Genomic DNA, 144,179 nt, shown 5'->3' with positions numbered 1-144,179 from the left:
TATAATAAAACTATGTAAAATTCACTCAAAAACGAGGAAAACTAACCAAAAACATTGTATAATTACTGAATATATATCCAATGGATGTAATCAAAGAAAAAACGAGGCAAAAAAAAGTCCGAAGATACGCTAAAACACAATAAAACTAAAAATTATACTCAAAAACGTGAAAACCCGGTCAAAAACAATGACAAATAACTGATTATATTTACGACAGACACAATCAAAATACAAACAAGACAAAAGACCGAACATCGGTGAACTATTTTAAAACATAATAAATTATTTAAAATTCACTTAAAAAACAAGTAAACCCAATCAAAAACATTGACAAATAATTGATTATATATATATATATATATTAGACAGTAATGAGCACTCACACTAATAACCGGCAAAACTAATAACTTGTGAGATAAAAAGAGATGAAACTGGTAGAAGTGGAAATTATCGTTATAAACGAATTATTTGTCAATGTTTTTGATTGGGTTTACTTGTTTTTTAAGTGAATTTTAAATAATTTATTATGTTTTAAAATAGTTCACCGATGTTCGGTCTTTTGTCTTGTTTGTATTTTGATTGTGTCTGTCGTAAATATAATCAGTTATTTGTCATTGTTTTTGACCGGGTTTTCACGTTTTTGAGTATAATTTTTAGTTTTATTGTGTTTTAGCGTATCTTCGGACTTTTTTTTTGCCTCGTTTTTTCTTTGATTACATCCATTGGATATATATTCAGTAATTATACAATGTTTTTGGTTAGTTTTCCTCGTTTTTGAGTGAATTTTACATAGTTTTATTATATTTTAACATCGTTTGCCAATTTTCGGCCTTTGGTTCGTTTGTCCTTTGATTACGTGTCGGATACGTAATCAGTTATTTATCAATGTTTTTTTTTTTGGTTGGTTTTACTCGTTTTTCACTTTTTGCTTTAAAGAAATTATTTGGTTTTGCAACTCAAATCAGTTATTTGTCAATGTTTTTGATTGGGTTTACTCGTTTATGAGTGAATTTTACATAGATTTATTATATTATAACATAGTTCACCAATTTTTGGTCTTTCTGTCTCATTTCTGTTTTGATTACGTCTGTCGTATATATAATCAGTTATTTGTCAATGTTTTTTCATTGGTTTTACTCGTTTTTAAGTGAATTTTAAATAATTTTATTATGTGTTAACATAATTCACCGATTTTTGGTCGTTTTGTTTCGTTTGTCTTTTATTTCATCTGTCGTAAATATGTTCAGTTATTTGTTAATGTTTTTGACCGGGTTTTCACGTATTTGAGACATCTTTCACAGTTTTATTGTATTTTACCATATTTTAGGTCTTTTTGACTCGTTTGTCTGATTATGTCTGTCGAATAATATATAATCAGTTATTTGTCAATGTTTTTTTGGTTGGTTTTACTCATTTTAAGTGAATTTTACATAGTTTCATTATATTTTAACATAGTTCGCCAATTTTCGGTCTTTTGTCTCGTTTGTCCTTTGATAACGTCCGTCGACTATATAATCAGCTATTTTCCAATGTTTTTGGTTGGTTTTCCTCGTTTTGAGTGAATTTTACATAGTTTTTATTATATTTTAACATCGTTTGCCAATTTTCGGTCTTTGGTTCGTTTGTCCTTTGATTACGTGTGTCGGATACGTAATCAGTTATTTATCAATGTTTTTTTTTGTTGGTTTTACTCGTTTTTCACTCTTTGCTTTAAAGAAATTTTTTCGTTTTGCAACTCAAATCAGTTATTTGTCAATGTTTTGGATTGGGTTTACATAGTTTTATTATATTATAATATAGTTCACTAATTTTCGGTCTTTTTGTCTAATTTGTCCTTTGATTACGTCTGTCGTATATATAATCAGTTATTTGTCAATGTTTTTGACTGGGTTTTCACGTATTTGAGACATTTTTCACAGTTTTATTGTATTTTACCATATTTTAGGTCTTTTTGTCTCGTTTTTTCTTTGATTACATCCGTTGGATATATAATCAGTTATTTCTCGATGCTTTTGGTTGGTTTTCCTCGTTTTGAGTGAATTTTACAAAGTTTTATTATATTTTAACATCGCTCGCCGAATTTCGGTCTTTTGTCTCGTTTGTCCTTTGATAACGTCTGTCGGATACATAATCAGTTATTTGTCAAAGTTTTTTTCTTGGTTTTACTCGTTTTGAGTGAATTTTACAAAGTTTTATTATATTTTAACATCATTCACCGATTTTTCAGTCTTTTGTCTCGTTTGTCCTTTGATAATGTCTGTCGGATATATAATCAGTTATTTATCAATGTTTTTTGGTTGGTTTTACTCGTTTTTCACTCTTTGCTTTAAAGAAATTTTTGGTTGTGTTACTCAAATCAGTTATTTGTCAATGTTTTTTGATTGGTTTTACGCGTTTTTGAATGAATTTTACATAGTTTTGTTATATTTTAACATAGTTCGTCGATTTTCGCTCTTTAGTCTCGTTTGACCTTTAATTACATCCTTCGCATATATAATCAGTTATTTTCCAATTATTTTGTTTGGTTTTCCTCGTTTTTTTTAGCGAATTTTACATAGTTTTATTATATTTTATCATATTTCACTGGTTGTTGGTCATTTTGACTCGTTTGTCTGATTATGTCTGTCGAATAATATATAATCAGTTATTTGTCAATGTTTTTTTTGGTTCGTTTTTTTTTCACTTTTTTGAGTATATTTTTACAGTTTTTTTTGTATTTTAGCATATTTTCGGTCTCTTTGTCTCGTTTACTTTGATTACGTCCATCGGATATATAATCCGTTATTTACCAACGTTTTTGGTCGGTTTTCCTACTTTTGAGTGAATTTTACATAGTTTTTTTGTATTTTAGCATATTTTTTGACCTCTTTGTCTCGTTTTTCTTTGGTTACGTCCATCGGATATATAATATAATCCTTTATTTTCCAATGTTTTTTGTTGGTTTTCCTATTTTTGAGTGAATTTTACATAGTTTTATTATATTTTAACATCGTTTGCCAATTTTCGGTCTTTGGTTCGTTTGTCCTTTGATTACGTGTCGGATACGTAATCAGTTATTTATCAATGTTTTTTTTTTGGTTGGTTTTACTCGTTTTTCACTTTTTGCTTTAAAGAAATTATTTGGTTTTGCAACTCAAATCAGTTATTTGTCAATGTTTTTGATTGGGTTTACTCGTTGATGAGTGAATTTTACATAGTTTTATTATATTATAACATAGTTCACCAACTTTTGGTCTTTCTGTCTCATTTCTGTTTTGGTTACGTCTGTCGTATCTATAATCAGTAATTTGTCAATGTTTTTTCATTGGTTTTACTTGTTTTTAAGTGAATTTTAAATAATTTTATTATGTGTTAACATAGTTCACCGATTTGTGGTCGTTTTGTTTCGTTTGTCCTTTTATTTCGTCTGTCGTAAATATATTCAGTTATTTGTTAATGTTTTTGACCGGGTTTTCACGTATTTGAGACATTTTTCACAGTTTTATTGTATTTTACCATATTTTAGGTCTTTTGACTCGTTTGTCTGATTATGTCTGTCGAATAATATATAATCAGTTATTTGTCAATGTTTTTTTGGTTGGTTTTACTCATTTTAAGTGAATTTTACATAGTTTCATTATATTTTAACATAGTTCGCCGATTTTCGGTCTTTTGTCTCGTTTGTCCTTTGATAACGTCCGTCGACTATATAATCAGTTATTTTCCAATGTTTTTGGTTGGTTTTCCTCGTTTTGAGTGAATTTTACATAGTTTTATTATATTTTAACATCGTTTGCCAATTTTCGGTCTTTGGTTCGTTTGTCCTTTGATTACGTGTGTGGGATACGTAATCAGTTATTTATCAATGTTTTTTTGGTTGATCTTACTCGTTCTTCACTCTTTGCTCTAAAGAAATTTTTTCGTTTTGCAACTCAAATCAGTTATTTGTCAATGTTTTTGATTGGGTTTACTTGTTTATGAGTGAATTTTACATAGTTTTATTATATTATAATATAGTTCACTAATTTTCGGTCTTTTTGTCTAATTTGTCCTTTGATTACGTCTGTCGTATAATATAATCAATTATTTTTTCGTTGGTTTTACTCGTTTTTAAGTGAATTTTACATAGTTTTATTATGTGTTAACATAGTTCACCGATTTTTGGTCTTTTGTTTCGTTTGTCCTTTGATTTCGTCTGTCGTAAATAAAATCAGTTATTTGTCAATGTTTTTGACCGGGTTTTCACGTATTTGAGACATTTTTCACAGTTTTATTGTATTTTACCATATTTTCAGTCTTTTTGTCTCGTTTTTTCTTTGATTACATCCGTTGGATATATACTCAGTTATTTCTCAAGGCTTTTGGTTGGTTTTCCTCGTTTTGAGTGAATTTTACAATGTTTTATTATATTTTAACATCGCTCGCCAAATTTCGGTCTTTTTGTCTCGTTTGTCCTTTGATAACGTCTGTCGGATACATAAACAGTTATTTGTCAAAGTTTTTTGTTGGTTTTACTCGTTTTGAGTGAATTTTACAAAGTTTTATTATATTTTAACATCATTCACCGATTTTTCAGTCTTTTGTCTCGTTTGTCCTTTGATAACGTCTGTCGGATATATAATCAGTTATTTGTCAATGTTTTTTGGTTGGTTTTACTCGTTTTTCACTCTTTGCTTTAAAGAAATTTTTGGTTTTGTTACTCAAATCAGTTATTTGTCAATGTTTTTTGATTGGTTTTACGCGTTTTTGAGTGAATTTTACATAGTTTTGTTATATTTTAACATAGTTCGCCGATTTTCGCTCTTTAGTCTCGTTTGACCTTTAATTACATCCTTCGCATATATACTCAATTATTTTCCAATTATTTTGGTTGGTTTTCCTCGTTTTTTTTAGCGAATTTTACATAGTTTTATTATATTTTATCATATATCACTGGTTGTTGGTCATTTTGACTCGTTTGTCTGATTATGTCTGTCGAATAATATATAATCAGTTATTTGTCAATGTTTTTTTTTGGTTTGTTTTTTTCACTTTTTTGAGTATATTTTTACAGTTTTTTTTGTATTTTAGCATATTTTCGGTCTCTGTCTCGTTTACTTTGATTACGTCTATCGGATATATAATCCGTTATTTACCAATGTTTTTGGTCGGTTTTCCTACTTTTGAGTGAATTTTACATAGTTTTTTTGTATTTTAGCATATTTTTGGCCTCTTTGTCTCGTTTTTCTTTGATTACGTCCATCGAATATATAATCCCTTATTTTCCAATGTTTTTTGTTGGTTTTCCTATTTTTGATTGAATTTTACATAGTTTTATTATATTTTAACATCGTTCACCGATTTTCGGTCTTTCATCTCGTTTGTCCTTTGATTATGTCTGTCGTAAATATAATCAGTTATTTGTCAATGTTTTTGACCTGGTTTTCACTTTTTGAGTGAATTTTACATAGTTTTATTATATTTTAACATATTTCGTCCTTTTTCGGTCTTTTGTCTGGTTTGTCCTTTGATTACGTCTGTCGTATAATATAATCAATTATTTTTTCGTTGGTTTTACTCGTTTTTAAGTGAATTTTACATAGTTTTATTATGTGTTAACATAGTTCACCGATTTTTGGTCTTTTGTTTCGTTTGTCCTTTGATTTCGTCTGTCGTATATATAATCAGTTATTTGTTAATGTTTTTTATTAATATTTCTCGTTTTTCATTCTTTGCTTTAAAGAAATTTTTTGGTTTTTGGCAGTCATGTGTGGGTTAAACCACATATTATCTAAAATATGTATTTTATTAATATTGCTAAACATTTTTTTTTGAACATATCCCAAAATGCAAGTAAAATTTTCATTTTAGAATATATGTGTGTTTACATATTTAAACCAATAACACAATGTTATTAATTTACATAGTTAAAAAACAACACAGAAAAGTCAGGTGTGGGTTATGAAAAAACTGAGATATTATCTAAACTTTTTATTTTATTAAGATTACCATATAGTTTTTGGACATATATCCCGAAAGAAAAATTTTCATTTTAGAATATATGTGTGTTTACTTATTTAAATCAATAACACAATGTTATTAATTTAGATAGATAAAAAAATGTAAGAGTGACCTACCCTGTTTCCAATAGTCAAATAATAAAAGTAATATTAGTTTTAGAAAGATATTTCTTTTTAAAACATTAATTCAAAAAATATTTTCTTAATTTTCATAAATGACTTGGAAAATTAATTTTATTCATGTGTTAGTAAAAAAAAAACTACCCCCTTTGTTTTGAATTTAAAAATGAGCTATATATATTTTTGAATTGTTCATGTTTTTTCCCTTTTCATTGATATATAACAATATTATATTGTTTTATGATTAAATTCACTGTAAGGTAGCCCTGTTTCCAATAGTCAAATAATAAAAATAATATTAGTTTTAGAAAGATATTTCTTTTTAAAACATTAATTCAAAAAATCTTTTCTTAATTTTCGTAAATGACTTGGAAAATTAATATTTAAATCAATAAATACTTTGACTAAAAATTTTATTAAGTACTCTCATGGCGTTTTCATTCACTATCGAGAATCGGTTTTCGCTCAACTATACTGGGTTTTTACGTTAGCGGGCCGAATGTATCTTCTCCGCATAATGCAAAAAATTTACAGCTGTGGTGAGTAAAAGCCGATCGGTATATGGTAGCTACACTTTTACGTTTAATTGTGGTCATGAATATTTATTCAGAGGTATATGATTAATATTTTATCAAGAGGTTATTATTTTGCAAAAAGTCACTCTTTGCTTTAAAGAAATCTTTGGTCTACTCATTTTTGGGTTAAAAAATACCTGAAAAATTATTTCCTTTCGGGAAATTTTTTGGTTTTGAAAGTCAGGTGTGAGTTAATTTTCCTAAATGCAAGTAAAATTTATATTTTAGAATATATGTTTGTTTAAATATTTAAATTAATAATAAAATTTTATTAATTCAAATGGTTTCAACACAGAAAGCTCGGGTGTGGGTTAAGAAAATAACTGAAATATTATCTACACTTTTTATTTTATTAAGATTACCATATAGTTTTTGGACATATATCCCAAAGGAAAAAATTTAAATTTTAGAATATATGTGTGTTTACCTATTTAAACCAATAACACAATGTTATTAATTTAGATAGTTCCAACAAAGAAAAGTCCGGTGTGGGTTAAGAAAAGAACTGAAATATTATTTAAACTTTTTATTTTATTAAGATTACCTTATTGTTTTCGCATATCACAAAATGAAAGTTAGACAATACAAACAATACAAATGCTTTAAGCACCTCTTGTACACTAGTTTTTTTTTCGTATCCAAGCCGATGACGAATTTTTGTTGTCGCGTTTTGATGTTTACATCCACTTGTTAGGCACCCCGTACACATATTTTTTTTTCACTTGAGTTTTTTTCATTTTCGTATCCAAGCCGACGGCGCATTTTGTTCTCGCGTCTGATTTTTAAAACCGACTTTTTAGGCGCCCCGTACACATATTTTTTTTCACTTGAGTTTTTTTTTCATTTTCGTAATCCAAGCCGACGGCGCATTTTGTTCTCGCGTCTGATTTTTAAAACCGACTTTTTAGGCGCCCCGTACACATATTTTTTTTCACTTGAGTTTTTTTTCATTTTCGTAATCCAAGCCGACGGTGAATTTTGTTGTCACGTTTTGATTTTTACATCCACTTGTTAGGCACCCCGTACTATTTTTTGTTCACTTGTCATGTTTTAAGATTTTTTTCCGGTTGCGTAATCAAAACCGATGTTAGGATTTTATTAGCAAGCACCATGTTTGCTTCCACTTTTTTTAGGCTTTCTATCGCCCTTAACCGTCTTTGTTCATACCCACTAATAAGATTACCTTGTTGTTTTTACATATCCCAAAATGAAAGTTAGACAATACAAACAATACAAATGCTTTTTATGCACCCCGTACACATATTTTTTTTCATTTTCGTATCCAAGCCGACGACGAATTTTTGTTGTCGCGTTTTGATGTTTACATCCACTTGTTAGGCACCCCGTACTATTTTTTGTTCACTTGTCATGTTTTAAGATTTTTTATCACTTTTCGTAATCCAAGCCGACGGCACATTTTGTTGTCACGTTTTGATGTTTACATCCACTTGTTAGGCACCCCGTACTATTTTTTGTTCACTTGTCATGTTTTAAGATTTTTTATCACTTTTCATAATCCAAGCCGACGGCACATTTTGTTGTCACGTTTTGATGTTTACATCCACTTGTTAGGCACCCCGTACACATATTCTTTTTCACTTATTTTTTTTTTCATTTTCGTATCCAAGCCGACGACGAATTTTTGTTGTCGCGTTTTGATGTTTACATCCACTTGTTAGGCACCCCGTACACATATTCTTTTTCACTTATTTTTTTTTCATTTTCGTATCCAAGCCGACGACGAATTTTTGTTGTCGCGTTTTGATGTTTACATCCACTTGTTAGGCACCCCGTACACATATTCTTTTTCACTTATTTTTTTTTTTCATTTTCGTATCCAAGCCGACGACGAACACTCCACAACTACGGTTTAAGCTGTTTTCTATGTCCACTAGTCCACATCAGGTGACATTTTTAAATGATTTTGGTGACCTTTTACGACCGAAAACTTAGGTACGTGAAAACAAGAAGATGATATTAGTAAAACTACTTGGATAGTACCTACGGTTTTACAGCTTAATGGAGTGGGTATGGAATTTTAAAATCCCTGCTTTGATCATGAGCAGGTGACCAGCCAATGAAATGTATGCAGCACCCCCACCTAGTGTGTTTTAAAGTACCAATCTTTACAAATGCATGTGATATCCAACTAAATCTTAAATCATGGTTGGGTACTTTTAATTTATGCAATTATAAAATACAATGTAGTGAAACACACGTATTTTTTAATTATTACTGTTCGCATGCATGAGGTTTTATTTTATTCCCCTTTGTCTTCGATTCTCACTATATGTCTGCATGTGTAACTACGTCGATTAAGAGGGAAATATTTCTTAATTTATTCACCCCATTCCATAGGTTCATTTACAAGTAACAATTATAACATTCCGCTGCTTTTTGCATGTTAAAAAATCATGGTTAATAAAGAAGAGGCATTCGACTGTTACTGTCAGATCTTGAGATATGTACAAAGTCAAGAATATAAGACACACATTACTTTGTATACAGGAGAAGATGAAGAGCGTCATGGTCACTGATTTTCGTTAATGCGAATTCCTTTGCTAATCATATAGTGTTGGCGTCACCTAATTAGTATTCACCCTCTTACCTAATTAATATTCACCCTAGCCAGCGGTTGTTCACCTAATTAATATTCCACAATATTCCACATTTTGCAGGAAGGAATACTCACTACTAATGTCATCATTATCTTTGTTAATCATACTTTTGGAGAGGTCAACGTGTTGTTCGCTACTGTGAGATATTAAATTGACATAATTTTCAAGACATAGCATGACGTTAAAAGAGGATAGCATTGCTAATAAATAGCGAGCAATGTAACACCTGGTCCATGTTTAAGGTCTGTACCAAAAAACCTGTTTAAAGTTTGTTCTATAACCATATCGCTCCAAACGCTAGACCACGCTTTATCAGATCGACGAATCGTGAAAAATCCCTCTTCAGTAAACTGACGATATTCTTCATCTCCCATCGTGAGTTTCAAGTCGCTCATGTCTTGAAGATAGAGTTGGGCACTTTTTACGTAAGCAAAATGACCACTTGCATGGAATATTGGTAGCATTTCTCTTACGCATAGTAAATGCAATTTCCAGTCTCCAAGATGCTCGGCTTCGATGTATTGTAAAGCCACAGATATTAGTTTAAAAGAATGCACCCATAATTTTGCAGTGGAACTTCCTTTTTCAAGCACTTCGATGCGCAAGACAAATAGTTCCAACAAAAATGTTTAATTATTGTGTCACACTTAATTTTAGCACTAAAATATAAAAACGGTTTATTAATAATTATTTGATAAGTGGGTTTGCAGAAAAATTAAAAATTATTACCTCAAGAATAAATCATCATCAACTTGTGGATCGAAAGATGAAAGTAGTGCTTTAATATTTTCTTTGACATCATCTGCTATTTTAATTGATTGGCATATTAGTGAAGCTAGTGCCGTGAATGTTAATATATGAGCCCCTAATGCTCTTGCATACGCATGACCAGTTATCATTTTTTTACAGAGTCTGCTGCGTATATTGTTGTACACAAATCTTGTAGGCCACTGCCATTCATTATGTATCCTACGGCTCCTAAATAAGACATTAAAAGGTGGATGCCACTCAAACGGACTACTACATTTCTAGTGTCTCATTTTCAGAAACAATAGCTCTAGCTTTTATGTATAGTGACTGGTCAAAAGTCACGAAACAAGTTTTCTGCTTTAAGTCATCGCATTCTTTTTTAGCATAATACAGAGCCGTATTTAATTTTGGCAAGTTTGATAGAGGCGAATTAATAAATGGCAAACACTTTACATGTGATTGCTGGAATGTAATATCTCTTGACAAATTTTCCATAAACCCTTTCCACGTGGGTAGTATTGATACTAAGTGATTTACCCCATATACAGGGTGTCCCGAAAAGAATGGTCATAAATTATACCACACATTCTACGGTCAAAAATAGTTCGATTGAACCTAACTTACCTTAATACAAATGTGCTCATAAAAAAAGTTACAGCCCTTTAAAGTTACAAAATGAAAATCGATTTTTTTCAATATATCGAAAACTATTAGAGATTTTTTATTGAAAATTGACATGTATCATTCTTATGGCAGTAACATCTTAAAACAAAATTATAGTGAAGTTTGTCCACCCCATAAAAATTTTATGGGGGTTTTGTTCCCTTAAACCCCCCCATACTTTTGTATACGTTCCAATTAATTCATTATTGTGGTATCATTAGTTAAACACAACGTTTTTAAAACTTTTTTGCCTCTTAGTATTTTTTCAATAAGCAAGTTTTTATCGAGATTCGGCTTCTTTTTTAATATATTTACATAAAAATTTTATGGGGGTTTTGTCCCTTTAAACCCCCCAAATATTTGTGTACGTTCCAATTACACTATTATTGTGATACCATTAGTTAAAAACAGTATTTTTAAAACTTTTTTGCCTCTTACTCTTTTTTTGACAAATCACCTTTTATCGAGATATGACTTCTTTTTCAAAATATACCTAAAAAATGTAAATTATAAATACATTTTCAGATTAACAGGTCTCTATAATCGTACTTAACTATCCATATACAAATATGTGGTGGATTCGACAAATATTCAAAATAGCTCGATAAACACTGGCTTATCAAAAAAGTACTAAGAGGCAAAAAAGTTTCAAAAACATTTTGTTTAACTAATGGTGTGACAATAATAATATAATTGGAAGGTACACAAAAGTTTGGGGGGGTTTAAAGGAACAAAACCCCATAAAATTTTTATGGGGTGCACAAATTTCACTTTAATTTTTTTTTAATATGTTGCTGCCATAAGAATGCCACACGTCCATTTTCAATGAAAAATCTCGAAGGGTTTTCGATATATGAAAAAAAATCGATTTTCATTTTGTAAATTCAAAGGGCTGTAACTTTTTTTGTGTGCACTATTGTATATAGGTAAGTGAGGTTCGATCAACATATTTTTGACCCCAGAATCTGTGGTATAATTTATGACCATTCTTTTCGGGACACCCTGTATATGCCGCGTATAGAGGTGTTAATAACGACAGCTTTCCATAAATTACGGTATCTACATTTTTTAAATGTAATTTTGCTCAGCTTTTCTTCCTTCTGTGGGTGATAAGGAGTAAAAGTAATAGTCTTTTTATTTTCTACTCCTGCAGCTGATGGCATTCTAGTACTTTTTATGGTCCCACCTGTATATTGCATACTTGATTCTGTAGTGTATACCGCAATTCTTCCTAAACAATGAAAGGTTTCATTGCCATCCAATGTTTAGACATTATGGTCCGTATTGTCAAAAATGTGTTGAACAAGCGTTTCATCTTGTATACTCATTTTTGGAGGATCTACTATAGTGAAAGCTTCGTATAATCTTAACAGATAATAACTTGACGAAATACCAAGTTTAGATAACAAATCAATAACTAGCTGGGACCCAGTTTTTTTGTAGATATAAGTCCCTACAGATAGCTGAAGAGGCGAAACAAATGATGGACGCAATACCGATAACATTATATGTGCTATGTTATCTCGCTTGATGTATTTTTCGTTGATCTTATATTCCTCATCCAATTGTTTTATTTTTAGAATTTCTTCCAGAGATTCAGTGAACATTGGTGGAATACTTGATTTAACGGAATCCAAAAACTTAAAAGCTGGTGGATATGACTTTGTTTCCAAAGGAAATGTTTTTATTTCCTCCTTTATTAAAGAGGCTGCAATTTTGATGATCTTTTTTTTAAGTGCGTCATTTGAACGATCAACGTACCATTCCAGAGCAGTGATATCAGCTAAATTTATTGCCTGATAATATACGGAGAAAGATTCCATGAATAAACGCACAGATATAGACAATCTCAGCATTATATATCACTCCTTACTTCTTAACAACCCATAATCCCAGTCAGTTATTGAAATTCCAAATTATTGTTCATGAATAATTCCGTTCAAAGCATGGCCTAAAACCTATGTTTTTATTTCATCCAAAAAGTTCCCACCTATGAACCTTCGATATTTGGTTTGGTAATGAAAGTTTCCTATTTTCATTTCATCCCAACTTCTGTTTCCAACATGGCATACTAACTCCATGTCTGGTGGTTAGTAACCTACTATCATGAGGCAAGTAATTCAGTATTTTTTTATAACTAACATTTAATTAATCCTAACCTATTTTAGGTTAATGGATTTCACCTAAAACTAGATACCATCAAATTAGATTAGATTATTTTGCTGCAGTTTAAATGTAAATCCGTTACTTTTCAACAGTATTGTCATTTTTTAAACGATAGGTTCTTCATTTGGAGGCTTTTTGTGACAACATGCTTTACTTCCATTTTTAAAGTGCTCGTAATATTAGCTCTATGCTTTTCATGCTATACTTAGAAGGTTACCGAAGGGGGTTGGATGAGAATTTTGATTTAAAACACATCCAGTATTTTGTTAGAGTCGCATGCCGTTTCATCATTATCTGTGAACCAACGGTTGTTTTTTACCTAAAACTTTTTTGGCGTTTTTTTATCTTTTCCACATTACAGCAAATAATTGTGTTAAATTGATTATTCTAACTCTATCAAATGGGAAACAATTTTTTTTCTTCTCCTGGCCTCATGGTTCAACCAATTTTTGTAATTGTAACTTTGAAACTTTTAGTTTTGTGACTTTTTTGGCTTTTTACTTTAGCATAAGAAATTTTAATGTATTTTTTAGCTACTAAGTTTATAACGTCAAAAACCGTTGTTATGCCATTGTTTTTTACATCTTTATGTTAACTTCACAATCATTTTAGAACTGATGAAGTGCAGCAATACTGCACGAAACGTATTCTATTAAAAAGATTGAAATAGTTTGATCATTTTTTATTTCTCCTTGACTGATAACCTCAATTACAGTGAGATTTTCTCCTCACTCACTTTTTACATTTAAATATTATACAGTCGTACTCCTTGATATGTCTTTTTTAGGAGGTTTTTTCCACAACATCAGATTGGAATATGGAGATAACAATGTCATATCTTTAAAACAGTGGTCCAAATTATGTCACAAATTAGCGAAACTTGAGGCTAGAAGACTTTTCTTGTTGGAATGCCGGAGAAGAAAGCAAACACCTACTTTTATTAAAAACCAGATTGATAGAGTAGTTAACACAACCTTCAGAGCAACCAGAGGTTCCGTTAGAAGCAGGGTAGACAACTTTGAATCTCAGGTGAGGGTGCGACTCCTTAATATTTCTATTCACTCAGTTCATCATGACATTAAAACCATCACCCAAAAAATCCAGTCTATTACTTCCTGTCTTAGGAACTCACTTCCTACCCATATCATCAATAATTTTGATCGTCGACTGCACAATCAATTTAATTTTACTGTTAACAAGTCACTTGAAACACTTCAAAAAAAGATTGCCAATCTTGGTATCACTCCATTTTCCAAAATTAAACATCAACAGAAATGGTTAAAAAATCTTACTGATATTGATCTTCCTCCTAATGTCTCAAAATTACTGGCTCTTGGTCCAAAATTTGGTTTATCTCCAACTCTCAAGGATTATTCAATTTGTAACCTTTTATCAGATGTCGAAAATATTTTAACAGATTCTGATTCCCCAGATCTCACTCAATTAAGATCATCAGCCAATAATATTATACTTAACTATACCAATGCTCCTAAAAAATCACAGTCAGAAATAGATCGGGTTTACATTGAAACAAGAACTTTTTTAAAGGATCACCCTGAATTATTAGTTCTTTTGAGTGACAAGGGTAATACCACCGTACTCATGTACAGAGATCAGTACATGGAGTTAAGCCAATCACTCTTAAATGATGATCAATATTATAGATCATTACCAAGAAACCCTACCATCACTTTTACATCTAAGATCAATAAGCACATTTCTAATTTAAAAAGATCTAATATAATTACAAATGTTGTAGCCAAAGCCCTCAACAATTATAATGGTATCGCTCCTAGATTTTACTGTTTGCCAAAAATTCACAAACCTCAACTATCCATGCGTCCCATAGTATCATCAATCAACTCTCCCAACTGTAATATTGCTAAACTTTTGGCCAATATACTTTCAACATCATATGATCACAACAACGAATTCAATATTTCAGACTCGTTTAAATTCAGTGAATTCATCAATAACTCCCAACTACCTATAGAGTTTCAAATAGTAAGTTTTGATGTGGTGTCCCTTTTCACTAACCTACCTATACCTGTAGTCCTTTCCTCCTTACATAACCATTGAGATCAAATCCAACCCCATTGTCCTTTTGGATGGGAAACCTTTGTGGAACTTCTTAAACTAGTTTTTGATACCAACTATTTCGTCTTTAATGACAAATTTTATCTACAAATCTTTGGTACTCCAATGGGATCTTCTATTTCTCCCCTGTTGGTTGGTTTTGTCTTGGATGACTTGATTTCAGACAGACTCAGTCTTCTAGATTACAACATTCCTTTTGTGAAGAGATATGTGGACGACTTGATCCTGGCTGTACCCACTGATCAAATTTTGAACACCCTTTCCGTTTTTAACGAATATAATCCCCACTTACAATTTACATGTGAGATAGAGGAGGACAACACCATTCCCTTCCTGGACATGTTAGTTGTACGAGGTACTGACAACATCCTAAGAACCAAATGGTTTAGAAAGAGCGTTGCTAGCAATCGCTTCCTTAATTATTATTCCTTTCATCTTAAAAGATTCAAACATAACCTCGTACAGGGATTAGCCCTTAGGACACATAGGTTGTCACATCCTCTTTACAGAAGTGAAGCCAGTATATTACTTAAGACCATTTTAGGTGAGAATTCTTATCCAATCTCTCTCATCAATAGATACCTTTGTTCTACTTCTCGAGCATTACTTGACCAGACCTATTCCAATTTGGGAGGAGTTCACGATTCCCCACAAGTTAACATCGAAATTCAAAGGGATGAAGTGTCCACATCTGTGTCCCCTCAAAGATACTGCTCCTTACCTTATTTCCCACATCTAACTGAGAAACTTACGAAATTATTTAAACCGTTATCCACCAAAATTGGTATTAAGAATTGTAAAACAGTCGGTAATCTTTTTTCTCGTACTAAAACACCGATAGATATTTGGGAGAAATCTAATGTAGTTTACAACATCCCTTGTAAAGATTGTCATTTGAAATATATTGGCCACACAAAAAGAACTTTGAAATCTCGCGTGACGTCACATAAAAGCGATATTAGATGTAACAAGCATTCTTGCGCCCTTAGCTCACATTCTATTTCACTGAATCATCAAATAGATTTTGATAACATAAAAACCTTAGGCTCAGAATCTAATTTTTATAAAAGAACCTTTTTAGAGATGACTCACATATTAAGAGAGAAAGATTCCATGAATAAACGCACAGATATAGACAATCTCAGCATTATATATCACTCCTTACTTCTTAACAACCCATAATCCCAGTCAGTTATTGAAATTCCAAATTATTGTTCATGAATAATTCCGTTCAAAGCATGGCCTAAAACCTATGTTTTTATTTCATCCAAAAAGTTCCCACCTACGAACCTTCGATATTTGGTTTGGTAATGAAAGTTTCCTATTTTCATTTCATCCCAACTTCTGTTTCCAACATGGCATACTAACTCCATGTCTGGTGGTTAGTAACCTACTATCATGAGGCAAGTAATTCAGTATTTTTTTTATAACTAACATTTAATTAATCCTAACCTATTTTAGGTTAATGGATTTCACCTAAAACTAGATACCATCAAATTAGATCAGATTATTTTGCTGCAGTTTAAATGTAAATCCGTTACTTTTCAACAGTATTGTCATTTTTTAAACGATAGGTTCTTCATTTGGAGGCTTTTTGTGACAACATGCTTTACTTCCATTTTTAAAGTGCTCGTAATATTAGCTCTATGATTTTCATGCTATACTTAGAAGGTTACCGAAGGGGGTTGGATGAGAATTTTGATTTAAAACACATCCAGTATTTTGTTAGAGTCGCATGCCGTTTCATCATTATCTGTGAACCAACGGTTGTTTTTTACCTAAAACTTTTTTGGCGTTTTTTTATCTTTTCCACATTACAGCAAATAATTGTGTTAAATTGATTATTCTAACTCTATCAAATGGGAAACAATTTTTTTTCTTCTCCTGGCCTCATGGTTCAACCAATTTTTGTAATTGTAACTTTGAAACTTTTAGTTTTGTGACTTTTTTGGCTTTTTACTTTAGCATAAGAAATTTTAATGTATTTTTTAGCTACTAAGTTTATAACGTCAAAAACCATTGTTAGGACATTGTTTTTTACATCTTTATGTTAACTTCACAATCATTTTAGAACTGATGAAGTGCAGGAATACTGCACGAAACGTATTCTATTAAAAAGATTGAAATAGTTCGATCATTTTTTATTTCTCCTTGACTGATAACCTCAATTACAGTGAGATTTTCTCCTCACTCACTTTTTACATTTAAATATTATACAGTCGTACTCCTTGATATATATATATATATATATATATATATATATATATATATATATATATATATATATATATATATATATATATATATATAAGGAGAGGTTAACGCGAGTTAATAGATATCGGCATGGCTCGCAACAATGAAAATACAAAATATGCATAAGATGGAATGCAACCACAGACACGTGTTTCTGACTTATTAGTCGTCATCAGTATGGTATAGCCAAACAGGAGCAACGAAACCAATTTGTGGCTGTAATGTTAGAAGACCCTCAGGATTCGAGAGCAACAACTAAGACATCCACGGAGGAAGCTACAGCTACCTGTACTCAGGTAGCTGTAGCTTCCTCCGTGGATGTCTTAGTTGTTGCTCTCGAATCCTGAGGGTCTTCTAACATTACAGCCACAAATTGGTTTCGTTGCTCCTGTTTGGCTATACCATACTGATGACGACTAATAAGTCAGAAACACGTGTCTGTGGTTGCATTCCATCTTATGCATATTTTGTATATATATATATATATATATATATATATATATATATATATATATATATATATATATATATGTATATATATATATTGTTATATTCCTATTTGACATAAATAAAAGTCTATAGTTATATTTAAAATTCAAATAAAAATAAAGGTTTTCGTTTTTCTCGACCGCGGGCATGTAAATTTGGAACACCCTGTAAAAAACAAATTTTGTATAGGTAGTTTTTAAGAAAGTGTTTCGGAGAAGTGTTTACGAACCCCAGGAACAATACGACTCAAGTAAACAATTAGAGTGATGTTTAAAAAGAAAGTGTTCGTGGAAAGGTTGTCAATAACCACCGATAACTCATATTCTAGTAAATAAGATAATAGGTTATTGAATTTGTAAAGAGGATTAATGTGGAAAGTAAAATTGAAATGGGGAATATTATTTTTTCTTGAAATCCATTAAGATATTTAGAAAAAGGAAAGTTTGTGTTGGTAAATACGGATAATTGAAAGTTGCTTGGGATTGGTTGATTTTTGAATACTGGAAGGGGTATTTTGGAAGGAGGAGAATGAATGAGCAATGAGAGTCAGTGTGTTTTGAGCGATCGAGAGGCGAAGTCCAGTTTTCGAGAAGAGTGTACAAAAAAGTGAAACGCCGGGTTAGTTAGTTTTGTTTTTGAAAAATAAAAAGTAAGATATCGTGGAACGAGTGATAGGCCGAGTCGAGATAGTATATAACTCCTTGAGTCTAGAGTATCCCGGTTTGTTGAAGTGTTTAAAAAAGGTGGAACACGGCATCAGGAGAAGGCAGGAACGAGTGCTGTACGAGGCGTAGTTTTCAAAGGATCAGAGGCATTACTGGATGACTGGGACGAGTCGTTGGATCGCAACCCAAGCCAAGAGGAAACGTGTTTTGTGTGAAGAGATTGTCAAATCATCAGTAAAGGTCAGTCTAATTTGTTATGACATGAATGTATGGTTTGTGTATTAAATACCGCATTGAAAATTGAGCCACACAATCACTATTAAAAAAATTTCATCAAACGTAAATCAATTTGTTACTGATAAATCATAATAGTTCATTATAAATAAAATAAATTTGGAGACAAAAAGAAATAAGATTCCCATTTTTGTAACTGTTGTAATAAATAAAGATAGAAAGATAAGATATAAGAAATATTAAGCAGTTATTGCCATTTAGATAAAATAAACGATTTTTATAATTTCTAATTGAAATCCGTATGTGTGTATTATTTTACTCTCTTTTATCTATCCCGATTAGGAATCCACTGAGAAATATTTTGAAGCCACGAAAGTAAGTAATTGATATTATAATTTAGCCCTGAGATTGACACTATATTGGTATTTGATCTGTTTGATTAATGAGATAATTATTGATCAATTAATTAAGATAAATTACATCTGAGAACAGATGTAATTTAAGAAGAAAAACAAGAAGAACATTCAGATCAAGAGGACCAAGAAGATATTTTAGACACAACAATCATGGAAACAGGAAACAAAGAATTATCAGAATTAGAAAAGATATTACAACTGATGCAACACCAGTCACAAAAAATGGATGAAAATCAACGTGAAACGAAACAAGCCATAGAAGAAACATCAAAGAAAATGGATAAAATGCAAGAAAATCACGAAGAAGCAAAACGAGTAATACAAGAAAATCAGGAAGAAGCAAAACGAATCATGGAAGAAACACAACAAAAAATGCAAGAAAATCAGGAGGAAACAAAACAAGCAATAGAAAAAAACAATCAGAAAATGGAGGAACGCATAGGAAAATATGAAAAGGAAATGAAAGCATGCTTGACAACAATGAAAAACGAGATGAAAGAACAAGAAATGAAAATTCAAAATAAAATGAAGGAGTTAACGAATTGCCAGAAAAAGGAAATAGAAAATTTGGAAAACAAGTTGGAAAACGCTATTCAAGCAGACATAGAAGAAGTGGAAAGAAAGATCAAAGAAAACGAAAGAAAAATTGCAGAAATCAATACTGAACAAAATGTTGGAGAAAGAAGAGAAATGGTTATACATAGCACAGATGACGTGAAAATACGGTTTGGCGGGGATGTAAGAAGATTACACCCAGTGCCGTTCATAAATAGTCTGAAAAAGAAAGTACAGCACATCGGAAATTTCGAAACAGCTAAAGGAACAATCAGAAACTATCTTAAGTATGAGGCAGGTCTATGTTTTGATAGCAAATAAGAAGAATTTGGCAGTTGGCAACAATTTGAACAAAAATTTTTGAATTATTTCTGGGAAAAAGTCCAACAATTGGAAATTAACAAGGAATTGCAAAATGGGAAATACAATGATAGGATGGGTATCTCAGAAAGGACATATGCATTACAAATTTACAATAATGCAAAACATTTACAATATAATTATTCATCAGAACAATTAGTCGAACTGATTGCAAGGCATTTCGAAGAAACGCTGGAAGACCATATCACATTGCAAAACTACAAAGACATAGATAGTTTATGCCAATTCCTACAAATAAGAGAATCACGTCTAAGAGAAAGAAAATCAAGAAGGTCGCGAGAAGATTACAGACCCCGAGAAACACAGGATTACAGAGATAGAAATCAAAATAGGAGGGAGTATACAAGACGAGATTTTAATCCCAGAAGGGAAAACGAAAATAGAGACAACGGAAGAGGAAATTATGAACAAAGAAATCGGCAATGGAATGAGGACAGAAATCGAAAATACCAGAATAGAAACACCACTCGCTCAAATCAAGAAAACAGAAATAATGGTAGACAAAATGAACAGGGATATTGAGAAAACCGAAACAGATCCGACAGACCAAGAGACAATAGGAGAGAGGTAAATAATACCCAGACAGAAGGATATGACGGAGAGAGACATTATGACGAAAATATAAACAACGAGGAGCAACCGGCGTCTTTTCACGAAGGCGCTCACTAAAAACAAAAAACCAAACAGGAATCTTTTGTCACCCCAAGGAGTTTATTAAATTGGCAGGAAACACCGAAAAGAAAAATGGAGCTAATTTAAAATTTGTGGATGGATTTATCAACGAGAAACCAATTAAAATTATGATAGACACTGGATCTGAAATAACACTGGTCAACAGAAAACTAATAGAAGAAGTTAACTTAACAAATTTAATTTACAAAATACCTAGGGTAAATTTAGTGGGCGCAAACAAACGGACATTGGCAACTATAAATGAAGGCATACGAGTAATGGTACGACTGGGTAAGAATATGTATGCACTACAATGTGTAATAATGCCAAACATGTCACATGACATGATAGTAGGAGTTGACGAATTGGCAGAAAAACATGTAGTGATAGATTTTAAAAATAATACGATGAAACTAAAAGAAGAAAAAGAAGAAGAACAGGACAAGGAACATGAGGAACAAAATACGGACGAATCAGGTAAAGAACAAACAGTGAAAATGAATTTGGCAACGAAGCAAGGACAAAGAAGAAAAAGGAGAAAAGGTCAGAAAAAGATAAAAGAAAATAAAACCTGGGATTCCTCAAAAGAAGAGACGAGCTCAGGAGAAGAAGAAATAAAGCTATCAAATGAAAGTGAAAAGAATATGATTGAAACAGTGGTATTTGAAGAGGAGGTATATGCAAACGAGGATAAAGAATGCACGGTAAACATATGTGAAGAATCTGAGGAAAAAGACAGAAAATTGATATGTGGAGAAGGAAAAGAAAAATAATTGCGGTTGATGTTAAGAAACTATGAAACTTTGATCAATGAGGAAAACAGAGTGGCTAAAAAGTACGAACATTCATTTGAGGTTAAAAACTTATGAAATTTTCGATCAAAGACTTACCCGATTCCATATAAGTATCGACAAGAGGTGAAAGAAGATATTAATAAAATGTTGGAAGATCAAATCATCGAAAGATGTGATTCACCGTATGTTAACCCAATTGTGATAGTAAAGAAAAGCAATGGAGAATTGAGATTATGTTTAGATGCCAGGAATATCAACCAGCACACTGTATCACAATATGAATCACCTCTAAACATCGAGGCCATTTTTGGAAGAATTACGGGGTCACACATATTTTCTAAAATTGACTTAAAACACAGTTTTTGGTTGATACCTTTAGCTGAAAAGTGTAGAAACTATACCGCTTTCTCAATTGATGGTATTGTCTACCGGTTTAAGGTAGTGCCATTTGGATTGCAGAGTGCTTGTGCAGCACTCGTACGAGCTCTATATACCATTTTAAATCGCCATGAAGATTTCATAGTTCATTATATCGATGATTTATTAATTTTTTCACAAGATACACAGAGTCATTTGAAACACATAAAAATAATTCTGGAGGAATTGGACACAGCGGGATTAAAATTAAACATTGAAAAATGTCAATTTTTTCAAAAAGAAGTAATTTATTTGGGTTTTAAATTGGACACTAAAACAGTAAGATTAGCCGAAGACAGAGTCAAGCTCATAGATGAATACCCAAGGCCAACGAATTTGAAAACATTGAGAGGTTTTCTTGGCACGATTAATTATTTTAAAAAGCTGATTCCCGATTTGAGCCAAAAGGAAATCCCTCTGATAAAATTGCTGAAAAAAGGAATAAAATGGAATTGGAAAGAAGAACAGGAGGAAGCTTTCAAAACATTAAAACGAGAATTCGCAAAAGGAACGAAAATATATCACCCCATTTACAATATACCTTTTATACTCCGAACTGATGCGTCCATACAAAAATTTGCAGGAGTTTTGTCTCAAATACAAAACGACCAAGAAGTGCCGATATGTTTTATATCTAGAGTGACTAAAACACATGAGAGAAAATATAGTGTAACAGAATTGGAGTTTGCCAGTGTACTATATTGCGTAAACAAATTGAGGTTTTACTTATTGGGAGCGAAATTCACAATCGAAACAGACCATGCAGCTTTAGTACATATCATGAAGAATCGATTAGTAAATAATAGAATAAATAGAGGCATTCTATTATTACAGGAGTATGATTTTGAATTCCGATATATAAACGGAAAAGACAACATAATAGCCGACGCTCTAACACGGGATGAGGACACCGGAAAAAAGGAAACAATTACTCTAAAGGTGGGACTAAATATATTAATACAAGAAGAAGGGGTATATTCGTTAAATGAGATAAGGACAAACCAGGAAGACCTAGAGTAAAGAGAGAAAAGAAGAGCGGAGGTAGAAAATAACATATTTTTTAAGAGAATAGACGGAAAGGAACTCTATTTAGTGACACAGACATTGGCAGAAAAGATAATAAAGAAATTACATGAGGACAATGGACATATCGGTAGCAGAAAGGTTTGGCTCGTTTTTAGGGAAAAATACATCAGCCGACAAGATTACCGCATTGAAAAGGAAATTACCCAGAAGTGCGATGTATGTCAAAAATATAAGAGTAGGAATTTCAAAAATGAAAATATTGCAAAAAATATTGAAGCCCGGAACAAATTGGACATTGTAGCAATAGATATGTTAAGCGATCTAATTATGACCACTAAAAGGAACAAACATATTCTGGTGATGGTGGATGTGTTTTCAAAATACGTAAAATTATACAGTTGCCGCACCACAAAGGGGGAAGAAATATTAAGAAAAATCGACAATTTTATAGCCACAGTAGGAACACCAAAAAAGATTCTACTAGACAATGCAACGTATTTCCGAAATGATCGTTTCAAGGGACAACTTCGAGAACGGGGAATAGAGACAAATTTTGTCAGCATCAGGCATCCCCAGAGTAATCCTTCGGAGCGATTTATACAGGAAGTGACGAAATTTCTTCGCATTGCAACGGATGGTCAACATCGCCACTGGGACAGGAAAATGGCGGAAATAAAAATGTATCTAAATACCATTCCGAGCACAGTAACAAAAGAGACCCCGGAATACATCATGAAGGGTGTAATGCCGATAAGGCCATGGGAAGACCCAGAGCCAAAGGAATATCAACAGGTGATTGAAACAGTACAGAGAAGATTGCGGCGAAGCAATGAAAAGTATATCCAAAGACAGGAACATAATAGAAAACGAAGACCAGTGACTTTCCAAAAGGGTGAAAAAGTACTTGTGAGGGCATTGCGAGTATCAAATCTTCCTGGGGGCATTTGCGCAAGGTTAATGCCTGTTTTTGAAGGCCCGTACATCTTGAATAATGAAGATGGGATAAACAGTTATGAGTTGAGGCATAGGAACTCGGAAAAGATCCGAGGAATTTATAATATTCACGATGTGTACAAATATCACGAATAAAAGACAGAACTGCATAAAGTAGATAGTAAGTTAGGGTATAAGACATAGATTAAAGCAAGGTAATATACGGGGAGTTGGTTTTGCCTCGAGAAAATTTAGTTGAAGATGTAGATAAATTTTATCGAATACAAAGGCGGGGATTTGTTATATTCCTATTTGACATAAGAAATAAAAGTCTATAGTTATATTTAAAATTCAAATAAAAATAAAGGTTTTCGTTTTTCTCGACCGCGGGCATGTAAATTTGGAACACCCTGTAAAAAACAAATTTTGTATAGGTAGTTTTTAAGAAAGTGTTTCGGAGAAGTGTTTACGAACCCCAGGAACAATACGACTCAAGTAAACAATTAGAGTGATGTTTAAAAAGAAAGTGTTCGTGGAAAGGTTGTCAATAACCACCGATAACTCATATTCTAGTAAATAAGATAATAGGTTATTAAATTTGTAAAGAGGATTAATGTGGAAAGTAAAATTGAAATGGAGAATATTATTTTTTCTTGAAATCCATTAAGATATTTAGAAAAAGGAAAGTTTGTGTTGGTAAATACGGATAATTGAAAGTTGCTTGGGATTGGTTGATTTTTGAATACTGGAAGGGGTATTTTGGAAGGAGGAGAATGAATGAGCAATGAGAGTCAGTGTGTTTTGAGCGATCGAGAGGCGAAGTCCAGTTTTCGAGAAGAGTGTACAAAAAAGTGAAACGCCGGGTTAGTTAGTTTTGTTTTTGAAAAATAAAAAGTAAGATATCGTGGAACGAGTGATAGGCCGAGTCGAGATAGTATATAACTCCTTGAGTCTAGAGTATCCCGGTTTGTTGAAGTGTTTAAAAAAGGTGGAACACGGCATCAGGAGAAGGCAGGAACGAGTGCTGTACGAGGCGTAGTTTTCAAAGGATCAGAGGCATTACTGGATGACTGGGACGAGTCGTTGGATCGCAACCCAAGCCAAGAGGAAACGTGTTTTGTGTGAAGAGATTGTCAAATCATCAGTAAAGGTCAGTCTAATTTGTTATGACATGGATGTATGGTTTGTGTATTAAATACCGCATTGAAAATTGAGCCACACAATCACTATTAAAAAAATTTCATCAAACGTAAATCAATTTGTTACTGATAAATCATAATAGTTCATTATAAATAAAATAAATTTGGAGACAAAAAGAAATAAGATTCCCATTTTTGTAACTGTTGTATTAAATAAAGATAGAAAGATAAGATATAAGAAATATTAAGCAGTTATTGCCATTTAGATAAAATAAACGATTTTTATAATTTCTAATTGAAATCCGTATGTGTGTATTATTTTACTCTCTTTTATCTATCCCGATTAGGAATCCACTGAGAAATATTTTGAAGCCACGAAAGTAAGTAATTGATATTATAATTTAGCCCTGAGATTGACACTATATTGGTATTTGATCTGTTTGATTAATGAGATAATTATTGATTAATTAATTAAGATAAATTACATCTGAGAACATCATTAGATTTCAAAAGTAAGATCACAACAATATATATATATATATATATATATATATATATATATATGTCGATAATCCGAACTAATTGGTACAGGGGTAGTTCGGATTATCAAATTGTTCGGATTATCGAACATATGTTCAAAATACATACAAAGCTCATAAACATAGTACATATTATGTACATACGTTTTAGTTACAAGGAATAAAACACCTGCATAATAAACAAATACATTGTATGTATTTCTGCATAAACAAAACAAAAATCCGCGGTCATATTTTGCCCATATTATATTAAATCCAAAAATTCGGTCCGCGGTCATATTTTTTAATTTTATAATTTTTTTTGCGTTCGGATTAGCGAACGTTCCGATTACCAGGGTTCGGATTATCGACGCTATACTGTATATATATAATACATCATTAAAAATTTATGAACTCACAAATTCTTAGTTATAATAATTTTGAAAGGTATATTATATATGTTATATGCTTTTAAAAATCAGTAAAATAATATAAAACCAAGCATTGCAGCATTCTGCAAATGCTTGTTTTATGCTGTGCAAATGCTAAAAAAATATGAAAACAAGCATGCTGCATTTTAGTTTCGTAAAAAAACGTATATTTTGTAATTTTTATTTAGAACACTTTAGTTACAAAAATGACCATCTTTGTAAATTTTAACAAGTATTTAGTTTGTTTATTTTTTAGCTTTATTTTAGAGAGTAACAAAAAATTAATAATATATACTGTTTTTTGACTTTATGAATTTTGAACTTCTGCTTTGCAAAAGCAGAAAAATACATAGTTTGCTCGGTTATTGTTTTTGGAGATATTTTCAGAATAAATAAACCATTGTACGATTTTCCAGGAGGTATAGAATTATTCTTAATGCAACAATAGTCCAGGGCGCATCTGTTTTGAGATGGATGTTGTGGGGTGAATCATATTTTTTTGTAGCAATTGCTTGAAAATAAGTTATATAATAACAATTGAGTTATCCTCCCGCTCAAAAAGTTCCGGAATATTGTTTAAATAATCAAAATATCAAAAAATGAAGAAAAAATTCGACTTTTTTCTTCGTTTGTTGATTATAACTTTAACAGTATTCATTTTCTAGAAAAATTGCACTGACATAAAGTTGCGTAATTAAATTTCCTATAAGATAGGATTGATTATAAGTTTAAAAACTGTCACCCTTGTTGCTGTATTAAATATGATAGTAAAATAACTAGACTTCGGTTTAGCTAAGGTATTTAATAACAAATCAATTGGTTACAAGTTAGATTACAATGTGGGTACATTCTAGGTTACCCCCTAGCTTGCAATTGCTCCTGTCAATGCTATCTTGACACCCTGTGAAGTTAGTTACATCAAGTTATAGGCAGTCTCTACCTAAATAAGATATACAATACACGTTCTTATTTTTTTTACAGTGTATTTAAGAATTAATACCTACTTAAAAACCTAAACTAACTTAATTATGACATAATATGTAGAAATGCTTAAATAAAAATAAAGGACACTTAAAATTAAAGAAAGTTCTCTCAGTTATACCTATATCTCATCAGCATTAAGCTCATAGTCTTTTAGATATAAAGGCAACTTACGATCTCTCTTACCTATGCCTCTAGCGATACTAGGTATATCAGCATTACTAATTTGATCCTCAACATAAGGAGAATTTAAATTTTCTGAAATATGATCTTTAGTATCACTATGCTAGAAGTTTCAAGGTTTAAAGAATTGTCATTATCGAGCAACACAGAATCATTAATTTGATCCAAGCTAATGTCATTATTGGGGCCCCCTGCCAGCGTCATTAAGTCATCAGTATTTTCAAAATTATGAGCAAAATTATAATCGTCCACTTCATTATGATCATAAAATGGCAAGTTTGTTTTATTTAAATATCTCCTATTTCGTCTGTAAATAGTTCCATTAGTATCTTTTACCATATATGACTTACCATTATAATTCTGTATCACTTTACCTCTAACCCATTTTTTATTTTGTTGAATCAATATATTTTCATCTTTTTCAAGTACTGGTAGTTCCCTAGTATGTTTATCATAATAAAATTTTTGACTATTATGATTATTTTTAATTATATCTGTAATTGCAGTTGGATCTACAATACTTGGTTCAGGATTTTTTTCACTTGTCGGAATTTTACTTTTTATTATCCTGTTTAGAAATAACTGGGAAGGAGAAAACCCTATATTTGTTAATGGTGTATTCCGATACTCCATTAACAACAACTAATGATCCTTTACCAAACTAGCTTTAAGTAACATTTGCTTAGTTATACCTACATACTTTTCAGCCAAAGAGTTTGACTGATGGTGGTGAGGACTACTAAATACAAGTTCAAAATTCCACTCATCAGCAAATTCTTTCAATTTTTGCGAGTTATAAGGGACGTTATCTGCATACATTTTTTCTGGTATTCCAAACTGGGTGAATTTTTCCAAGCAAAATTGTATTACGTCATTTGAATTCTTTGTTATAGTTTCTTTAACTTCTACCCATTTTGAGTATGAATCTACAAGAAGCAAGTAATTATGATTTTCAAATTCGAAAAAGTCAGAATAAGTAAATTGCCAAGGTCTAGATGGAACCTCATGACACACTAAAGGCTCTGTTTGATTCGATCTTTGGAAAGTTTGACATTTTTCACAATTATGTACTACATTTTCAATATCTTGAGATAAATAAGGACAGTACAGAAGTTGTCTTGCTCTCATTTTACATTTATTAACACCAAAATGTGTATTATGTATTAACTTCAACATCTCACATCTCAAACATTTTGGAACAATTACTTTAAAGTCTAAAAATAACAGATTATTTGATAAGTAGATTTTTTCTCTCAATGTGTAATAACATTTTAATTTCTTATTTAAATGCTTATTATTTAAAGGCCAAGAACTATTACAAAAATTTTTAACCTGAGACAAAACTTCATCTTTTTTGATTTCTCTCTCAAAAATTACTTTTTTTTTTTGGAGACATAGGAATGTTATTCGACACTGCATGAACTACACAATCCATTTCTGGGTCATCTTTGACATTACTTTTATCAAAAGATCTTGAAAGAGTATCCGCTATTACCATATCTTTGCCTGGTAAATAAGTGGTTTCTATTTCATATTTTAACAATTTTAACAGCATGCGCTGTAATCTAGCGCTTAACTTGTTAAGGTCCTTTTTAAAAATTGGCAATAATGGCTTATGATCTGTTTGTACTACTACCTTGAATCCATACACAAAATAATGGAACCTTTCAAACGCAAACACAATAGACAACAACTCTTTTTCAATTTGTGCATATCTTTTTTCCGTTTGAGTTAATGTGCGGGACGCAAAAGAAATTGGATGACCTTCCTGTAACAATACACAACCAAGTCCTTCTGAAGAAGCATCTGATTGAATGATAATCTCTTTTGACGGATCAAAGATCTTCAGAGTAGGTGAATTCGACATTAGATATTTTAAGTGATTTAACTCTAACTCATGCTTATCACACCAATAAAACACAACATCTTTTCTTGTCAGATCTCTCCTGTTCGAGGTGATACTTGACAAATTAGGAATATATTTTGAAAAAAATTTCACCATTCCAAGAATTCTCAAAACTTCTGATTTGCTTTTAGGAGATTCTATACAAAACACAGCGTCAATATTCTTTTTGTCCGGTTTTATGCCATCACTAGACACAATGTGTCCCATAAAACTAACCTGACTTAATTTATATTGAAACTTATCAAAATTGAACTTGATGTTGCTTTCTATTGCAATTTCAAAAACTTTTTAAGTGCAATATCATGTTCTAACTCTGATTTTCCTGAAATTATCAAATCATCAAAATAAACTTCAACGTTTTCAACGACACCAAAAATTTCCATATTTTTCCTTTAAAAAATTTCAGGAGCACAGCTGATTCCGAAAGGCATTCGATTAAACTTATATCTTCCAAATGGAGTGTTGAAAGTACATAAGTCGGAGCTCTCCCTGTCTAAAACATACTGCCAGAACCCATCCTTCATATCCAGAACACTAAATATAGTCTTACCTGCGAGTTTGCTCAAAATGTCATTAGCTGTGGGAATTGAAAAATGTTACCTACAAATAAATTTATTCAATGGTTTAGGATCTATACACAAACGCAATTTATTGGAAGGTTGTTTTTTTTTTCAACAATCATCAAATTATTAACCTATTGGGTAGGATAGTAACTTTCTCTACAATTTGCTTTTGTTCAAGTTCTCCTAACGCTTCTTTTAACTTGTTATGCACAGAAAGTGGTACTTTTCTACTGTACTGCACAACTGGAATAGCATCTGAAGAAAGTTTTAGGTTTGTGTATCCTGGAATTGTACCCAAACCAGAAAATACATTGGAATACATAGAAAAAATTTCATCTTTTGTATTTGGTAGACTAGACACCAAAGTATGAATCCGTGAAATAAGGTTAAAACAAACACATTCAGAAAGACCCAATAATAGCTCCGCTTCAAAATCACCAATAACAAATTTAACTCGAGCTATCAAATTTTTATATTCACAATTTAAAATTACTTCACACAAAGGCTTAAATTTAAAGTTACCATACGAGACTAAAGTAATGGACAATTTGCGCAGAACATACTTACTCAAACAGGAGTCTAAAATATGTTTTGGTAGAATACTTACATCGGACCCCGTATCTATTTTAAATTTTATCAGTTTACCTTCAACACTGATTTTTTCAAACCAAGGGTCTTTTATTCTATTGGTCCATACAGTATTAAGAAACAGTTCATGATCATCTTCTTTTTGGCTCACCATTCTTACTCTAACGTCTTCTTCTTTACTCGATACTACTACCTCTTCTTTGGTTGGACAAGCCTTTTCAAAATGGTTTTTTTTGGCAGATGGCACATGTTCGATTGTAGGCTGCACATCTTAGAGGGAAATGTCCGTACAGACATTTTGCACACTTTATTTTAGTTTTCTGTCTCGAAGCACTTTTTTTATGTTTTACAGCAAAAACTTATTCATCTGGTTTTAATACTTTAATGTGCTCTTTACTTAGTTCAACAGTTTTACAATAATTAAGGATTTTTTTCACATCAAGCTGTGGTTCGCGTAAAAGCCTTAACTGACTTTCTTGACAGTTTATACCTACGATAACTCTATACCTTATCATTCGTTCTTCATATGACTTCTTACATTCAAGGTTATCACAATTCTTCAATTCAGTAACATACTGATCTATAGTTAACATACCTTGTGTTAATGTGTGAAACTTAAATGTTTCCATTGGTATTACTCGTTTGGGTATAAAATAGTTATCAAAGGCAACTAGTAATTTCGCTAAAGTTGACTATTCGTCATCATCAAAAGTGTTGTACACATCAATGCCTTCATCACCCATACAACTTAGTAAATTTGCTATTTTCACCCCTTCTGCTTTCTCGTCTTTACCTGAAGCTGTCATAAATATATTAAACTTTTGCTTCCAGCGAGGCCAGTTCTCTGGAGGATTAGCACTATCAAATAATGAACCAGGTGGTCGAAATTCCATTTTCTCACTTTACTATTACAATGGGTGACAAACGAGCAGCCACACCTGACACCATGTATTAAATACGACAGTAAAATAACTAGGCTTAGGTTTAGCTAAGGTATTTAATAATAAATCAATTGGTTACAAGTTAGATTACAATGTGGGTACATTCTAGGTTACCCCCTAGCTTGCAACTGCTCCTGTCAATGCTGTCTTGACACCCTGTGAAGTTAGTTACATCAAGTTATAGACAGTGTCTACCTAAATAAGATATACAATACAGTTGCAAAATAGCAATAATTGCGAAAAAAAAACCTAAAGAAACAAGTATTCGCATTTTACTTTTTACAACCATTTATACTACACTTTGGAGCTTCATGTTTTACCCAGAAAAACTTTATGATAAGGTAAGTTGACCAAATAAGGCCCACTTAATGTTTGTTAGTTGTTTTTTGATAAATAAAATCACGATATAAATCTGAAAACTACAGAGAAGATAAATCACATATTTAAATTTAATATGAGATTGTTAAATTTTGTCAAATGTTTTATAAGTTGTTACTTTTTAGTCTTTAAAAAATGGTTGCTTCTGGGCCTAATTAGAAACACCATGTTCTTAAGGCCCACTTCATGTTCTTAATAAGGCCCACTTTTTAAATGTGACAATTATGTCTGGTTGCACCAACAGATCTTCAGCTCCAGTTTAGCCCAGTTCAGCTTATGTCGCATTGACGTTCCACGTCTTAAGCTTAAGGTCTATTGGTGCAACTATACATTAATCAAATTAAATGTAGGACATTTATTTTGTAAAAAATAATAGGTACTTAAAATAATTATTGCAAACAGTCTGGACATATGAAAACTAAGTCTTTATCATCTGCTGAAAGTCCTACACACTCTTCATGAATATATCGTTTGCAGCTGTCACAAAGTCTCATATCCTTAACGACATCCTCATTGCAGACGAAACAATACCAACTATCTTTTCGTTCTTCTTTGATTTTTGAGGTTTCAAGTGAGCAGTGTTTATTTTTCTCTTCTCCTTTTTTTAGTTGTTTTTTGACTGTTTTTCCGTTTGCCAAGTTTTTTCCTTTTCTTGATTGGTTTTTAGGGTCATTTAAACCAGCTTCATCAAACAATGATTTTGTGACTTCCTGTGCTCGATAGTTCAGGGATTTCTTTCTAGCACCTTTGCGTTTTCCAGTTTCCAATTCTGGTGTTATTAACACTGCGTTGAAACTTACTGACATTTCGTTTTCTTCTTCTGAGCTGTCATGTACTGAAAATTCATTGTCAGAACCGTCAGAACTCTCAGAGCTATCCTGCGTATTTTTCTCCTTTAGAGCTTTTATTTTCTTTTTTCTGTCTGGAGTGGAGCTGCCAATGGGATTATTCGTTGCGGAAGTCGAAGCTGATGGAATAGCAGAATCTTCTGAGTCTAATTTATTTTCTGTTATTTCTGATGGGCAAAAAGCTATGTCAGGAATGACACTCGGATCATACGGGTATATTCCCGTAGCACGAAAACCTGAAATAACATTTGATGCTGCAATTGCTTTTGGTCATACTTTTGAGAAAATTGTGCCAAACGAAAATTTATTGATCGTTCGATCTGGTTTATTTCTCCAGTAGGTGATAACTTCGTCGTCCCAGTAAGATTCGAAGGCTTTAAATACCGCCTTGTCCATAGGTTGCAGTTCATGTGTGCAATTACTTGGCAGGCAAAAAAGCGTAATTTCATGCGACTCGGCTTCATCAACAATAGCTGCATCCAAATGGGACGATGCTCCATCAAAAATAAGCAGTACTCTTCCTATTGGCTTGTACTTAGCAAAATGTTGTACCCACTTAATGAAAACTGGCGTAGTCATACTTCCTTTCTCGGTCATTTCAATAACTGTTCCAGCAGGAAGATTGTCATACCATTCATTCTTCTTTCTTTTTCCTTTGAACAAGGTCATAGGTGGAATTATTTGTCCTACAGCATTTCCACAACCGACGATTGACACATTCTCAGCGTGCTCTTGCGAAATCAAATGAACTCGTTTGACACCTTTACGAGCATATACCTGTTGTGATTTATGAAGGTTTAGGCGGCAACCTTTCTCATCAATATTAAACATGCGTTGAGGGCTTTGCAGGATATCAAGCTTCAACATAACTTCGCGTAGCTTTTCAAAATAGGCATTGACTATGAATCTGTTTAATTTGGCGGCTCTAGCTGGATTCATGAATTGAGATTTTCTTTTAACTACTTCGAGATGTCGATTTAAAAAAAGTTTGAGCCATTTTCGACCAGCTAAGTTTTTATCGATAAAAGGTGCAGATATGCCATTTCTTTGGCAATATTCATGGACAGAACGTCTTATCACTGTTGATGTCAGAGGCATTCCAACGTCAGCTAGCCTAAAAATTCTTCCACACAACTCAGATTCTTGTTGGGGGGTTAAACATGAAGGGCGCCCAAGTTTCTTTTCCGCTTTTCCACTAAGCAAATGATTCCTAAGTGTTCGACGGGCAATATTAAATTCTTTGGCGGCTGTTCTTACTGACATCCCATTTTTAACTGCTTGCAAGGCCAAAGCCATTTGTTCTTCAGTCCATAAAGCTCTAGGCATCTTAAGCTTTTTAGTATTCTTTCTGAAACAAAGTTAGAAACTTATAAAACGTGTTATTGTAGTGGTCTTAACAAGGCCCACCCGTAGTCTTAATATTAGGAATACTGTAGGTGATCAATGTTTTTTAGACATTACCATTATTTACGTTTTAATAAACATAAGGTAATTCAGGTACTATGAAAGTACAACTAATAAGTACACAAATGTCATGCAGAATAAAAAAAAAATTGCACTCATAATCGTATTAAATTACAAAAGCATCATCATCATTCTCTTTGCCTTATCCCTATGCGGGGTCGGCTTCCCTAATTGCATTTCTCCACACAATTCTGTCTTGGGTCATATCAATGTTAATCCCCTTTACCAACATGTCCTGCCTTATCGCCTCCCCCCAGGTCTTCTTTGGTCTTCCTCTCCTACTCCTTCCAGGAATCTGCACTTCAGCTATTCTTCGTATTGGGTGATTAACGTCTCGACGTTGAACATGACCAAACCATCTTAACCTATGCTCTCTCATTTTGGCATCAATTGGTGCCACTCCTAGACTTCCCCTAATATACTCATTTCTAATTTTATCCTTCTTTGTCACTCCACTCATCCATCTAAGCATTCTCATTTCCGCCACATGCATTCGTTGTTCCTCTTTCTTTTTCACTGCCCAACATTCAGTTCCGTACATCATAGCCGGTCTTATGGCTGTTTTATAGAATTTTCCCTTCAGCTTCATTGGAATTTTTCTGTCACACAACACACCACTCGCTTCTTTCCACTTCATCCATCCAGCCCTAATTCTACTGCATGCATCTCCATCTATTTCTCCATTACTCTGTAATACCGATCCTAGGTACTTAAAACTATTGCTTTTCACAATCATTTCACCATCCAAAGATACCATTTTATTTGTAGTAGCTCCATCTTTAAATGAACATTCCAAATACTCTGTTTTTGTCCTACTAAGTTTTAAACCTTTTTCCTCCAGAGCTTGTCTCCACTGTTCCAGTTTTTGTTCTAGGTCTCTTTCACTATTTCCTACTAACACGACATCATCAGCATACATTAAGCACCATGGAATGTTACCCTGTAGTTTCGTTGTTATCTGGTCCACAACTAATGAGAATAAATACGGACTAAGCACAGAACCTTGGTGCAATCCTACTTTCACATGAAATTTATCAGTCTCTCCCACACCTGTCCTAACACTAGTCGTTACTCCCTCATACATATCCCTCACAATCTTTACATATTCACCAGGGACTCCTTTCTTATTGAGTGCCCACCACAGAATCTCTCGAGGAACTCTATCATATGCTTTCTCAAGATCAATGAATACCATATGAGCGTTTGTTTCTTTACTCCTGTATTTTTCCATCAATTGCCTTATAATGAAAATTGCATCTGTTGTTGATCTACCCTGCATAAAGCCAAATTGATTCTCGGATATTTCGGTCTCTTCACGTATCCGTGTGTCAATTACTCTTTCCCATATTTTCATGGTGTGGCTAAGCAGTTTTATAGCCCTGTAGTTTGTACATTGTTGTATATCTCCCTTGTTTTTGTAAACAGGTACCAGTATACTGCTTCTCCATTCGTCTGGCATTTGTCCGACTTCCATAATTCTATTAAATAGACCTGCTAGCCACCTTGTTCCTGTCTCTCCCAATGCACTCCATACTTCCCCAGGAATATCATCTGGTCCTACCGCTTTTCCTTTCTTTATTTTTTGAAGCGCTTGAGCCACTTCCTCGTTGGTTATTTTGGTGACCATTGCTGCTACTGTCTCCGTTGGCTCTACAGGCTGTCTGTCAAATTCTTCATTTAATAAGCTGTCAAAGTACTTTCTCCATCTCTTTTTTACTTCCCTTTCGTGAACTAGTATTTTATTATTTTCATCTCGGATACATCTAATCTGATTAAAATCTTTTGCTTTCTTTGCTCTCTGTTTGGCTATTTTATATATCTTCGTTTCGCCTTCCCTGGTATCAAGTTGATCGTATAGGTTTGAATACGCTTCTGCTTTGGCTTTTGCTACTGCTACTTTCGCTTCCTTTTTCGCCACCATATAGTTTTGAAGATCTATGTCGGATCTGGTTTCTTGCCACTTTTTATATAATATTCTCTTCTCTTTTATTTTTCCTTGTACTTCGTTTGACCACCACCAAGTCTCTTTATGCTCAAACTTTTTTCCTGACGTTTTCCCAAGTATTTCAATAGCAGTCTCTCTAATACTACTGGCCATTTTTCTCCAAATTGTATTAGGGCTTCCTTTCATGTTCCAACAAATTTTTTCTACTATTCTTCTCCTGAATAGACATTCTTTCTCATCTTTCAGCAGCCACCACTTGATTTTTTGTGGTCCTCTCCGATATTTTTGTTTAGTTTCGCTTTTTACTTCGATGTCCAGAAGAAGCAGCTTATGTTGTTGGCTTACTGTCTCACTCACTATTACCTTGCAGTCCTTACATTCACGTATGTCTTCTTTCCTTATCATGAAGTAGTCTATTTGGGATTGATGTTGTCCACTTTTGTAGGTAATAAGTTGAGTTTCTCTCTTTTTAAAGAATGTGTTAACAATCGCCATATCCAATGCTGTTGCTAATTCAAGCATGTCATCTCCAGCTTCATTTCTAGTTCCAAAGCCTAATCCCCCATGTATTGTTTCATATCCTGTCTTGGTTTGACCCACATGTGCATTGAAATCACCTCCTATTATAACTTTCTCCTCTGCTGGAATATCACTCAGTACGTCTCCTAATTGATCATAGAAAGCTCTTCTTTCATTCTCACCCAGACCTGTTTGGGGAGCATACACACACACAACATTCAATACCTCTTTATCAATTACAAATTTCACTGACATCATTCTATCACTCGTTCTTACAACTTCTACTACGTTATCTTTCATTTCACTATCAGCAATTATACCAACTCCATTTCTAGTGTTACTACTCCCTACATACCACAATTTGTATCCTTCACCTAGTTCTTTCGCCCTTTGTCCTTTCCACCTAGTTTCTTGAATACAAGCAATTTGAACTCTTCTTCGTTTGAGCGCATCCACTAACTCCAGACTCTTACCTGTAAGACTACCAAGATTCCAAGACCCTATCCTAATTTTTCTAACCTGTAATGGTGTTCCCCCTGAGATAGTCCTCACCCGGAGATCCGAACGGAGGCTCATTTTACTTCCGGAACATTTTACCTCAGGAGATGCCATCATTTCAGTATAAGTTTTTATTGCGTTTGGAGAAGGTCTTTTCATTATTATGGCCTGAAAAGATAGCCATAATTACAAAAGCATACTAACCTCAATATTAGATTGGATATTTACCCATTGACCACTGTAAACGAATGATCATATAAAAGCGACAGTTCGCGTCGCTGCTCAACTTAGTGTAACAATTTGCACCTAGATGGCTCTACTGCGGCTGTACATTGCAGCATACTGCCATTATTTGTCCATCCTGAGGAATAAGGGCGAGTGGGCTTTATTAGGAACCGGGCTTTATTTGGCGAACCTACCTTATAATAAAACAATACTGTAAATTTTATTAAAATCAGTTTAACGGATTGTGTAAAACAATTTTTTCTACGAGCGTGCAAAAATGTCTACTTTCGCGCACGCGTTTTAGTTTAAAAAGTTTCGCTTTTTCGCACGCGTTTTACTTTTCCGCACGCGTGTAGATATTTTAATATTGCCTTAAAATAATAATAATAATACATGCAATAAGATATTTAGATATTATTTACTATTTTATTTCAAATGTATCTTATTGTGTTCCAGTTTTAATGAAATTAACGCGACAATTCGATGAAATAAAATTATTTTGACATAATATTCGAAAGTCAAATCAGTAGACAATAACAGTCGTTTTGAATCATCGTCATGGAAACCAATATTGTCGTCATGCTAACTAATTATATTGAAAGATTGTTTTTGACAACCTTGTCAAACAATTAATTTGTGTATGTATTTTCATATTAATTAAATTAATTGATTAAGATTTGGTCATATTTTAAAGACTCTTAGAAAAAATATTGTTCCTAACTCTTGCAGAAAGTCTCTTTTCCGCACTCGACTGCAGTCTGCAGTCGCGTGCGGAAAAGTATGACTTTCTGCACTTGTTAGGAAAATAACTATCGCAATCCAGATTTCGGAAAAAAAAATTCAATTTTTCAAAATTTTCGAGGACTGAAAATAAAGCAGATAGTAAGTCGAATGTATTTGTACGTATACTCTGGGCTAATTAGCAAAATTCATGGAAAAGTTATTTACCAGCAATTTTATTGCTGGAATCGAATTATAAGATCCTATATATTAATAATATAGGTGTGCAAAGTCCGCAGATAGTGTGCTACTTTTTTTATAAACAAAATGGCGCCGACAAATCGTATTTTTTTCAATTATTGCTCTATAACTCCGAAGATTTTAACTTTACAACAAAAACACCCAAATAAAAATTCACCGCAATTAAATTCTGCATAGAGATACGTTTTTCACGATTTGCTTCGACGAAAATTTTCCTCGGAAAATGTGGGTTTTCCTAACAAAGACTATAATTTTCAAATAAAGTTTTAGGTAAGTAATTATTAATCAATAATTAAATAACTTAGTGATATCAAAGATTTCTTGGTATAGATTGTAATTCCAGAAGCTGGTGAAAATTAAACGAATATTTTAGCAACAATTCAATTGTTAATTAACAATTTACGATCGCAATAATAACCAAAATAATCATGATACATTGATCAAACCTATAAAGATTATAAAGATGAGATGCTTGTTTAATATTTTATCGACAAAATATAAATTTTTCTTTTTTTTTGCATAATCTTTAAATTTTGAAAAAAAAATAGTTATAATACGTTGGTCTTTATTGCTTTAATCGAATTATAAGATTCTATATATTATTAATATAGGTATGCAAAGTCCACAGATAGTGTGCTACTTTTTTTATAAACAAAATGGCGCCAACAAATCGTATTTTTTTCAATTATTGCTCTATAACTCCGAAGATTTTAACTTTACACCAAAAATACTCAAATAAAAATTCACCCCAATTTAATTATTGGGACCGTGCAAGTTCGGCAAAGCGACCTCTATTTCTACGCTCTGTACTTTTATTCGCACTTTTAATTATATTGGCCAATTTTATTAGTCCTGGTTGCTGGATAATTGTCAAGGCCATAGTCCAAAAAAATAATAAGAAGAAAAAATAAGATGCAGGTTATGTTATGCAAACGTGAACAATTGTATGTAGTAAATAAAATTAGTTATTAAAATGCAGTACTGCAAGCAAAATACAATTAATTAAATTTACCTTTATATAATAATTGCATATCATATCAATATTGTGAAGCAATATATAATTTTTCTGCTTCAATGACAGAAGGTATGAAATATACGTCAATTTGACAATTTCAATTGACAATATGAATTATTTAAGATAGTTGCAATATTTCTCCGCGACTCGCGCACGGTCGTTTCTCGTTTCCCTTCCAAGTACTTGCACACCGCGAATACATAGAGGCATGTTTTTCCCGATTTGCTCCGACGAAAATTTTCCTCGGAAAACGTGGGTTTTCCCAACAAAATCTCGAATTTTCAAATAAATTTTTTGGGCCCGTAATTATTTATCAATAATTATATAGCTTGGTGAAGTAAAAGCTTTCTTGGTATAGATTATAAATTCAGAAGCCGGTTAAAATGAAACGAATATTTTAGCAACAAATCAATTGGTAATTAACAATCTACAGTCGCAATAGCAACCAAAATAATCATGAGACATTGATCAAACTTAGAAAGGTTATAAAGGTGTGATGCCTATTTAATATTTTGTCGACAAAATATAAATTTTTCATTTTTTTGCATAATCTTTAAATGTTTAAAAAAAAATTGTTATAAACAAATTAACACTTCTTAGAAATTGTTTATTATATTCTCATTTTAAAAAAATACTTAAAATGTGTACTTCATAGGTCTTGAAAATGATTGGTTTAAAAAAATTTTCCAACCATTTGCAAAAAAGTTAGGAAACAGCGAAATAAATATACGATATCTCCATTGTTTATAACTTGTTTTAATTGTTTCAAAGCTTAAAAGTGAGTCTATGGTACAATCTAATTACTCGCAAAGAATGTCAAAAATTAGTGCAATGGTTATATTTTAATCAAAGATTAAAAATAATTTTTTTTTTAATTTTTAGCGCGAAAGTAGGCTTGATACAGAGGCGGAGATAAAATGTTCACTCGAAGCGACTGACACGCTTAAACTCGCGCGAGTTGTGTATGTGGGCGGGTAGCTACGGTACTGTATTATTCTATTTTCGCGCGTGTAAATTACAAAAAAATATATTTATAATCTTTAATTAAAATATAACCATTAAGCTGATAATCGATATTGTTTTATAAATAATTAGCTTGTACTTTAAACTCACTTCTACGCTTTGAAAGAATTAAAAAAAATAAACACCGTAGTAATCGTATGTTTATTTTGCTGTCTCATAACTTTTTTTCAAATGGTTGCAAAAAAGTTTTAAAGCATTCATTTTCAAGATATTTGAAATGCGCATTTTAGCTATTTTTTAAAATTATAATATAATAAAAACTTTCTGAGAAACGTTAATTTGTTTATAACTATTTTTTTTAAACATTTAAAGATTATGCAAAAAAATAAAAAATTTATATTTTGTCGACAAAATGTTAAATAGGCATCTCATCTTTATACGATTTCAAAGTTTGATCAGTGCATCATAATTATTTTGGTTATTATTGCGACCGTAAATTATTAATTAACAATTGAATTGTTGCTAAAATATTCGTTTAATTTTCACCAGCTTCTGGAACTATAATCTAAACCAAGAAGGCTTTTAAGTCACCAAATTATTTAATTATTGGTAAATAATTACTTATCTAAAACTTTATTTGAAAATTAAAGATTTTGTTGGGAAAACCCGCAGTTTCCGAGGAAAATTTTCATCGGAGCAGATCGGGAAAAACACGTCTCTATGCAGAATTTAATCACGGTGAATTTTTATTTGAGTGTTTTTGTTGTAAAGTTAAAATCTTCGGAGTTCTAGAGCAATAATTGAAAAAAACACGATTTTCGGGCGCCATTTTGTTTATAAAAAAAGTAGCACACTATCTGAGGACTTTGTATACCTATATTATTAATATATAGGATCTTATAATTCGATTCCAGCAATAAAATTGCTGGTAAATAACTTTTCCCAAAAATGGACTATTCTCCGATAATCAGCCCAGACTAGTATAGAAGAATAATGTACCATTGATTTGCAGTTTACAAAATTAAAATCGTAAAGAAAAGTATAGTTACATCGTAACATATGCACCAACTGATAATAAAAACAAGAATGAAAAAGAATTAGTATTTTGAAAAACTTCAAGAAATTATATATAAGACCGAGAATAACAATTTAATAATAATGGGCGACATGAATAGAAGAGTGGGAAAACAAAATGCTGGTATAGAAAAATGGCTAGGAAAAGAGGGAGAAGACACGAGAAACGATAATGGAACAAGGACTATAAATTTATGCATTGACAATGATCTGATAATAGGGAATTCAAAGTTTACACACAAAGACGTCCACAAATACACAAGGGAAGAGAGGGGTAGAGGCAAGATATCAACCATTGATTATTTATGTTGAATAATGGGAGGAATGGGAGGTTATGTTGAATGGGTTGTTGTTTATTTTTGCTCTATGTTAATTTTGAGTTTTAATTAAATAAAATGAACCAATACAGGTTACTGAAGTTAAAAAAGCTGTCTGGAAGTAATTGTTAGTGAATGAATAAATAATTGATGGTTTTGCACATTGTGATTTCATAAAGTGAGGTTAACCATGCCTTTAGATTTGTGTGCAATATGCAATCATTCCATTGATGGTGAGGATAAACCTTTATACTGCGACTGCTGCCGGGTTGTGTTCCACTTGTCAGAAGGATGTTCTGGCCTTTCCAGCTCAGAAGTGAGGGCTGTGGTGTTACAAAAAAGGAACCTTATATATCTTTGTGTGGAATGTCGTACTGCTTTCAAGTCAGCGCCCATGGTGGTCAGAAAAGTCCAGGAACTCCAGCAAGAGGTGGCTGGCCTTAAAAAAGAGATCAAGCAGTTAAAATCTTCCCCAATGCTAAATACAGAGGTAGTACTTTACGAGGCCCATGCACAATTTGTACGCTCTAAAAACCTTATGGTGTATAATGTTCCAGAGTCTATAGATACAAAGCTAGAAGATAAAATAGCATATGATACCAATACAGCAATAGATATCTTTAAGAAGTTGGGATGTGAGAATGACAAGAGTGCAATAGTCAAAGTTGTCCGTGTAGGGAAAAAGAATGATGGGAAGAAAAGACCACTTAAGATTATTTGCAACAACTCTGAAGTTAAACATAAAGCTCTTCGTTCTAGAAAGAAGCTACAAATGGAGTCATGTTCCTACAAAATAGCGTATGATTACACAAAAATGCAACAGGATGCATACAAAGCGGTTAAAGAGGAGCTAACACAGAGAAATAATGAAGGTGAGGATTTGATCATAAAATATATTAAAGGCGTTCCTTCTTTAATACCCAAAAGGCAGATTACCCAGGAAAACCTCTAACCACCCCATTAACAATATATTATCAAAATGTCAGCGGTCTGCGAACCAAAATAGACCGTCTTAAACTGGCTGTGAGTAGTTGCTTGTATGATATTATAATTTTAATTGAAAGTAACCTAAATAGTGATTTTTTGGACAGTGAACTAGAATGTGTACATTTTAACTTATATCGTAGTGATAGGTCAATCTTAACAAGCCAAAAATTGAGTGGTGGTGGTGTACTGATCTACGTCAGAAGATCTATTCGGTCCCAAATGATAAACATATCACATCAGAACGTGGAACAATTGTTTATTTCATGTGAGTACAATGCATCAAAATTGATCATTTCAGGAGTTTATATTCCACCAAACATGCTTGGATTAGTATACACCTCTCATTGTGAAACAGTAGAGGATGTTCTACAAAGATTTCCAGCACAATATTTTTATATTTTTGGAGATTATGATCTTCCCGAAGCTATATGGTCAAACGATGAATATGGTTTGCAGGTTGTGTGTCCTGGAACTTCTTCAGCTATTCATATTGCCCAAACTTTTGGTTTTCTTCAGTTATTTCAAAGGATAGGTATTCCTAACAGCAGAAATATTTTCTTGGATCTTATGTTCACAAACGATAAAAGTGTTGAGGTACTGTTAGGAAATGACTATTCTAAACAGCAGTTTACATCATGCTAGTTATGAGTGTAGTTTAAGAAATATTCACAAAAAACAGGTAGACGACAGCCTTTTCTGCCAGGATCTGTACTATGATTTCAATAACGCCAATTATGTGGGTTTAAATAATTTTTTAGCTGGAATTAACTGGGAGCAGTGTTTGTCTCGTCTTGATGTAGATTTAGCTGTTGATTACTTCTATGAAATTTTAGCTTTTGGTATTGCTTCATTTGTACCTGTGAAAAAATACCAAACCAGCACTTATCCTAGGTGGTTTTCAAAGGAACTAAGACAGCTTATTTCTCAAAAAAGGAGAGCACACTACACCTATATTCAGTCCAGATCTCAGACTGACCTCAAATATTTTTACTAGACTGCGTTCAGAATGCAAAAAAGTTCGGAAGGTTTGTTGGTCTCAGTATATCTCATTGATGGATATAGAATTCAAATCAAATCCTAGATACTTTTGGAGGTACATTAAGGACTTAAAAACCAACCATTCTCTTCCCCAAACAATAATATACGGCGAGGATAAAGCAAATGATGGGCAAGAGATTGTTGATTTGTTCAAAAAGTACTTCCAAACAGTGTACACCCCAAGTAACCCAGAGAACAAACTAGACCTTGGAACACCCACAAATATTTACCAAAACTATAAGTTTTCGGATATTTCTACAAAAGAAATATACGAAAAAATATCTCTTTTACCTAGTAAAAATACCCTTGGTCCCGACGGTGTTCCAAGTAGCCTGTTAAAATATTGTGTATGTACCCTTGTGGTTCCACTAAGTTTATTATTTAATAAGTCTTTAAGATCCTCAATTTTTCCTGAAAAATGGAAGGATAGTTTTATCACGCCCATCTTTAAAAGTGGGAACAAAAACGATGTTACGAACTACAGGAGTGTATGCATTCAATCATCACTTCCAAAATTGTTTGACAGTATTATCAGCGACAAATTAAACTGGATGTGTCGTGGGCTAATAAATAAGAATCAGCATGGTTTCTGTTCAGGTCGTTCAACTCTAACTAATCTGTTACCATATCAATCAAAAATAATTAAAGCTTTGGAAGAATTCAAGCAAGTTGATGCAGTTTACACAGATTTTTCAAAGGCTTTCGATCAAGTAGACCATAATATTTTTCTCAGGAGATTATTTGATATAGGGTTTGATGTTTCGGCTGTAGGTTGGATCAAAAGTTTATTGTCAGAGCGTAGACAGATGGTCAAAATAGGTGCTTTTAAATCGGATGCAATATGTGTAACTTCTGGTGTTCCCCAGGGGGGCACTGTTCCCCAATGTTTTTTCAATCTGTTTGTGGACTCAATTTTTGATTGTTTTGAAAACAGTGAAGGTCTCGCTTTTGCTGATGATTTCAAAGCCTACAGAATAATGAATTGCCAAACTGATCAACAACTGCTGCAGGACGATCTTGACAGATTAACGCAGTGGTGTCACATTAATAAATTAAACCTAAATATATCAAAATGTTGTCTAATTAGTTTTTTTAAGGGTTCCAGAAAATATGACACTTCTTACGAACTGTGTGGGCAACCATTAAAAACTGTATCAAAAATAAAAGACTTGGGAGTAATTTTCGACAAAAATTTAACATTTGTCGATCATATTAACTCTGTCACAATACAGTCATCCAAAATGTTGGGTTTCATCGTGAGAAATTGTAGACATTTTTCTGTTGACACTGTCAGAAGCCTTTACTCTTCATTAGTCAGATCTAAACTTGAGTATGGATCAGTGGTGTGGTCTCCTTACCAAGCTGTCCATAAATATACTGTAGAAAAGATTCAGCATAAGTTTCTACGATTTTGTGGATTCAAATTATATATTGGTATCTCTGATCATAATTATTCAATTTTGGAAAAACAACTGAATTTGAAAACACTTTCAGAAAGGAGAATCTGTGCTGGATTAAATTTTTTGCATAAAATTGTTACAGGGAAAATTGATAGTGCTGAATTGTTGGAGTCGATTAACATTGAGATTGTAACACGAAATAGGAGACATAACTACTCTTCTTTTCATATACCCTATCGTCGAACAAATTATGGTATGAATTTGCCTATAGAAAGATACTCGAGATATGTTAACCAACTTCATTTGGAAATATTTGATATGTCTGAGAGTGGGTTCAGGGCTCAATTTAATAGAATCAATTTCATAGAATAATTAATAGTTTAGTTTAGTGTAAAACTTTAATTATAAAGTTAGGGTTGTAATGTTAATTGTTGGTTGTTTGAACATTGTTGCAGGTTGAATTATTTTTGTTGTTTTTTAGTTATATTTTTTTTCTCAATCTATTACATACATCTTACATTTTACTATTTGTTAATTGTAACTGTTAATGGGGTTTTCCCGTAATATTAATAAATAAATAAATAAATAAATTATTTCCTAATTAACTCCGAGATATGGAAAGCAGTCAAAAATATTAGGGTACAAAGGAGCGCAAAGATTGGAAGTGACCATTGTCTAGTCAAAATGAGCTTTAGAATAATAAAAGACATACAAAATGACAAAAAGAGAAAAATAATAAAAGAAAATATCGGAAGCTACAAACTGAAAGAAATACAAGTTAAGAAGAGATACCAGAAATACCTAGAGGAACATAGGAAAAGAGAAAATAAGTACCAAAATATAGAAGAAAGATGAAAAGACTAATTATAAATATAGTCTATTAATAGCTAAAAAAAGAGATTTGTGAAGTAACAAAAATAAGTAATAACCCCAAAAAACGCATGGCATGGTGGATAACAGACTTGAAAAAAATTGTACAAGAAAAGAAACAACTGCGGAAAAAATACTTAATAGACAGAAAGCAAGAAAGCTATGACAAGTACAAAGAAAAAAGAACAGAAGTTAAACAGATGGTTAAAAATAACAAAGGCAGAACGTGGAATTTGGAAATAAATTAACAAGAGCATTTGGTGAAAACCAGAAATTGTTCTATAACACACATTAAGAGCACGAGAAAACCAAAACCAAATACATTGAAAAACGTGAAGGATAAAAATGGAACCATACTTACAGGAGACAATGAGATTATGGAGAGATGGAGAGAATACTTTGAAGAACTCTTGAAAGTGGAACAGGTAGTAGGAGATAAGATAGAACAAAACCATAATCAACGCACTCCACAAGAGTAACAGGAACAGATAGGAAATATAAAACACAAATAATTAACAAAATACAATCAACAAAATCAATATGGGAAAAGCACCGGAACATGACGATATAACCATTGATTAATAAATATAGGGGAGAAGATACGAAACTAAACGAGCGTTTAAGTACAACACCAGTGGTTTTAGAAATAGATGGCGTTAGCAGCTTTCTAGGTACGAGATTGAATTTACCTGAGAAAACGATGAGACGTATTCAGGTAGCTTTGGTTATCGGAATTTGCGGTCGACCGACTGGATTATAATAGAACGTATTTATTTATTTTCATTCATTTATATTTGAGTTATCATTCAACTATTCAACGATAATAGTGGCATGAACATGACAATCTTTAAAATAATTATTGAAGTTAGCACCTATTACTTTCTAAACTCGTTTTTAAATTAACAACAATTGTAGTTGTAATTTGTCTTTTAATTTGAATTCTTGAAAGAAATCATTGAATATTCCAAATAAAAAAATTATTTAACGAGAAAAATACTCACTGGGTGATTTTAGATATTGTACATTTATCTTATTTGCCTCATAATCTCGATAAAAAATTAGGTAGGTATATATCGGTTGAACAACAAGGATTTAGAAGTGAAAGATCATGTAACGATGCAGTTTTTGTGATAAGGCAAACAGCGGAGAAATCATTAGAATATAACAAGCCAGCCTTTTTCTGTTTCATAGACCTAGAGAAAGCGTTTGATAGAATACAATTAAAAGATGCGATACACCTACTATATAACAAAAATTTACCACTGGATGTCATAAAACTGATAGAAAATATATATGTAAGAAATAAAATAGAAATGAAAGTCAATGGAATAATAACAGAACCCATAGAAGCAAGCACATGAATCCGGCAAGGAGATTCGCTAAACCCTCCATACTGTTTAAAATAAAGTTGGATGCAATAATAAAACAAGTGAAGAAAAAAAGAGGGTACAAAATGGGCGATAAAGAGATAAAACAAACTCTGTTGCGCTAATGACACCGTGTTAGTAGTAGAGTGCAAAGTCGACCTACAAAGAATACTGCACGAGTTCAACATTAACGTAAAAGAAATGAATATGAAAATATCAGCCTAAAAAAAACAAAAAACTTAGTAATAAAAACAAGTAATGACTTTCAAATACCTGGGATTAATAATAAATTAATCTATCAGCCGACAACAATATCGAAGAAGATGTTAAAGACCAAATAATTAAAGCCAGTAGAACGGCCGGATGCCTAAACGACACAATTTGGAAAAACAAACACCTAAGAGTGGAAACAAAGGCCAGAATGTAATATAAGTCAGTTATTAGACCAGTTATGACTTACACTGCCGAAACAAGACCAGATACAAGCAAAACACAAAGACATATGGAGACCAACGAAATGAAGATCTTAAGAAGGATTGCTGGAAAAGGACTACGGGACAGGGTAAGAAGTGAGGAAATCAAATGCATATGTGGGGTAGACAATATAAATGCCTGGGTAAAGAATAGAAAAGAAGAGTGGAATCAACGCTTAAGCAGGATGTCTGAATCAAGGATAGTAAGAATAGCCAGAAGAAGTATAGGACGCCCAAGGAAAAGATGGAATGACAATTTAGGGACAGAATGAAAGACACCGTTTAAGAAAAACAGGCAGTACTGCCTATATAAATAAAAAAGAAGAAGAACAAATTTTTAGGTAGATTTTCGGTAGGATAATGTGCTTCTTTGGAGTTTTACTGATGATTACTGTTTTCGTTTTAGTGGTAGAAAATTCTAGGCCAGTAGTGTTCGAATAATTCTTTAATATTTGTAAATGAGTAGTGGATTAAGTGATTTAGCGATGTGATTGATTGCAATAAGGAAAAGTGTAACACTAAGAATAGACCATTGAGGAATGCCGTTTAATTGGATTTTTGAGTCTAAAAGAACGTTATTTATTCGAATAAGTTTCGTCTATATAGAAAATTATTAGTAAGTTTTATATTTCCTTGAATTGAACAACTTGATAGAATTCTTATATCTAATTCTCAAATGGCATGCGTTGTATAATAAAAGATAGCCATAAGCCAAACATACATCATCACATCCAAATAACCCATGAATGACTCAATATCCACTAGGTTTTCTAATGTAGATGTGGACTTTCTAAAGTCACTTTGTATAGGGCTAGGTAGCTAGCAATAAGTCTAATACTATCTAGTAACTATAAAGTGGATAAACTGACTAATTCTAAGCAAGTTTTGTTCTATAGAGTTTTTTCACTTTAAAAAATGGCGTCTGTATGAAATCTTCATACTCAGTATAAGCAGAGTTGTAGCTAATTAAAAGTAAGTTCTTATTCGTCAAATTCCAAATCGAATGTTTCAACGTGAAATAAAAAAAAATAAAGCACATTTCGGGGAAAACTCATCGCAGCTAAAGTGTTTAAAAAAGCTTTATTTTTGTTTCTAAAAAAGTTTCTAGCATTAAAAGTAAGCAAGTTACGCTGAAAATAAAGTTGGTCTTTAAAGTTACTTTACTTATGACAAGGCAAAAACGGCGGGTTCGTTGGGAAAAATATTCCCATGAGATTTTTTTGTATATGTAATTACATTCGTGAGACATCCCAGAATAAGGTTCAAGAAGTCGCCCATGTGAAAAGTGGGCCAAATATTTTTTAACAATTTTTTTTAATCATATTGCAAAAATCTATGTTTTTGGCCCGGACAATTTTTTGTAGGTTTTTTGGACCATTCTGGATAAAAAAGGTCTCTTATCATTTTTCTCTAAAGTTGATCGTTTTCGAGTTATAAGCAATTTAAAATTGAAAAAAAAAACGAAAAATGGCGATTTTCAAGGCTTAATAACTCGGTTAAAAGGTATTATTATGAAAGTCAGAAAGTGACTAAATCAAAGTTTAATGCCCCCCCCCCCTACAAGATCCTTAAGGAATTTTTGTCATTATTGTATTACTAAGCTGTTATTTTTAAGTAATAATATTAAGCGCCATGCACTGAGTGCGAGAGAGATGCCACTCCGGCAGTCCAATTGTGCATCTTACTTGCACTCACATTTACGGCCGCCTACCTCGTGCATGGCGCTCATTATTATTACTTAAAAATAACAGCTTAGTAATAAAATAATGACAAAAATTTCTTCAGGATCTTGTAGGGGGGGCATTAAGCTTTAATTTAGTCACTTTCTGGCTTTCATAATAATAACTTTTAACCGAGTTATTATGCCTTGAAAATCGCCATTTTTCGTTTTATTTTTTTTCAATTTTTAAATTGCTTATAACTAGAAAACGATCAACTTTAGAGAAATATAATAAATATTATTTTTTTATCCAGAATGGCCCAAAAAACCTACAAAAAAAAGTCCGAGCCAAAAATATTGATTTTTTGATTAAAAAAATTGTTAAAAAAAATTGAACCACTTTTCACGTGGGCGACTTCTTGAACCTTATTTTGGGATGTCTCACGAATGTGATTATGCCAAAAAATCTCATGGGAATATTTTTCCCTTGTAAGTTTTATCGTAAATTTAGTTTTACAGTAATTTTTTTGTTTTGAAAGAAAAATGCCTTTTTTTTCAAAATAACTTTATAATTATCAATGATACGAAATATCCCAAAGTGTAAAGGTTTTGCTTTTCTGAATATTTTGTTTTTCTGTAACACAAAAATTGGTTAAGATATGGCTGTTTCAAATTTGCATATACTCGTGACTAGTGACCCATTGAAGCCCTTTTAACTACAGCCTTTCAAAAATAAGCACTTTGAACCGATGAAACTTATTCTATAAGCATACATATACGTAAAGTAACTTATGAAGCGCTACTGATTAATTTCATCTGGGATGCTAATTAAGAGGTGATTTTTAAGATTTTTTTTACAAAAAAACGGATTAACTTTATTTAATTTGTGCGCAACTTGTTTACTTCTGATACTAGAAACTTAAAAAAATAAAGCTGTTTTTAAAACACTTTAAAAAAGTTATGATGAGTTTTCCCCGAAAAGTGCTTAATTTTTTGGTTATTTCACGTAGAAATATTCAATTTGGAATTTGACGAATAAGAACCTACTTTTTATTACTTACAACTCTGCTCTTACTGGGTCTACGACTTCATATGTCATATATAAAACATTTTTTTCATTTTTTTATAAGCTGTATTTTTGCTATGAATATTTTTTTGGCGAAATACTTCCTCATTTCCTCATGAAACATACTTTTTTTGGAACATGAATATATCCACGCGCAAATAACTCGAAAAATATTTACTTGTGAGGTCAAGATTAGTGAAAAAAAACTCTATAGTCAATTTACATTTTCAACGTTTTTGCAGAAAAAAAATTAATACAGGTATTAATACAGATTAATATGATAGCAACTGTGCATTAAAATTTTGAATACGGACCACGTAGAATAAGTGCTTGTTCTTGGCTAGCTTCAACAAATTTACGCTAGGCGCGCCACTATACAGGCAGATTTTAAAGGGAACAAAATAATGCACAGGGTTTCGTATCTTCTCCCCTATATTTATTAATCAATGATATAACTGCAGAAATGGTCAAATACATGAATGAAGAAAGACAACAAGAATTACTAAACATCATGAACCAAGCAAAGAAAGAAAACAAAGTACTACTAGACCGACAGATAGGCATTATAACACAATTGTATAAAAAAGGAGATAGCAAAGAATGATCAAGCTATAGAGGAATAAAACTTGAAAGCGCAGTAGGAAAACTTTATGCTAGTATACTAGAAAACAGACTAAGAGAAAAACTAGAAAACACCTTTGGGGAGAGCCAGAGTGGTTTCAGAAAAAAAAGAGGGACGAACGATCAGATTTTCATAATAAGACAAATAATAGAAAAAGCTCTTAAAACGGAAAAATGTTTGCACTGCATATGCATGGTTCATAGATACCTATGGAAAAAGCTTTCGACAGAATTAAAAGAGAAGATATTTGGAAAATACTAGAGAAGACAGAAATAATTGAACAAGATCTAATAGGATACATTCAGAGTTTATACGAACAAATGAATGGATATGTAAGGACAAGAAACGAAAAATCAAAAGTATTCGAGAGCAACATTGGATTAAAACAAGGTTGTGTCCTGAGCCCACTAACCTTTAACCTAGTACTAGATGACGTAATAAAAGAATGCAAACACAAATGGAGAAAATATAATGTAGGATATTGAAAGTTGCGAATGATACAAATAACAGAACTATGCTACGCAGACGGCCTGGTGATCATTGGTGAGTCAGAAAAAGAATTATAAGAAAATATAATCATATTGTATGGCGAGCTAGAAATAAGGAAACATGAAAATAAACAAAAGAAAAATCAAAAAGAATGATAATTGGAACACAAAAAGGAAAACATCAAACAGAAGTAGATGGCAAGCAACTTCAACAGGTAGACAGATAATAAGTATTTGGGGGTAATCGTAATCATAAGCTGGGATGGAAAATTAGAAGATGAGATAAATGAAAAAATTGAAAAGACTAGTAAGCTATACTATACAATATTACTAAGAGTAACTTTTTAAAAAGGAAAGAAATACTTAAGATTCAATATTTAAATACTTAAGAATATAAAAACGGAAATAGTAAAAAATATTTTGAAACCCACTCTAACCTATGCCTGTGAATCTTGAGCATTAACAAAAAGGCAAAAGAATAGACTAATAAGCACAGAAATGAGATTTTTGAGAACAATAGAGGAAAAAACAATTAAAGATAAAATTAAAAATCAAATCTTTAGAGAAAATCTGAAAATACATCCAGTTACAACAACAATCGAGCAAGGACAACTTAGATGGCTCTGACATGTACTGAGAAGAGGAGAAGAAAAAATAGTAAGACACATATATGAAGCGAGATATATGGGAAGAAAGAAGAGAGGAAAACCAACAAAGACGTGGACATAAGAAGTGAGGGAATTGGCCGACAAAAGAGGAATAAAATGGGAGGAAACAAAAGCATTTGCCATGGATAGAAGGAAATGGAAGGAAATGTGGAAGAAAACAACGGAGAACCTAACTCTGTAATAACTCACACCGAAAGGTAGACGAGTTCTGGATAAGCATTAAGTAAGTACAGAAGCAGGTGAGAACTATATTGGAAATAGTAACAATCAGGTGATTGAAGAAGTAACTAGACATCCCATGAATTCAAACTGATTCCCATGATTTTCATAATTTGTTTAATTTTTTTTAATAATTGTAGCAATAACCCCGAAATTATGACATTTAAGCATAAGGAATATAACACGAAAACTAATCAGTATTTCTTAAGGACTTCGAAACGCAAAAAATAAAGGGTGTTCCATTTGAAATAAGAAAGTTGATTAGATTTCCAGAAAAAAGGAAGCTCTGATAACAACGTAATTACCACTATAATATCAGCCGCATTAAAAAACCCTTACCCACCAAAATCTATAAAAATCCTGCAAGCCGTTTCCGAGACAATTGAGGCTTTCCATACATAAAACTCACTCTGTATAGGGTATCCCAAAAGTATCGGATCAAAAAACTGAAAAATAAAAAATTTTAACACTGGTTCTCCGCCAGTTTTTCATGTGTTTACATCGCGGCAGAATGATAGTCGAGGTAGGGAAACATATGATCGCCGTTTCCATGGTAACATGCACAATGCAATTATTGGTGTCAATTTTCCAAGCGTGAATATAATTATTATTTTTTTAATTAAAATATTTCATACCTACTAAAAGCCAGTGGCGGTCTCAGAGTCAGATTTTGGGAGGGGCGATAGTCTGTTGCAGGGGGGTCTGGGGGTGCAGCCCCCCAGCCGGAAAGGGGGTCCGGAAAATTTTTAAAAAGATGGCAAGATTTTGAGAGTTTTAAAGGCATTTTATTCATTTGAACAGTTGATGGACCGAATATGGACTGACTGTCACTTAGTGGTTGTGACGAACGGAGAAAAAGGAAAATCACTTATTATTATTACAATTAGTATGAGTGGAAACAGTTTTACACTATAATAAACAATAAAAAAGCTAGCCTCTAAAGCTTGTTGTAAATATTGTTCGGCTAACTTACAAATAAAATATTCAAAATATATTTTGTATTCTTGTGATTGTATCAAAAACCAATTTAGAACTATTGAAAACAACTCAAAGTCTAATAGAAAAGGTTTGTGGGTGATAGTATTTTTCAATGGCAAGCCTCTAAAGCAAGTCTCATCTTTTTAAACCTTTGACGATTTAGGTGGTTTTACTTTATCACGAACAAACGTCAAACTTCAGAGGTTTGGTCTGACAATGTTAGTTTTACGCTTGAATTGAAAGAGCTCAAAACACATTTTACCTTTTAAAATGTTAAAATTTACAATAAATATACAATACAAATTAGTCTATTAGAATGTAAAAAAGGAGGTTCACATTATACAGTGTAATAGTTTTATTAGGTTATAAGTAATAAAATAACAAGTTATAAGGTTTTAAAAAGAATGTAATTACAAATCGAATTCAAGTCTTCGATGGCCACTTTTGGCGAATCGTTCTAAAACTTTCGTTGGGTCTACAGGGATGGCTCGATGGGCATGGAGTAGAGCAAGTCCAGTCAACCTGTCTTGACGCATCCGTTTTCTTAGCCACGACTTTATTCTCTTTCGAGATTGAAAGCTACGCTCTGCAGAAGCATTGCTGATGGGAAGTGTAGCTAAGACTAGAAGTAGCTTGCTGACTGTAGGGAACAAATCTCTGTTACAACTGTCTAACGCGTCCAGCGCTGTTTTTGGAAATTCGTCCGTGTCTTTCCATTGCATTTCCAAAAGCTGTAGTTCACCTTTCAATAAGCATTTTATTTCAGCTTGAGACATATCAAAAAGTTCACTGTACCTCCTTACTAAACACTCAATTTTTTCAGACATGTCCTGAACAGAGTTGGTTATCAGGTATTCAGGCATGCATACGTGAAGATTGCACAACTCCAATGTTTCTTCAGGAAAACGAGACTTTGTGTCTTCTATTACAGAGTCTAGAATGGGAAGGAACACTGATACTCTAAAGTATGTCTCTGGGTCTTTAGTTGCGTGGTTGGCTCGATTCTTCTGCACTTGTGATATTCTTGGAATACTAATATCAAAATTTGTCTTCTCGGCGATGTCCTTTGCTTCTTGGAACAAATCTTTAAAGCAAACAATCGCTGTGTTCCGTTGATTGGCAAGTGCTTTGGTCATGTCCTTAAAATGTTTCAATGCACATTTCAAGTCAATATCAGGTTTTTGAAGTAGCTTGCTAAAAGGCAGTGTAAGTGAAAATATGTTGCACATACACACTACAGTGATAATGAAAGTACTGTTCAGTAAGGCACAAATCAAGGTTCTCGCCTTGGATGCAGCTTTTAAATCTTGCCATGAAGCTACTGATTCCAGGGCTTGAATGATTTCAGGGAACTTAAGTCTGAATTGCAAAAACGATGTTTGCCTTTCCACCCAACGTGTTTCACACAATCCAGGTAGCTGGCCACCTACATAGTGTTTCAAAACTTGATTTCTCTTTGGGGAAGACGTGAAGAACGAAACTGTTTGTTGTATGGTACCCGTTGCATTTCTAACAGCCTGAACTTGAGATGATTTGGACAGTGATAGATTTAAACTGTGATTGAAACAAGGAGCTCTAACGGCAAATTTGGCTTCCTGTTTGATTTCTTGTACAGCTCCTTTAGATTCTGATATCATTACACTACAACCATCCGTGCATATTCCGACACACTTTTTTATGTCTAATGACAGCTCTTTCATTGTTTTTAGCACCAGTCTACCCAACGTTTCCCCTGATAAAACAATTTCCTTCATCATTGGGTCAATGTTTTTATTCATTTCTTCATCTATCTCTGGTTCTTCATCTACGGTTTCTGTATTGCTTTCTTCTACTAGAGAAGCCCTTACATCAATAAATTTAACAAAATCTTCTCTTACTTTTCCTTTGTTCACATATTGCAGAGTCAATGACATTTGAGATGTATGTGACATATCGGTTGTTTCGTCGAACATGATGCTGTAGTATGGTGCATCGTGAATTCTCCTCTTGATAACTTCTAGAATTTCTTGACCACAAAGAAAAATAAGATCATTTTGGGTTCTTTTACTGATGTACGTAGCTCTTGACGATGCTGTTCTTAGATGGTCTTCCAATACCTTATCTCCAGATTGAACCCGAAATCTAAGAAGTTCTCGAAAATTTCCCTCGTTGGAAATTGCACTGTTGTCTAAATCAATTTCACCATGATCCCTATGGCCGCGAAGGGGAATATTTTGCCTTCCAAGAAAGATAATTGATTCAATTATAGGGGATAGTCTTTGTCTGTTTTCTAGTACTTTTTGAAGTCTGTACGAAGAAATCTGATTTGTGACTTCAAGGGAAGGATTGTGGTATGACTTCAAAAAGTTAAAACCCTTCATAACCGCTTCCTTGTGGTACTCGGCACTCCCATGGGATTCTAAGTCACCATCTTTACCTAAAAGTTTAGCGAAGTTTGTCACTGGTTTTGAGACAAATTTATGGAGTGGTGTGCTCTTGTGAACTCCACCCTGAAACGCAAAAAGGGACAATATTTGCAATATAGTCCTTTCTTAGTCTCTGAATAGGTCAACCAGCCTTTATACCGATCATCGGTTAAATGCGATCTATTAAGAAATCGTTTTTCTAATTTCCCCTTTTTCATGTGTTCAGAAAATGGATAGGAATACCCTTGAGGGGGTATATTGTCTGATCCCAGAATTTTAGATATGGTATGATCATCAGGTTGTTTTCCAATATAGTTGGAAATGTCAGTTTTATTTGTACCGGTACTGCTAGTAATCTTGTCTTTAAAGTCGGAGCTTGGCATTTTATTACAATCCTTATTAATTGTTGATGATGTAGAGGTAGATGGAAATTCATTGTTGTCACAGCAAACCGGTTCTGGAGCTTCCTCTTTGCTTTTCTTTTCAATGCTCGGACTCTTGGCAGAGCTTTTCATTGTAGTATTTCTTGGGAAAAAATCGACAATTTTCCTTTTTCGGGCTGTTGTATCGGGTGCAGTCTTCAGCTTTAATTTGTTCTGGCTCTCCTGAAATAGAACACATTAAATAGCTCAATGCAATTAACGCATTCACTGCGATTGACCTGTTAAAACATGAAAATTGCATACGTTTTCATGTTTATTCAAAGATCCCATATGCACTTGACGCAGTGAATGTGTTAAGTGGTGTACATCAAAGCAAATAAAATAACAACGACATTCGAAAAAAATTAAATTGTTAACGTATTCTATTTTAGTGCTTGATTTAATACAATTTAATTGAGCTAAAAATTATGAAAATAATAGCATAAAATTATCAAATACTGTTATTCAAAAATACATTTGAAAGATGAATTACTAGGGCTGTAATAATAGAATCAGTTATTACATTATTGTTAACAAGTTATTATTCGTGAATAAAGACATAAAAATGATGTTATGGAGACAATAAGTTCAAAACTATTGTATTGATCATACTTATTAAAACAACCTAAATTATTAAATAATATATATATATATTTTTTAAGATAAAAACTATAAGTACAATCTAACATGGTCTAACAGTAGTTTCATTGCGAATCACATCTCAGAACTGAAATGTCTCTCAAACTATGTTAGATTTTATTAGTTTCGTATCTGAGTTTAAATTTGCCGGGCTCAGAGCTACCGGATGCAGCACCGAAAACTGAGGTTAGCTAATTTAGCTTCGGTAGATATGCACGGAGACAGCCGGTGGGTGCTGCAGTCATGCGGCACTAATTAAAACCACTTCAGTGGGTGTCGTAGGCTCGTAGTTGACATGTTTCACGCTAGATTGGATTGTATGGTGGCATTGCACTTGCACTGTAAGAGTTTACCGCCTACTTGCCTCTTTTAGTATGCAAATCGCAATATTTTACGATAAATACAAAATAATGAAGGTACATTTGATAGGCTGTACATAATACGTTGTACTCCGTACCCTCAAAAGGCACTCAGTTTTCTTAAAATGTTACGTTTGTTTGTGAGTTAATAGCCTAAGCGGTAGGCCTGTGAATAATTCTCTATAGCCTACGGTACACCAAAACTACAGGTTTTCTTTTAAACCCTTAAGTTAAACCCAAGGCAGCTAAAGATATAAATACGAATGAGTTAAGGACATAATTAAAACAAACTTACCATGTCGATGTCGTCTTTTGCAGTTGCACATGGAAAAGGAAACGCTTGAGCAAACTGACACTTATTTATAGCCCTTTGACTTTGCCAGGCATTGATACACTGCCAATATGTAGCAACTAGCAAGGCTAGCAAGCAACGTCTGACTGAAGAAGATTTGTTCTATTCTCTGTGATTTATACAGTGTTTCCACTGCCACTGTGACTTCAACGACAACATTACAGAAACGTCACTGTACCGTATTTGATGTTGTTACGTTATATCAAAACTAACCGTAGGCTATTAAAATAATCTGTCTACGGACGTTTTCACACTGTTAGATTATTTTGTCCAATAATAGCAATGCATTAGTTCGATCTCACACTTCGGATTAATATGTATATTAACTTCTCAATTTTTCAGAAAACTAAGGTTTCTGGGGGGGCTATGGCCCCCGTTGCTCCCCCCCCTTAAGACCGCCACTGCTAAAAGCAGTTCTCATTGTGTGTGTTAATCATAATGGAATGATACGCATTCATAGAAAAAGCACAGTGTACAATACGTGAGAAAATGATATATTCCTCCCTCTCTTGATTTGCGGCACTCGCCTTCGGCTCTTGCCAACAAACTTCTGCGCTAGTGAGAAATACGTCTTTTTTCTCACTTGTAATACAATATACTATTTCAATATTTTTCAAAAATCTATCGAATGAAACCACACACGACATCCCCCTCCACAACCTGGACGGGGGGGTAACTTTATAATCTTAAATAGGAACTCCCAATTTTTTATTCCAGATTCAGATTGCTTACATAAAATAAGTAAATCTCTTTCGAGACATTTTTAGAATTCTGGATAGATGGCGCTATAATCGGAAAAACTATTTATCCTGATACCCTAGATAAATAGAAACGGTCTAATATCTCGACAACTGCACTTCCAAGTGAAAAACCAAAAAATACTAGTGTTTAGTGTTTTTCAAAAACCTAACGAATAACACTAAACACGACCCCCACTTCATCCCATGGAGGTGGGGTGGGGGTAACTTTAAAATCTTAAATAGGAACACCCATTTTTTATTGCAGATTTGAATACCTCATAAAAAACTAAGTGATATTTGTTCGAGGCATTTTTTAGATTTGTTGATAAATAATGCTAATAAATCGTATTTTTCCAATTACAGCGCCATCTATCAACAATTTTAAAAAATGTCTCGAATAAATATTTCTTACTTTTTATGAGGAATCCAAATCTGCAATAAAAAACGGGGTTCCTATTTAAGATTTTAAAGTTACCCCCACCCCACCTCCATATGTTGGAGTGGGGAGTCGTGTTTAGTGTTACTCGATAAAGTTTTGAAAAATATTAAACAAGTGTTTTTTTATGTTTCATTTGGAAGTATATTTCTCGAGATATTAGATCGTTTCTATAATTTACGTAGTGTAGCAGCATAAATAGTTTTTTCTGATTTTAGCGCCATCTATCCACAATATGAAAAATTTCTCGAAAAAAGATACTTATTTTTACGTAAGGAATCCAAATCTGTAATAAAAAATTGGAATTCCTATTTAAGATTTTAAAGTTACCCCCCACCCCACCTTCAGGGTGTAGAGAGAGGTGTCGTGTTTGGTGTCATTCGATAGGTTTTTGAAAAATATTAAAAAGGTGTTTTTTATCTTTCATTTGGATGTGTATTTCTCGAAATATATCATTTTTATAATTTACTTAGTGTAGCAAATAGTTTTTTGCGATACCATCCATCCACAATTCGAAAAAATGTTCGAATAAAACTTACTTATTTTTACGTAACAGAATCATCAGCATGGGCTGGTAACTCTTATGGCACTGACAGGACCATGAAATCTGAAATTAGTACTGACTAAGGATAAGAGATGTCGCAGCAAAGCTTCTTGTCTGCGCAATACCAATTACTGACCAATTACCAACAAGCAACATGAATGAACAAGAAACGCCATTTATCTGTGTACGGCGTTGGCGTTGTTTTGTACGCCATTTTTATTGGAGTTTCAAATGCATATTTTTCCAAAAGATCAGGCGGTAAGTAGAAAATGTTGATATAAGATTTTATTTATTTTTTAATAATTGCCTGAAAATGTCCGATGTTGTCCCAAACTTCTTTCCTTTCACGTTATGATGTGTATTAATTGTTGCCAATATAGAATTAGGTAAAAGTTTTGTAGGAAGTAAAATTATCGCCAATAAAAATGTGGCAATTCTGCAATGTTTTAATTTATGCTAATTTAATGTTAGGAACATGGATAACATCAAATGTAGACCAAACCAAAGAAATTAAGACACGTATTGAAATAGCACGTGCATCATTCATTGAACTTAAAAAGTTTCTTTGTTGTCGGGATATAAGGTTAGAACTACGTCTAAGGATGCTTCGATGTTACGTGTTCTCTACTCTTCTTTACGGCTTGGAAGCGTGGATGTTGAAACAAGTCCATTTGAATAAGTTGGTCGCCTTTGAATTTTGGTGTTACAGAAGAATCCTACGAATATCATGGATTCAAAGAATGTCGAACGTGGAAGTAACTAGAAGGATAGGAAATCAACCGGAAATAATACTAACTATCAAAAGACGAAAACTTGAGTACTTGGGACATGTGATGAGAGGGCAAAAATACTCATTATTACAACTTGTTATGCAAGGCAAAATCCGAGGAAAGCGAAATGTGGGAAGACGAAGAACATCTTGGCTTAAGAACTTACGGGAATGGTTCGAATGTAGTAGTGCAGAGCTGTTTAGAGCGGCAGTCAACAGGGTCCGCATTGCTATGATGATTTCCAACCTTCGATAGAAGATGGAACTTAAAGAATAAGAAGAATGTTAGGTACTTGAACTTCTACAACACTTTTATTGTTTATTTGTCCTTTTCTAAAGCACCCTAGAACCATATTGTGTAACGTTTTTTTCAAAAAAAAAAAAATGAAAAGCAAAATATATATTTTTTAGCTTTATGATATTTGAATAAAATAAAATTGACAGAGAAGACCTAAAGGTGAGGCCTATGGACATCGTCCGAAAGTTATATCGCATTTGCACAATTCATTTTGTACCAGAAACCCGCTATGTTGGAATGAGATAATTATGGTTTTTGAAGTGTTGCGTTAATGGTTGTAATAATAGCAATAAGGATGCTCAAATGCATATTTTTCCAAAAGATCAGGCGGTAAGTAGAAAATGTTGATATAAGATTTTATTTATTTTTTAATAATTGCCTGAAAATGTCCGATGTTGTCCCAAACTTCTTTCCTTTCACGTTATGATGTGTATTAGAATTGTTGCCGATATAGAATTAGGTAAAAGTTTTGTAGGAAGTAAAATTATCGCCAATAAAAATGTGGCAATTCTGCAATGTTTTAATTTATGCTAATTTAATGTTAGGTACTTGAACTTCTACAACACTTTTATTGTTTATTTGTCCTTTTCTAAAGCACCCCTAGAACCATATTGTGTAACGTTTTTTCAAAAAAAAATATGAAAAACAAAATATTTATTTTGTAGCTTTATGATATTTGGATAAAATAAAATTGGCAGAGAAGACATAAAGGTGAGGCCTATGGACATCGTCCGAAAGTCATATCGCATTTGCACAATTCATTTTGTACCAGAAGCCCGCTGTGTTGGAACGAGATAATTATGGTTTTTAAGTGTTGCGTTAATGGTTGTAATAATAGCAATAAGGATGCTCAAATGCATATTTTTCCAAAAGATCAGGCGGTAAGTAGAAAATGTTGATATAAGATTTTATTTATTTTTTAATAATTGCCTGAAAATGTCCGATGTCCCAAACTTCTTTCCTTTCACGTTATGATGTGTATTAGAATTGTTGCCAGATATAGAATTAGGTAAAAGTTTTGTAGGAAGTAAAATTATCGTCAATAAAAATGTGGCAATTCTGCAATGTTTTAATTTATGCTAATTTAATGTTAGGTACTTGAACTTCTATAACACTTTTATTGTTTATTTGTCCTTTTCTAAAGCACCCCTAGAACCATATTGTGTAACGTTTTTTCAAAAAAAAATATGAAAAACAAAATATTTATTTTGTAGCTTTATGATATTTGGATAAAATAAAATTGGCAGAGAAGACATAAAGGTGAGGCCTATGGACATCGTCCGAAAGTCATATCGCATTTGCACAATTCATTTTGTACCAGAAGCCCGCTGTGTTGGAACGAGATAATTATGGTTTTTAAGTGTTGCGTTAATGGTTGTAATAATAGCAATAAGGATGCTCAAATGCATATTTTTCCAAAAGATCAGGCGGTAAGTAGAAAATTAATAATTGCCTGAAAATGTCCGATGTTGTCCCAAACTTCTTTCCTTTCACTTTATGATACATGTGTATTAGAATTGTTGCCGATATAGAATTAGGTAAAAGTTTTGTAGGAAGTAAAATTATCGCCAATAAAAATGTGGCAATTCTGCAATGTTTTAATTTATGCTAACTTAATGTTAGGTACTTGAACTTCTACAGCACTTTTATTGTTTATTTGTCCTTTTCTAAAGGACCCCTAGAACCATATTGTGTAAGGTTTTTTCAAAAAAAAAATATGAAAAACAAAATATTTATTTTTTAGCTTTATGATATTTGGATTAATAAAATTGGCAGAGAAGACATAAAGGTGAGGCCTAAGGACATCGTCCGAAAGTCATATCGCATTTGCACAATTCATTTTGGACCAGAAGCCCGCTATGTTGGAACGAGATGGAAGTCCACTTTGAAATGGGATGCTATTCCTTCTCTGTTTCCCAATACTGCTACCAGGATGGAAGGTGGGTTTTATTAGTTATGTCATAAATTATATCTTCATAGAAATCGGGATTTTTTCATAATGTTACCAAGAAATATAATCATATATTATGCAACGACCATTTAATGATGGTCATTATGAAGCGAGTATGAGGGTTACGAAATGAGCTGTATGCAGTGAGTTTCGTATAGAGTACGAGCTTCATAATGATAATTAAATGCAAGTTGTATATACTCCATCTAATTTACTTACCGTTGCACGTCATCCGTGTTGTAGCCCATGACGTCACATGATACCAACATGAAATATTTAGGCGGTAGGTGTGTTGTTTTTTAGATTCACTTTGCCGAGTACACTGGCATTATAGCCACTAGACATGTTTTATTATATATGTTACAGTTCAAGTTGATTCTCAGTTAGAGTTGACTCCAACTAGTTGGAGTCAACTCCAACTGAAACGAGCAGTAAAAGTTGATTTTAAAAATTTAAATCAACTTTTACTAGTTGGAGTTGACTCTTCCTGGATCGATTCAGTAAATGTTGATTATACGAGAATCTCAAGTGCATTTTTGATGAGTGTGCGTTTCTTTGTTTTGACCGTTTCAACTACTTATTATTATAGTCTGTAACGTCGCCCCCGTTAGGTAAATTATTCTGATTCGATTTTTTGCACAAACTTACTCAAAGAAATACATCCGTATAACAATCCTTATAACAAATCCACAAGGTGTCACGCGGTACCGCGGTCGAAAAATTGTTTAACCAATTTCAGTAAAGTCAGTCAGTAAAGTGACTCTTTATCGAGCGAGTCTGATATTACGAGCAGAGGAACAGACGCGTTCGATAAAGAGTATTGAGGTGGTGCGTACAAAATTGTATCGTCAATCATAAAAAACATTAACACTTACTTCCAACTTTGAGGAATTTTTTTTAATTTTAGACGAAATAAAAAATTCGTATGACAGTAATGACAGATGACTTTTGCATGATGGCAGGTTTTGATGTTTAATCGATAGTTATCAATAGGGCTTTTCATTCACAGTCATTTGTTTCGAGCTTCTGTCAAATGTCGTATAATCCGTGTATATTAATATTATACACAGACTATACAACATATGACAGAAGCTCGAAACAAATGACAATCGGTGAAAAGCCCTATATTGTATACCTACCTAATTACTAAATCTGTAAAGTTTTGATTTATTTTGTATGAATATAATTGCGAAACACTACAGAATTTTACTTTTTGACATAAATTGTATTAATAATAAGATAAATTTTGTACAATATTTTTAATAATTAAAGTAAATAAATTTTAATTTCACTCAAATAAATAAACGATTGCTGCCATTGACCACTTACATTCAATCTCGGTTAATTTGATTAATTATCGCGGCAGGTAAAGTAACATTCTTCTTTCAATACAACAAAGTGTTACTTTACTGCCGAAAATGAGGGCAAATGAGTACAATAATGAATTATTTTAGTGAAGTTGGCGATAAACAATGATTTTAAACAAATTCGCAAAAATACATAATTTTTTCACTTTTTTTTTTAAATCCGTTGCGCCTTTTTTTCTCTAAAATTGACCGTTGTCGAGTCATTAGCGACTTAAAATTTGAAAAACGCCAAAATAACCATTTTCAAGGTTTAATAACTCGGTTAAAGATAATTATTGTGAAAGTCGAGCGAGCGGCCGTGGAGTAACGGCATAATCGCTGGCCTCATACGCCAGTGCACGTGGGTTCGAGCCCTGCTAAAGACAAACCATTTTCTTTTTCAATAATGACACGAGCCGTCTCACCGTGCCTCGGAGAGCACGTTAAGCAGTCGGTCCCCCTGAGCTAGTGTACATCGACACTAGTTACTTGAAGCAGGGTTAAAGATGTAATTGGCGCCGGAACTGTCCGAAAGGCAAAAATGCCATACGATATTATATATCAGGGGTGGCCAAACCGTGGCTCGCGAGCCACATCTGGCTCTTTGCAGGATAATCTGTGGCTCTCAACAAATGTACCTGAATTTCCTTTAATTTGTGTGTTTCAAAATGTCTTAAATTACTGTCAACAAATATAAAAGACTAAGTGTAACATCAGGACTGATACGACAAGGAGACCCCTTACCACTGTTGCTATTCAATTTGTTATTAGAATTTGTAATAAGTAAAATATCACCTAAGCTAACAGGAGGATTTGCGAATCGAGTATCAAAACTATTGCTGATGATCTACGTGCAGTCGCTCATTCTACAAGAGACGTCAGAGGTGTGTTTTCACAACTCGAGGAAGAAACATGTAGTTTGAGCTTTCGAATAAATAAAGAGAAGACGAAATAATGCTAGTAGCCAAAAATCCACGACTTAGGCATAACATAACTATTACATAACTATTAATTACCATAACTTCGAAGTAATGCAAGAGTTTAAATATCATCAAAGATGACAACCACAAATAAAAAGAGGTATCAGCATGGATAGCCGCGTGTAATAGAGCAATATACTACTCTCTACCATCATTATTAAGATCTGCTATTAAGATCAAAAAGCTGTCAAAAAGACAATCTAAATTAAGACTGTACATGCCAATTATTCGCCCAATTGTTACATATGGAAGTAAAACATTAGCAGGATATAAATGAACTACTGGTATTTGAAAAGAAAGTTCTCATTCCAGAATGATATTTTGCCATCAAAGAGATGAATTGACAGGAGAGTGGAGAAGGCGCCGCAATGCTGAATTGGTGACTGAGTATGTATTGAAAACATCGTCAGACATATACAAGCTAAGATAAGATTGGCAGGTCTGCAGGTCATGTGGTAAGATCAGAGGAAGACATAATCTTAAGACAGTGTTTTTTGAGAGACGGTAGAAGATCAGTAAGTCGTCCCATAAAAAGCTGGAACGATGATGAAGAATCGAAGAATCCTGAATTAGTAATTAGTAAAGGCTGCTTGTAGAATTATTTGCATATTTGAAACGACCATGTGAACTATTGTGTTTCACTGTAAAATGCGTGAAATCCAAACACTGAGAGAAAAATTTAATACCTTTTTTACACTTTTTAAATAGTTGTTTAATTGCGGCTCGCGAAAAATTTCAAATTTTGGAAAGTGGCTCGGACTATCAAGGATCTTGGCCACCCCTGTTATATATTATGAAAGTCAGAAACTAAAAAAAATCAAAGATTAAAACTACCTCTATAAGATCCTGAAGAAATTTTTGTCATTATTTCATTAATAAGATATTATTTTTAATTATCAACAAGTAGCACTAACCGTGTATTGAGGCGGCCGTCAATGTGAGTGCGAGTGAGATTCACCATTGGACGGCTGGAATGGTGCATCTCTTTAGCACTCACCATTGACGGCCGCCTAATACGCACTTAGCGCTCATTGTTAATAATTAAAGATAAAGCTTAGTAATAAGATAGTGACAAAAATTTCTGCTGGATCTTGTAGAGGGGGCTATAAACTTTGATTTGGTCACTTTCTGACTTTCATAATAATGGATTTTAACCGAGTTATTAAGCCTTGAAAATGGCTATTTTCGCATTTTTCAAATTTTAAATCGCGTATAACTCGACAACAATCAATTTTAGAGAAAAATCACAAAATACCTTTTTTTGCTCAGAATAACCCAAATGATCTAAAAAAAAAATTGTTCGATGTGAAAAAATTATTTTTGTGAATTTGTCTAAAAAAATTGTTTAAACAATTTATCGATCAAGGTACTGCCTGGCACCCAGTAGATTTGTTATAAGGACCTCTTTTTGAGTAAGTTTGTGCAAAAAATTCGAATCGGAGTAATTTACCTAACGGGGGCGACAATACAGCCTAGACTAATTTGAACATATTCACTAACATTTAATTTCTAGAATCGGCTGTTTGTGTGAATCAGAATCAACTTTTACTGAATGGCATTGGGAAGAGTATACTTTTCCTAGTTGGAGTCTACTTTTACTAGTAAATGTTGAATATAAATCTTCATTTTATATTTATAATCAACTTTTACTGAAACCAGCCGTTAGAAGTTGGAGTTAACTCCAACTGGATAATCAACTTGAACTGTAACATATACACGTAGAAATAATATTTAAAGATTTCTATTAATGTTAACTTAAAGAAATACACAATAATATGTTTAATTTAATTTGTATAAAGCGTTTTTATGAAGCACATTTGTGCGGAATACACTGTAACTATAATCAAATGAAGGTAATATTTTGGCATAAATTGGTAACATTTATTTGACAGTTGCGGTGATGACACTTCATATTTGTTTATATTCTTTACTATAAGTATTTGTTTCATTATATTTACTGTTTTTATTATGTACTTTAACGTAAGATTATAACTTAATTCTTGTTTTCTATTTCTAAAGTTTTTATTTATTTACATTGAATATTAATTTGTTTTGCGGTATAATCCACTTCCACAAAAATTGTGTGATATATTTGATTTAAAATAAATTCAAGAATTTTTTGTAATTGGGCAACAATGTCATCTTAGATCTCTAACGTAGATAATGACGTGCAACGGTAAGTAAATTAGACACTATTTTTTCTATGATCATTCACAACAAAAAATATATTCAAATTTATTAACTTTGTAACACAAATAAATTCAGTAGTTTGTCAGTTTATCGGTTAGTTTACATATTGAGAACTGTCAAAGCGTATGTATTTGACTCGCCATTGGTCAATGCGCATGTACCACCTTTATCGCAAATGCCATATCGCGATTCTATTGGTTAAAAATCTGTATCTTATTGAAAATCTGTATCATAATGAAGTTCATTATGATACAGGTAGTGACATAATAATTAATATATTATAGTATGAGAATAGAAAAGTAATATTAAGTACCTGTTTTTTTACAGCTTCTTCTGCTCAAGCGTATAAGTCCCCTACAGTGACTTCTAGAGCAGAGCACATAGATTCGAGAGAAACTGAACAGGTTAGACCTGTTATGCCATCAACTTCTCAATCTATTTGTGAAGAAAGTTTACCACATAGTTCTTCATCCACACCAAAACGAATAATTAAGAGTGAATTCGTAATGTGCACCCCAACAAAAGTTTCAAGTAAGTTTTTTTGTAACATAAATAAAATAAGGACCCATAAATATTAAAACAAAAATATCTTCATTTTAAAATCTAGGCGTGTATGGTTGTCTGCCTATCTTTACTTAATACATTGATTTGCACTATCTAATAATAACTTATTCCACAACTTACCTTCTATTCATTCAGGATCCATCAATTATGTTTTTAATTTTTTTTTGAAACAATAACAATTTTTACTTAACAGCCTCTCTCTTTATCCATAAAGGTAAAAGCTTAGAAAATCATATTCAATTTTCCTTGTCCTAGATATTTACATATAAGGACAGATTAACTTTTCTAAACCTTTTTATAACAACTTTTATTTTAAATAAGTGTTGACTAACCCTTAAATATCCGATACATTACTTTCCTACTAATATATCAGTCTATAATAATTCATCCTCCACACCAATATATACTTTTATGTTCTCATATTAGATATCAGACATCTGGAGCTCCCTGTCTCATAGTAGGTACTATTACCAGTCACAACTTTATTGACACTTTTTTATTTCAAATGAAGTAAAGAAACACAGACATACAATCATTTAATTTACTTCGACGACCGGTTTTGATCTCTACAATATACAGATCATCTTCAGGTTGGCGATACAAGTAGTTAAATGCTACAATTAAAGAAAGCCAGAGTTAGAACATTGTCTGGTTGTATTGAAATGGTGATAGAAAGCCAAGATTACAGATTAACTTTTTGTATAGATAGCTTTTTGTATTGCATTCGATATAGATAACTTTTTGTATTGCTTTGTATAATAATACAGATTAACTTTTTGTATTGTAACTGTAGATATAGTCAGTGTTAGGATTTTAGAGTTTAACATTATTGTAATTGGGCTTGCCCGTTTATAAATAAAATAAACTAAAACTTTGAAAGGTATGTAAATGTTGACATATCAGAACAACAAACAAATACATACGTATGCATACACATGAGCAAACAGGTACTCATAAGCACGCACACGCTCACAGATGCCTGCGATTTATGACTGTAAAATTACATTAAACTTTAAAATTAAAAAAAAAATTAATTGAATTTTGATCTACTTACATGCCGTTACAAGGGATGAGTTGTAAGTTCATCAATAACATTTTTAAAAACGTCCAGATTATGTTAGTAGGGTAGCTAGGTGAAGGAATGGGTAGGCGGGCATGCTTCGTAGGTCAAAACACAGTGAATTGCAATGGATCCTGAAGGCAGATGTGTTATGTGAAACAGAGATGGATGTATTAGCTATGAGAAAGACAACGTTTGGATGGAAAGTTCGTAAATGCAGCATTAAGTTTAAAAGTTTAATGTAATTTAACAAATGGTCATAAATCGCAGGCATCTGTGTGCGTGTGCGTGCTTATGAGTACCTGTTTGCTCATGTGTATGCATACGTATGTATTTGTTTGTTGTTCTGATATGTCAACATGGTTCCATGACATCTCGTAACGCGACAGTTCGTAACCGGACGATTCGTAACAGCGACAGTTCGTAACGGTGACAATTTGTAACGCCGACAGTTCGTAACTATACAAATTCGTAACAGACAATTCTTAACGTCCAAATTGAATTATTCTATTTATTGTTGTTAACGTGGAAACCAACTGTTATTACGGTTATAAAATGGAATTATGTTTATCAATTTAACGAATCAGTTAGTATCAGGATAAACATTTTTAAGGCATTTCATATTTCGTGTTTCAGAATATAATAAAAGTATTTAAACCAAGTATTTAAGTATTACAAGCCATCCCTCTTATCAACTATAATCGTTGATTAAATGCCCCAAAGCTATTACCAATCACAAGGTTTATTATAATAACAGGTAGGTAATTATATCTTTTCTTTACAAAATGTTTATTTAAAAAGTTTGGAATGTCTAAAGATGGTTGTCAGATTAAAGATTTCAGGAATTAAGTACTTCATTATACCTTTGTCCAGGCATATGCCAATTTAAGGAACAATAAGAGGAATAAACTTTTAAGAATATTGTTAAAAGTTTTTATGTATTTAAATATTTGTTTGTGTTTAAAGACTTTTAATATACACTGAAACACGAAATATAAAATGTGTTAAACATGTTTATTCCTGTACTGATACGTTAAATTGATAAACATAATTTCAATTATAATTGTAATAACAGTTAGTTTCCACGTTAACAAAAATAAACAGAATAATTCAATTTGGACGTTACGAATTTGTATAGTTACGAACTGTCGCCGTTACGAACTGTCGCTGTTACGAATTGTCCGTTACAAACTGTCCGGTTATGCACTGTCGCGTTACGAGGTGTCTGGTCACGGTCAACATTTACATACCTTTCAAAGTTTTGGCTTTCTATCAGTATTTCGATACAACCAGACAATGTTCTAATTCTGGCTTTCTTTAATTGTAGCATTTAACTAATTGTAACACCGACCTGAAGATGATCTGTATATTGTAGAGATCGAAACCAGTCGTCGGAGTAAATTAAATGATTGTGAGTACGTCTGTGTTTCTTTACTTCGTTTAAAATGAACTCACATATGCAACCCATTCAACATTTTTCTTATTTCAATTTGTTGCATCAATAATTTTTATGTTAGATCTAAAATAACTACTAATAGGAATATACAGGGTGTAATAAAAATACATGTCATAAATTAAATCGCATATTTTGGGACTAAAAATAGTTCGATTTAACCTAACTTACCTTAGTACAAATGTGCACAGAAAAAAAAAAGTTACAGCCCTTTGAAGTTACAAAATAAAAATCAATTTTTTCCAATATATCGAAAACTGTTAGAGATTTATTATTGAAAATGGACATGTACAATTCTTATGGTAGGAACATCGTAAATACAAATAACAGTGAAATTTGTTACACCTCATAAAAATTTTGTGTGGTTTTGTTCCCCTAAAACTCCCAAACTTTTGTATATGTTCCAATTAAATTATTATTGTGGTACTATTAATTAAACACAACATTTTTAAAACTTTTTTTGCCTCTTAGTATTTTCTCGATAAACCAGTTTTTATCGAGATGCAGCTTCTTTTTTAATATGTTTACTTAAAATTTTATGGGGGTTTTGTTCCTTTAAACACCCCAAAGTTTGTGTACGTTCCAATTATACTATGATTGCAGTACCAATAGTTAAACACTGAAAACTTTTTGCCTCATATGCCTGATTTCACCAACTATACCTAAACAGTTGCCTTATTAAGTAAATCTTATCGATAGGAACTTCTTAAGTCAGTACTTAAGAACAATAGCGTTTCACAACTAAAAGAACTTATCTAGGAAATTCTTTCCTAGGTATTAATTCGGGTACGTTTGAACTATTTTTGATAAATAAAAAAAGAATAAGAGTCACTGTCTAAAAGGGAAATAGTTGGTACATGATTAAATAGACATGTATTATTTTAAAAACCCCATTTTATTTTTAGGTCTGAACAAATCCACAAGTATATTGTCCTGCATCAATGTGAAACGAACTGGAGAGCTTACACCAAAAGCGAAGAAACTATAGTGTAGCTTCCACTCTTCGCAGAACTGCCAAGAAATTAAACTTTGGCCGTGCAGATCTGAAAAAGAGAGTTAGAAGAATGGAAGAAGTGTCTTATGCTGCTGAACTTTTGAAATCAAAAGTAAATAAAACCACTTACGAGTTTATTATGTCCCAAGTGAGATGCCAGGGAATAAAAGCCAAAGGAAGAAGGTATTCTCTTGATGAAAAAATATTGTTCCTGTCCCTTTTAAAGCAAAGTCCGAAAGGGTACAAACTCATCAGAAAATTGTTTGCAGTACCATCAAGAAGAACCCTAACAAACCTTCTGGGAAAAATTCCTTTTAACACAGGAATAAATCCAGCCATCATGGATTCCCTGGCAAATACAACAAGACAATTGAAAGAAATGGACAAATACTGTAGTATCGTATTTGATGAAATGGCCATTGATCCAACTCTCCAGTACAACAAAAAAACAGATGTTGTAGATGGTTTTCAAGACAACGGTGGTGAAGAAGGAAGGCAGCCAGTTATTGCTGATAAGGTAATGGTTTTTATGGCACGAGGAATATGCAAGAAGTGGAAACAACCATTAGCATATTACCTTAATGAAGGGGGGATGAAAACGGACATGCTTGTGAAAACAATCAAAGAGGTTGTCGTTTCATGCCAGAATGCTGGTTTAATTGTTAAATGTTTGATTTGTGACCAAGGTGCTGCTAATGTTGCAGCCCTAAATAAGTTGTATGCCCAAACTAATGAATATTTTATCCGAAAAGGAGAAGAAAATCGATTATTTGGCATCATTATTGGAGGTAAAGAAGTGGTCCCTCTTTATGATCCTCCACATTTACTGAAAGGCATGAGAAATAATTTTTTTAAATATTTCTTAAGGTTTAAGTGGCGAAAAAATACTGTTGAAACAGCAAAATGGGAACATCTCATTAAATTGTTTGATATTGAAAACTCTGAAGATGATGATTACAAGCTGTGTAAAAAGTTAACAGCTCACCATATAGAGAATACAAAAAAAATGAAAGTGTCAATAGCTGCCCAAGTTTTCAGTAACAACGTAGCAGCTGTAATGAAGAGAATGGCCATAGGTAATACTTTAAATAATTTCCAAGACATGCCAAGAGAGGCAGAAAGCACTGCTGAATTTTTATTATTCATGAATAAAGTTTTTGACAGTGTAAATGGGACAGGTTTTAAACTCAAACACCCAGAAAACTTAAAATGTGCTGTGTCTTCAAAATCAGTCCATCGAAAATTTTGGGTTGAAGCCATAAAAGTGTTTCAAACTATGGAGTTTTTTACAACCACGAAAGGTAAAATTGTTCCTCCTACTTTAAAAAATTGGGTACACACACTAAAAGGATTTTTGTACCTATGGGATCAACTTCAAAAAGATGGTGTTGCCTTTTTCTGCACTCGACACATGAACCAAGATCCCCTTGAAAATTTTTTTGAATCCATTAGAAGTCATGGTGTTAGAAATATAAATCCCAACGCATCTTCCTTTGTAAATTCATTTAAATCATTAATTGTGAATAATTTTTTGTCTAGGCATTCTTATTCGTCAAATTGTAAAAATGACGACTTAGAAGGTTTGGACAATTTAAAACATCTGTTAACTTCGCCAGTTCAATTGCCAACAACCCTTTTCAAAATTCCTGATATTCACTTACCTGACTATAAATTAAGCTCTAGCACTCTTTTAAGAAAAGGGAAGTTAACATATGTTGCCGGATTTGTGGCAAAAAAACTGTTACGTTTTATTAAAATATGCCCACAGTGCCGACAGGATTTAGTAGGAGGTGACAGAAATAAACCAGAATATTTTGTGATAAATGCTAGAGCATATTCTACTAAAGCTTTACTTGCACCTTCTACCAACTTTAACAAAATTTTTCAAAAATGTATATTTCTATTAGGTAACATGTTGCCTCAGCTTTGCCACATTTCAAACATTACGTCTGTAATGAAATTATTGTTAAAACATGAATTTACAGGAAATATTTTTCTTTGTAAGGATCATAATTTACGAGATCAATTTCTAAATTATGTTTCCAAATTTCATTTATTTGTTTGGATAAAAAATATTAACAAAATTCTTAAAGGAAAAGAAAAAGCTGGTAATTCGTCTGATAAAATAAAATTATATGCGGCAAAAAAATTTGAAAAGCACGTCAAAAAGGAAAAAAAATTAAAGAAATGAATTATTTAAATATCGATGGCTAAGAGGACAAATATCGACAAGTGAAAGGCAAAAATGACCAAGCGACATTTGGCTAACAATAGTTTATGAAATAGTGTCAGTTAGTAATATTTTCTGTTAAATCGCAATCAGAAAAAGGTTACCTATGAACTAATTTTTTTTACCTTCAACTGGAAAAAAAATACTGAAGGTGACTGATTTTTATTATCGAAACTGGTGAAATTGACTAAATCCGATACATTTTTGATTGTATTTTAAGAAATATAACCTATTCGAAAATCATTCATGTTTTGTAAATAACAGGTAAAATGGTTGAACCAGAAAACAAAAATAATATATACAATAATTATCATATATTTTTAAGCTTCCATTTAAAATTTCTTTTTTAGAATCTAAGCAACAAAAACATTAAAAAACGGCAGGTAAATTATTACCAAATGACAAATTCCATCTATTTTAGGTAGAAAGAAAGAACTAATTATCTTGTTTAACAAAGTAACATCTAGATATAATTAACTATGTATTTTTGGATAGGGTAAAATTTCTTAAGCATTTTAAAAACTCTAGATGTTGTTTCTAAAGAAACTATGCGCTCAAACATTAAAAATACAATCTAACAAAAGCTTACTAACTGTAAAGGATTAAAATGTCAATGGGGAGGTTATGTTGACACATTGTTGTTAGCATTTTTATCTGCAGCATTTTCATATATTTATGCAATATTAAATAGGTATTAAACATATATTGTGTGAGTAATATCTAGTGTTTGCAATTTATCAGAATAAATTTGCATATAAGTGAAACTCTTGAAGATATATCAAAAAAATAAAAAGTGAGGTTAACAATGCCAGTTTGTAATAAGTGCAAAAATGAGATTGATGGTAATCAATCTCAGATATTCTGCGACTGTTGCAGAATTGTCTTCCACTCATCTGAAGCCTGTTCAGGTTTAACTACCTCAGAAAATAGAGCCGTAGTTCTCCAAAAAAGAAGCTTGATGTATTTGTGTGTTGACTGCTGAGAGGCTTTTAAATTAGCCCCTATGGTAATAAAACGAGTGCAGGAGCTCCAGGAAGAGGTTGCTAGTTTAAAAAGGGAAATAGAAGTGCTTAAATCAACTCCAGTCTTAAACAGCGAGCAGATTTTGTATGAGGCAAATGAGATAGCAATCAGGTCAAAAAATTTAATGGCATATGATGTACCAGAGTCTTCAGCAGTAGTATTACAGGATCAAATTAATCATGATATGGAAAAAGTGAAAGAAGTATTCAACAAATTGGGTTTACTTATGTAAGTGACTCCATAATGAAAATTGTAAGAGTTGGACAGAAGAAAGACAGAAAAATAAGACCACTTAAAATTATTTGTAAAGACTCTGATATCGTTCACAAAGCAATGCGTTTAAAGCACAAGTTAAAAACAGAGTCCTGTCCATATAAGATATCATATGATTCCACACAAATGCAGCAAAATACTTATGAAGTTGCACGGCAAGAATTATCACAGAGGTCAACAAACGGGAAAGTTAACTTAATAATCAAGTTCATAAAGGGGTTACCATCAGTTTGTGTTAAGAAATAAACTGTACAGGAAACTAAACACTACCCCATTAGCTATTTACTACCAAAATGTTAGCGGATTACGTACTAAGTTAGATGATCTCAAGATGGCTGTGAATAGTTCTATGTATGATGTTATAATTTTGGTTGAAAAGAATTTAAACATGGATATTTTGGACAGTGAACTAAACTGCACACACTTTTGTTTATATTTTATAGACAGGATAGATCAAGTCTCACAAGTCAGAAAGCGAGTGGTGGTGGTGTTCTTGTGTTTGTGAATAAATCAATTTGTTCTCAAATGCTCAGGGTAACTCAAGACACAGTGGAACATTTATTTGTATCTTGTGAGTATATGGGAAGTAAATTTATAATTTCAGGAGTATATATTCCACCTATCATGCCCATAAATTACTATAGAACTCATTGTGACGCCGATAAACTACCCATCTCATAAATTATATGTATTTGGTGATTACAATCTTCCGGAAGCTCAATGGTGTAATGATGATTTTGGGGTTAAAGTAGTATGTCCTAGTACTTCTTCAGCACTTCCAGTGGCTTAGTCTTTTGGTTACATTCAATTACTTCAAAAGATAGATATTCCAAATAAAAGGAACATTTATTTAGATTTATTGTTCACAAATGATAAAGATGTAGAATTAAGTTTGGCAAGGGAACAAATTTTCAGAGATAGCTAATTGGCGTTTGGTAATTTTTGCCTTTAAAACCGTCGATATTGTATGTCCGTCGATATTGTATGTCCGTCGATATTGTATGTCCAAAATTGATGTTTTCGGTAAAATCAATTTAAAAGTTTGTGTGAAACGAGCTGCAGAACTTACACCAAAAGCACAGAAAATGTATAGAGTAGCTACCAGTCTTCGCAGAACTGCCAAGAAATTAAACTTTAGCCATGCAGATCTTAAAAAGAGAGTTACAAGAATGGCAGAAGTGTCTTATGCTGCTGAACTTTTGAAATCAAAAGTAAATAAAACCACTTATGAGTTTATTATGTCCCAAGTGAGATGACAAGGAATAAAAGCCAAAAGTAAAAGGTATACTCTTGATGTAAAAATATTGTTCCTGTCCCTTTTAAAGAAAAGTCAGAAAGAGTATAAACTAATCAGAAAATTGTTTGCGGCACCATCAAGAAGAACCCTAACTAACTTGCTGGGAAATCTTCCTTTTTTTAACACAGGAATAAATCCAGCCATCGTGGATTTCCTGGCAAATACAGCAAAACAATTGAAAGAAATGGACAAATACTATAGTATTGAATTTGATGAAATCGCCATTGATCCAACTCTCCAGTACAACAAAAAAAACAGATGTTGTGGATGTCTTTCAAGACAATGGTGGTGAAGAAGGAAGGCAGCCAATTATTACTGATAAAGTAATGGTTTTTATGGCACGAGGTGGAATATACAAGAAGTGGAAACAACCATTAGCATATTATTTTAATACAGGGGGGATGAAAACGGACATGCTTCGGACATAATCAAAGATGTCGTAGTTTCATGCCAGACTGCTGGTTTAATTGTATAATAATTTGTGACCAAGGTACTGCTAATGTTGCAGCCATTAGTAAGTTGTATACCAAAACTAACGAATATTTTATCCGAAAATGGGAAGAAAATCGATTATTTGGCATCATTATTGGAGGTAAAGAGGTGGTTCCTCTTTATGATCCTCCACATTTACTGAAAGGCATGAGAAATAATTTTTTAAAATATTTCTTAAGGTTTAAGTGGCAAAAAAATGCTGCTGAAACAGCAAAAGGGAACATCTCATAAAATTGTTTCAGATTGAAAACTCCAAAGACGATGACTACAAGCTGTGTAAAAAATTAACAGCTCATCATATACACAATACAAAAAAATGAGTGTCAGTAGCTGCCCAAGTTTTCAGTAACAACGTAGCAGCTGTAATGAAGAGAACGGCCATAGGTAATACTTTAAATATTTTCCAAGACATGCCAAGAGAGGCAGAAAGCACTGCGGAATTTTTATTATCCATGAATAAAGTTTTTGACAGTGTAAATGGGACAGGTTTTAAACTCACACCCAGAAAATTTAAAATGTGCTGTGTCTTCAAAATCATCCCATCGAAAATTTTGGGTCGGCCATAAAAGTTTTTCAAATTATTGAGTTTTTTACTATCATGGTGTTAGAAATATATAGGGCAGAGGCACCACTTATGGCCACTTTAAGAACTTTCTTTATTATTTTTCTCTTGAGAAACATGAAGGATTCGAATAAAATCTTTCCGCTCAATGCTATTTTTACTTTCAAATTAGCTCTGCTAGGAAATCAAATGATCATAAAGATTCAATTTAGAATGAAAATATTATATCGTTTAATATTTTAAACAACAAAAATCCCCACTTTTGGCCATGTGTTTCTACATTTGGCCATACAGTTTCCCCACTTTTAGCCACCCCAAAAATAGGTACAAATAAAGATATAAGTTGATATTTATATGTTTAAATATTTATTGAACTACAAAAATAGGTAAAACAAAATAAATTTCTCGTAATACAAATAGGTAAAAAGTATTGAAAAATGTTGTAAATAGTGTTTATGATTTTATATTTGTTCATAAATGTTTAGTTTTCCTGGAAAAATAGTCTTAAATTTTCTTCCTTATTCCTGGACAATGGGATCGGGTAGTTTTCCTAAAATATCGTTTTTATCTATACTGCAAACATTATTTTCTATAGGACAAAACACAGTTTTCTCTTCATTAGCACTTTTGAAACATTGTATCTCATACTCTTCTGATGAAAGGACATCTATAATTTTGGGCAACATATTTATATGTTGTCGTCGATCTTTTACCCAGTTGCTTAAATCTTGCAAGCACAAAGTCTCCCAATTTGAGATCATCGGTATCAAACATTTCAATATTTTCTTGTTCTGGTTCCACGAAGTCAACATCGTCTTCACTGCTACCAGTTTCCTCCCAGTCTTCATGTTCTTCCGAAGAAGAGTCTGAATATAGATCTTTAGAGACTCCTTTAGGTAGGGTACAAAAACATTCGAAAAATACTCAAAAAACATTCTGCTGTCATCCAGCCTCTTTGACTTTTCCCTAAACCTTAACCTTTAGGAGCTGCTTTACACATAGCAGACGGGATCCGGTCATATTTAAAAATTGTTAAAGGTGGAGCGAATTTTCCTTCTGCATTAACTGTGAAAAGAGTAGTTACAATTTCCTTATCTGACGAAGTTCGTTCATCGTAGATGTGTTTTCCTCGCGGTCCAATTACAGTACCACTTTTTGGGGCTAAACAGAAATATGTTTCATCCATATTATAAATCCTTTTTGGATAATCTAATATACTGGTAGCACTCATATCACTTAAATTCATACAAACCTCGTCGAACCATTTACCTATTTTCTCTTCAGTTACTGCACCTCTACCACCGTGATTGTATTCTGCATTCTTCTGGGAAAGTTGCTTGTGCCTATTAAGGAAGCTGTAATACCATTTTCTTCCTGGTCGATCATTGGCAAAAGGAGTTTTAATATTTGCCTCTCGAACAAGTTTTTGTACTGAACTCAATAACCAATCTTTATCAATTGGAAACCCCATCTTCGCAGAAGTTAATGTCCATTCAACTAGGAGGTCTTCAGTCTCTTTTCCCAAGTGAGAGTCGAATTCACAGTGCACTGAATCTCTTGGAGACTTTCCGGATATTTTATTACGCAAAGTAGTTCTCGGAACTTTAAATTCACGACTGGCTGTGGCCACATGCATTCCTTCGGATATGCCATTTAATGCTAAATTTACTTTTGAAGGTGAGTACTGGAATTTAGGTATTTTTACCTTTTCTACTCTGCTCTTATTATTCTTCAGTGCGTTTGGCATTTTCACTAAAAGAAATAAAGTAGGTATACCTATGTAAACATGCTACATTAGTAGAAAAGTAAACTGGCCATAAGTGAATTTCGTTTACCTACTTGTGGCCAGCAGGTTGGCCATAAGTAGGTAAATAGTGATTTTTCGGTTTCCACTTATGGCCTCCGCCATTTTTTCAAATTTAGTACTATTAATTATAATGAAAAATAAATAATATCAAATAAAAAGGGTCTATTTACCTTATCTAGCACTTCCAGTGCAGAAAAAATATCATATAGTATTGTATTGAAAAGGATGATTTCAGATATGTTTCTTATGAAAATTCTTTAGTTAGCTTGGCACGTCCAACACACTACCACTCAAACATCAACAATAAAATAAACTGATCAGTTATGTAGGTTTTTGTCACTGTTCCCACTTCCTATAGAATTATTTGAAGTTTTAGCAGCTTCAAGCTTATTGGTTGATGGACGCCATGCTTATTATCTTACAAATCACAGCGATATGGCCATAGGCGGGGTAGTGGCCATAAGTGGTGCCTCTGCCCTATCACAATGCAGCTTCCTTTTCATTTAAATCATTAATTGTGGATAATTTTTTGTCTAGCCATTCTTATTTGTCAAATTGTAAAAATTATGACTTAAAAGGATTGGACAATTTAATGTCAACGTCACCAATTCCATTGCCAACAACCCTTTTCAAAATTCCTAATATTCACTTACCCGAGTATAAATCAGGCTCTAGCACTCTTTAAAGATGCAACAGTAGCGATCAACAGGTAGCAACAAACGCGGTCCAAGATTGCGGCTTAAATTTTGAATATTTGGCACACATATTCGTAATATAATAAAGAATGGCGGTACAGAGCCCAATTTCAGAAATATTGTAGTATGTGGAAATTACTCTATAACAAATAAAATATTGCAAAAAGGAGCCTGCACCGCCATTAAAAGAACAAAAAAAAACTTTCTTCAAATAAACTTCCCATGCCTAGATTTTGTGTCATATTGGACCTAGTAAAATGTTTTATCTCTAACAAGAAATCTAACATATTTTAACTGATTAGTCAACATAGAGAAAGAGTCACTGTCATTTTGACAAACCTGCGTCAGATTTCTGTTCCGTTATCTGCACTCGATACGATTCGTATCCAGTGTTCGTAATCCCTATGCATATAATAACAGAAATCTGACGCAGGTTTGTCAAAATGACAGTAACTCTTTCTATATTTTGACTAATCAGTCATTTAGTTATAATGTGTTAGAGATAAAAAATTTTACTAGGTCCAATAGGACACAAAATCTAGGCATGGGATAAAAAAGTTTATTTTTTTTTGTTCTTCTTAATGGCGATACAGGCTCCTTTTTTCAATAATTTATTTAGTTATAGAGTAATTTCCACTTACTAACATATTTCTCAAATTGGGCTTTGTACCGCCATTCTTTATTATATTAGGAATATGCGTACCAAACATCTCAACAAAATATTCAAAATTAGAGCCGCAATCTTGGACCGCGTTTGTTGCTACCTCTTGATTGCTACTGCTGCCTCTTAAGAAAAGGGAAGTTAACGTATGTTGCCGGATTTGTGGCAAAAAACTGTTCAGCCTTATAAAAATATGCCCACAGTGCCGACAGGATTTAGTAGGAGGTGACAGAAATAAACCAGAATATTTTGTGATAAATGCTAAAGCATATTCTACTAAAGCTTTGCTTGCACCTTCTACCAACTTTAATAAAAATTTTCTAATATGTATATTTCTATTAGGTAACATGTTGCCTCAGCTTTGCCACTTTTCAAACATTACCTCTGTAATGAAACTATTGTTAAAACATGTATTTAAAGGAAATCGATGGCTTAGTGTGAATACCACATATATTTATAACCAAGAATTTGTTACTTAATTTGGAGTGTTTGTTTGAGATATTCGACTTGCAGAAATGTTTTTTGTGAACAACAAAAGGTAGTCCCGCATATAGGAACATTTTATGAACCTTAAAGCAAGAAACCCATTATGAACGGCCAGCACAGCACAGCCCGGCACGGCACAGGACAGTCCAAATTCATTTATATAGTTTTAAATGCAACGTAACCCATTATGAGCAGCCAGCCCGGCCCGGCACAGGCCAGCACGCAAACGGAACGGCCGAAATTCTCCGAGTAGAATAAAATCCGTTGGAGTCGAACGGCCAGTCGGCGCCAGTGTGTCATAATTGTTGGTAGTAAGCAGATAAAATATTATATTGTTGATTTTTTAATTGAAAGCGCGTTGTTTCTTTTGAAATAATATGGACGAACTTTTAATTGAGAGTGTCAGAGAATACCCATTTTTGTACGATGCATCGGACCCAGGTTATCACGATAGCAAGAAAAAGGACAATGCATGGGATAATCGAAAAGACGATAAACAGAACATTAAAAAAAATAAAAATCATACTGTTATGGTGACACACAGATATTAACTAATAATTTGTGTGATGTACATTTTTATTTTCGGCTTGCGATTCTAAAAATAGAACTCTAAAAGTATGGTATCATTTATCATTACCTATTTAAATTGAAATTTAATCCAGAGCCCTGATCAAGAACAAAAATTATTTACATAAAAAAATGCGGTGATGGCATAACTGCACGTGTACATTTCAATGAATTTCGTTTGGCTTATCGCAATGCTCAAACAAAATGAATTGATGACTCAATTTTTACTTGTGTATACAATATAACTTAATGGACCCTGACGGTTAACAGAGGTGACGGATAATCGAGGTTCCACTGTATATGCCAAAAAATTGTAATTTAAAAGTAAAAATCGACCTGTTTTGGTATTTTCTTCCAAAGCCGTCCATTTTAGAGAAAATGAATTTATTCGATAATTTAGCCCCTCTGTATATATTTCATTAATAAAAATACATTATCATTTATGGCAAATGATCATTTTTCCGGTGCCGTGCCGCGCTGGCCGTTACAAATGGGTTTTTGGACGGGCCGGCCTGTGCTGTGCCGTGCCGGGCTGTGCCGTGCTGGCCGTTCATAATGGGTTTCTTGCTTAAATCAAAAGATTTGTATTGTATCGACCTAGTATTTGGAGGTGTGCAATAAGCTATGAAAAATGAAAACCTCGTAAATAATAATAAACACAACCTCATTTGAGATGAAAAACACGTATATCAAGATATACGAGGTTATCATAGTTACTTGGGCAAAGGCTCTATATACCTACTGCAAGGATATTTATGTGTTTTTCATAGTTAATATTTGTATTTCCAATTTAATAGCAACATTTAAACTTTAGCTCTGTGCCATTATCAGATATTTGTCTCAATGTGCTTGAAATAAAAATATGTAACGTAATTTTTGTTTTTAGGTTATAATATGCAGAAAATCAGTTTTTTGCCTCTCCTGTAAAATTGTAATTTAGTGAGATACGAGGTTTTCACACTAAGCCATCGAAATATTTTTTTTTGTAAGGATCATAATTTACGAGATCTATTTCTAAATTATGTTTCCAAATTTCATTTATTTGTTTAGATAAAAAATATTAACAAAATTCTTAAACACTTCAAAAGGGTATTAAAAAAAATTAAGGAAATTAATAATTTAAATATCGATGGCTAAGAGGACAAAATATTATATGTCCAAAATAAATGTTTCGATAAAATCAATTTAAAAGTGGCTGAAAGACTTCGGTCGATGGCCTTTTGGTACATTGTATCAATAAAGTAGGTATGTCTCTCTCTCTCAATTTAAAAGTTTACGTTAACCGTGACAAACTGTATATCTTTAAAAAGTCATTAAATTACAGTTAATTTCGTGTTAGACCTTTCTTTTATATAGTATTTCACTAGTAACAATTTCATCTTATTTTAATTCCATAATTCTGCGTTGGCTACTAGGCTGTGTTTTCTTTTTCTTTGTGCTGAACCGTCATGTTGTAAACTACGGAAGACAGTACTTTCACAGAAAGGAATTTCTGCGTCATGTGTTGATGAAGCTAAACTACTATTATTTTGGTCAGGCAGGAGTTAGTCACTTCCAGAGTCGGCAAATGGCCCGTTGACACTCACTTTGATAATCGCCATAGGAAGGCACCGCCTAAATCGACGTCAACTTTATTTTCATCTTGATGGTTTCTTAACATTCATTACTATAATTATTTATTTTATTTATCAACGGGCAATCACCCAATTAAAATACATTGTGAACATTAATCACAGGAGATTAATAACCTAACCTAAAGTGAATTTAAAAATTTGAATCATACAAACTAGGAACATTAAGTAAATAACAAACATTAACAAAAAATGTACAAAACACAAGGATATCAAGTTATCACATACAGTTTTTAAGCTGAGGTTTAAATTCATTTTTAAAACTATAACAATCTAAACCCTCCGAATATTGGTTAGCAAACCTAGGTGTTCTGGACATGAAGGAGTTGTGTCCGTAGTTAGTGCGATGGGGTCTAATGTAAAAAGGTTGATTTAGCCTCGTTTGTCTACTGGGAACATGGAGGCTAATTTTCTCCAATAGTTGAGGACCAAAATTATTTTGGACCAAATTTGGAAACATAATTTAGAAATAGATCTCGTAAATTATGATCCTTACAAAAAAAAATATTTCGATGGCTTAGTGTGAAAACCTCGTATCTCACTAAATTACAATTTTACAGGAGAGGCAAAAAACTGATTTTCTGCATATTATAACCTAAAAACAAAAATTACGTTACATATTTTTATTTCAAGCACATTGAGACAAATATCTGATAATGGCACAGAGCTAAAGTTTAAATGTTGCTATTAAATTGGAAATACAAATATTAACTATGAAAAACACATAAATATCCTTGCAGTAGGTATATAGAGCCTTTGCCCAAGTAACTATGATAACCTCGTATATCTTGATATACGTGTTTTTCATCTCAAATGAGGTTGTGTTTATTATTATTTACGAGGTTTTCATTTTTCATAGCTTATTGCACACCTCCAAATACTAGGTCGATACAATACAAATCTTTTGATTTAAGCAAGAAACCCATTATGAACGGCCAGCACGGCACAGCCCGGCACGGCACAGCACAGGCCGGCCCGTCCAAAAACCCATTTGTAACGGCCAGCGCGGCACGGCACCGGAAAAATGATCATTTGCCATAAATGATAATGTATTTTTATTAATGAAATATATACAGAGGGGCTAAATTATCGAATAAATTCATTTTCTCTAAAATGGACGGCTTTGGAAGAAAATACCAAAACAGGTCGATTTTTACTTTTAAATTACAATTTTTTGGCATATACAGTGGAACCTCGATTATCCGTCACCTCTGTTAACCGTCAGGGTCCATTAAGTTATATTGTATACACAAGTAAAAATTGAGTCATCAATTCATTTTGTTTGAGCATTGCGATAAGCCAAACGAAATTCATTGAAATGTACACGTGCAGTTATGCCATCACCGCATTTTTTTATGTAAATAATTTTTGTTCTTGATCAGGGCTCTGGATTAAATTTCAATTTAAATAGGTAATGATAAATGATACCATACTTTTAGAGTTCTATTTTTAGAATCGCAAGCCGAAAATAAAAATGTACATCACACAAATTATTAGTTAATATCTGTGTGTCACCATAACAGTATGATTTTTATTTTTTTTTAATGTTCTGTTTATCGTCTTTTCGATTATCCCATGCATTGTCCTTTTTCTTGCTATCGTGATAACCTGGGTCCGATGCATCGTACAAAAATGGGTATTCTCTGACACTCTCAATTAAAAGTTCGTCCATATTATTTCAAAAGAAACAACGCGCTTTCAATTAAAAAATCAACAATATAATATTTTATCTGCTTACTACCAACAATTATGACACACTGGCGCCGACTGGCCGTTCGACTCCAACGGATTTTATTCTACTCGGAGAATTTCGGCCGTTCCGTTTGCGTGCTGGCCTGTGCCGGGCCGGGCTGGCTGCTCATAATGGGTTACGTTGCATTTAAAACTATATAAATGAATTTGGACTGTCCTGTGCCGTGCCGGGCTGTGCCGTGCTGGCCGTTCATAATGGGTTTCTTGCTTTAAGGTTCATAAAATGTTCCTATATGCGGGACTACCTTTTGTTGTTCACAAAAAACATTTCTGCAAGTCGAATATCTCAAACAAACACTCCAAATTAAGTAACAAATTCTTGGTTATAAATATATGTGGTATTCACACTAAGCCATCGATTTCCTTTAAATACATGTTTTAACAATAGTTTCATTACAGAGGTAATGTTTGAAAAGTGGCAAAGCTGAGGCAACATGTTACCTAATAGAAATATACATATTAGAAAATTTTTATTAAAGTTGGTAGAAGGTGCAAGCAAAGCTTTAGTAGAATATGCTTTAGCATTTATCACAAAATATTCTGGTTTATTTCTGTCACCTCCTACTAAATCCTGTCGGCACTGTGGGCATATTTTTATAAGGCTGAACAGTTTTTTGCCACAAATCCGGCAACATACGTTAACTTCCCTTTTCTTAAGAGGCAGCAGTAGCAATCAAGAGGTAGCAACAAACGCGGTCCAAGATTGCGGCTCTAATTTTGAATATTTTGTTGAGATGTTTGGTACGCATATTCCTAATATAATAAAGAATGGCGGTACAAAGCCCAATTTGAGAAATATGTTAGTAAGTGGAAATTACTCTATAACTAAATAAATTATTGAAAAAAGGAGCCTGTATCGCCATTAAGAAGAACAAAAAAAAATAAACTTTTTTATCCCATGCCTAGATTTTGTGTCCTATTGGACCTAGTAAAATTTTTTATCTCTAACACATTATAACTAAATGACTGATTAGTCAAAATATAGAAAGAGTTACTGTCATTTTGACAAACCTGCGTCAGATTTCTGTTATTATATGCATAGGGATTACGAACACTGGATACGAATCGTATCGAGTGCAGATAACGGAACAGAAATCTGACGCAGGTTTGTCAAAATGACAGTGACTCTTTCTCTATGTTGACTAATCAGTTAAAATATGTTAGATTTCTTGTTAGAGATAAAACATTTTACTAGGTCCAATATGACACACAATCTAGGCATGGGAAGTTTATTTGAAGAAAGTTTTTTTTTTTGTTCTTTTAATGGCGGTGCAGGCTCCTTTTTGCAATATTTTATTTAGTTATAGAGTAATTTCCACATACTACAATATTTCTGAAATTGGGCTCTGTACCGCCATTCTTTATTATATTACGAATATGTGTGCCAAATATTCAAAATTTAAGCCGCAATCTTGGACCGCGTTTGTTGCTACCTGTTGATCGCTACTGTTGCATCTTTAAAGAGTGCTAGAGCCTGATTTATACTCGGGTAAGTGAATATTAGGAATTTTGAAAAGGGTTGTTGGCAATGGAATTGGTGACGTTGACATTAAATTGTCCAATCCTTTTAAGTCATAATTTTTACAATTTGACAAATAAGAATGGCTAGACAAAAAATTATCCACAATTAATGATTTAAATGAAAAGGAAGCTGCATTGTGATAGGGCAGAGGCACCACTTATGGCCACTACCCCGCCTATGGCCATATCGCTGTGATTTGTAAGATAATAAGCATGGCGTCCATCAACCAATAAGCTTGAAGCTGCTAAAACTTCAAATAATTCTATAGGAAGTGGGAACAGTGACAAAAACCTACATAACTGATCAGTTTATTTTATTGTTGATGTTTGAGTGGTAGTGTGTTGGACGTGCCAAGCTAACTAAAGAATTTTCATAAGAAACATATCTGAAATCATCCTTTTCAATACAATACTATATGATATTTTTTCTGCACTGGAAGTGCTAGATAAGGTAAATAGACCCTTTTTATTTGATATTATTTATTTTTCATTATAATTAATAGTACTAAATTTGAAAAAATGGCGGAGGCCATAAGTGGAAACCGAAAAATCACTATTTACCTACTTATGGCCAACCTGCTGGCCACAAGTAGGTAAACGAAATTCACTTATGGCCAGTTTACTTTTCTACTAATGTAGCATGTTTACATAGGTATACCTACTTTATTTCTTTTAGTGAAAATGCCAAACGCACTGAAGAATAATAAGAGCAGAGTAGAAAAGGTAAAAATACCTAAATTCCAGTACTCACCTTCAAAAGTAAATTTAGCATTAAATGGCATATCCGAAGGAATGCATGTGGCCACAGCCAGTCGTGAATTTAAAGTTCCGAGAACTACTTTGCGTAATAAAATATCCGGAAAGTCTCCAAGAGATTCAGTGCACTGTGAATTCGACTCTCACTTGGGAAAAGAGACTGAAGACCTCCTAGTTGAATGGACATTAACTTCTGCGAAGATGGGGTTTCCAATTGATAAAGATTGGTTATTGAGTTCAGTACAAAAACTTGTTCGAGAGGCAAATATTAAAACTCCTTTTGCCAATGATCGACCAGGAAGAAAATGGTATTACAGCTTCCTTAATAGGCACAAGCAACTTTCCCAGAAGAAAGCAGAATACAATCACGGTGGTAGAGGTGCAGTAACTGAAGAGAAAATAGGTAAATGGTTCGACGAGGTTTGTATGAATTTAAGTGATATGAGTGCTACCAGTATATTAGATTATCCAAAAAGGATTTATAATATGGATGAAACATATTTCTGTTTAGCCCCAAAAAGTTTAGCCCCAATCTACGATGAACGAACTTCGTCACATAAGGAAATTGTAACTACTCTTTTCACAGTTAATGCAGAAGGAAAATTCGCTCCACCTTTAACAATTTTTAAATATGACCGGATCCCGTCTGCTATGTGTAAAGCAGCTCCTAAAGGTTAAGGTTTAGGGAAAAGTCAAAGAGGCTGGATGACAGCAGAATGTTTTTTGAGTATTTTTCGAATGTTTTTGTACCCTACCTAAAGGAGTCTCTAAAGATCTATATTCAGACTCTTCTTCGGAAGAACATGAAGACTGGGAGGAAACTGGTAGCAGTGAAGACGATGTTGACTTCGTGGAACCAGAACAAGAAAATATTGAAATGTTTGATACCGATGATCTCAAATTGGGAGACTTTGTGCTTGCAAGATTTAAGCAACTGGGTAAAAGATCGACGACAACATATAAATATGTTGCCCAAAATTATAGATGTCCTTTCATCAGAAGAGTATGAGATACAATGTTTCAAAAGTGCTAATGAAGAGAAAACTGTGTTTTGTCCTATAGAAAATAATGTTTGCAGTATAGATAAAAACGATATTTTAGGAAAACTACCCGATCCCATTGTCCAGGAATAAGGAAGAAAATTTAAGACTATTTTTCCAGGAAAACTAAACATTTATGAACAAATATAAAATCATAAACACTATTTACAACATTTTTCAATACTTTTTACCTATTTGTATTACGAGAAATTTATTTTGTTTTACCTATTTTTGTAGTTCAGTAAATATTTAAACATATAAATATCAACTTATATCTTTATTTGTACCTATTTTTGGGGTGGCTAAAAGTGGGGAAACTGTATGGCCAAATGTAGAAACACATGGCCAAAAGTGGGGATTTTTGTTGTTTAAAATATTAAACGATATAATATTTTCATTCTAAATTGAATCTTTATGATCATTTGATTTCCTAGCAGAGCCAATTTGAAAGTAAAAATAGCATTGAGCGGAAAGATTTTATTCGAATCCTTCATGTTTCTCAAGAGAAAAATAATAAAGAAAGTTCTTAAAGTGGCCATAAGTGGTGCCTCTGCCCTATATATTTCTAACACCATGATAGTAAAAAACTCAATAATTTGAAAAACTTTTATGGCCGACCCAAAATTTTCGATGGGATGATTTTGAAGACACAGCACATTTTAAATTTTCTGGGTGTGAGTTTAAAACCTGTCCCATTTACACTGTCAAAAACTTTATTCATGGATAATAAAAATTCCGCAGTGCTTTCTGCCTCTCTTGGCATGTCTTGGAAAATATTTAAAGTATTACCTATGGCCATTCTCTTCATTACAGCTGCTACGTTGTTACTGAAAACTTGGGCAGCTACTGACACTCATTTTTTTGTATTGTGTATATGATGAGCTGTTAATTTTTTACACAGCTTGTAGTCATCGTCTTTGGAGTTTTCAATCTGAAACAATTTTATGAGATGTTCCCTTTTGCTGTTTCAGCAGCATTTTTTTGCCACTTAAACCATAAGAAATATTTTAAAAAATTATTTCTCATGCCTTTCAGTAAATGTGGAGGATCATAAAGAGGAACCACCTCTTTACCTCCAATAATGATGCCAAATAATCGATTTTCTTCCCCTTTTCGGATAAAATATTCGTTAGTTTTGGTATACAACTTACTAATGGCTGCAACATTAGCAGTACCTTGGTCACAAATTATTATACAATTAAACCAGCAGTCTGGCATGAAACTACGACATCTTTGATTATGTCCGAAGCATGTCCGTTTTCATCCCCCCTGTATTAAAATAATATGCTAATGGTTGTTTCCACTTCTTGTATATTCCACCTCGTGCCATAAAAACCATTACTTTATCAGTAATAATTGGCTGCCTTCCTTCTTCACCACCATTGTCTTGAAAGACATCCACAACATGTTTTTTTTTGTTGTACTGGAGAGTTGGATCAATGGCGATTTCATCAAATTCAATACTATAGTATTTGTCCATTTCTTTCAATTGTTTTGCTGTATTTGCCAGGAAATCCACGATGGCTGGATTTATTCCTGTGTTAAAAAAAGGAAGATTTCCCAGCAAGTTAGTTAGGGTTCTTCTTGATGGTGCCGCAAACAATTTTCTGATTAGTTTATACTCTTTCTGACTTTTCTTTAAAAGGGACAGGAACAATATTTTTACATCAAGAGTATACCTTTTACTTTTGGCTTTTATTCCTTGTCATCTCACTTGGGACATAATAAAGTCATAAGTGGTTTTATTTACTTTTGATTTCAAAAGTTCAGCAGCATAAGACATTTCTGCCATTCTTGTAACTCTCTTTTTAAGATCTGCATGGCTAAAGTTTAATTTCTTGGCAGTTCTGCGAAGACTGGTAGCTACTCTATACATTTTCTGTGCTTTTGGTGTAAGTTCTGCAGCTCGTTTCACACAAACTTTTAAATTGATTTTACCGAAAACATCAATTTTGGACATACAATATCGACGGACATACAATATCGACGGTTTTAAAGGCAAAAATTACCAAACGCCAATTAGCTATCTCTGAAAATTTGTTCCCTTGCCAAACTTAATTCTACATCTTTATCATTTGTGAACAATAAATCTAAATAAATGTTCCTTTTATTTGGAATATCTATCTTTTGAAGTAATTGAATGTAACCAAAAGACTAAGCCACTGGAAGTGCTGAAGAAGTACTAGGACATACTACTTTAACCCCAAAATCATCATTACACCATTGAGCTTCCGGAAGATTGTGATCACCAAATACATATAATTTATGAGATGGGTAGTTTATCGGCGTCACAATGAGTTCTATAGTAATTTATGGGCATGATAGGTGGAATATATACTCCTGAAATTATAAATTTACTTCCCATATACTCACAAGATACAAATAAATGTTCCACTGTGTCTTGAGTTACCCTGAGCATTTGAGAACAAATTGATTTATTCACAAACACAAGAACACCACCACCACTCGCTTTCTGACTTGTGAGACTTGATCTATCCTGTCTATAAAATATAAACAAAAGTGTGTGCAGTTTAGTTCACTGTCCAAAATATCCATGTTTAAATTCGTTTCAACCAAAATTATAACATCATACATAGAACTATTCACAGCCATCTTGAGATCATCTAACTTAGTACGTAATCCGCTAACATTTTGGTAGTAAATAGCTAATGGGGTAGTGTTTAGTTTCCTGTACAGTTTATTTCTTAACACAAACTGATGGTAACCCCTTTATGAACTTGATTATTAAGTTAACTTTCCCGTTTGTTGACCTCTGTGATAATTCTTGCCGTGCAACTTCATAAGTATTTTGCTGCATTTGTGTGGAATCATATGATATCTTATATGGACAGGACTCTGTTTTTAACTTGTGCTTTAAACGCATTGCTTTGTGAACGATATCAGAGTCTTTACAAATAATTTTAAGTGGTCTTATTTTTCTGTCTTTCTTCTGTCCAACTCTTACAATTTTCATTATGGAGTCACTTACATAAGTAAACCCAATTTGTTGAATACTTCTTTCACTTTTTCCATATCATGATTAATTTGATCCTGTAATACTACTGCTGAAGACTCTGGTACATCATATGCCATTAAATTTTTTGACCTGATTGCTATCTCATTTGCCTCATACAAAATCTGCTCGCTGTTTAAGACTGGAGTTGATTTAAGCACTTCTATTTCCCTTTTTAAACTAGCAACCTCTTCCTGGAGCTCCTGCACTCGTTTTATTACCATAGGGGCTAATTTAAAAGCCTCTCAGCAGTCAACACACAAATACATCAAGCTTCTTTTTTGGAGAACTACGGCTCTATTTTCTGAGGTAGTTAAACCTGAACAGGCTTCAGATGAGTGGAAGACAATTCTGCAACAGTCGCAGAATATCTGAGATTGATTACCATCAATCTCATTTTTGCACTTATTACAAACTGGCATTGTTAACCTCACTTTTTATTTTTTTGATATATCTTCAAGAGTTTCACTTATATGCAAATTTATTCTGATAAATTGCAAACACTAGATATTACTCACACAATATATGTTTAATACCTATTTAATATTGCATAAATATATGAAAATGCTGCAGATAAAAATGCTAACAACAATGTGTCAACATAACCTCTTCATTGACATTTTAATCCTTTACAGTTAGTAAGCTTTTGTTAGATTGTATTTTTAATGTTTGAGCGCATAGTTTCTTTAGAAACAACATCTAGAGTTTTTAAAATGCTTAAGAAATTTTACCCTATCCAAAAATACATAGTTAATTATATCTAGATGTTACTTTGTTAAACAAGATAATTAGTTCTTTCTTTCTACCTAAAATAGATGGAATTTGTCATTTGGTAATAATTTACCTGCCGTTTTTTAATGTTTTTGTTGCTTAGATTCTAAAAAAGAAATTTTAAATGGAAGCTTAAAAATATATGATAATTATTGTATATATTATTTTTGTTTTCTGGTTCAACCATTTTACCTGTTATTTACAAAACATGAATGATTTTCGAATAGGTTATATTTCTTAAAATACAATCAAAAATGTATCGGATTTAGTCAATTTCACCAGTTTCGATAATAAAAATCAGTCACCTTCAGTATTTTTTTTCCAGTTGAAGGTAAAAAAAATTAGTTCATAGGTAACCTTTTTCTGATTGCGATTTAACAGAAAATATTACTAACTGACACTATTTCATAAACTATTGTTAGCCAAATGTCGCTTGGTCATTTTTGCCTTTCACTTGTCGATATTTGTCCTCTTAGCCATCGATATTTAAATAATTCATTTCTTTAATTTTTTTTCCTTTTTGACGTGCTTTTCAAATTTTTTTGCCGCATATAATTTTATTTTATCAGACGAATTACCAGCTTTTTCTTTTCCTTTAAGAATTTTGTTAATATTTTTTATCCAAACAAATAAATGAAATTTGGAAACATAATTTAGAAATTGATCTCGTAAATTATGATCCTTACAAAGAAAAATATTTCCTGTAAATTCATGTTTTAACAATAATTTCATTACAGACGTAATGTTTGAAATGTGGCAAAGCTGAGGCAACATGTTACCTAATAGAAATATACATTTTTGAAAAATTTTGTTAAAGTTGGTAGAAGGTGCAAGTAAAGCTTTAGTAGAATATGCTCTAGCATTTATCACAAAATATTCTGGTTTATTTCTGTCACCTCCTACTAAATCCTGTCGGCACTGTGGGCATATTTTAATAAAACGTAACAGTTTTTTTGCCACAAATCCGGCAACATATGTTAACTTCCCTTTTCTTAAAAGAGTGCTAGAGCTTAATTTATAGTCAGGTAAGTGAATATCAGGAATTTTGAAAAGGGTTGTTGGCAATTGAACTGGCGAAGTTAACAGATGTTTTAAATTGTCCAAACCTTCTAAGTCGTCATTTTTACAATTTGACGAATAAGAATGCCTAGACAAAAAATTATTCACAATTAATGATTTAAATGAATTTACAAAGGAAGATGCGTTGGGATTTATATTTCTAACACCATGACTTCTAATGGATCCAAAAAAATTTTCAAGGGGATCTTGGTTCATGTGTCGAGTGCAGAAAAAGGCAACACCATCTTTTTGAAGTTGATCCCATAGGTACAAAAATCCTTTTAGTGTGTGTACCCAATTTTTTAAAGTAGGAGGAACAATTTTACCTTTCGTGGTTGTAAAAAACTCCATAGTTTGAAACACTTTTATGGCTTCAACCCAAAATTTTCGATGGACTGATTTTGAAGACACAGCACATTTTAAGTTTTCTGGGTGTTTGAGTTTAAAACCTGTCCCATTTACACTGTCAAAAACTTTATTCATGAATAATAAAAATTCAGCAGTGCTTTCTGCCTCTCTTGGCATGTCTTGGAAATTATTTAAAGTATTACCTATGGCCATTCTCTTCATTACAGCTGCTACGTTGTTACTGAAAACTTGGGCAGCTATTGACACTTTCATTTTTTTTGTATTCTCTATATGGTGAGCTGTTAACTTTTTACACAGCTTGTAATCATCATCTTCAGAGTTTTCAATATCAAACAATTTAATGAGATGTTCCCATTTTGCTGTTTCAACAGTATTTTTTCGCCACTTAAACCTTAAGAAATATTTAAAAAAATTATTTCTCATGCCTTTCAGTAAATGTGGAGGATCATAAAGAGGGACCACTTCTTTACCTCCAATAATGATGCCAAATAATCGATTTTCTTCTCCTTTTCGGATAAAATATTCATTAGTTTGGGCATACAACTTATTTAGGGCTGCAACATTAGCAGCACCTTGGTCACAAATCAAACATTTAACAATTAAACCAGCATTCTGGCATGAAACGACAACCTCTTTGATTGTTTTCACAAGCATGTCCGTTTTCATCCCCCCTTCATTAAGGTAATATGCTAATGGTTGTTTCCACTTCTTGCATATTCCTCGTGCCATAAAAACCATTACCTTATCAGCAATAACTGGCTGCCTTCCTTCTTCACCACCGTTGTCTTGAAAACCATCTACATCTGTTTTTTTGTTGTACTGGAGAGTTGGATCAATGGCCATTTCATCAAATACGATACTACAGTATTTGTCCATTTCTTTCAATTGTCTTGTTGTATTTGCCAGGGAATCCATGATGGCTGGATTTATTCCTGTGTTAAAAGGAATTTTTCCCAGAAGGTTTGTTAGGGTTCTTCTTGATGGTACTGCAAACAATTTTCTGATGAGTTTGTACCCTTTCGGACTTTGCTTTAAAAGGGACAGGAACAATATTTTTTCATCAAGAGAATACCTTCTTCCTTTGGCTTTTATTCCCTGGCATCTCACTTGGGACATAATAAACTCGTAAGTGGTTTTATTTACTTTTGATTTCAAAAGTTCAGCAGCATAAGACACTTCTTCCATTCTTCTAACTCTCTTTTTCAGATCTGCACGGCCAAAGTTTAATTTCTTGGCAGTTCTGCGAAGAGTGGAAGCTACACTATAGTTTCTTCGCTTTTGGTGTAAGCTCTCCAGTTCGTTTCACATTGATGCAGGACAATATACTTGTGGATTTGTTCAGACCTAAAAATAAAATGGGGTTTTTAAAATAATACATGTCTATTTAATCATGTACCAACTATTTCCCTTTTAGACAGTGACTCTTATTCTTTTTTTATTTATCAAAAATAGTTCAAACGTACCCGAATTAATACCTAGGAAAGAATTTCCTAGATAAGTTCTTTTAGTTGTGAAACGCTATTGTTCTTAAGTACTGACTTAAGAAGTTCCTATCGATAAGATTTACTTAATAAGGCAACTGTTTAGGTATAGTTGGTGAAATCAGGCATATGAGGCAAAAAGTTTTCAGTGTTTAACTATTGGTACTGCAATCATAGTATAATTGGAACGTACACAAACTTTGGGGTGTTTAAAGGAACAAAACCCCCATAAAATTTTAAGTAAACATATTAAAAAAGAAGCTGCATCTCGATAAAAACTGGTTTATCGAGAAAATACTAAGAGGCAAAAAAAGTTTTAAAAATGTTGTGTTTAATTAATAGTACCACAATAATAATTTAATTGGAACATATACAAAAGTTTGGGAGTTTTAGGGGAACAAAACCACACAAAATTTTTATGGGGTGTAACAAATTTCACTGTTATTTGTATTTACGATGTTCCTACCATAAGAATTGTACATGTCCATTTTCAATAATAAATCTCTAACAGTTTTCGATATATTGGAAAAAATTGATTTTTATTTTGTAACTTCAAAGGGCTGTAACTTTTTTTTTTCTGTGCACATTTGTACTAAGGTAAGTTAGGTTAAATCGAACTATTTTTAGTCCCAAAATATGCGATTTAATTTATGACATGTATTTTTATTACACCCTGTATATTCCTATTAGTAGTTATTTTAGATCTAACATAAAAATTATTGATGCAACAAATTGAAATAAGAAAAATGTTGAATGGGTTGCATATGTGAGTTCATTTTAAACGAAGTAAAGAAACACAGACGTACTCACAATCATTTAATTTACTCCGACGACTGGTTTCGATCTCTACAATATACAGATCATCTTCAGGTCGGTGTTACAATTAGTTAAATGCTACAATTAAAGAAAGCCAGAATTAGAACATTGTCTGGTTGTATCGAAATACTGATAGAAAGCCAAAACTTTGAAAGGTATGTAAATGTTGACCGTGACCAGACACCTCGTAACGCGACAGTGCATAACCGGACAGTTTGTAACGGACAATTCGTAACAGCGACAGTTCGTAACGGCGACAGTTCGTAACTATACAAATTCGTAACGTCCAAATTGAATTATTCTGTTTATTTTTGTTAACGTGGAAACTAACTGTTATTACAATTATAATTGAAATTATGTTTATCAATTTAACGTATCAGTACAGGAATAAACATGTTTAACACATTTTATATTTCGTGTTTCAGTGTATATTAAAAGTCTTTAAACACAAACAAATATTTAAATACATAAAAACTTTTAACAATATTCTTAAAAGTTTATTCCTCTTATTGTTCCTTAAATTGGCATATGCCTGGACAAAGGTATAATGAAGTACTTAATTCCTGAAATCTTTAATCTGACAACCATCTTTAGACATTCCAAACTTTTTAAATAAACATTTTGTAAAGAAAAGATATAATTACCTACCTGTTATTATAATAAACCTTGTGATTGGTAATAGCTTTGGGGCATTTAATCAACGATTATAGTTGATAAGAGGGATGGCTTGTAATACTTAAATACTTGGTTTAAATACTTTTATTATATTCTGAAACACGAAATATGAAATGCCTTAAAAATGTTTATCCTGATACTAACTGATTCGTTAAATTGATAAACATAATTCCATTTTATAACCGTAATAACAGTTGGTTTCCACGTTAACAACAATAAATAGAATAATTCAATTTGGACGTTAAGAATTGTCTGTTACGAATTTGTATAGTTACGAACTGTCGGCGTTACAAATTGTCACCGTTACGAACTGTCGCTGTTACGAATCGTCCGGTTACGAACTGTCGCGTTACGAGATGTCATGGAACCATGTTGACATATCAGAACAACAAACAAATACATACGTATGCATACACATGAGCAAACAGGTACTCATAAGCACGCACACGCACACAGATGCCTGCGATTTATGACCATTTGTTAAATTACATTAAACTTTTAAACTTAATGCTGCATTTACGAACTTTCCATCCAAACGTTGTCTTTCTCATAGCTAATACATCCATCTCTGTTTCACATAACACATCTGCCTTCAGGATCCATTGCAATTCACTGTGTTTTGACCTACGAAGCATGCCCGCCTACCCATTCCTTCACCTAGCTACCCTACTAACATAATCTGGACGTTTTTAAAAATGTTATTGATGAACTTACAACTCATCCCTTGTAACGGCATGTAAGTAGATCAAAATTCAATTAATTTTTTTTTTAATTTTAAAGTTTAATGTAATTTTACAGTCATAAATCGCAGGCATCTGTGAGCGTGTGCGTGCTTATGAGTACCTGTTTGCTCATGTGTATGCATACGTATGTATTTGTTTGTTGTTCTGATATGTCAACATTTACATACCTTTCAAAGTTTTAGTTTATTTTATTTATAAACGGGCAAGCCCAATTACAATAATGTTAAACTCTAAAATCCTAACACTGACTATATCTACAGTTACAATACAAAAAGTTAATCTGTATTATTATACAAAGCAATACAAAAAGTTATCTATATCGAATGCAATACAAAAAGCTATCTATACAAAAAGTTAATCTGTAATCTTGGCTTTCTATCACCATTTCAATACAACCAGACAATGTTCTAACTCTGGCTTTCTTTAATTGTAGCATTTAACTACTTGTATCGCCAACCTGAAGATGATCTGTATATTGTAGAGATCAAAACCGGTCGTCGAAGTAAATTAAATGATTGTATGTCTGTGTTTCTTTACTTCATTTGAAATAAAAAAGTGTCAATAAAGTTGTGACTGGTAATAGTACCTACTATGAGACAGGGAGCTCCAGATGTCTGATATCTAATATGAGAACATAAAAGTATATATTGGTGTGGAGGATGAATTATTATAGACTGATATATTAGTAGGAAAGTAATGTATCGGATATTTAAGGGTTAGTCAACACTTATTTAAAATAAAAGTTGTTATAAAAAGGTTTAGAAAAGTTAATCTGTCCTTATATGTAAATATCTAGGACAAGGAAAATTGAATATGATTTTCTAAGCTTTTACCTTTATGGATAAAGAGAGAGGCTGTTAAGTAAAAATTGTTATTGTTTCAAAAAAAAATTAAAAACATAATTGATGGATCCTGAATGAATAGAAGGTAAGTTGTGGAATAAGTTATTATTAGATAGTGCAAATCAATGTATTAAGTAAAGATAGGCAGACAACCATACACGCCTAGATTTTAAAATGAAGATATTTTTGTTTTAATATTTATGGGTCCTTATTTTATTTATGTTACAAAAAAACTTACTTGAAACTTTTGTTGGGGTGCACATTACGAATTCACTCTTAATTATTCGTTTTGGTGTGGATGAAGAACTATGTGGTAAACTTTCTTCACAAATAGATTGAGAAGTTGATGGCATAACAGGTCTAACCTGTTCAGTTTCTCTCGAATCTATGTGCTCTGCTCTAGAAGTCACTGTAGGGGACTTATACGCTTGAGCAGAAGAAGCTGTAAAAAAACAGGTACTTAATATTACTTTTCTATTCTCATACTATAATATATTAATTATTATGTCACTACCTGTATCATAATGAACTTCATTATGATACAGATTTTCAATAAGATACAGATTTTTAACCAATAGAATCGCGATATGGCATTTGCGATAAAGGTGGTACATGCGCATTGACCAATGGCGAGTCAAATACATACGCTTTGACAGTTCTCAATATGTAAACTAACCGATAAACTGACAAACTACTGAATTTATTTGTGTTACAAAGTTAATAAATTTGAATATATTTTTTGTTGTGAATGATCATAGAAAAAATAGTGTCTAATTTACTTACCGTTGCACGTCATTATCTACGTTAGAGATCTAAGATGACATTGTTGCCCAATTACAAAAAATTCTTGAATTTATTTTAAATCAAATATATCACACAATTTTTGTGGAAGTGGATTATACCGCAAAACAAATTAATATTCAATGTAAATAAATAAAAACTTTAGAAATAGAAAACAAGAATTAAGTTATAATCTTACGTTAAAGTACATAATAAAAACAGTAAATATAATGAAACAAATACTTATAGTAAAGAATATAAACAAATATGAAGTGTCATCACCGCAACTGTCAAATAAATGTTACCAATTTATGCCAAAATATTACCTTCATTTGATTATAGTTACAGTGTATTCCGGACAAATGTGCTTCATAAAAACGCTTTATACAAATTAAATTAAACATATTATTGTGTATTTCTTTAAGTTAACATTAATAGAAATCTTTAAATATTATTTCTACGTGTATATGTTACAGTTCAAGTTGATTATCCAGTTGGAGTTAACTCCAACTTCTAACGGCTGGTTTCAGTAAAAGTTGATTATAAATATAAAATGAAGATTTATATTCAACATTTACTAGTAAAAGTAGACTCCAACTAGGAAAAGTATACTCTTCCCAATGCCATTCAGTAAAAGTTGATTCTGATTCACACAAACAGCCGATTCTAGAAATTAAATGTTAGTGAATATGTTCAAATTAGTCTAGGCTGTATTGTCGCCCCCGTTAGGTAAATTACTCCGATTCGAATTTTTCAGGGGATCTTCAAGGGGAATGTAACAGGACTTCTGAATACGCCTTAAACAGGTAAGAAGGAATCCCATCCACACCTATAGCTGCACTACTTTTTAAAGACTTAATTGCAATATTGATTTCTTCTAGAGTTATACAATCAACACATAATTGTTCAAGTCCATATTCCTTGTAGGAGTCTGTTATTATTGGATTAGTGTTGAAATTTATAGATTCAAAATAATGTGCAAAAACATTTGCTATATCACTTTCAGATTCATAACATTCATCTTCATGTTTATATTTATATGCAAGTGTTGAATAGTGTTAAAGTGTTGATATTAATCTCATATCTGATATCTGTCCACTCTACCAATCATTTACATTGACAGTCGTTTTGCTCCATACATATAAACAAATAGTGGACAGCGGAAAGGAATAGAAAACCTATAACACTGTGCAGCTCGAAGATGTCAATCACAGAAGAGGAGAAAAAGAAAAGCTCGTTTTTCTACTAATCCATGTATTATCGGAAACGTTTCGTTTTGTGTTTACAAAACACCATCAGGCCTTTATCTGAAAGAATCGTTTCTTTTAGAACGAAATCAACTAATAATTAGCAACCCATCAGAAGTTATGAAGAGAGAAAGAAATAAAGAAATTATAAAGATTCATAAAAAAATTATAAAGATAAAAATTCATAAAGAAATTGTATGCACTTATATGTATAGTATTCATTATCGATGATAAAAGCAACTAAACTGAACAAGAGGTCAACCAATTAAAAAATCACATTAAGGTAAAAATTGTGATTTATACAAAAAACACCAAAATAAATTTCTAATGTAAAATCTGATAACATTTAAAGAGCTAAATAGCATTTGTTTGCTAGGATTATCCTTCGCTTGACTTCTTCCGCCATGACGTTCTCCTTGGGTGATCAGGGAGCCTAAGTATGTGAATCTGTCCACCATTTCAAAGGTAAAGTTATCAACTGCGAATTGGTGACCAATGTTTCTGGCTCTATTGTTAGGTGTTGATGCCATCATCTTAGCTTTCTCCTCATTTACTTGCAGGCCCATATTTTTTGAGGCATTTGAGAAGGTGGTATACACTTCTTCTAGCTTGTGTGTTGTAAGGACAACTAGGTCCACATCATCTGCATATCATAGGTGAGGACATATATTAGGTTTGAGAAGTGTCTAACATTTTCAATGGGATCTTGGTTCATGTGTCGAGGGCATAAAAAGGCAACACCGTCTTTTTGAAGTTGATCCCATAGGTAAAAAAAATCCTTTTAGTGTGTGAGTGTACCCAATGTTTTAAACTAGGAGGAACAATTTTACCTTTCTGGCAGAAATAAACTATATAGTTTAAAAAACTGCTTCGACCCAAAATTTTCGATGGGCCGATTTTAAAGAAACAGCACATTTTAAATTTTTTGGGTGTTGGAGTTTAAAACCCGTCCCATTTACACTGTCAAAAACTTTATTCATGAATCATAAAAATTCAGCCGTGCTTTCTGCCTCTCTTGGCATGGCTTGGAAAATATTTATTGTATTACCCATGACCATTCTCTTCATTACAGCTGCTACATTTTTACTGAAAACTAGTACAGCTACAGTTTTGACTATATGATGAGCTCGTAATTTTTTACACAGCTTGTAATCATCATCTTCGGAGTTTTCAATTTCAAACAATCTTATGAGATGTTTTGATTTTGCTGTTTCAGCAGCATTTTTTCGCCACTTGAACCATAAGAAATATTAAAAAAAATTATTTCTCATGCCTTTCAGTAAATGTGGAAGATCATAAAGAGGGACCAACTCTTTTACCTCCAATAGTGATGCCAAATAATGGATTTTATTCCCCTTTTCGGATAAAATATTCGTTAGTTCGGACATATAACTTATTTATGGCTGCAACATTAGCAGTACCTTGGTCACAAATTAAACATTTTACAATTAAACCAGCATTCTGCCATGAAACGACAACCTCTTTGATTGTTAAAAGCATGTCCGTTTTCATCCCCCCTGCATTAAAATAATATGCTAATGGATATTTCCACTTCTTGCATATTCTTCGTGCAATAAAAAATATTACTTAATCAGTAATAACTGGTTGCCTTCCTTCTTCACCACCATTGTCTTGTAAGCCATTTACAACATCTGTTTTTTTGTTGTACTCAAGAGTTGGATCAATGGCCATTTCATCAAATACAATACTACAGTATTTGTCCATTTCTGTCAACTTATTTGTTGTATTTGTTAGGGAATCCATGATATCTGGATTTATTCCTGTGTAAAAACGATTTTTTTCTAGCAGGCCTGTTAGGGTTCTTCTTGATGGTGCCGCACACAATTTTCTGATGAGTTTGTACCCTTTCGGACTTTGCTTTAAAAGGGGAAGGAACAATATTTTTTCATCAAGAGTATACCTTCTTCCTTTGGCTTTTATTCCGTGTCATCTCACTTGGGACATAATAAACTCATAAGTGGTTTTATTTACTTTTGATTTCAAAAGTTCAGGAGCATAAGACACTTCTGCCATTCTTTTAACTCTCTTTTTAAGATCTGCATGGCTAAAGTTTAATTTCTTGGGAGTTCTGCAAAGACTGGTAGCTACTATTTAGATTTTCTGCGCTTTCGGTCTAAGCTCTGCAGTTCGTTTTACACAAACTTTTAAATTGATTTTACCGAAAACATCAATTTTGGACATACAATATTTGTCCTCTTAACCATCAATATTTAAATAGTTCATTGTCAGGCAACATATGTATGTTAACTTCTCTTTTCTTATGAGTTTAAAACCAATTCCATTTACACTGTCAAAAACTTTATTCATGAATAATAAAAATTCAGCAGTGCTTTCTGCCTCTCTTGGCAAGTCTTGGGCAATATTTATTGTATTACCTACGGCCATTCTCTTTATTACAGCTGCTACATTGTTACTGAAAACTCGGGCAGCTACTCTTTCATTTTTCTTTTGTTTTGACTATAATATGATGAGCTGGTAATTTTTTACACAGCTTGTAATTCATCTTCGGAGTTTTCAATTTTAAACAATCTTATGAGATGTTCCAATTTTGCTGTTTCAGCAGCATTTTTTCGCCACCTAAACCTTAAGAAATATTTAAAAAAAAATTATTTCTCATGCCTTTCAGTAAATGTGGAAGATCATAAAGAGGGACCAACTCTTTACCTCCAATACTGATGCCAAATAATGGATTTTATTCCCCTTTTCGGATAAAATATTCGTTAGTTCGGACATATAACTTATTTATGGCTGCAACATTAGTAGTTCCTTGGTCACAAATTAAACATTTTACAATTAAACCAGCATTCTGCCATGAAACGACAACCTCTTTGATTGTTAAAAGCATGTCCGTTTTCATCCCCCCTGCATTAAAATAATATGCTAATGGATATTTCCACTTCTTGCATATTCTTCGTGCAATAAAAAATATTACTTAATCAGTAATAACTGGTTGCCTTCCTTCTTCACCACCATTGTCTTGAAAGCCATTTACAACATCTGTTTTTTTGTTGTACTCAAGAGTTGGATCAATGGCCATTTCATCAAATACAATACTACAGTATTTGTCCATTTCTGTCAATTTATTTGTTGTATTTGTTAGGGAATCCATGATATCTGGATTTATTCCTGTGTAAAAACGAATTTTTCCTAGCAGGCCTGTTAGGGTTCTTCTTGATGGTGCCGCACACAATTTTCTGATGAGTTTGTACCCTTTCGGACTTTGCTTTAAAAGGGGAAGGAACAATATTTTTTCATCAAGAGTATACCTTCTTCCTTTGGCTTTTATTCCGTGTCATCTCACTTGGGACATAATAAACTCATAAGTGGTTTTATTTACTTTTGATTTCAAAAGTTCAGCAGCATAAGACACTTCTGCCATTCTTTTAACTCTCTTTTTAAGATCTGCATGGCTAAAGTTTAATTTCTTGGGAGTTCTGCAAAGACTGGTAGCTACTATTTACATTTTCTGCGCTTTCGGTCTAAGCTCTGCAGTTCGTTTTACACAAACTTTTAAATTGATTTTACCGAAAACATCAATTTTGGACATACAATATTTGTCCTCTTAACCATCAATATTTAAATAGTTCATTGTCAGGCAACATATGTATGTTAACTTCTCTTTTCTTATGAGTTTAAAACCTGTTCCATTTACACTGTTAAAAAGTTTATTCATGAATAATAAAAATTCAGCAGTGCTTTCTGCCTCTCTTGGGCAATATTTATTGTATTACCTACGGCCATTCTCTTTATTACAGCTGCTACATTGTTACTGAAAACTGGGGCAGCTACTCTTTCATTTTTCTTTTGTTTTGACTATAATATGATGAGCTGGTAATTTTTTACACAGCTTGTAATTCATCTTCGGAGTTTTCAATTTCAAACAATCTTATGAAATGTTCCAATTTTGCTGTTTCAGCAGCATTTTTTCGCCACCTAAACCTTGAGAAATATTTAAAAAAAAATTATTTCTCATGTCTTTCAGTAAATGAGGAGGATCATAAAGAGGGACCAACTCTTTACCTCAAATACGGATGCCAAATATTCGATTGTATTTCCCTTTTTGGATAAAATATTCGTTAGTTTGGGCATACAACTTATTTATGGCTGCAACATTAGCAGTACCGTGGTCACAAATTACACATTTTACAATTAAACCAGCATTCTGGCATAAAACGACGACATCTTTGATTGTTTTCACCCTTCATTAAAGTAATATGCTAATGGTTGTTTCCACTTCTTGCACATTCCTCATGCCATAAAAACGTGCCATAAAAGCCATCCACATCTGGTTTTTTGTAGTACTGGAGAGTTGGACCAATGGCCATTTCATTAAATACAATACAGTATTTGTTCATTTCTTTCAATATTTTTGTTGTATTTGCCAGGGAATCCATGGTGGCTGGATTTATTCCTGTGTAAATAGGAATTTTTCCCAGCAGGTTTGTTAGGGTTCTTTTTGATGGTGCCGCAAACAATTTTCTGATTAGTTTATACCCTTTCGGACTTTGCTTTAAAAGGGACAAGAACAATATTTTTTCATCAAGAGTATAACTTCTTCCTATGGCTTTTATTCCCTGACGTCTCATTTGGGATAATGAACTCATAAATGGTTTTATTTACTTTTGGGTTCAAAAGTTAAGCAGCATAAAAAACATAAACATGTAAAAATAAACAAAGAATGTTACCTATTTGGTACCCCCTCACTAGTTCAGCCGAAATTCACGAGAGGTCGTCATTGTGACTTGTACGAATACTTGTGCGAAAACTTGTACGAATACTGTGTAAAAGTAAGGTTAAGATTCGAGATCGTGAAACACAACTGTCAAATTTAAAACCAAACTGGCATTAGATTATAAAATTTTAAAATTCATGCTAAAAGTAAAAAAGTAAATTTGTCAACAGTGCGGTTGAGTGCTGAATATTTAATCTCTCCCTAAAAAATTCTTTAATACATACAGTCCGTCCAATATACTTACCGTTGCACGTTATTATCTACGTCAGCGATCTAAGTTGACAATTACAAAAGTTCTTGAATTCATTTTAAATCAAATATATCACATAATTTTTGCGGAAGTGGATTAGACAACAAAACAAATAATTAATATTCAAAGTAAATAAATAAAAGCTTTAGAAATAGAAAACAAGAATTAAGTTATAATCTTACGTTAAAGTAAATAATATAATCAGTAAATATAATAAAACAAATATTTACAGTAAAGAATAAAAACCAATATGCAGTGTCATCACCGCCACTGTCAAAAAAATGGTACCAATTTATGCCAAAATGTCACCATTGTTCGATCGCAGTTATAGTGTAATCCGGACAAGTGTGCTTTAGAATCCACTTATAGAAATGAAATAAGTTAGGGTAATGTAAATTAATAGAAATCTTCCAATATTATTTCTACGCGTATATAATTAAATATGTATCCGTCCCACCTTGACTTTCCAGTATAGTGAACATAGGCAAAGTAGTCGTTATGAGAGAGAGTTCTTAACGCAGTGATGGCTATTTTATCAAAAAGAATTTGTAATCGAACATTAGAGAGATTAAATTAAAACTGTTTTAGAAAGACAATCTACAATTTTAGGATTCGTATACGTTTAAGTTTATTTGATATACTATAGTTATTACGCATATGCATCCTAAAATTGTAGATTGCTCTTCTAAAATAGTTTTAATTTAATTTCTCTAATGTTCGATTACAACTTCTTTTTGGAAAAATCGGCATCACCGAGCTAAAAACTCTCATAAGGACTGCATTGCCTATGTTCCCTATACTACAAAGTCAAGGTAGGACGGACTATAGTGGCTGTAATTCCCGTGGACTCGGCTAAATGATTGTAAAAAGGAACAGACCTACCGCCTAAATATTTCGTGTTGGTATCAAGTGACGTCAGACGTCACGGACTATGACGTGTATGACGTGCAACGGTAAGTATATTGGACGGACTGTATGTACAAACTTATAATATATATATATATATATATATATATATATATATATATATATATATATATATATATATATATATATATATATATATATATATATATATATATATATATATATATATATATATATATATATATATATCAAACAAATGAAATAGAGAATGTGGAAAAATCCCCTTACGAATAACTCACACATCCACTATTTCTGACTGGGAAAAATTTTTCGAATAGAATCAAAGATCCAAACACCAGTTCTTATAAATGTGTTCCGCCCTCTTCAACCTCCGTGGGCTCATCGGTAAAGATGAGAGGTTGAATATCTTTAGACACATTCCATCAAAAAACAACATCCGAGACATAGACATAACAGGAGCGTAAATCTACGCCCAACCTGAAAATGACAGTCTCAAGTTTTAATTCCCTAATTACTTTAGAGTAAGTAAGATAATGTTTATGAAAAAACAAAAGATGTAGATCTTTGAAACACACTCAGTGATCAAAAGATCCACAGGTACTGGTTTAACGACCACTCGTACGAAATCAAACAAATGAAATAGAGAATGTGGAAAAATCCCCTTACGAATAACTCACACATCCACTATTTCTGGCTGGGAAAAATTTTTCGAATAGAATCAAAGATCCAAACACCAGTTCTTATAAATGTGTTTCGCCCTCTTCAACCTCCGTGGGCTCATCGGTAAAGATGAGAGGTTGAATATCTTTAGACACATTCCATCAAAAAACCACATCCGAGACATAGACATAACAGGAGCGTAAATCTACGTTCAACCTGAAAATGACAGTCTCAAGTTTTAATTCCCTAATTACTTTAGAGTAAGTAAGATAATGTTTATGAAAAAACAAAAGATGTAGATCTTTGAAACACACTCAGTGATCAAAAGATCCACAGGTACTGGTTTAACGACCACTCGTACGAAATCAAACAAATGAAATAGAGAATGTGGAAAAATCCCCTTACGAATAACTCACACATCCACTATTTCTGGCTGGGAAAAAATTTTCGAATAGAATCAAAGATCCAAACACCAGTTCTTATAAATGTGTTTCGCCCTCTTCAACCTCCGTGGGCTCATCGGTAAAGATGAGAGGTTGAATATCTTTAGACACATTCCATCAAAAAACAACATCCGAGACATAGACATAACAGGAGCGTAAATCTACGCCCAACCTGAAAATGACAGTCTCAAGTTTTAATTCCCTAATTACTTTAGAGTAAGTAAGATAATGTTTATGAAAAAACAAAAGATGTAGATCTTTGAAACACACTGAGTGATCAAAAGATCCACAGGTACTGGTTTAACGACCACTCGTACGAAATCAAACAAATGAAATAGAGAATGTGGAAAAATCCCCTTACGAATAACTCACACATCCACTATTTCTGGCTGGGAAAAATTTTTCGAATAGAATCAAAGATCCAAACACCAGTTCTTATAAATGTGTTTCTCCCTCTTCAACCTCCGTGGGCTCATCGGTAAAGATGAGAGGTTGAATATCTTTAGACACATTCCATCAAAAAACAACATCCGAGACATAGACATAACAGGAGCGTAAATCTACGCCCAACCTGAAAATGACAGTCTCAAGTTTTAATTCCCTAATTACTTTAGAGTAAGTAAGATAATGTTTATGAAAAAACAAAAGATGTAGATCTTTGAAACACACTCAGTGATCAAAAGATCCACAGGTACTGGTTTAACGACCACTCGTACGAAATCAAACAAATGAAATAGAGAATGTGGAAAAATCCCCTTACGAATAACTCACACATCCACTATTTCTGGCTGGGAAAAATTTTTCGAATAGAATCAAAGATCCAAACACCAGTTCTTATAAATGTGTTTCGCCCTCTTCAACCTCCGTGGGCTCATCGGTAAAGATGAGAGGTTGAATATCTTTAGACACATTCCATCAAAAAACAACATCCGAGACATAGACATAACAGGAGCGTAAATCTACGCCCAACCTGAAAATGACAGTCTCAAGTTTTAATTCCCTAGTAAAAAAATTTTTCCCAGCCAGAAATAGTGGATGTGTGAGTTATTCGTAAGGGGATTTTTCCACATTCTCTATTTCATTTGTTTGATTTCGTACGAGTGGTCGTTAAACCAGTACCTGTGGATCTTTTGATCACTCAGTGTGTTTCAAAGATCTACATCTTTTGTTTTTTCATAAACATTATCTTACTTACTCTAAAGTAATTAGGGAATTAAAACTTGAGACTGTCATTTTCAGGTTGGGCGTAGATTTACGCTCCTGTTATGTCTATGTCTCGGATGTTGTTTTTTGATGGAATGTGTCTAAAGATATTCAACCTCTCATCTTTACCGATGAGCCCACGGAGGTTGAAGAGGGCGAAACACATTTATAAGAACTGGTGTTTGGATCTTTGATTCTATTCGAAAAATTTTTCCCAGCCAGAAATAGTGGATGTGTGAGTTATTCGTAAGGGGATTTTTCCACATTCTCTATTTCATTTGTTTGATTTCGTACGAGTGGTCGTTAAACCAGTACCTGTGGATCTTTTGATCACTGAGTGTGTTCAAAGATCTACATCTTTTGTTTTTTCATAAACATTATCTTACTTACTCTAAAGTAATTAGGGAATTAAAACTTGAGACTGTCATTTTCAGGTTGGGCGTAGATTTCCGCTCCTGTTATGTCTATGTCTCGGATGTTGTTTTTTGATGGAATGTGTCTAAAGATATTCAACCTCTCATCTTTACCGATGAGCCCACGGAGGTTGAAGAGGGCGAAACACATTTATAAGAACTGGTGTTTGGATCTTTGATTCTATTCGAAAAATTTTTCCCAGCCAGAAATAGTGTATGTGTGAGTTATTCGTAAGGGGATTTTTCCACATTCTCTATTTCATTTGTTTGATTTCGTACGAGTGGTCGTTAAACCAGTACCTGTGGATCTTTTGATCACTCAGTGTGTTTCAAAGATCTACATCTTTTGTTTTTTCATAAACATTATCTTACTTACTCTAAAGTAATTAGGGAATTAAAACTTGAGACTGTCATTTTCAGGTTGGGCGTAGATTTACGCTCCTGTTATGTCTATGTCTCGGATGTTGTTTTTTGATGGAATGTGTCTAAAGATATTCAACCTCTCATCTTTACCGATGAGCCCACGGAGGTTGAAGAGGGCGAAACACATTTATAAGAACTGGTGTTTGGATCTTTGATTCTATTCGAAAATTTTTTCCCAGCCAGAAATAGTGGATGTGTGAGTTATTCGTAAGGGGATTTTTCCACATTCTCTATTTCATTTGTTTGATTTCGTACGAGTGGTCGTTAAACCAGTACCTGTGGATCTTTTGATCACTGAGTGTGTTTCAAAGATCTACATCTTTTGTTTTTTCATAAACATTATCTTACTTACTCTAAAGTAATTAGGGAATTAAAACTTGAGACTGTCATTTTCAGGTTGGGCGTAGATTTACGCTCCTGTTATGTCTATGTCTCGGATGTGGTTTTTTGATGGAATGTGTCTAAAGATATTCAACCTCTCATCTTTACCGATGAGCCCACGGAGGTTGAAGAGGGCGAAACACATTTATAAGAACTGGTGTTTGGATCTTTGATTCTATTCGAAAAATTTTTCCCAGCCAGAAATAGTGGATGTGTGAGTTATTCGTAAGGGGATTTTTCCACATTCTCTATTTCATTTGTTTGATTTCGTACGAGTGGTCGTTAAACCAGTACCTGTGGATCTTTTGATCACTGAGTGTGTTTCAAAGATCTACATCTTTTGTTTTTTCATAAACATTATCTTACTTACTCTAAAGTAATTAGGGAATTAAAACTTAAGACTGTCATTTTCAGGTTGGGCGTAGATTTACGCTCCTGTTATGTCTATGTCTCGGATGTTGTTTTTTGATGGAATGTGTCTAAAGATATTCAACCTCTCATCTTTACCGATGAGCCCACGGAGGTTGAAGAGGGCGGAACACATTTATAAGAACTGGTGTTTGGATTGATTCTATTCGAAAAATTTTTCCCAGTCAGAAATAGTGGATGTGTGAGTTATTCGTAAGGGGATTTTTCCACATTCTCTATTTCATTTGTTTGATATATATATATATATATATATATATATATATATATATATATATATATATATATATATATATATATATATATATATATATATATATATTATAAGTTTGTACATACAGTCCGTCCAATATACTTACCGTTGCACGTCATACACGTCATAGTCCGTGACGTCTGACGTCACTTGATACCAACACGAAATATTTAGGCGGTAGGTCTGTTCCTTTTTACAATCATTTAGCCGAGTCCACGGGAATTACAGCCACTATAGTCCGTCCTACCTTGACTTTGTAGTATAGGGAACATAGGCAATGCAGTCCTTATGAGAGTTTTTAGCTCGGTGATGCCGATTTTTCCAAAAAGAAGTTGTAATCGAACATTAGAGAAATTAAATTAAAACTTAATTAAAATTGTAGATTGTCTTTCTAAAACAGTTTTAATTTAATCTCTCTAATGTTCGATTACAAATTCTTTTTGATAAAATAGCCATCACTGCGTTAAAAACTCTCTCTCATAACGACTACTTTGCCTATGTTCACTATACTGGAAAGTCAAGGTGGGACGGATACATATTTAATTATATACGCGTAGAAATAATATTGGAAGATTTCTATTAATTTACATTACCCTAACTTATTTCATTTCTATAAGTGGATTCTAAAGCACACTTGTCCGGATTACACTATAACTGCGATCGAACAATGGTGACATTTTGGCATAAATTGGTACCATTTTTTTGACTGTGGCGGTGATGACACTGCATATTGGTTTTTATTCTTTACTGTAAATATTTGTTTTATTATATTTACTGATTATATTATTTACTTTAACGTAAGATTATAACTTAATTCTTGTTTTCTATTTCTAAAGCTTTTATTTATTTACTTTGAATATTAATTATTTGTTTTGTTGTCTAATCCACTTCCGCAAAAATTATGTGATATATTTGATTTAAAATGAATTCAAGAACTTTTGTAATTGTCAACTTAGATCGCTGACGTAGATAATAACGTGCAACGGTAAGTATATTGGACGGACTGTATGTATTAAAGAATTTTTTAGGGAGAGATTAAATATTCAGCACTCAACCGCACTGTTGACAAATTTACTTTTTTACTTTTAGCATGAATTTTAAAATTTTATAATCTAATGCCAGTTTGGTTTTAAATTTGACAGTTGTGTTTCACGATCTCGAATCTTAACCTTACTTTTACACAGTATTCGTACAAGTTTTCGCACAAGTATTCGTACAAGTCACAATGACGACCTCTCGTGAATTTCGGCTGAACTAGTGAGGGGGTACCAAATAGGTAACATTCTTTGTTTATTTTTACATGTTTATGTTTTTTATGCTGCTTAACTTTTGAACCCAAAAGTAAATAAAACCATTTATGAGTTCATTATCCCAAATGAGACGTCAGGGAATAAAAGCCATAGGAAGAAGTTATACTCTTGATGAAAAAATATTGTTCTTGTCCCTTTTAAAGCAAAGTCCGAAAGGGTATAAACTAATCAGAAAATTGTTTGCGGCACCATCAAAAAGAACCCTAACAAACCTGCTGGGAAAAATTCCTATTTACACAGGAATAAATCCAGCCACCATGGATTCCCTGGCAAATACAACAAAAATATTGAAAGAAATGAACAAATACTGTATTGTATTTAATGAAATGGCCATTGGTCCAACTCTCCAGTACTACAAAAAACCAGATGTGGATGGCTTTTATGGCACGTTTTTATGGCATGAGGAATGTGCAAGAAGTGGAAACAACCATTAGCATATTACTTTAATGAAGGGTGAAAACAATCAAAGATGTCGTCGTTTTATGCCAGAATGCTGGTTTAATTGTAAAATGTGTAATTTGTGACCACGGTACTGCTAATGTTGCAGCCATAAATAAGTTGTATGCCCAAACTAACGAATATTTTATCCAAAAAGGGAAATACAATCGAATATTTGGCATCCGTATTTGAGGTAAAGAGTTGGTCCCTCTTTATGATCCTCCTCATTTACTGAAAGACATGAGAAATAATTTTTTTTTAAATATTTCTCAAGGTTTAGGTGGCGAAAAAATGCTGCTGAAACAGCAAAATTGGAACATTTCATAAGATTGTTTGAAATTGAAAACTCCGAAGATGAATTACAAGCTGTGTAAAAAATTACCAGCTCATCATATTATAGTCAAAACAAAAGAAAAATGAAAGAGTAGCTGCCCCAGTTTTCAGTAACAATGTAGCAGCTGTAATAAAGAGAATGGCCGTAGGTAATACAATAAATATTGCCCAAGAGAGGCAGAAAGCACTGCTGAATTTTTATTATTCATGAATAAACTTTTTAACAGTGTAAATGGAACAGGTTTTAAACTCATAAGAAAAGAGAAGTTAACATACATATGTTGCCTGACAATGAACTATTTAAATATTGATGGTTAAGAGGACAAATATTGTATGTCCAAAATTGATGTTTTCGGTAAAATCAATTTAAAAGTTTGTGTAAAACGAACTGCAGAGCTTAGACCGAAAGCGCAGAAAATGTAAATAGTAGCTACCAGTCTTTGCAGAACTCCCAAGAAATTAAACTTTAGCCATGCAGATCTTAAAAAGAGAGTTAAAAGAATGGCAGAAGTGTCTTATGCTGCTGAACTTTTGAAATCAAAAGTAAATAAAACCACTTATGAGTTTATTATGTCCCAAGTGAGATGACACGGAATAAAAGCCAAAGGAAGAAGGTATACTCTTGATGAAAAAATATTGTTCCTTCCCCTTTTAAAGCAAAGTCCGAAAGGGTACAAACTCATCAGAAAATTGTGTGCGGCACCATCAAGAAGAACCCTAACAGGCCTGCTAGGAAAAATTCGTTTTTACACAGGAATAAATCCAGATATCATGGATTCCCTAACAAATACAACAAATAAATTGACAGAAATGGACAAATACTGTAGTATTGTATTTGATGAAATGGCCATTGATCCAACTCTTGAGTACAACAAAAAAACAGATGTTGTAAATGGCTTTCAAGACAATGGTGGTGAAGAAGGAAGGCAACCAGTTATTACTGATTAAGTAATATTTTTTATTGCACGAAGAATATGCAAGAAGTGGAAATATCCATTAGCATATTATTTTAATGCAGGGGGGATGAAAACGGACATGCTTTTAACAATCAAAGAGGTTGTCGTTTCATGGCAGAATGCTGGTTTAATTGTAAAATGTTTAATTTGTGACCAAGGAACTACTAATGTTGCAGCCATAAATAAGTTATATGTCCGAACTAACGAATATTTTATCCGAAAAGGGGAATAAAATCCATTATTTGGCATCAGTATTGGAGGTAAAGAGTTGGTCCCTCTTTATGATCTTCCACATTTACTGAAAGGCATGAGAAATAATTTTTTTTTAAATATTTCTTAAGGTTTAGGTGGCGAAAAAATGCTGCTGAAACAGCAAAATTGGAACATCTCATAAGATTGTTTAAAATTGAAAACTCCGAAGATGAATTACAAGCTGTGTAAAAAATTACCAGCTCATCATATTATAGTCAAAACAAAAGAAAAATGAAAGAGTAGCTGCCCGAGTTTTCAGTAACAATGTAGCAGCTGTAATAAAGAGAATGGCCGTAGGTAATACAATAAATATTGCCCAAGACTTGCCAAGAGAGGCAGAAAGCACTGCTGAATTTTTATTATTCATGAATAAAGTTTTTGACAGTGTAAATGGAATTGGTTTTAAACTCATAAGAAAAGAGAAGTTAACATACATATGTTGCCTGACAATGAACTATTTAAATATTGATGGTTAAGAGGACAAATATTGTATGTCCAAAATTGATGTTTTCGGTAAAATCAATTTAAAAGTTTGTGTAAAACGAACTGCAGAGCTTAGACCGAAAGCGCAGAAAATCTAAATAGTAGCTACCAGTCTTTGCAGAACTCCCAAGAAATTAAACTTTAGCCATGCAGATCTTAAAAAGAGAGTTAAAAGAATGGCAGAAGTGTCTTATGCTCCTGAACTTTTGAAATCAAAAGTAAATAAAACCACTTATGAGTTTATTATGTCCCAAGTGAGATGACACGGAATAAAAGCCAAAGGAAGAAGGTATACTCTTGATGAAAAAATATTGTTCCTTCCCCTTTTAAAGCAAAGTCCGAAAGGGTACAAACTCATCAGAAAATTGTGTGCGGCACCATCAAGAAGAACCCTAACAGGCCTGCTAGAAAAAAATCGTTTTTACACAGGAATAAATCCAGATATCATGGATTCCCTAACAAATACAACAAATAAGTTGACAGAAATGGACAAATACTGTAGTATTGTATTTGATGAAATGGCCATTGATCCAACTCTTGAGTACAACAAAAAAACAGATGTTGTAAATGGCTTACAAGACAATGGTGGTGAAGAAGGAAGGCAACCAGTTATTACTGATTAAGTAATATTTTTTATTGCACGAAGAATATGCAAGAAGTGGAAATATCCATTAGCATATTATTTTAATGCAGGGGGGATGAAAACGGACATGCTTTTAACAATCAAAGAGGTTGTCGTTTCATGGCAGAATGCTGGTTTAATTGTAAAATGTTTAATTTGTGACCAAGGTACTGCTAATGTTGCAGCCATAAATAAGTTATATGTCCGAACTAACGAATATTTTATCCGAAAAGGGGAATAAAATCCATTATTTGGCATCACTATTGGAGGTAAAAGAGTTGGTCCCTCTTTATGATCTTCCACATTTACTGAAAGGCATGAGAAATAATTTTTTTTAATATTTCTTATGGTTCAAGTGGCGAAAAAATGCTGCTGAAACAGCAAAATCAAAACATCTCATAAGATTGTTTGAAATTGAAAACTCCGAAGATGATGATTACAAGCTGTGTAAAAAATTACGAGCTCATCATATAGTCAAAACTGTAGCTGTACTAGTTTTCAGTAAAAATGTAGCAGCTGTAATGAAGAGAATGGTCATGGGTAATACAATAAATATTTTCCAAGCCATGCCAAGAGAGGCAGAAAGCACGGCTGAATTTTTATGATTCATGAATAAAGTTTTTGACAGTGTAAATGGGACGGGTTTTAAACTCCAACACCCAAAAAATTTAAAATGTGCTGTTTCTTTAAAATCGGCCCATCGAAAATTTTGGGTCGAAGCAGTTTTTTAAACTATATAGTTTATTTCTGCCAGAAAGGTAAAATTGTTCCTCCTAGTTTAAAACATTGGGTACACTCACACACTAAAAGGATTTTTTTTACCTATGGGATCAACTTCAAAAAGACGGTGTTGCCTTTTTATGCCCTCGACACATGAACCAAGATCCCATTGAAAATGTTAGACACTTCTCAAACCTAATATATGTCCTCACCTATGATATGCAGATGATGTGGACCTAGTTGTCCTTACAACACACAAGCTAGAAGAAGTGTATACCACCTTCTCAAATGCCTCAAAAAATATGGGCCTGCAAGTAAATGAGGAGAAAGCTAAGATGATGGCATCAACACCTAACAATAGAGCCAGAAACATTGGTCACCAATTCGCAGTTGATAACTTTACCTTTGAAATGGTGGACAGATTCACATACTTAGGCTCCCTGATCACCCAAGGAGAACGTCATGGCGGAAGAAGTCAAGCGAAGGATAATCCTAGCAAACAAATGCTATTTAGCTCTTTAAATGTTATCAGATTTTACATTAGAAATTTATTTTGGTGTTTTTTGTATAAATCACAATTTTTACCTTAATGTGATTTTTTAATTGGTTGACCTCTTGTTCAGTTTAGTTGCTTTTATCATCGATAATGAATACTATACATATAAGTGCATACAATTTCTTTATGAATTTTTATCTTTATAATTTTTTTATGAATCTTTATAATTTCTTTATTTCTTTCTCTCTTCATAACTTCTGATGGGTTGCTAATTATTAGTTGATTTCGTTCTAAAAGAAACGATTCTTTCAGATAAAGGCCTGATGGTGTTTTGTAAACACAAAACGAAACGTTTCCGATAATACATGGATTAGTAGAAAAACGAGCTTTTCTTTTTCTCCTCTTCTGTGATTGACATCTTCGAGCTGCACAGTGTTATAGGTTTTCTATTCCTTTCCGCTGTCCACTATTTGTTTATATGTATGGAGCAAAACGACTGTCAATGTAAATGATTGGTAGAGTGGACAGATATCAGATATGAGATTAATATCAACACTTTAACACTATTCAACACTTGCATATAAATATAAACATGAAGATGAATGTTATGAATCTGAAAGTGATATAGCAAATGTTTTTGCACATTATTTTGAATCTATAAATTTCAACACTAATCCAATAATAACAGACTCCTACAAGGAATATGGACTTGAACAATTATGTGTTGATTGTATAACTCTAGAAGAAATCAATATTGCAATTAAGTCTTTAAAAAGTAGTGCAGCTATAGGTGTGGATGGGGTTCCTTCTTACCTGTTTAAGGCGTATTCAGAAGTCCTGTTACATTCCATACAAATGATATTTAATAAATGTTTGGGGACAAGCACGTTTCCGGATGCGCTTAAGGCAGGTAGAATAACTCCTATCCACAAATCTGGAAATACTAGTTTAATATCAAATCGTCGTCCTATAACAGTATTGCCTTCTCTTTCAAAAACTTTAATGGAAGAACAACATGGTTTCATAAACAAAAAATCAACTCGAACAAATCTGTGCATTTTCAGTCACTATATATTGCTTCATCCATAAATAATTCTCAAGTTGATGTTATCTTTACTGATTTAGCAAAAGCCTTTGATAGAGTAAATCATTCAGTACTATTAAAAAAACCGAGGTCATATGCACTCTCTGACAAACTTATCAAATTCGTTGAATCTTACCTTACCAACTGTACAAATGTTGTCAAATTAGGGAACTGCTACTCAGTTTTATAACTGGTTCAGGTGTAACGCAAGGTTCCATTCTTGGGCCTTTACTTTTTGTTATGTTAATAAATGACATCACTGATTATATAAAATTTGCCAAGTTCCTTCTATTTGCAGACGATTTAAAATTATTTCTTACAATAAAAAACGAACATGACTGTATTAATTTACAACAAGATATTCAAGGTATATCCACATTCTGTAAAAATAATGATTTGAACTTAAAAGAATCAAAATGTAAACTATTGACTTTTTCTATAAAGCGAGAAATAATAAGAACAGATTATTTTATTAATGAAGTAAAACTTGAAAGGTTAACAAAAATCAGAGATCTAGGGGTGTTATTCACTAGCACATTCTCCTTTAATGAGCACATTCTCAAACTACAGTTGAGTCCGCGAGTCTTGACTCGTGCGTCATTAATACCTGGCGAGATAAAACACATACTTTTTATCTAGCATCATTCTCTTCCACGCATAAAACTCATGACAAACCAGCTGCCGTTTGTTATTAATTAAAAACACATGTTATTTTTATGAACCATCTAGACTCAGTGCATTGAAAAGAGATAGGTACAAAAAAAGACGATTCGGTATGTTTTCATATTTTAAGCACAATTTGACGTTTCTGCTTTATTTACTTTTGTGGCTGTCAGTCAGTTGAATTTTTTGAGGTTTTTGTCGAATTTTTGCGTTTTGAAGTTTCTTTATATTACACAAACAGTTGTTTTCACAACTAATTTTATATTGGGCTTTGAAATTTTAAGGTAAATAATTATATTTTGGCAATTAATATTTAACATACAAAGCTAACGTCATTCACACAGTAAAGAAATGATTGTGTTTAGATTCCGTCAAAGTGAATAAAATAATACAAATAAAATATGTTATTGAATTTTTTTATAAATTGTTTATTTATTTATTAATCAATAATAATAAAATAATTTATTAAGCTACTTCAAATGTAACTGTAATTCTGCACAAAAATTTTGAAGCAAAACTTACATTTGACATTCTATATATTTGATAACGTCAAATTTTATAATAAAACCCGTAATCCGAATAGTGGCCACTTTATGTCAGTTGTTGCGTGAAATAGATTTCCGACTTATTTCGTATGCTTTAAATGATGACGCACGGGTAAAGACTCGCGGACTCAACTGTAACTAATGATTGTTATAGACAGTTAGGTTTTATCCTAAGATCCAGTAAAGGATTTTATTGTGACACTACAATTAAGCTTTTTAATGCATAAGTGAGGTCAAAACTCGAATATTGTTGTACCATATGGAGTCCCTCCACCATATCACATAGTGATATGATAGAGAGGATTGAGAAGAAATTTTTAAGGTCTTTATATCTGAAGAAATTTGGGATTTACCCTTTTAAGGTTTCCTATAATTTGCAGAGAATGCTTTTTGACACTGTGTTATTGAGCGAAACACGTAGAAATGCCCAAATCATTTTCATATTTAATATAGTTTATCAAATCATAGATTCTCCTACAATTCTTTCATTTATAAATTTTAATGTACCAGACCAAAGACTTAGATGTAGACACACTTATTTAAAATAACTCCAGAATACGCAAACTCCCCCATGGCAAACTGCTTAATGTCAATGAACGATTTTATCGCGAGTGAGTACCTTGACCTATATAATATGAAAAAGAGTACTATGTTACATAAACTGTGATACCCTTATTTATTGTTTTAAAGTGTATTTATTTTATTGTATTGTATAAATTATTGTATGTTCTTATTTCTTTGTATTGACCAACTGTGCATTTGTAATTGGCATCATTGCTGTAAATGTGCAGTATAAATAAATAAATATACAGGGTGTCCCGAAAAGATTGGTCATAAATTATACCACAGATTCTGGGGTCAAAAATAGATTGATTGAACCTCACTTACCTATATACAACAGTGCACACAAAAAAAGTTACAGCCCTTTGAAGTTACAAAATGAAAATCGATTTTTTTTCATATATCGAAAACTCCTAGAGGTTTTTTATTGAAAATGGGCATGACGAATTTCTATCGCAGCAACATCTTAAAAAAAAATTATAGTAAAATTTGTGCACCCCATAAAAGTTTTATGGGGGTTTTGTTCCCTTAAACCCCCCAAACTTTTATGTACGTTCCAATTAAATTATTATAGTGGCACCATTAATTAAACACAATATTTTTAAAACTTTTTTACCTCTTAGTACTTTTTTGATAAGCCAGTGTTTATCGAGATATTTTGAATATTTGTCGAATCCACCACCTATTTGTATATGGTTCAGTATGATTATAGACACCTGTTAATAATCTGAAAATTTATTTATAACTTAAATTTTTTGGTATATTTTGAAAAAGTAGCCACATCTCGATAAAAGTTGACTTATCAAAAAAAGACTAAGAGGCAAAAAAATTTTAAAAACACTGTGTTTAACTAATGGTACCACAATAATAGTTTAATTGGAACGTGCACAAACATTTGGGGGGTTTAAAGGAACAAAACCCCCATAAATTTTTTATGTAAATATAGTAAAAAAGATGCCGCATCTCGATAAAGACTGGCTTATCGAAAAAATACTAAGAGGCAAAAAAGTTTTAGAAACGTTATGTTCAACTAATGGTAACACAATAATGAATTAATTGGAACGTACACAAAAGTTTGGGGGGGTTTAAGGGAACAAAATCCCCATAATTTTTTATGGATTGGACAAATTTCACTATAATTTTGTTTTAAGGTGGTCCTGCCATAAAAATGATACATGCCCGTTTTCAATAAAAAAGCTCCGAGAGTTTTCGATATATGGAAAAAAATCGATTTTCATTTTGTAACTTCAAAGGGCTGTAACTTTTTTTATGAGCACATTTGTACTACGGTAAGTTAGGTTCAAGCGAACTATTTTTGACCCCAGAATGTGTAGTATAATTTATGACCATTCTTTTCGGGACACCCTGTATATTATAGTATAGGTCCTCTTGCGTGACTAGCTGAAGTATATACATAAAACATGACATTACATTGTAATGTCATGTTTTATGTATTTTTTAGCACTAACACATTTGTAGCCAAATCATATCTGTTATTCTTTATCTTATTTAAGTTGTCTGCATTTAAGTTTTGATTTAATGAAATAAACCTTTTAATCAAAAACTGTTGTTTTTATATGTATAATTTACTGTATATTATGTACAGACGTCAATTGAATAATGACGAAAATACACGTCATAAAGATGTCTTTCTGTGGTTAAAATGTCACAGCCTATTAAGGACGTCATTTTGTCACCAAATGGCTGCAATAAAAAAAAATAGAATTTAAATAACACCATAGAGGTATATATTAACATAAGAGTGAGCCTACCCTCCGCGCTTCCTGACGACAAGATCTCTTGGACTGGTTTGTGTTATCTCTCTCTAGCACATTGTATCGACAAACTAAGAAAACATTAAGTATGAGTATAGGCACGGAAGGGGAGTACAACTGTCGCAGCTTTACTATGCGTAAGAACAGCACTAATCCAAATAAAAAAGATGCTGTCGTCACTTCGCTCTGAATGACACTCTGTCTATGATAATATATATAAGTCTATGAATAACACAACGGCGGATCCAGCAACCTTGAAAGGAGGGGGCAATGAAATAAAAATTCTCTCGTCACTCGAGTACGCAGGATTCTTTTTCGGTATGGACTGTTACTTTATTTTTCTTCATGTACCAATTTTTTCAGAACGTTGGTTACTATCATAGCTATCTTAATTTTATTCACTGCCACCCTAAATCAACCACGAAGTGCTTTTTCGTCCTGGACTGCGTTTGCCTTTTATTTTCACTCGCATAATATTTTGTAGCAACCTATATTTGAAACTTCTCATTACATGTCCAAAATACTCCACTCTTTTCTTCTTGATGCCTTCTATAATCTCAGTAGTCTTGCTGAGACGTTCTAGTATTGTGGAGTTTTGAATCTTCTTCACCCAAGATAGGTACTTTTAAAATTCTTCTATAGAACCACATTTCGAAAGCCTCAAGGCGATTTAGGTAAGTAGATCGATTTTATTCACAGTCCAAGACTCGAGACCATACAGTAAGACCGAGAACACGTACTTTTGAGAAGGAATTTTGTTTTATGTTTCATTCCGTTATTCAGTTATCAACAGGACACAAAACTCACTATTTATTTTCAATCGTAATTATCCCTTTCTTAAAAAAAAGGCGACTCCAGGCGAAGTCTCAAGGAGGGGGCAATTGACCCCATTGACCCCCCCTTGGATCCGCGCCTGGAATAACACCTCATCACCAGGTAAAGGTCTGCTACGTCACTGAAAATGTTTTTTCAATTTTTTTATTTTGTGGCTTTAGCACTTAGCTATTTGGCCAGATGGGAATGAATATTATTATAACAAGTATTTGGACTTCGTAAGTTCTAGGTTGTCACTTAACATCGAACTAGAACCGGAACTCGATATTTTAACTCTTCGTGTAACGTGTTATTTTGCGTCGATTGATAACGATTTCACTAATTTTGAGTTATTTTCAACCTTTCGGTCTAACAATTATTGTTTAAACGGAAATGATTTCAAAACCGGAACTAAAGAGGCAAGCTCGACTTTTCCAATACTCTTCGATTGATATGCCACATGTACTATTTCTGCGACTATAATATGGCACTTACAGTTAGAACTTTTTAATTGGAAATTATATAAAAACCAAAAGTATACATTTGTTCTTATCTTGCTGATGCACGTCGAATAATATATAGCTTATACTATTTTGGTGACTTTAAACTTCCGGTTGCATTCTATATAAAACTGGAAGTCTGATGTCAAATTTCTCTTTCTCAAATCATAGAGGTATATATTAACGTAGAGTGAGCCTACCTTCCGCGCTTTCTGACGACAAGATCTCATCGACTGGTTTGCGGCATCTCTTTCTAACACATTGTATCGAGAAACTAAGATGACATGAAGTGTGAGTATAGGTGACAACTGTCGCAGCTTTACTATGCGTAAGAGTGAAACAGCACTAATAGAAATAAAAAAGATGGTGTCGTCACTTCGCTCTGAATGACACTCATTATATGCTAATATATAACTGTATGTCTAAAATACCATCCTTGGTTTATAAGCTTTCATTCGACACCTCACTGTCATTCTAACTGGTATAGTGATGAGGGGTTATATTCACGGACCGGCAGTCATTAAACCAGAAGGATATATTTTGTTCTCGTCTTGCGAAGGCGCGTTGAATTATATCACTTGTAATATTCCGCCAAATTTAAACAGTACTATTGGTTGCATTTCTAAAACAGGAAGTCTTAGGTCAAATTTCTCACCTTTAGTACCATCCATGATACTATAAATAAAGTTATTTATAGTATCATGGTACCATCCTTAGATTATAAGCTTTCATTTTATACCTCATTTGTCATTCTACCTGGCATATTGACGGTTGAGTTGAGTTTACGGACAGACTGACGTGGATAATTCAATTTTTTCACATTTTTTTCCAAAATTTTGGGTGAAAGCAATACATATTTTATTAATATTCTAAATAATTATATAATTACTAATACTAAAATAAAAAAAGTTTCTATACTATTCATGGAACACAACCTTTTTGCCCTAAAAAAAAGATCATTTTTGACACTTCAAAATTAAAGAGTACATTAGGTAAGGTACACGAAAAAGACGTTTTTGAAAAATCAAAAATTTCGTAAAAATAGACCCACTAAGGGGCTTTAATTGTTTAAGTGAAAATAATGCGTTAAAATATCTAATTGTTGAATATATTATTAGGACTAAAAAATTTTAAAATTCCGGCTAAAAGGATAAAAAGTGAATCTGGCAACAGTGCGGTTGAGTGGTTTTCAATCTCTCCCAATTTTTTATAATGTATTAATTAGCATTGCTAAGAAAAGTTTTAAACAATGGTATTATACTATTCCACTAACATACGCCTGTTTTGGATTATTTCAACAACGAATATTTTACTGTGCAAAATAAGAAGAACGAAAGTAAATTGCAAATTACATTGTTGTTTATTTGAATAATTATTAGCGCCATTTACTTTCATACTTCTTATTTTGCACAGTAAAATATTCGTTGTCCAAAACAGGCATATGTTCGTGGAATGGCCCATAATAGGTGGTACGGATGTACATCAAATGAACTTTTCAGAGCAGCCTTCTCTAAAATACGAATATCTATGATAATTGACGACCTCCGCCGCTGAGATGGCACTTAAGAAGATTATAATAAATATATTTATATATACATATAGTATAATTTATAGAAACTACAAAATAACCACTTGTTTAACCAACTACATTTAAATACATGCAATAAATGTTTATAAAAAAAAATAAAGAAGAAAAGAACAAAAGTTTGTTTTATTTTTGTAGTGAAACCGCCAAAATTAATCTATTAGAAGAAACCTTCTAGGTAGAAACCATTAATCTAGGTAGGAAGAAACCATTAATCTTTATTAGAAGATTTAGAAGAAACCTTTTTTTTTAAGGTGTTGCGCGACTAAGGACGCTAGATGGCGCTGTGGCGCATTGTCCAGAAATAACCTACAGAGTTTCCTATCTATTCCGGTATATATATATATATATATATATATATATATATATATATATATATATATATATATATATATATATATATATATATATATATTCTTTATCTATGATCATCAGTTCAGTGGCAGAATTCTTAAAGAACGGACGTATTTGGTACTCCGAGATATTTACCCAGGATATACGGACTGTTTCGAGTATTTAATACGGGAACTTTTTACCGAAGAGCGGAATAGTTGGCGTAAAGTGATTACGGAATTGTGGCAATCGCCTAATTGTTTTAGAACAAAAAGAAATTGCGAAGTTCATATTGTTTAGTTTTAGTGTTTACAATCATTAACAATATTCGAAAACCCATTAAAAGGTGATAAGAACGTGCAAAAACTAATACGGTAGGAACTGCTTTTAATACGGTGGATAGGAGAACGAGTTCCACGTGGAGGAAGCGACGAGCTATTTTTACGCTATCGTGTTAAAAGTTTTGTGTACCGGGGGCGTGTGAAAAGTTACTGAAATGTCGTCGGATGAACTAACGGATGAAGGCAAAAGAAGGAGAGAGGAAGGAGAGGACGATGAAAGTGACCCATTTAAAAGAAGCCGCAGAGTAGAGCGGTCACCAGAAAAGACGGGAGCTGACAGAAAAATAGACAGGGTGATGAAATTGTTGGAAGATTTAGCATCCGATGTGAAGGATATTAAAAGGGAACAAGGGATTTATGCAGAAGAAATTAGAGCATTGAGGGAAGAAAATAAAAAAAATATGAAAGAAAACGAAGAAATTAAAAAAGAGGATGAGCAAGCAAAAAGAGATGTACGAAATTTAACCAGTAGAGTTGAATATTTACAGAACGTAAAGATAACGTGGTTATAACCGGTGTTAAGATAAATACACAGGACTCAGACATTTTAAAAGAGGTGATGGAAAACCTGATTGAGAAGACCATGAATATAAAAGTGGATATTAAAACAGCTGTAAAATTAGGAGAGGAAAAATGTTTACTGCACTTGGGAACCGCGGACAAGAGGAAGGTAATGCAAAATAAGAAAAAACTAAGAGATTTTAAGGAAGAACGGATTTATATAAATGATGATCTAACAGTAGCAGAGATGGAAATGAAGAGCGAATTACGGAAAAAAGCTCAAGAAGCTAGGAGCGAGGGCAAGGCAGTGAAGCTGGGGTTCAGGAAGCTCATAATAGAAGGAAAAACTTGGAGATGGAACAGAAAAGACGGAAAGTTGGACCAACCAAGAAACTAGACGAGGCCGCGTGGAGGGGACAAGATGACAAAAAAATCGCTATGAACAAGGATCTGAGAGAACACACGAATGACAAAGAAAGAGGGAAAAAACAGAAACAACGAGCCCATTCTTAGAATAGGAACTTGTAACATGAGGAGTACATATGAAGCTGGTGCTTTGAAGCAGATAGTGACAGTAATGAAGCAGTATAAGTTGGATGTGTTAGCAATGCAAGAAACGAAGCAGAAGGGTGACAGTGTGATAACAGTGGACGGTTACAGTTTTTTCAATAGTGGAGGCGCCGATAGAATGCTAGATACAGGTTTTGTGGTGAGTGAGAGGCTGCAGAAGGCAGTGGTAGCCTTTGAAGCTTTATCAGAAAGGAGCTGTATGCTGAGAATCAGAGGTAAGACTAGAAAGCTAAGTTTATTTAATTTGCATGCCCCTTCAGAAACCAAAGATCAAGAAACAAAAGATGAATTCTATGATATTATAGAACGGGTTTACAATAAAATTCCAAAGTATGAAATAATTATAGGGGAACTTAATGCTAAAGTGGGTAATGAGAACAGGTACAGGAAGACCACAGGTGGAAGGAGTAAGCACCAGGAAAGTAACGACAACGGCAAGATGTTGATAGGCTTTGCACAGGAGAATAATATGAGAATAATGAGTACATACTTTGATCATAAGGCAATACATAAAGAGACATGGATTTCGCCAGATGGCCAAACAAGGAATCAAATTGACCATATTTTGATTGAAGCTAAACATGCTAAACAAATAACAGATGTACGAAGTTATCGAGGAGCTGATATGGATTCCGATCATATATTGTTGATAGCAAAAATAAGAGAAAGAATGCCGAAACCGAGAGGTCAATTGGAAAGTCGAAAAAAATACGATGTTGCCAAATTGAACAACGAGGACATTGCAAAGAGCTTTGAAGCGGAAATTACGGACAAGCTTAGAGGTAGGCAGTACCATGACAATATAGAAACGGAGTGGACAGAAATTGAGGAATCTTTGAAGGAATCAGCAAGTAAGCACCTGGGACAAGTAAGTAGAAAACAGGAAAAAGAATGGTTCGATGATGACTGTAGGAAAAGGTTAGAGAAAAGGAATCAGGCACGACAAAGAATGATAGATGAGCCTAGTAGAAAAAATAGAAAGAAATATGAAGAAGAGAGGAGAAACACAAAAAGAATGTGTAGATATAAAAAGCGGGAACACATGAGTAAAAAGCTTGAAGATATTGAACAACACTATATCAATAAGAACATTAGAAATTTCTACCAAGAAGCAAAAAGAAGTAAAGAACAGTATTCAAGAGGACAAAACTTTTACAGGAGCAAAGAGGGGCACCTAATAGGCGACAAGGAAGGAAAACTGCATAGATGGAGAGAGCATTTTGAGGAACTGCTAAATGAGACTGCCTCGAAGGTAATGACGAGGTTCAGATGGAAGTGATACAAGAAAACTACAACCAAGAGGATGTAGTGGGGCCGCCAACAGACGAGGAAATAATGGAAGTTTTAAGAAGCATAAAGATCAACAAGAGTGCGGGTATCAACGACATTCCAGGAGAAATGATTAAACATGGAGGTAAAATATTAGAAAAGAGAATATGCAGCCTACTAAAGATGATATGGGATCAGGAAGAAATGCCGAGACAATGGAGTCAGGCTGTAATATGCCCGATATTCAAAAAGGGAGATAAATCTCAATGTGAAAGTTACAGAGGTATCGCTTTGCTTGATGTAATTTATAAAGTCCTTGCCAAGGTTATAAGAGAAAAATTAGACAGATATATTAGTGTGCAGGTAGGAGAATATCAAGGTGGTTTTAAGAAAGGAAGATCTACCATCGATCAGATTTTCGTACTAAAGATGTTACAGTGCGGTACCTACGAACAACAGCTAAATATGAAGCTCCTGTTTATAGACTTCAAGCAGGAATATGATACAGTCGTAAGGAAACGCCTTTATCATGCACTTCGGTTAATTGGGATACCGGAGAAGTTGGTCAAACTGGTGAAAATGACACTCGAGAGAACAGAAAATCGAGTAGCACTGTAGGGTAGCCTCTCAGAAAAGTTTAAAGTACGAAGGGGTTTGAAGCAGGGAGACCCTATATCAACTGTCCTTTTCAATTGTGTATTAGAGGCAATATTCAGGGAGAGCGGGATCAGAACGCAAGGTACGATCCATGATAGAAGAACTCAGGTACTTGCATATGCAGACGACATAGTATTGATAACAAGAACAAAAAGAGAACTGCTAAGAGTATTTAACCTTTTTGAAAGAAAAGCTAAGCAGTACGGTCTGAAAATTAACGAACACAAAACAAAATTTATGGAAATGGGAGATACACTAAATGAAGAACAGGTTTTGAAAATTAGAATAGATAACGATGGAAAAGAATATTGTTTCGAGAAAGTAAAAGAATTTGAATACCTAGGGGTCACTGTAACAGAGAAAGGAGATGAAGTTCCAGAAATTGAAAAAAGAATTGCGAAGGGAAGACGAGCAGTTGGAGCATTGAGCATACTTTTAAAAAGTAGTCTTATCTCAAGAGCAGCAAAATTGCGGTTATATAGTACGGTGATACAACCTACAGTACTGTATAGTAGTGAATGTTGGGTTCTGAATAAGAGAGAAGAAAATGCATTGGAAAGATGGGAACGGAGTGTGCTGAGAAAGATTTTCGGTGGTGTGAAAGTGGGAGAGAACGAATGGAGAAGACGGACGAATGCGGAACTTCAAGAACTGTTTATGAAACCAGTAATCAGCCGTATGGTAAAAACTAGAAGACTTCGCTGGCTAGGACATGTGGAAAGGATGTCAGGGGACCGATGGGCGAAGAGTATATTGTTAAGAGGTGAGGGAAGAAGAAGGAGGGGTCGACCGCGGAAAAAGTGGCTGGAAGCAGCCAAAGAGGATCTACAAAGAGCAGGCGTTGTAAACTGGAAGACAGCTGCCCTGGACAGAGTAAAGTGGAGAAAGACAGTTGAAAAATTTCAAGCTATGGGCCCCTGAGGCCTGCAGCGCTATTATATATATTTTTACGTAAGGAATCCAAATCTGTAATCCATGTTGATTAACCTCGTTTAGGCTTTTGCAGCCTCTTCAAGGGGCAGATTTCCCCCTTTTTTGCGGGGGTGTTTTAGAAATATTAAGCGTCTTGGGTGCGATTTTTAAGGTTGACAAGTTGGTTTGTTGTCCGGACGAGTGGACTGGGATTTTTTTATCTAGAGGGGTACGATATGCCATTTAGATTTTGTGGTTTTTGTTTTTATTTTGTTGTGCTGTGCTGCTACTAATGTACAAGTTCATTTTATTTTTTGAGGAACGGCTCTTGGATTCAGCATTGGGAGTGTAGACTTATTATTGTTTACGATAAAATAGGGGTATTGTTTCTAGGGGGTCCCGGTGAATTCGTAACTGTTTTAATCCCCCATCCTAATTACAGGCCAATTGGTAACTCTAAACCTCTCAGGTAATTTTTCGGTAACCGATCAACTACCGGTGAATTCGTAACTAAATAAAGGTAAATATAATCTTTTAGACTTGAAATAAACATATGGAAAATCCCTATGCTTTTAAATTATCAGATGGATTTAAATAATTTATCATTGCTAAACATCTAAAAATATTAAATTTACAATTACTTGATGAAAACCAAGCTCGTGTAAGCTATACTTGATGGAAATAATATTTATAACACGTGTTAATGAAACACTATAATATTGATTCAATTATTTTATTAGGATATTTCGATTTTTGCTATTTTTTATAGGTACATATAATACAAATATAATGTTTTTAAGCAAACCAAGAAACATTCGGTTTAGATCTAAGGTATTAGATTTAATCAATGGTTTCGAATTCACTTGAAGAAAGTTTATGGTTGAGAGGTCAGGTAATAAAAAAGTTACGAATTGGCCGGAGTACATTTTGATTTGAAAATTTTTGTCATTAAAAGTTACGAGTTGGCGCGTGTCCGTTTCTAGGACGTTCCAATACTCATACTCATCAGGAAGTTCGTTGCCTGCTAAGTCTAGAAGTTTAGCAGGCGAGAAGGGAACTTTTGTTGCTGGGTTTCTGGTGAGTATTTGTCCTCTGCGATCAACTCTGGTCTTTAAAACTTCCTTAGCTCTGATGTTAGTGCTGTTTATCGTTCTTAGGACGTATCTTTTGCTAAGGTCTCTTATTCTATCCCGAATTGAGGGTATATTTGCGAGTTGGTATATTTCTGCCGATGGGTAGTCATATCCCACGCCCATTATCCTTCTTAGAATTTTTCTCTCCGTAGCTAAGACCGAGTGCATATGTCTCGGGCTCAGTGTAGAGTAAAGGACAGCCCTGTAGTCGATAAGCGGTATTACATACGTTTTGTATGTGTGTAGGAGAGTAGCCCTGCTTGTACCCCCTCTTCCCATTAGACACTTCAGTAGATTGGCTCTGTTTCTTACTCTGTTTAGAGTGTTTTTCACGTCTCTATCCCAATTGAGTGTCTTTGATAATTCGACACCCAAATAGGTTACAGACGGGGAGAAAACGAGCATTTCACCGTTGAGTCTAATGTGATTATTTTGTTCGAGGGGGACAGCGTTGTTCTTTGGGTTTCTAAAAAGAATTAGCTGAGTTTTTGCTGGGTTTAGGGTAACTCTCCATTTGTTACACCACTCGACAGTTCTGTCGAGCTGTGCTTGTGCTTTGTCGAATACCGAGCTTTCCCCTCTCTTACGCAGAGGTGGGCCAGTGGTGATTAGGGCTGTGTCATCGGCGAATAGCAAGATACTTTCTGTTGGATTTATAGGGCTAGAAAGGTCGCTGTAAGGTACCTTGTGGCACTCCTGCTTGAGGTGTGAATGATTCTGAGAGGTGGTTTGCAACTTTTACCCGAACAGTACGAGCAGTTAGATAGGAATTTATTATTCTCAGGAATGGAATGGGCACAGCAGCACGGTGTAGTTTTTGGCTAAGTCCAGCATGCCAAACTTGATCGAATGCCTGTTACGGTTGAAAGGTCTTTTTCTCAAAGTTCTTGTATAATTCATAATGAATATCAAATTTTGATAAGATGTATAACAAGTTGTATACCTATTAGGCCTTATTTAACATTTAAATAGTAACGGAAATAGTAAATACTATATTTTATTTTGATTGGGCTAAGTTCAAGGTTTCTGTCAGGTGCGAAATAGATAATTAATTTTGAGGCTGGTCTTCGTTGATAGCTTGAAGTAAAAGCATGGTTTTTTAAGTAAACCGATCAGACTTCGATCAAGATGTGCATATATTATCACAAATTATATTTTGGATTATTCTAAAGATTACATCAGTTTGTGGAACATCGTATGGACTTAGTTTTCCGATTCCTTGTTGGAGATTATAGAATCTAGTTTCTGTGAAAGCCTTCGTTAGCCATACATTTTTTGTACGAAGAAAAAACCACGTGTTTCCACCGAATAGATTTTCCTGAATTTTGTATAGAGGCTGTGAATTATATGTATTTTAAATATTAGTTGGAGACCTTTGTCCGCTGAAGTCGTATATTTATTCCGATTTGATGTTTGCCGAAATGCAGTAATGAGTTGTTGGATGCAACTTTTTCTATTGGTTGTTTGTAAGAATGTTGATGGTGTGAAGACGTTCAAGTTTTGGAACTAAAGGTTAGTGAAATTATTTACATCACTACTTTCGCGTAGAAAAGACTATTCTTTTGTTTGTTTTTTTTATTTGAGAGACACTTCAACATCTCACTAGTCAATCTGTTCCTAAGATAGATAATATTTTATTACTTCATTAAAGTCATAATAAAATTATTATTCAACAGTTTTATTTTAAAATAATGTAAAGAGCTCTTAGGGAATTTAGGTACTTTAGTTGAAACCTCTTCGAGGTGACTTTTTAGCAAGTGTTTTTCTCTTTCATTTCAAACATTGTAACGATATACTTATTATATTGATGTTTATAATAAATAATATTTGTTTTGGTAATAAAGTTATATGTATTTACTATTTAATTTATAATTCTCACATATTTTTGCTGGCGCCCTGTAATTAGATATTCCTAAAATCTACTTTGAATAAATCATTTTAGGCCAGACTAAAATGATTCCTTCTTATGTTTTCTAACACACCCCAGAGAAGTCTCAAATCTCTATGGTCTGACTTTTATTTGTTTGTTTTCTTTAAATTAACTATAGCTGTTACAGAGAAAGCGTCTTTCTTGGTAACAATATATTTTGTCGCCTTTCAACTTGGGGCCCGATTTTGTACTTTTTTGCCGGTCAGACATTTCTTTTGTTGTTCTTTTTATTTTTTGTGCTGTATAATTTTTAGTGCTAGCCTGTTTTGGTTTTCTTCGGTGTTTGCTAAATATTTATGTGTACACTAATTGATGTTAATTACTAGTTAATTGATTAATGTTAATTGACTGGTTTATTGAAGTAAATTAATGTTGTTTCTAATGGTTGATTCTTTTATACAGATTGTCCTTGCTAATTAGTATTATTGTTTTTGATCATTAAACTAACTTAAAATAATTTCTCATTTTGCTAATTTTTCTTATATAAGTATTATTAATTTCGATCATTGAACTAACTTAAAATAATTTTCTTATTTTGCTAATTTTTCTTATACAGATTGTCTCGTATATGATTATAAATTGATCATAGGTTTAGTCTCTGATATTTTTTTTTATATTGGATAATAAAACCTGATATAGTTTAGTAACATTTTTGTTTGAGAATACATAGGGAGTTCATTTTAGGAATTAAGGTTGTTTGTTGTTTTATTTTTTTTTTGTTTTGGACAGTTTTGAACTATCTATTTGGTTAGGTATTGATTTTGCAAGTATATGTGAGAGTTAAATAGTTTTGAACAATGGAAATATATTAAATTTTTTTTGTCGAGTTTTTAATGAAGATGCTTTTACTTTTATGATGTAATGTTGGAATTTTAAGTAAGTATAGTAAAGAATAGGTGAATTGTAGATACTTCTTTTGAACCAACGGATTTTTGTTGATCTGTGTTATTTTCTGAGTGTTAATACTAGTATCTGAAATAAAGTTTATTGATAGTATGGCTCCGTCCAGATTTAAAGTTGAACATTTGCTTCCTGAAGAATTAGACTATGAGTTAAAAGTTAGAGGACTTGAGATACCATCTACTGTTGAGTTAAAAATGTCGACTTTGGGGGGAGTAATACATCAAGAAGTTACTAATAGGAGTGTCTTAGATACAACTGTTATGATGGACTTTAAGCAAGAGGAAGCCGCTATTCAGTCCACTCGTCTAGATTTAAAAGCAAATATTGATGCTTTTTCTGGAAATACTAGCTCCAATAGTTATGCAAAACTCTTATCTAGGATTTCACATGTAACAGGTCGTATTTTAAGGTTAATTTGTCAGAGTGAAGAAGAAGAAGAAATGAAGAAATCTAAATGGTTAAATGAAGTTTTTAGTTTAGAAGGTGTTTTGGTTGAAAAAACTGATAGTGAGGTACCTTTGGCTCAGTCTTCTCCGATTCCTAGAGTTAGTCAGAATCTTACCAGTCAAAAATCTTTTCCTGTGCATAAGTTGGGACTGTCTTTTTCAGGGGATGAGAAGAGTGAATCTGTGATTGACTTCTTGGAACGCCTGGAATGTCTTTGTGCATCAAGGGATATAAGTGAGACACAACTTTTCTTGTCTGCTGGTGATTTATTTGTTGGCTCAGCTTTTGTATGGTACAAGAATAATAAGTCTTTATTTCAGTCTTGGTCAGATTTAGTTCGAAATCTTAAGTCAAATTATCTGCCTTATGACTACCAGGATCACATTTTGGTTGAAATTAAGAACCGAAGACAAAAAGTAAATGAACCAGTCACCATTTTCATTAATGCTGTTCAAAATTTATGTCATAGATTGGAGACACCTTTAGAGGAAAATCAGATTGTTAGATTTATTCGTAAGAATTTGCTGCCAGAATATATCCAATCGTTGTCACTACTGGATATTAATACTGTTAGTGAGTTAACTGATAAATGTAGGCGTTTGGAAGAAGCTCAAGTTTGGATGAAAGCTTCATCGACTGTTCCTACCGATCCTATTCAAAGAGAAAATTCTCAGTTCTCTCGTTACACTGCTTCTACCTCTCGCAATCAAACTTCAAAGAACTTTATGAATGTTTCTGCTCTTAGTTCAGACATTGTTTGTTGGAATTGTAAAGGAAGTGGTCATATGGCTTCTGGTTGTTCGGCTCCTAGACGGATGTTTTGTTATGGATGTGGTCTTTCTGGTGTCATTCGTTCTCATTGTGTGAACTGTTCAAAAAACTTCAAAAAGGAGGAAATTGTGAGTTCCGGCAGTTCTCCTCACGAAACAACAGGAATCGAAGTTACCACACCAAAACAAGGCAAAGGAAAGCAACGAAGGAACAATCAAAAATCCAAAGGAAATCCAGGCCCATCTCATCAATAGGATTTTCCAGACTTAAGAATAAGTTAGGTTCATCTAGTCAGTGTCCTGTTATGAATAGTTTAAATAGTGTTAGTAATGATAGTTCAGATTACGTTAGGACAGAAAATTTAGTCGAAAGTAGTAGTAGGTCTTCTTGTGAATGGAAAAATTGGTTGAAAATTGTGAAGAATTTTGTGAAGTATGGTATCCTTTCATACCAACCAAACATAGATTCTATTGGTTTCGGTGACGCGTTAGATAATAGAGTATATTTGCCTTTGTCAATGTTAGATGGTCATTTTAAAGGATTAGTTGATTCAGGTTCAAATATTTCAGTCATTGGTGGGAAGTTTATTAATTTAGTTCAGGATTCTAGTTTGACTTTTAGCCCTGTAAAAGATCTATCTGTTTCTACTGCTGATGGACAGATTCAAGAAGTCTTAGGTTGTGTAGACATTTTAGTAACTTTTTCCGGTAAAAGTAAAATTGTAAAATTTTTTATGATTTCCTCTGTCAAGCATGATTTAATTTTAGGAATGGACTTTTTAAATCAATTTAAGGTTAGTATAGATTTCTCAAGGAAGAATTGTGAAATGTCATCACTATCTTTATGTATTGTGAACACTATTCAAGATTTTGGTTGCTTGAATAAGAGTCAAAAGGAACAACTTGATCATATTGTAAATTTGTTTAAAGAAATTGGTTCTCATGATCGATTAGGGAGAACTTCACTTTTGGAACACTATATTGATACTGGTGATTCCCCTCCTTTTAAGCAGAGACAATATCCTTTATCTCATGCTATGCAAGAACATCTGTTGAAAGAACTCGATCATATGTTAAAGTTGGGAATTATTGAAGAGAGTAAATCATCATACGCTTCTCCTATTTGGCTTGTTAAAAAATCTGATGATACATACCGTATTTGTTTTGATGGTAGAAAACTAAATTCAGTCACTGTTAACAAAGATGCCTTCCCACTACCTTTGATTGACACTATTCTGTCTAAACTTCGTGATGCTCGTTATATTTCGTCTATTGACTTGAAAAATGCTTTTTTTCAAATTCCATTGGAAGAAAGTTCAAAAGCTAAGACGGCTTTTGCTGTTCATGGTAAAGGACTGTACCAATTTCGTGTTATGCCCTTTGGTCTTGTGTCCGCACCCCAAACCATGTGTCGTTTGATGGACTTAGTACTAGGTCCCGCATTTGATGAATATGTTTTTTGGTATCTGGATGATATTGTGATCGTTACGCCCACTTTTGAGACTCATCTTGAAATCTTAAAGAAAGTTTTTGAAAGATTGAAAGAAGCGAACTTGACAGTTAATCTATTAAAGTGTAAGTTTTGTCGTCCTTCTTTAAAATATTTAGGATATGTTGTAGATCAGTTTGGACTCAGAACTGATCCAGATAAGGTTTCTACGATATGTGATTTCCCTGTTCCCAGGACTACTACTCAAGTGAGACGTTTCTTAGGAATGACTAATTATTATCGTCGTTTTTTAGTTAATTATGCAACTTTAGCAACCCCTATTTCTAATCTGTTGCGTGATAGGAAAAAAGGTCAGAATATTGTTTGGAATGCAGACGCTCAAATGTCCTTCGAGCAAATTAAAGTAGCTTTAACTACTGCCCCTGTGCTAAGTAGTCCTGATTTTACTAAAACTTTCTATCTCATGTGTGATGCTAGTAATGTAGGAACGGGATGTGTATTGTTCCAGATTGAGGATGGTTTGGAACACCCTATTGCTTATATGAGTAAGAAGTTCAACAAAAATGAACAAAAATTTTCAACCACTGAGAAAGAATTATTAGCTATTTTGCATGGAGTAGAACACTTTAGGTACTATTTGGATGGTCGTTTTTTCTATGCTGTGACCGATCACTCAGCACTAGTTTGGCTTAAAAATTTGAAGACACCTTCTTCTAGGTTAGCTCGTTGGATTATTCGTCTGTCCGCTTTTGATTTTGAAGTTGTTCATCGTAAAGCTTCTGGTACTGTTGTAGCTGATGCATTGTCTAGAGTTCATGATGTCAATCTATTGGATTTGTCACAATTGAAAATTGACAAATGGTACCGTCAGATGATCAGTAATGTTATAGAGGATTCAGATAAATACCCTACTTTATAAGGTTGAAAATGGCCTTCTGTACAAACATCTTTTTAATCGCTTTGATCTTCTTTCTTCTCAGTCCAACTGGAAAATAGTTGTACCAAATGCCCATCGTTCTGAAGTCATTTCTCAATTTCATGATGATCCTACTGCAAGTCATCTTGGCGTATATAAAACTTTAGCTCGTGTATCAGAGTTGTATTATTGGCCTAAGATGCGAAAAACTATTCACAATTATGTTCGTAAATGTCAAGTATGTGCTGCTTGTAAACCTTCAAATCTCCCTCAAGCTGGTTTGATGGGTTCGTATAGAAATATTAATCATCCATTTCAGATGGTGTCATGTGATCTGTTAGGTCCTTATCCTCGTTCTAAAAATGGTAACTCATTCGTGTTTGTTATTGTGGATTGGTTTCGAAATTTTCATTAGTTCAGCCTTTGTCTAAAGCTACTTCAAGAGCTGTATGTAGATTTTTAGAGAATCATGTTTTTCTTATTTTTGGAGTTCCACAAATTGTGTGTTGTGATAATGGTAAGCAATTTACCTCTACCATGTTTAAGAATCTTATGTCTAAGTATTCTGTTCAGAAAATTTTTTATAATGCGAATTTCCATCCCCAAGTTAATCACACAGAACGTGTAAACAAGTCCATCGTTACTGCTATACGTTCGTATTGTCACGAAAATCATCGTACTTGGGATGAAAACATACATCAGATAGATCAAGCTATTCGCCTATCCAAGCATGAAATAACCGGACAAACACCATCATTTTTGGTTTTTGCTCGTCAAGTTCCAATAAGTGGAGACTTTTATGGTAAAATTCATGAAAACGCTGATAATCTATGGTCAGTTGAAAGTAAGATTCATCGTTTGGAAGATACTCAAGTCATGCCAAAGATTTTTGAAGATGTCAGAAAACGTATCAAGAACTCGTATGTAAAGTCTAAAGCTCGTTATGATTTGCGAAAAAGGAATATTCAGTTTCATGTTGGAGATGCTGTTTGGAAGAAGAATTTCCAAAAGTCCGACAAAAGTAATTATACTGCAGCTAAATTGTTGCCAAAGTATGTTCCTTGTGTAATAACTCGGGTTATTAGTCCATTAGTATATGAGCTTAAATCGCGAGATGGAACACATCTGGGTAGATGGCATATTTCTACTTTGCGCCCAGATACTACGGGTTTTGATGACTCTGATAGTTCTGTGCATGATGGTGATAACAATGATGATAAATATGATGAGTCTTCTGACTCCTCTGTTTAGTAATAGAGTTATTGTCTTGTAAATGGTACACATTTTTCCATTTAGGTTGAATTTGTGAACCTTTATTTTTGAGTGGTTATTTTGTTTTTGTCTTTGTTGAATATATGTATTTCACTTTGTTAATTACTAATACAAACCGGATACAATGAAAGTTTAGTATGTGTTGATGTAGTTTCTATTGAAATAAGTAGTTAATGATAAGTATTATGACAAGCTTAGAACTTAGGTGTCCGTAATTTTTCAGTTCTCTTTCTATTCTGGTTTTTGTTGTTCTTTTAATTACTTACTTCTTAAGTTAATAGTTACAACTTCCATTCGTTAAGAGAATACTGAAGTCATTTTGTTGTTGCGGTCAAGTTCACGACAGTATAGTTTGGTAAAGCTGTTGAGCTTAGTCATAATTCTAATGTTAGTTTTGTTCAAACGATAAATGGTTGATTTTATGTATCCCATTTAGTTAGTTGGTGCAAAGGAATTATATTCATAATTTTGATTTACTTTCTATAGGGAATAAATTCTATAATTTACTAGGGTTTAGTTGGGAGTACTTGGATTTGTCCTAAATTCTAGATTTGTACGTGAATTTTGTTTTGAGTACAAAGTGAATGATGTTTCTTTTGTTTGCGAAGTTCATACTGGAGTGTTGTCGGATTTTCTTTCATATGAATAGTGTATAGTGTGAGGTTTGAGTTCAGAGCCACGGCGCAATTTACATCCTGCGAGGCCGCTCTCAAAACTATCCATCGATGGATGATACTGATAGCTCTTCAGGATAGTTCTGATCTTCAAAAGTTACGGATTTCGTAGTTAGGGATATTACTAAATATTCGTATCGTATGCCTTACTTTTTTGTTTAGATCAGGTAATCAGATTTGAAAGTGATCTGAAGCACGATGCTGTATGGATGAGCGAATGATTGTAGATGAATCTGTATTGCGGGCCCGAATAAAAGGTGTGTGTTAGGAGAAATGTACGAGTATCTGCAACAGAGAGCTCAATTCTTTTGATTGGTTGGCCTAAATTTTGGTATTTGGCAATATAGAACCTTTAGTTGAAATATATTTTTTTTGTTTTTGTTGCTTGTCACGATTTCTTACGAAAGGAAGAGATCTCATTAATAAATATGTGGTTCATTATTGTCTACATCAATGAGTGAATTTTTTTTTCGTTATTTTGGTTGGTAGGAAAGAGAAAAAAACACCCTTTCGAGTTTTTTTTGCACGGTTTTTGGGGGAGTTGTTACGGTTGAAAGGTCTTTTTCTCAAAGTTCTTGTATAATTCATAATGAATATCAAATTTTGATAAGATGTATAACAAGTTGTATACCTATTAGGCCTTATTTAACATTTAAATAGTAACGGAAATAGTAAATACTATATTTTATTTTGATTGGGCTAAGTTCAAGGTTTCTGTCAGGTGCGAAATAGATAATTAATTTTGAGGCTGGTCTTCGTTGATAGCTTGAAGTAAAAGCATGGTTTTTTAAGTAAACCGATCAGACTTCGATCAAGATGTGCATATATTATCACAAATTATATTTTGGATTATTCTAAAGATTACATCAGTTTGTGGAACATCGTATGGACTTAGTTTTCCGATTCCTTGTTGGAGATTATAGAATCTAGTTTCTGTGAAAGCCTTCGTTAGCCATACATTTTTTGTACGAAGAAAAAACCACGTGTTTCCACCGAATAGATTTTCCTGAATTTTGTATAGAGGCTGTGAATTATATGTATTTTAAATATTAGTTGGAGACCTTTGTCCGCTGAAGTCGGATATTTATTCCGATTTGATGTTTGCCGAAATGCAGTAATGAAGTTGTTGGATGCAACTTTTTCTATTGGTTGTTTGTAAAAATGTTGATGGTGTGAAGACGTTCAAGTTTTGGAACTAAAGGTTAGTGAAATTATTTACATCACTACTTTCGCGTAGAAAAGACTATTCTTTTGTTTGTTTTTTTTATTTGAGAGACACTTCAACATCTCACTAGTCAATCTGTTCCTAAGATAGATAATATTTTATTACTTCATTAAAGTCATAATAAAATTATTATTCAACAGTTTTATTTTAAAATAATGTAAAGAGCTCTTAGGGAATTTAGGTACTTTAGTTGAAACCTCTTCGAGGTGACTTTTTAGCAAGTGTTTTTCTCTTTCATTTCAAACATTGTAACGATATACCTATTATATTGATGTTTATAATAAATAATATTTGTTTTGGTAATAAAGTTATATGTATTTACTATTTAATTTATAATTCTCACATATTTTTGCTGGCGCCCTGTAATTAGATATTCCTAAAATCTACTTTGAATAAATCATTTTAGGCCAGACTAAAATGATTCCTTCTTATGTTTTCTAACCCACCCCAGAGAAGTCTCAAATCTCTATGGTCTGACTTTTATTTGTTTGTTTTCTTTAAATTAACTATAGCTGTTACAGAGAAAGCGTCTTTCTTGGTAACATGCCTTCTGGACATCTAAAAAGATGCCGATTGCTAGTCTGCCGCGTTCATTCATTGCCTGAGAAGTAAAAGTTGTTGCTTCTATCAATGCATTTCGTGTGGAATGACTAGCTCTGAATCCAAATTGAAAACTTGGTATGATGTTATGGTTTTCTAGGTGTTCTACGAGCCTTTCCTTTAGGAGCCTCTCGTAGATCTTGCCTAGAGTGTTTAGAAGTGAGATTGGTCTATAGGATTCAGCGCTAGTAGTGGGTTTCCCTGGTTTAGGGATCATGATTGTGTTAGAAATTTTCCAAGGATTAGGAAAATATTCTAACAGAAGACATGCATTGATTATTCTAGTTAGAAGCGGGAATATTTCATCTGGAAGTTGTTTAAGGCATCTCTTGTGTATGCCATCAGGGCCAGGAGCTGTGTTTTTGCCGTGGCTACACAGTCTTCTGACGGTTTCTACGTCTGTTGGCCACTATCTGGTGATAGTTGGGCCCTACTATGGGGGCTGGAGTGTCCAGAATTTGTTGTATATTCTGCTCTGTCTCTATTCGGAATTGTTGCTCGAAATTTTGATTCTCTGGGGTTATGAATGTATTTTGAAGATTTATTTTGAAAACTTCGGCTTTGTCTTGAGGATTTGACAGAATTTGATTATTTTCAACGAGGTGACAATCTTTTTTGATTTTGTGTCTTGTTAGGATTTTAAATTTATTCCAGAATTTACCACCGTCTCGATAATCCAATCCGGAGGTCGCCTCCCGCCAAAGTCGATCTTTGTGGGCGTTGACCTCTCTTCTGATTGCTGCCGAGAGTCGGTTGTATTCGGTTTTGATGATTGGAAGGCGGAATCTTTTATACTCTCTGAGTAGGCGGCGCTTGTCTTTGATTTTAGCGAGGATTGGTTGCGGAAGAGTTGGAGTATAGATATTATATTTTGTTTCTGGAATTGCACGATTGGACGCTTCTTGTAGAAGATTTTCGATTTGTGCGATTTTTATATCAATTTCACGAATTGAAATGGTGTTACCTAACTGAGGAATGTTTTGAGAGACGTGTTCTCGGAATAGTTCCCAATTGGCCTTTCTGTAATCTCTTTTATATATGGAGGGCTCAGAAGCCAATCAGGTTAAGTCACTAAATATAAAATCTGAGAAAATTGACTTGTTTCAAAACTTGTTGTAAGAAAATAACGACTCCCATATAAGTACTAATAATAATTTTTATTGAAATGTAACATACTGATAAACTTAAATATAAGAAAAGTTAATGAAAATGAAAAGCGTTTTTCTTTTTTAATGCGTTTACACAAGGAAAAAATGACTTATGCTAAGTGTCCACTGAACTAAAAAATAAAATAACGGGAAAACAATTATTAGTCTATGTAATTATCCGAATCGTCACTGTCGTTATTAGCCTCAAGTTGGCCGATCACTGAAGTTGAAGCTCGAGGATTATTCCTTTGTATTACTGACAAATTTTTATAAAATGTGTGGTAGTGCGGTGGAATGTAAGGAAGCAAATCAAACATGTGTTTTTTTTTAAGTCTTTGACAGGTCTGCGATTTGGGTAGAGTTGCTCCTGAACAATATTAAATAACTTAGGTGGTCTTCCAGTTCCGGCCTTTTTTGCAATATTGATCTCGTTAAATGGAAAATCTTCTTGCAGTGTTTCTTTATAGAAAATAGATTCCGGTTTATTTTTGTAATATCTGAGCCATTTTATGTTCAACCAATTAACTTTCCCCCCTGTATTATCAATTTTTCTATTAATGATGCTGTTTTCCAATATTCTTGTCGAAAGAAATTCTTCACGTTTCATTTCAATTATTTGAAATGCATTAGTTTTCTTAGCAGTGGCAACTAAATTAATCCAATCTTCAGGACCATAAATAAACTCTTTTTTCTTTGCCTTTGACTCAATAACCCAAAAATCTGCATCATTCGGAAGGTAGCTATGACCTGAGGTGAGAAATTTATGGTCAATTGAAGTAGCGTTCATTTCTGGGTCTTGTGCGAGTTTGAGAAGTGACAGACTTAGTTTAATATTGCAGTTCTGGCCTGTACAACAGTCCGAATACAAAATGATACTATCACAATTTCTTGCATTCATTTTTAAATGTTTTGTCAGGCAGGTGGCAACTTCTTGTGAACCTCGCGATCCCTCTGTTTCGTCCCACATAAACATGTATCCCTTATTGTCGTTGAAACTATGAATTCCCAAATTATAAACATATAAATTCATCTTATAATAAGCAACAGATGTGCTTAGTTTGGGAAAAGGTAAAGCTTTTTGTAGATCGAATGTAAGAACATAGATGTTTTCATTAGCTAAATTTTTATCTTTGTTAAGCGAATCTCTCGCTAGTTTTGCCTTTCTGAGATGAATTTCTTTATCGGTTTTTGCTTTATGTATATCTTCTTCATTATTCCCAAATCTGATGGTATTTTGCAAAGAATCACATAACTGGCAGGTATCTTTAGATGGAGGTTTGAAGTGCAGATTAAAATTTGAAGAGAAAACATGATAGTACATTTTTTCTTTAACCGATTCTGAACCTTCCTATTCACATTTCTCTTTATAAAGTTGATACATCTTTCTAATATTTAAATCTGGATTTAAATATTTTCTATCTGGAGCATCACAAAGAGTATAGTGGCTCTTGTAGCAAGGAAATGATTTGATGTGTTCCTTGACTTTCGTGACGTCTATTTTATTGGTTGGTTCTTTGTGACCTCTTTTGTCTATGCAAGAAGCTGGCGTTGTACTACAAGACAGTTTATAGATACGCCCCTCACTCACTTGAAAGGTATCTTTAAAAAATTTCTTACACACACGAATGGACAAGTCTGTAGTAGTTAAATAATATTTTACTGATTTTAATCTTGGCGCTTTTGATCCATTTCTGACGCGACGTTTTTGAACAGAGCTGTTATGAATCAGTCCACGAAGATAAATGTTCTGCTTTGTATTGTCAGCTAACTTGTAAAATGAGTCAAAAATGAGTTGTCGTTCTTCGAGTGTTATATTAGAAGAACAAAGTCGTCTACATTTACAATCAACATTTTTAAACGATTTGCCAGGTATGTTCTTCCGGTTTCTGTTCACGTAAGCTTTTCCACTATACCGTCGAACTGCGTTGACTGTCCGTCTCCATTCTGTTGGATTCCTTTTTCGCTTTCTCCCTCTTGTCGGAGATTCTACCATAACACCCCCTTCATTTTCAATCACAATATTTTCTGCCCCAAGATCGTCGGCAGGTAAACTGGAACCATCTGAAACAAATGTCAGTGGTCAAAGCGTGTAAGTCAAAATCATTTTTTTTTCTTTGAATTTGATGCAATTTCAGTCACAATAATCATAAAAAGGATTGTTTTGTGTTCATCTTTAGTAATAATTTTAACATTTAATCTATTGTTAGCAGAAAAAGCATAAAATACATTTTCGTAAGAAATTATTCCCGCCTTTTTAGGTTAAAAGTTACTTACTTGAATCAGATGAACTATTTCCACTGTTAGGCACATATTCTGATCCACTATCCGAGTAAGGATCATTTTCTTCAAGTTCTAATGAAAAATCAACGGTATTTTCACTCATTTTTACCGATAACAATCGTGAAATAAATCTCAAATCAAACTGTGACACGCCGAGATGACTTACACTAATTGACTTCCGATAATTTTTCAGTTTATTTCTGACGCTAAACAAAGTACCGCCATCTGTTGGTTTTACTGTCAAGCATTGACTTAGGCGTTTTGTCTGTAGAAAGTTTTAGCTGTAAGAAGGAATCTTCGACACGTAACTCAATTTTTAGCGGAAAGTGACTTACACTGATTGGCTTCTGAGCCCTCCATATGTGAGTGAGTTTAGGTGGAGGGGTGCATAGTCCTGTTTTGACTAGTAATGGGACGTGATCTGATGTAATTAAGTCACCTATGAAACATTCATCGTCGAACCTGTTCACAATGCTTTCTGTGCACAATATGTGGTCGACAATGGACATTCCCATGTGGCTCCAAAACGTTACTTTAGTGTTGGCAGGGCCGGCCCGTCCATATAGGCGAACTAGGCGGCCGCCTAGGGCGCAAAATCCGCCTAGGGCGCAAAATTAGGGACGTAGTACTTTCTCATGTAGTAGTTGTGTAACTCGCAGAGACAGAAAAATCACTGGGTAATGAAAGGTGAAGGATATTTTATTTTAGTTGTCTTATAAAATAAGAAAACGCAAAACTATAACTTAACGTTAACATTAATTACTCGTTTTGGCAACCTCGCTGAGCGTAAGCCTACTTAGTGGCGCAGTGGTCGCGGCAACCCCACACTCTTCACTTCAGTCAAGCCAGCAGTCATAGCGTGAACGTGAACAGAATAAGAGTACTAGTCTGTCATTAGGGCGCTGCGTGTTATGCATTTTCACTTTTCAGTTTAGTGTAGTAGTGCAGTGTTGTTGACTTTGTTTGTGCATTGATTGACAGTAGTAGTAGTTGTTAATTTACGATAACAAAACTGCAAAAGGAAGTTTGAATTAACAAGTAAGTAGCTTATACTCTTCATATTTATAATTTTTTTCAGTCATCATATCATATAGGCCATTGTCATATTGTTGTTGTATATAGGCCTAAATCAAATCAAAATTGAGATTGTTTAATTATCATAACTTAAAGAAAACCCCTTGTGAACACTTGCCTCTGTTTCGCCTACGATGCCGATGTGATTGATTAGGAACTGGCTGCTGAGTGCTGGTCATGCTGGCTGCTGTTCTGGGATTTGGGCGAACTGAGTGGTTGTTTAATTTATTTAATATTACACAATATGAATGTTGAATGAATTATTAGTTTTGAAATCCACCTGGACATTTCTAATTTTGCTTCCAAATATTTATCAAAACAAATTATTTTTTGTTGAAAACAGTATAACTTGACTTTTTAAGCAAGAATGACCATTGGATTTTTTTGTAAAATTTTTTAACTTCTAATTTCTATCAAATTGATTTCAAAATTAGGCCTACTTTAAATGTATTTATAAATAATATTAAAATAATAGGCTATTAATGTAATTTTATTTAAGAGAAGTCCTTGCTTCTTGGGGGTGTAATCCTAATTTCATATCTTGAGTAAAGACATTCAAAATTTTTTCATTTTTTCAAAATGAAGTTAGCTTAATCCAATCATTGTTTTCTTTCCAGATATGATGTCAGGAAAACACTCGGGCTCTTGGTTTAAGAAAAGAAGACAGGAAAGAGAGGAGTCAGCAAAAAAAGCTAAAGGGTCTTTTGAAAAATATTTAATTAAACCAAATGACACAACTCTTAGGGAGGAAAGTTATAATGAATCACCTTCCACCTCTGGAAAAACCAACCAGCTCCTACCTCAAGAATATGCTACAGAGAAAACAGATACTGAATCACCTTCTACTTCTGGGGGAATCATCCAGATCCAACCTCAAGAATGTCCTAGGAGGATAACAGCTATTGAACCGCCATCTACTTCTGCAGAAAACAACGAACGTCAACTGCAAGAATTTCAAAATAATTTCGTTGAAATGGACGTTGACGTTACAGATAATGCAGTGGAATTACTGCCGGAAAATTCAATCTCACCCAAAGTTACGCTTGATTATGCTGATCCAGCGTCTTGGGACACTCTAAATATTAATCGCCAAACTTTACGAACCATTTTAGTAGAGCATGGACCTGACCAAGTAAAAGGAAAATTTCCGAAGGGTGTGAATAACAGAAAATTTTCTGACTTTCATTATAGAAGGAGGCTTCCAAATGGTGAATATGTGTACCGAGACTATCTTCAATACTCAAAATCTACCGACAAAGTTTTCTGTTTTTGTTGTAAGGTGTTTGGCGGCATAAATGTCTCTTCTTCATTAGGCAAAAGTGGTTGTAATGACTGGCAC

This window comes from Diabrotica virgifera, chromosome 9 (assembly GCF_917563875.1).
Source record: "Diabrotica virgifera virgifera chromosome 9, PGI_DIABVI_V3a".
Lineage (NCBI taxonomy): Eukaryota > Metazoa > Arthropoda > Insecta > Coleoptera > Chrysomelidae > Diabrotica > Diabrotica virgifera.
Note: the sequence above shows the minus strand (reverse complement) of the source record.